The sequence below is a fragment of the Anser brachyrhynchus genome (assembly GCF_964034855.1).
Source record: "Anser brachyrhynchus genome assembly, chromosome: 13".
NCBI classification, from domain to species: Eukaryota; Metazoa; Chordata; class Aves; order Anseriformes; family Anatidae; genus Anser; species Anser brachyrhynchus.
The window spans coordinates 257,811-401,615 of NC_137708.1; the positions used below are offsets into that span (position 1 = coordinate 257,811).

The 143,805-nt window shown below is 40.7% G+C and overlaps 4 protein-coding genes, 2 long non-coding RNA genes and 2 pseudogenes across 16 annotated transcripts in view; 6 read left to right on the top strand and 2 right to left on the bottom strand.

Annotated features, from left to right (window-relative positions):
- Positions 1 to 2,742: 2,742 nt before the first annotated feature.
- Positions 2,743 to 21,072, bottom strand: ZC4H2 (zinc finger C4H2-type containing). Of its 5 annotated transcripts, none has more exons than XM_080553760.1 (7): positions 20,813 to 20,950; positions 16,694 to 16,831; positions 15,026 to 15,107; positions 9,766 to 9,937; positions 9,007 to 9,179; positions 7,683 to 7,845; positions 2,743 to 6,529 (listed from the first exon to the last, which is right to left on the bottom strand). In XM_080553760.1, exons 3-7 carry the CDS (start codon positions 15,076 to 15,078, stop codon positions 6,416 to 6,418), a joined length of 675 nt encoding a protein of 224 aa, XP_080409886.1. In that variant the 5' UTR covers positions 15,079 to 15,107; positions 16,694 to 16,831; positions 20,813 to 20,950; the 3' UTR covers positions 2,743 to 6,415. The 5 variants fall into 5 exon arrangements, with proteins under 5 accessions (XP_080409886.1, XP_080409885.1, XP_080409887.1 ...); XM_080553759.1 differs by having other exon boundaries at positions 15,026 to 15,936; XM_080553761.1 differs by lacking the exon at positions 16,694 to 16,831 and having other exon boundaries at positions 20,813 to 20,920.
- A 73-nt stretch (positions 21,073 to 21,145) lies between these two features.
- Positions 21,146 to 54,016, top strand: ZC3H12B (zinc finger CCCH-type containing 12B). 4 transcript variants are annotated; one of them, XM_080553747.1, is made up of 7 exons: positions 21,146 to 21,515; positions 40,793 to 41,568; positions 46,075 to 46,214; positions 46,967 to 47,201; positions 47,292 to 47,398; positions 47,920 to 47,986; positions 48,649 to 48,786. In XM_080553747.1, exons 2-7 carry the CDS (start codon positions 40,958 to 40,960, stop codon positions 48,728 to 48,730), a joined length of 1,242 nt encoding a protein of 413 aa, XP_080409873.1. In that variant the 5' UTR covers positions 21,146 to 21,515; positions 40,793 to 40,957; the 3' UTR covers positions 48,731 to 48,786. The 4 variants fall into 4 exon arrangements, with proteins under 4 accessions (XP_080409873.1, XP_080409872.1, XP_080409870.1 ...); XM_080553746.1 differs by having other exon boundaries at positions 47,920 to 54,016; XM_080553744.1 differs by lacking the exon at positions 21,146 to 21,515 and adding an exon at positions 21,665 to 22,010 and having other exon boundaries at positions 47,920 to 50,013.
- Positions 54,017 to 56,932: 2,916 nt separating this feature from the next.
- LAS1L (LAS1 like ribosome biogenesis factor) lies at positions 56,933 to 87,867 on the bottom strand. 2 transcript variants are annotated; one of them, XM_080553756.1, is made up of 13 exons: positions 87,664 to 87,867; positions 86,875 to 87,000; positions 86,612 to 86,681; positions 85,428 to 85,509; positions 84,024 to 84,230; positions 82,933 to 82,979; positions 81,251 to 81,360; positions 74,489 to 74,574; positions 73,327 to 73,542; positions 72,031 to 72,166; positions 70,566 to 70,945; positions 67,924 to 68,065; positions 56,933 to 57,338 (listed from the first exon to the last, which is right to left on the bottom strand). In XM_080553756.1, exons 1-13 carry the CDS (start codon positions 87,834 to 87,836, stop codon positions 57,248 to 57,250), a joined length of 1,866 nt encoding a protein of 621 aa, XP_080409882.1. In that variant the 5' UTR covers positions 87,837 to 87,867; the 3' UTR covers positions 56,933 to 57,247. The 2 variants fall into 2 exon arrangements, with proteins under 2 accessions (XP_080409882.1, XP_080409883.1); XM_080553757.1 differs by lacking the exon at positions 56,933 to 57,338 and adding an exon at positions 58,032 to 60,475 and having other exon boundaries at positions 87,664 to 87,866.
- Positions 68,072 to 76,445, top strand: LOC308177087. Its single transcript, XR_013938862.1, has 3 exons — positions 68,072 to 69,211; positions 74,068 to 74,286; positions 75,138 to 76,445. It is a non-coding gene; the product is annotated as an uncharacterized lncRNA (long non-coding RNA).
- Positions 87,868 to 93,706: 5,839 nt separating the features above from the next.
- On the top strand, positions 93,707 to 94,819 carry LOC308176938 (voltage-gated potassium channel KCNC1-like; annotated as a pseudogene). The gene has a single exon. The product of its transcript is annotated as a voltage-gated potassium channel KCNC1-like (transcript).
- LOC308176939 (voltage-gated potassium channel KCNC1-like) lies at positions 94,812 to 95,638 on the top strand (annotated as a pseudogene). Its single transcript has one exon. The product of its transcript is annotated as a voltage-gated potassium channel KCNC1-like (transcript).
- Positions 95,639 to 124,796: 29,158 nt separating this feature from the next.
- Positions 124,797 to 143,805, top strand: part of MSN (moesin) — a 46,411-nt gene continuing 27,402 nt past the window's right edge. The window contains exon 1 of the mRNA XM_080553364.1: positions 124,797 to 125,226. Coding sequence (XP_080409490.1) covers positions 125,215 to 125,226 — 12 coding nt within the window. The 5' untranslated portion in view covers positions 124,797 to 125,214. The remainder of the gene's footprint in view (positions 125,227 to 143,805) is intronic.
- Positions 125,233 to 143,805, top strand: part of LOC308176924 — a 22,933-nt gene continuing 4,360 nt past the window's right edge. The window contains exons 1-2 of the long non-coding RNA XR_013938735.1: positions 125,233 to 135,636; positions 136,267 to 143,805. The exon at positions 136,267 to 143,805 is cut by the window's right edge and continues 4,360 nt beyond it. This is a non-coding gene — a long non-coding RNA (uncharacterized lncRNA). The remainder of the gene's footprint in view (positions 135,637 to 136,266) is intronic.

Sequence of the window (143,805 nt, forward strand, 5' to 3'; positions counted from 1 at the left end):
GCTAAAAAAAAAAAAAAAAGGCCAAAAAAAACCTCACAGCTTTATGCTTTTACACAACTTAGGGCAGAGGTTGCCCCTGTGGTGCCTTTTTTGTTTGTTTGTTTTAATAAGGTCAGGTATGCTTGGTCTTCTCTCATTGCAATGGCGGGCGTCCTGCAAGTATGTCGTAACCTTGCATTATTCCCTATTACCCGACGCTTGATTCCTCCTGTTTCCTCCCTGGCTGAGTTCTACAGGTTCACAAGCTACTTGACGCTCACTACTGTACCCTAGATGTACAATTTTAGTTGATCAACCATTAATTTCCCCTCTTCCTTTTTTTTTCTCTTCTCTCCTTCTTCTCTCGTGACTAGAGGGCCCGTAATTTTTGTTTTTACTGATTTTGCACTGCTCGTCCTGTTTTTCTTAGCTATCCCCCTTATTTTGGGACAGCAGGACCTTCCCTTTATCTTCTTAACATAGTCCCCGCTGCTATGCTACTGTCGTGCCGGCACAATCACTTTTGAATATACAAGGTTAGTGGAATTTTCCACTGCAAAAAAAACACCTTCTATTGCAAAAACACAACTCTGTTTCTCACAACTCCCCCCCCTTCTTTTCTTACTCCTACTGTTGTTTTTGCACCTCTTCGCATCCCCCACCTTCTTCCAACATTAGGGCGCAATATTTTTCTTTGGATGTCACGGCCATGACAGATACACAATGCCGTTACTATTATAACAACAAATAATTGTTTGAGCCAATTCTATTCAGGTAACCACGAAGTTAAGTTTCTCCCAACTGTTTCTAAATCCCCAGGAAGCGTCATCTTCAGCCGCTCTATGTAGGATCTCGTTTTTTTTTCCCCAAACATTTTTGAGATCAGTCAAATTTGTCCCGTTTGATCTACACGTATACAGCAACTAGCATTAATTATATGCATTAATTGCATGCTCCTCCTTGTGAGGCTAGTAATAAATCTAGTACCATTCGATTCTGGAGTACTATTTTTGACAAACTTGTTACCTCCTTTCGTAGTGCCTGGACCGCACCCAGAGTGTTATTTTCTAGTTCTTCAGTTAGAACTGAGATATTTACAATAGCTTTTTCTAATTCACTCACCCCTAACCAAGGTAAAAACCACCTTGCAAAACTGTGAAATGCCCCGTTTCTTTTTACTAGAGGATCATCTGGAGTCCTCTTAATTCTGCATAGAGTCTTGGGGGGGCTTTGGCTTTGTGGGTCTTCAATAATAGTTACATTTGGAATTATTGCCCCCCAGGATGCAAGCTCCCTTCCATCCTAGGGGGAAAACCTTCCTGGCTTGATTGCCACATAGCCAGTAACAACCCTTGCCATTTCGGACAGGCCGTTCGGTTACGGGATTCTCCCGTTGTATCTGGTGCGCGTTATGTATATTAGCATTCCCGTAGCTACCATACTCGGTACAGTACAGATAATTCCCTACTTCATAGATAACATTTCCACACCCAGGGGTAGGTACTATTGTCCCGTGAGCTTCTATCAATGTCGTTTAAAAGGCACCTTTGATAACACGCTATGTTGTAGCCAGGATTATGGTAGGGAGCTCAGCTTCAAAATCTGTTCCTGCCCAGGACTGAGTATGATGTGTCATTTTTAGAAATCTAGAGAATCCAGACACAGATACTGCTGGTAACGGAATAGCAATCGGGGACAAGGCCTCTTCAGTGTTTCTAGGCATCTGGGTGCAAATCCAACAATTGTTGTGAGACAGAACTCAAGAGGTGTTCTGGATTAATTGGGAATGCTGATTTCCCCCCCCGTCCTATCACTAACCCATTACTTATATAAGCTTAAAATGCGTCGTCTCTCTCTCTCTCTCTCTCTCTCTCTCCACCCCCTATAATAATTAAGAAAAACAATCAAATTCACAAACTAATAAGGATTCTTCTGGTGGGGATTAAATACCACCCCTCCTCCTCCCCCCTCCTCCCCCTCTTTCTTTTTCTCCTTTGTTTCCTTTGAACAGTTCCTCCTAAGGAACGGCACGCCAGCCAAGATGCTTCCAATGCAACACCCTCCTCAGAAGCAAAACGGTAGTCAACTGACCTGCTCTGCTACTGAAGTCAGATAGACAACTGCTAGGCAACTCCACGCCTCCCTCTGCCAACCACTCCCCAACACACACAGTATTTGCCCCTTGACTTAATTCTCAGGGGTCAGAATCCATCCTCAACACGGACCACAGAAACCTACTAGGATGTTGCTAGTTTCTTCTTCATCACCTGAAAAGAAGAGTCACACAGAGGTGGACCAATAGACTACCAAACCAAAAACCATCCCTGTTTTTCAACTTTTCTCCACTCACCTTCCCGATCAAGGTTTAGCACTTCCATTTGCCATGCCAAGCCAAGGTCATGTGGGTGAGACCGAGAAGAAAGAACAAACAAACATGAAATCGGATGTCGTTTCTGTGACTGTTATGCAGATGCAGAGATCTTGGAGTCTAAGCACACAGTGGTTTGTGTTCAAGAAATGTTACTGAGAAGTTTGGCTAGGTTTAAGTCTGTCTTGCTATTTCCTTTTCCTTTCTACTTTCTAAGCTCACAGGTATTTCTTTCCCCATATTTACGACCATAAAGTTTCTATGAAGGCATAACAGAATTGGGGCTAATTGCATACTGTAAAATTAGAGATCTGAGATTTACCTTTCAGGATATGGCTGCTTCTCAGTAGCAAAAGCAAATAACAGTTGTGAAAATACTCTGCATGAAGAAAGCATGACATGTAACAAACATTTATTAAAAAGGACTGTACAGACAACTTTAACAGGTTACTCCTGGTCAGAAGAATAAAATATTTAGAACACAGAAGCCAGTGAAACTCCAGGTATTGCTAAAATATCTAAATGCTAAAATGGAAAACCCATGTCGGAGGACTTAGAAAACTGTAAAATAAGAGAAAGCACTTTCATTTATTTATTTAAAGTGCTAATAAAGTCTTGACTTCTTGGTTAGTCAGGTATTTAGAACAGCACCTCAATAGCTATTCTTTCACAAGCAGATTCTGTAACTTGAAGCCATTGGCAGGTTCAGTCAGCCGCAAGTGTGCCATTTAGAAATTTAAAGTTAAAATTCAGTAAGCGCAATTATTAGAATTTGGCTTTTCACCACAGATAATGGTGTCCTTGGCACTAAAGTTTGAACAACTACTCAACCCTGACCTGGGTGTGAATATTTCTGAAGTCATTAAACACAGTACAATGCTCTCATCCTTTTAGTGTGATCTTATGGCGGGGCGGTGGCTTGTGAATTCTGTGCCACTTGGTTGCAAAAGAACAGGACTATACCATTTGAAACAAGTGAGGAAGTAGGAAACAGCCCTGGAAACCATCTACAACAAAAGAATCCAGTGATTCTGTTATCGTTTGATTACTCATTGAAAAGGGAATGACAAAGCCAGGGTCAAACCAGAGGTTAGTAATGGAAAAGTCCTGTAAACTATTCAAGGCTTAAATAGCCTCTCAGCATCCACAACAGGGGTTTCTTTGTGGCTATCAAGAGAATCTAAGCTAAATAAGAATGAATTTAAGCCACGTGAAGAAATATCCTGGAAGAACTTTAGGTACAACGTAAGAGGCCATTGTTGCTTCACAGTGCAGAAGTGCCATAGTTTTATAGTAAAAACTGTTCTTCAGACAGCTTCCTCCTCTGACTAACTGAACAAGGAATCAGTATTTCGTAATTATCTCTCAAGTCTCTTGAGAAAGGTAGCAGGGAGAAAAAGGGCCAAGGCTGTCACAAGAAGAGCTCTTCAGTTAACTTTCTTAATTAATCTGTGAGAGAAAATATTAATAGTTCCCTAAGAAAGATACTGCTTCCCCCCCCCCCATGCCCCCAGTATCCCTTATTAAATAATATGGATTTGTCTCCTTGAAGTAGTTTGACTCATTCTCAGCAACACAAACTATTCATATGACTGAACTTCATAAAGGATGTGAAAACAGATTTCTAAACACTAATATGTGATTGATACAAACACAGTATGTCATACACACATCTTTTTCTCTTTAAAAATATTAACAAAAAACTTGTTAAACATGAGGGCACTAAGGACTAGTTTAAAAAAAAAAAAGTAAAAATACAGAACTGTTATACAAAGTTAAGAAATGGTGTTTTAGAATGATGTTATGAATCATTAAGCATGCTTCAGTTTAGAGCTCTAGAGATCTCCAAAGAAACAAAGAACCTGGCAAAGTAACAGCAAAGTAAGAACAGCTTGGACTAACCCCACCTATTTTGGGACTTTCAGGACTGTAAGTCAGTTCTACATATCTGTGCCTCTTCATGCACTACTTCATTGCGAGCCATTCACCCACTCTCCATTGTCACTACTTCTGAAACTTAGCAACATCTACCATAAAAGTATGCTGTTTTCATGCATGCAGTTTGGAGGAAAGAGTCCATATGCTGTTCTTTAACTCTGTGTATGTTTTCCTTTAAGCTCAGTAGGAATTGCTCTGAGTAGGATACACAGCATATGGCCTCTCTGACATTTAAAAACAGAACCCAGTATTTGTGTTGGAAACATGCAGAAGGATAGTTAGGGCACTACTGCCATCTGGTGAAGGGAGGACAGGGTCATGCTCTCCTCCATCATCGCTCAGAGACCGAATCCCAGTAATGCAGCTCACAGAATCTGCTTTTTACATGTTGTCAGGGGCACATAGTCCATATTCTGCCTCTACTGTTGACAGATGTTTATTTGGCTATCAAACGTTAAAATGGGAGAATACTGACTGAACTTGGCATAAATTATAAGGCTATATTCAATAAAATATTCATGTACTTTATGGATGAGTTTGGAAATTAATGGCAATGTGTGTGATTTGGACAGTAGAAGTGTTTTATGTGTATTTGTAGAGTCCACAGCATTTCACAAAGTTCTGACCAGAGACTTGGGGCTTCCTTGTCCTTCGTTTTTAACAAGCAAAATTCTCAATATATCCAATCTAGCATAATAGTAGAAGAAAACATGGGCTAAAAAGAGAGGCTGAATGCAAACAGGCAGTCCCTGTCTCCTGAACTTAGTGAAAAGAATATATAATACTTAAGATCAGTTTAGTCAACAAAGTTGGTGACAAAACTGGAATTAGAAATGAGTAAGTCTGAAAGCCCTGTTCTGTAGTTGGGTCACTGCCACCCTCCCTGTTGGAGAAAACTGCAGCTGCATGAGATGAAATAGGGAAGACAGAGATAAAGAGAGGGGTCTGCAGGATCCTCTAATTGAGGTTCTTTTGTCACACATGCAGAGTAAGAAAAAAAAAAAACAGGATGAAAAACTAACTTCATAACGGCTTATTAAAAGATACAACAATAGGAAGTTTTGGTCAGGGAGAAAAACAACCCCCCCCCCAAAAAAAGGAAGCAAAAAAAACCAGGCAGTTCTAGTGAAATACATCATTTTTTAGTTGACACTGTTCCCAGCGCATGTTATTAAACTTCCCTGTGATCCAACAGATGATACGTCTGCCAAAGATTTCTGCAGAAAACGTGGGAGACGTGCAGAATGGCTACTGTTGTAGTCTGTGGACATAGAGGTTTGGGGTATTTGATGCATGTTTCCTAGAGAACTACAGTAAGCTTGTTTGCCCTAGAGCCTAGGAGGACTACTAATGTATTAATTTAAACCTTATATTTAAATCAATTAGTCTTCTGACTGCTGAAAATAATATCACATTAAGATGTTAAAGATGACACAAATTATGCCATTTTTAGTACTTCACACACAGACTATAACTGGATCCCTCCTCCAAATTTTAAGCCAAATTTGATGGAATGATACAATCAAACTCCAATAAATCAAAATTCACTTGTGTCCTTAATACACTGATTTCTTGTATAAACCATTTCTTTTTTTTCCTGAACATGTCCCACATTAAAAAAAAAAAAAAAGTGCTACTTGATACCCAAGCCTACACAATCGTACCAGCATGGAAAACAAATTGTTCTTTAGTGAAACAAACAAACAAACAGATTTTTCTGCATTTCAAATGGTATCCTGTTATCAGAAAATAGGAAAATAAGAATAATCTGTTAGTAACATCTGTTTTTAAAAATACATAAAAGCATTTGTAGTAATCACATTTGGCCAGTAGGTGTAGTCTGGCATTTAGGATACCTGCATAAGAATTCTGTGTTGCTTATGAGTCCAAAAGATGGAATGACTGAAATGTTAAATTGTAGCACCATTAGTACTTATTCTCTTAAAACTAAATCCTAAGGACCAGAAGGAAATTAAGACAGGACAGGAACATTGTGCTTACATTGCATTGGATAGAAAACAATGGGTTGGTCATACTTGAGTCTGCACTTCAGTAAAGTCTGGCCAAATTTACAGTTCTACTGGAAGGGTAGTGGAAGAGGTCACATTTTTCTCGTCAGTCTTCTGGGTTTCATTCATCCTGTTTCCTCTTGGGCTTTTTGGGATTCCGAGATCGGCTCTTTGCTTTGCAGAGTGGACATATGGGTGCATTCCGATGAATTTGTTGGTGACACGATAAACATGCCTGAAACGCGACATTGCAGCCTTTTGTTATAAACATTTAAGTGGCATTGATACATGGGTTATTGAGTATCAATACTGAAAAAAATAATCAAGGCAAGACTTCTTGCCTTTAAGGGCAAACCAATGCTAAATTTTATATCCAGGTCTCTAGACTGTACAGTAACTTCAGGCCAAAGGAAAAAGTAACGAATCTCATTGTATTTAAACTACAGTTCAGCAAACACATGATTCAGGCCTGTATCAATAATCTCAGAATTAAATTCCATTTCATTTTAAGCTTTCCATGTGCTTTAAAGATGTCTACAAGGGTAATAGCTCACTGAGTCAGAGAAGTTATAGTGAAGTCTGACTGCAATTTCACAGCATTCAAGGCAGAGAGGGTGATTAGATTAATTCTACATATTTAACACAAGATACAGCACTCTACCCTTTTGTTCCATACTCAGCCCTCGAACTTCCATTTGACTGAAGTGTATTGCTCTCAGAAAGGATTTTTGCTGACCTAACTCTAGATAGTAAGTACATAACTATGAAATGTACTTACCTCAGTTTGCCTTCCTACTCCATAAATCTCTGAAACTAGGGTGGGATGGATAGTATGCAATTACTTTTCTGTTTCTACTAACTACAGAAAGAGCTGAGTATAACTGTTCAAAGTAGTACACCTCACTTAAGTGCTTACAGTTAGGTTGAACTAATCCACACATTAATCTTGATTTGAAGATACCAAGAAATACAGAATCAATCACCTTCTCTGGTAATTTCTACCATGAATAGTTGTATTTCCTCATAAAATATGTGCATTGCTTCTAATATGTACCCATTGTGGATTACCTCCCAGCTATTGGTCTTTCTTTTACCCAGCATCTTTCTTCCATGCGTTTCTCTCACATGAAACACAAAATGAGTGAGAATTGCCTGCATCTCTATGGAGATTCTTAGGTCATAAAGGAGTCAAAATAAAGCCTTGTCAACCCTTGATGACTGGTGCTACTAGTTTAAGTCTGCTGGGATTGCTTTTGATATGAACTCCTGCAGAAAAAAAATCAGAATCAGGATGCATCATTTTTACTTTTTGTAAATACTGATCAATTTTATAAACATTGTATATTTCAATGACACAAGAGAAAAAACAGCACATTCCATCTCCTGACCTTCATTGGAGGTGGCTGTTGTCTGAAAGTTGCTGTCTGTCTGGTATCTTGTTTCCTAGCCACTTGCAGCTGTTGGGCAGCTGCTGCAGCTGCAGCCAGAGACTCTGGAATGGGAGGCTCCTGTGGTTCTGTCTGCCATTCTGCTTTCTGCTTTTCAAAGTAGCTAGACCAAAAAAAAAAATTTAAATAAAAATAAAAAAATAAACACCTTCTGGACTATTTCATTATTTTTAAGGGATAATTTGTGTTAAAATATAATGGACCACATTTCTCTATTACATTTCCCCATTAGAGTCAAATTGCCTACATTTAGACACCTTTTGGACTAATTCTTAAATGGAGTTGCTGGTATTTTCCTCTACATTTAAGCACATCAGACAGATTTCAGAAGAATGGAAATGACTGTTAGCTTCTAAGGCATCTTGATTTACAACTAAATATAAAACTAATAGGCTAGAAAATATACAGTGTACATACTTAATCTTTAACAGCTTTAGATGTACCACTGCCAAACTCTCTATTTCTATATTTTATCCTGTTAATATTTTTAATGCAATAGATTTATACATTTCTTTGTAGTGTCACGCTGCTTTGAGCGGAAAACTGCATTTCCGAAGAAATTCTGAGAAATCTTGAAAACTGTGTCAGTTAAAGCGATGCCAAATGTGCAGGGCATTAAGAAATGTAGTTTTCTTAAAACATCAATTGCATTTAAAACTGATCTGTTAAACAAACGATACTGTTCTTTGAATAGTAGCTAATTCTGCCGCCTTCTAGGTTATGCCTTGAAAAATGAAACTGAGGTCATTATCCAAATCTATTCCACATCTAGGGTAAACTTTTAGTTTTTATGGTCACAGGTAGATGTCTAAATGGCACTGCCATGTGCATGCAGCAAAAAAGAAAAAATATGACTAGCAGTACCACAAACCAATTGAAGAATAATTGCTTTGTATGCCTTTCTTGTATTGTCTTCTATCTCTGCTAAACAAGCAAAAAAACAACATGAAGAAAATACCTTGTTAGAAAAAAACAATATACAATATAAAATCTAGAGAAACAAACTCTTGAATTTTTACATATCATATGTAGAGTTTGCAGCTTGGAATAATCTAACTTCCAACAAATTCAAATAATGTTATCAGATACATGTACTCCCACATCTCTTTTTTGATAACTTTTTCTTTTCATGCATACCTCTTAAGTTATTTCTTCCACCTACCAAACAAAGTAGAATGACAAAACCAAAGAATAAAATCAAGAGCTAGACTATTAGTTAGATTTATAAATATAAACCCAGATAATGTTTGCTTTGGAGACTTACTCAAGGGACAGTTTCTCTTCCTCCTCACACAGATCTGGCAGCCTCTGCAAGCCCAGAGTCATCCGCAGAGCATCTACATGCTCCTTCAGGGGTTTGTACTCCTCGTGCAGGCGACGAGTAGATTCCAAGAGCTTGTTGAGATCATTCTCAGATTGCTTGATAGTGTTCTCCATCTGAAATAGATTCCCCTATAATTAATTAATTATAATTGTATTAATTTCCTTCTGGCTGGTGCTTCTTACTGTACTCTGGTAATGTTTGGTGGTTCTACTCAGTGATGAAGGTAAACTCTTGCTAAGAACTTCACAAATATCGTGTTTTCCCCAAATCCCTTTTCTTCAGAAAAAACACAAAACATAAAAACCAAACCAAAACAAAAAGCAATCAAAAGTCCCAGCTAGCTGCCTTCAGCTGCTGGATGAGAAGAGACTAACAGGAAGAATGGTTTTCTATGGGACTGTCAGAATGATGTTACTATGACTAATGGTGAGGTTGTAGCTAGAATGGGCTTGGCAACCTAACCCCTTGGTCCAAATGCTTTCTAAGCTCACATTACAAAATATCCCACCTTTCACAGACAGGAAAAAAACAATTAGCATGAAATAAATTTAATTGGCACTTTTTATAGGATCCTAGGATGGTGTTGTAAAGTCCAGATTATTCAACCAATCATAGTTCATTGATGTGTGCAATTCCACAACCTGTGGCTTGATTCATATACAACTGTCTTAGACTGCCTGCAGCTGGACTGTTGCATACCACATTAATATCAGCATGGATCAGACGCAGCTCCTCTACATGGGCCATCTTCTCTTGCAGCAGCAGGTCCATTTCCTGTTTGTATTCTTTCAGGTGCCTCTCCTCAGACTCCAAAGCTTCAAATTCTGCTTTCAGTCGCGCCTTTATTTTTTCCATCTGCAAAGTCTTATTCCTGGATCCCAGTGATAATTACAAATATAGAGGGACAACAGTAAGTCACTGCAAAATATTTGTCAAGGTGTCACTTTATAGATGAATAGATGGAAGAAGCAGGTAGCAGTAATAGGCAAGGGTGAAACTAAGTATGCCTGAAAAAACATAAGGTGCAATGACAGAACTGAATTCTAATCCCAGCTCTTTTGCTGAGCATTTCTAATGTATGAGATTATATCAAACTTTCATATACAGAATTATGAAACGAAGAGTACATTGTAAAAATGTAACAGTTACTGCAGATTTAGAGAATTTGTACTAAGAGTTCTACTGTATCAATTTACTGAGATTAAAACCTAGTTCCAAAGCAGAGAAATCCAGAAAATATGAAAGGTTTTAAACAGGATTCGGTGATACATAAAATGAAATGGAAGTTACTATAATATCCTATACATTGACTACCACTATGCGGACAGTAATTTGAACTGCTACAATGCTAACTTCAAGTTCAGATTAAAGAAAATTCCAGAGCAATGACATGTCAGAGTAGTAAAAACTCAAGATGACATTCACCACCACCATCCCGTTTGTAGGTACACCATGACAAGTTCTTGGTTCTTTGCTAAAATCTCGTACCTTTCACATATTTGTAAGTGTTTCTACCAATGTCCTGCATTCTAATTAAAAAAAAAAAGTGCCAATCTGTCATTCCATTGCAAAAGTGTTTAGAAACCCAGTCCATTTCTCTCTCTTCAAAGCTAACAATTAAGGGGTGTGAGTTTCAGTCATCAGACAGCTTTAAGCAGCAGAACAGTCTACTGCTCTTGTGATTCAGTAGTTGTACTAGTCATTGAACAGAGCAAACAAACTGCTCTTGTTCCTGGTCTTGTTTCTGTGATTCTGTGATTTAGTTAACCAAGAAGTCTTAGTTATTTTTCCTGTACTTTAGGTTAGAATATGATACGCCATAACCCAGGTGTCAACAACACTTAAATGTTTATAACAAGAACCTGCAATGTCACATTTCAGGTAATTGTACAGTACCACCTCTGGCCTTCCTTGTTATACTTGGCTTTAACAGAGTTACTGTTTTCTCTTGCTCCAACCAAGATTCCCAAAGAAATTTTAGAGCTAGCCTGAGGACTCTTCTTTAAAGTATATGGCAAGTGTCTGTATAGATTCTATTCTTGCTTCTGTTTGACTGGATCTCTCCTGTCACCCCCCCTCTTGGGAAGACTCACATATGCCTTTGAATCCTTTGTTCCTGTTTTCCAAATCAGTCTCAATGAGTGCAGTAACTGCTTATGCCCCAAGTTTCGTTAATCCTTTTACTGGCTGTCTCAGACATCACTGGCATAGGGGAACTGGCACAACAGTCTTCCACCATTTGCTGAAGAGAATGGCAGAAAGCTGGGTCAGTCCCTGAGACAACTAACTCTTGTTATCTATTTCAAGAATTATAGCCGAAGTCGTTCTCTCTCTCACTTCAGGAGCTTATAAAGCTACAAGAAATAAAAACAGTATCATAAATAACTTCTCCGATATGTATTCAGAACTAAGAGGGAGTTGGTTCTCCCCCTCTATTCTGACCCCGCGAGACCCCACCTGCAGTACAGCATCCAGCTCTGGGGCCCCCAGCACGAGAAAGATGTGGACCTGTTAGAGCAGGACCAGAGGAGGACCACAAAAGTTATCAGATGGCTGGAATGTCCTAGAATCACAGAATATCCCCAGATGGAAGGAACCCACAAGGATCATTGAGCCCAACTCCTGGCTCCACACAGGACCAGCCAAAAATCAGACCGTATGTTTGAGAGTGTTGTCCAAACGCTTCTTGAACTCTGGCAGGCTTTCCTAATGCCCAACCAGAACTGGCCCTATCCCAGCTCCATGCCCTTCCCTCGGGTCCTGTCACTGTCACCAGAGAGAAGAGATCAGCGCCTGCCCCTCTGCTCCCCTTGAGAAGAAGCTGTAGGCTGCAATGAGGTTGTCCATCAGTCTCAGTACTCACTAGTCTGAACAGTATTTACTAGTCTGAACATGAATATTGGACTTAAACCAGTAAAAGAGATCATCTCTGTCTTCTATTTCAAATGTGGCAATATCCCACTAAAAAGTATCCTCCAACCATCTACTCCTGTTTTCATCAAGCCTCATTGTTTCCATATACTTAGCAATAGCAGCTTTGATTACTGAAACTGGGAGTACTTGTCCCCAGTTTTATCCCTGTTTCCTCTCTTGTATTTATGGAATGCATTCACCCGAGACAACGGAAAAAGATCACTTTCCTCACTGTTACTAGTCACTGGCCTCTGTGCTCTGCCAAATTGCCTCAACGAATGCATTGCAAGGGATTGTTTCAGACCAAATGATTAGCTTTTGGTATAGGAAAGAAAAAGCGCATACAAATTAGAACTCTCTGTTAGCATCAGGCAACATGCTGTGATGTTTTGAAACAAAAACTGCAGTTGTGATTTCTACACTGCCTAATGAATTCTGCCCTCGTGTTCTTTGCCCTTCTATTTAAGTTCTTAGACTGCAATGGTAATGGTAGTCGCTAAGTGACTACTTAATGCCACAGTAGGGCATTAAGCAGTGAAACTAGCATCTGTCATGGGTAAGTTCGCTCTCATTCTCTTTGATCTCCTCCCAGTTAGAACACTGAGGTCCAGTCTTTATGTATTTGCTTAATTTTACAACTAGGGTTAGTTCTGTGAAACTACTCAATGCATATCAATAAGCATGTGCAGATACATTTGGATTGGTGGCACATATATACATTTACTGACAACAGCAATTCCATTGACTACAGATTATGTATTTTTTTATCTATGTATACAGGTTTTGAGAATCATATTCCAGAATTCCATCAAAAACCCAGCTGAGCTGCCTTTAATAAATGATAGAGTGCAGCTACAGAAATTGGCAATTTCTTTGATTTTAATTGTGAGGGCTTTTTTTTTTTTTTCCTTTGCCTATAGAATAGTACATGGAATGCAGATTAAAATAAAGCCTGCCAAATCCATCAAAGGTGTGTTTGCTCTGTAAAGATAAGGGTTTCTTATAGCAATTTTGATTGATTTTTTTTTTCATAGAATGAAAAGACATTTTAAATAGGTAGTTTATCTGACCACATTTTGTGAAAGGAGACTCAAAATTGACATGAATGCTGCAAGCAGGATTTGTTTTTGATTTTTTAAGTTAAAATATATTCAAGCAAATTTCTTGATACCTCATTGCACAATAAAGGTAATAATGTCACCTTTACAGTACCTTATACCATAAACTAATATAAAAAATGTCTTAATTACAGTTTAAATGTCCCATTTGAATATATTGTCATAAAATTGAATACACCATAAATTTCCAAATACAGGATACCACTTTCTCTGGAAAGATAATTTAATGAGATATTTAAAGTCAGTGTTAGAATATTTGGACCTCAAACTGTAATAGGCCATATTTAGATCTGTATTTTAAAGGAGCCCGTCCAATAATAGTTCCGTAGAAAAGTGTTGTTCTTATTCTGAAAAGCATGTGTTATTCCATCTCTTTCTACATGTAGTTTTGGGATGTTAGATAAAATTTTTTGCCTGATCTTTGTTCATCTTCATGATATCGAGTGAAGAAGGCCAAGGCCCATACATTGCTGCCTAATTCACCTCTTTCCACAGGTGAAGTGTGCTTGCTAGAGGTGCTGTTAACAGCCAGAAAGATGTCTCTGCAGCCATCTGCATGCAGGGCCAGGCAGCAGAACCTTTGTCCCCTGCCTCTCCTGCAAATATCCCCACTGATAGCCTGTATTCAGCTGCCATGCCCCAGAACACTTCCTTCCACTCTGGGGTTACCCACCACCACCTCAGCTTTCAGCTCCTGGCTACATACCAAATCACTTTCTTTGTAATGCATTCTGGCTTTTGGATGCATGAATTCCTGCTAAATATAGACAGCTCAGGCCCTATCCTGAATATCAGTGTCCTATGTCAAAGAGTGAAAATGTCCTACCTAAAGCTCAGAAAAACACATACCCCCAACATGGGCACATACGGTGCCGTTCATTGTTTATGACTCCCCCTCTTTCAAGGCATTCTGCAATTCACCATACAAAGAACACTATATGCAAATTCTTCATGTGTTGTGTTGCACAGAACAGCAGAGAGACAGCTGCCTGCCTTGTGGTAGATTCTCAAGATGATGGCAGAAAAAGCCCATGCTCTTGTGTCCCCATCCATCACCACCACGGCACTCTGTCACCCCAGTACATGTGGCCCTGCTCACCACTTCAGGGTGGTGGCCAAAAACAGCAGGTAGGAAGACTCCTTGCTCTCCCTGCCCACCTTAGCCATCTCTCTGCCTCTGGGTAGAGGGCCATGTCTCTGCCCAGGGAAGGGAGAGTAGAAAGAAACCGGGTAAACACTGGCTGCTTCACAGGCTCAGCTGCTCCCCTCTCCTAGCACACGCACAAATTCCACACTCCCTCGCAGGCCGCAATCCCAGCTAAAGCTGACTGCCAGCACTGACTGCCCAGGGAGATCGGCCACCCTGGCAGTTGAGCAGCCACACATCCTCCCATTGGTCTCTGCCTGGCTGTGCCCAGACATCCATGTCCTGCTCAGACACTTAAACATGCCACTCTCAGGGGCACATCCATCCTTGGCTTTTGCTGTCATGCTCCGCTTGCTTTCTGCCCTTCCTTTCCTAGCTTGTTAAGGCTCCTGCCAGGGAATGATGGGAGTGGGCAAGGCAAAATGATAGATTTATGACCGAGCGACTCAGGAATGAGAAATAATACTTCAAAGAGCTTAAAAGAAAACACCTGCAGCCCAACACCACCCCCACACTCTTCCCTCTCGTGTTATGGTGTCACTGAGTTAATTCTCTGGAAATGTATGACCATCACAGCCCTTTGCTGCACCTTCTGCTGCTACTTCCCGGTTGCAGATGCTCCTTCCCTATTTAGAAAAATGTCATTTCAGCTCTTATCATAAAGCCCAGGGGTGGTTTGCTTTCCCTCAGGAGCACAATAGCTACTTTCAGATCGATGCAACTCCTCCACTCCCCCGAGAAAGCTGTTTCATGTAACTGATGCGGCACAAAGCAAACGTACCTGATCTCCTTGATGCTCTCGAGTTTGCACATAATTTCTTGCTCATCTGCCATGCTGATTTAAACCTCCCGATTTAAACCTCCTGTGAAATGTACGAAATGCCAGGGAAAACAAAAACAAAAACAACAACAAAAAACCAACAATCATACAATAGACACAATGTAGTCACCCCCTCCGAGCATACGGTCTCTGAGCCTGTGCAGTAGGCTCTAGTGGGAACTATGGGACTTAGAGTCCAGCTTCCTATTTCTGACTAGGCAGGTAGTCAGCAGAAAAACTACAACACCCACAAGGCAGAGTAAAGCTTTCCTGCCCTTTTTCCTGCAACTACATTTTGAATCAATTTGTCACACCTGATGTCAAAGGTTGTTAGGAATGCAAAGAGAGCAAAAGGTGACCTCCTGAGGTCTATGCAATAATTAGCATTTCATTAAATCATTTGAATTATGGAATAAGCACTAAGATCATTGGATGTGTTTGTGATTTTGATGTAAAACATAAAAACATGCTGTAGCCGTTACTACTACTGTGCTGTTTTCTTGTAGGTACTCTGAGTGATGAGGAGTGCATATATGGAGTTCAGAAGAGATACATTTTGTTCTTTAGGATTTTCTTTTTTATTTCTGCCACTATACATAGCAGTCTTAGTTTTGAAAAGAATAACAATGCAAATAAAACAGCTAAATTGAGAAAAGTGACCATTTGCCATACTAAGGACATTCTAGCCATGAATATCAGAGCACTTCGCTTCTTCACATGTTGGTGAATAGAGTCACTGTCATTCCTCAGACAGGCAATTATATTTCTTCTTCTGTAGTGTATTAAGCATTGTTTTTTAAGTTATGAAGATAACAGTTATATCTCAACACTTTGGAAGGTCAAAAGAAATAGCTCTAGCTACCGTGCATTGTCTGAAACAAATACAGAGAACCTGATGAGAAACCCACCATGAAAATGAAAGCAAACAAGAAAACTGCAAAATGTTCTGTATTACAAAAGAGATTTAGGCTTGTAGAAGGGAATGTGACAGGCTAACATTCCCTCTACCTTCTTCTGAGTTCTTGCCAGGAAGGAAGAATAGGCTTAAATTCCTGAATTCTGCTACCCAGCCAGTCTCCAAAGAATTTATGCTAGTATATACCTCTCCTGCCCTGCCCTGCCCTGCTTAACAAAGAAGTTTAAGCAAACCTTTTGTAACTGAGGCAGCAAATGTTTGTCAGTGGGATTTTTTTCTTCTTATGCAAATTACATTGAATAATCAATGTTATGTGATGCAGATCAGACCCTGTTTCAGGCAGTGTGAGAAGCTGAGAAGCTGAAACTCTCTTCACTGGAGATGCAGTTTGGCCTTTTTTTTTCTCTTTTTTTTTTTTTTTTCTGCTTTCACTGATCAGTGGGAATGGGCAATCCGGCAAATCAAGTCAGTCATAAAAACTTCAGAACTCATGGGTGATATCAGAACCAGTGCACTGCAGCTTCCTGCTTATTTTTTCCTAATATTAATATATCTAGTCATCTTTTTAAATGCTTTTAGTTTCTAGTGAAGTAAATGGGGATTTGGAATGACCAAAGACTCCGGTTTCAGATCTCCATGTATTTAAAAATAGCAAAAATTATTGGTTTTCATTAAGCACAGGTGAGCAGAATATTTTTTTCTCTTTGGTTTACCTGTGTTGTGCAACTTGGTCTTTAATATTCTCTTGTCCTCTGTGACAGTATGTTTTCTCTGAGTGATTTTGCTGCTGCTTCTATTTACACTGCTGTCCTTGGCCTGCGTTGGAGCAGGGACCCCGTTTTTATGCTCACCTGTGAAGTAATATCAATTTGCATGAAGTCATAAAAACAACACAAAGCTCAGAATGTCATGCGTTATTGCAATAGCTGCTAACTGAACTCAGACAATCCAAGTAAAATAGCTGGTTCTGAGCTAAAAATTGATCTTAGAATCTCTTTATGTGCCGCAGTTCCCAGAATTTTATATGGAGTATGTGTGTAGCACAATGGCCTTAAGGTGCTGGGATTCACTTTTACCAATTTTCTACCCATGTTCCTTTTTTGCAAGGAAGTTATAAAACGAAGTGTGGGGAGACTTGGATGATAGTGATGGAGTTGGAAGAAATAAAAATCCAGAGAACAAACTTCAGAGCTGAGCTGGTATGACTGAGGTTTGTCCTCAGTCTGAGGCAAGGAAGTTGTTCATAAGCGCTGGAGCAAACAGCCCCAAAGTGAGATCCCTAAAAAGACATAATTAGGGAAAATAGCTGAACTGATTTTTGTATGTCCTGTCAAAAGACAGGACTCTCTTATTATCTTACCCACAATAAGGATAAGGATAAATCCCTTGATGGGTTGTTTTTCAGCATCCAGTGAAGCACCTGGGTTGTTTCAGGATGTGAAGCAAGCCACATTCTCTCAAGGATCAATTGTGGCTAGTTTGATTACATTTTTACAACTTACTGGTAAATTGGTACTTGATTTTCAAGACATGGTTTTTACAAGAGCAGAGCTATCAGGTGTGAGGTCTTACAAGTTGCAGATGGTTGGTATCTCTAAACAGTGAGGACTTTCCTTTCATGAATTTTCAGCATGTTAGCATCTACAATCTTCAGATATGGGGCAGGATACCTTTATAATTAGCAATGTACAAATCCAAGGACAAAAGCTGATGGTTCCTGTCCCAAATACTTTCTCTAAATATAAGGCAAGAGAGAACATGTGGGTACGATAGACAAAGAGAACAATGAACAAAAGAGGAGAGCACTGGCCATCACGATAAGCAGTGGTTGGGATTCACCTTGTGCCTGAGCACAAGTCAGTCTTCTCAGACAAAAGATTACTGATCTGTTTATCATTAATAATAATTAATAATCAATAGTTAAAGAGAGTTAAAAACTCAGGATGACTTGTACAAAACATCTACATTCTTTTTCTATCAATTCCACTAGACAATAAATTAAGAAATAAATTGAAATTTTCAAACATTATAAAAAACATATTTCAGATTCTCTTATGAATCTTCCAATTAATGATTTTGAGGATTTATTTGCATTATACAAGTCCAATTTTTGTAAATGTATTCTTGCAGGCATAGTTCTGGAATAGGTAATGAAAAAATAGCAGCTCTAACTTACTTCAAAGTGCTCACAAAGGTTGATACTTACAGTGTGGATTTAAGAATTTATGTGGATTTAAGAATACTTTTAATAATGTAGGGATACTTTTAATGTTAGATAAACAATACCCGAGGAACAATTCCTATCCCCTTTCTTCCTTACCTCCAGGACAGAATCTTTAATCCACCCCTCCAGTGTTAAAATTCAGATCACTTATCTGTCTGCGCTATTCTTGTTTTAATACTCTACCCATTAAAACATTATTGGAGTATTTATAAGACAATCTCCTGGGACTAGCACATGCTTTATGCAAGTCTTTCTCTTCCCTTCATTTTCCCAGAAGAGTGAGACTTTAACTTTTTTATATAGCTTATTTTGAATGTATTTATTCTTACTTTATTTACACAAATCCGTTTATATAAAAGCAAGGTCAAAGAAATACCACTTGTACTCAATACACAAAAGTCAGCCATGTGGGCGTGAGGTATGTTAGGTCTCATTTTAAGAAATTAAAAATGTAGGTGTGCTATACACATGATGGTAGGAATTTGTTAACTTTACCATTTGTGCAAAACTAAAAACCATTAGCTCTGCAGAATAACAAAGCGAAGAAACAATCCTTAGAAGTATTCAAAATAAATGAAGGCCTGAGGAGAACCATTTCATATCAGTAAGTAAATTCCCATTGCTTTCACTAGGTCTTAAGTCAGGCTCTAGATAGATAGTAAGTAGTCTTTTGGAGCATGCATTTAGCTTGAGTTCAGCATCCACATGAAATCAGTGCCTGCTGCAGTAAGATATCCTGCTCTTCCCTCGATTGTGGAATCAGCACAGCTGTCATCCTGTGCCCTCTTCCCTATGCTGCCTTTCAAGTACAGTGAATCTGCTTGACATTTTCTATCCTCTCAACTCACTCTGTTTTTCAAAATGCAGTGGCATTTTTTTTTTCGTTGATGAAGAATACAGTCCTTTATATGAGGCTTCTGCTATTGCTGCCAAATTTCTGAACGTTTTTTTTTCAGTGTAAACTTTCAGCAAAGTGACTAAAGAGGAAGAGGAGAGTATGTACTTTCACCACTGCTGTCAGAGGTAACAAGGTGAGCAAAAGGCGTATTGTACCCTGGAGAGACTAGTCAGTATCCTGATTGTGCACTCTGAGATCCCTACTGTTTCTAGAGATAGAGATGAAAAATCTTTTTCCAGATTGCAAAGTAAAGCATCAGTACGTCATGAAGCATGCTGTTTTATGGACAGAGCAGAAGGCCAGGGTTTGTCCGTCTGGATTACTCTTTCAGCTCTGATGCTAATACTGGCAGTCCAAGCACATTCAAACTGGTGTCATTCAGCTTTTTTTTCACAGGTCTGGACAAGTGTCTTAATCTCTCTGTGTTTCACTTTTTGTTGTATACAAAATAGGTCTGACAGTTCTTTAAATGATCGGAAATCACTGCACTGATGTTTCACGTGTATTCTCTTGCTATTTATAAACTTTGATGTGTGGGATATAAATAACGATCAGTTTTCTCCCAGCACACAGGTAAGATTTTTTCAATGGGTGATGTGGGACTAAAGCAAACTGCCATTGAAAAAAACCTCCCAGTCATCTGTTCCTGAAAAATTCATCCTTGTTCCTATTTGATCCTTTTTAAACCAAGAGCTAATAGGCAGATACATTTCAAAACACGTTTTAGTATTATGCAGACTGAACTCAATGCCAAAGTACTACCCTACACACTGAGCACCAGTTTGAATTTTGTTGCATTTAAAAAAATTAGACACTTCCATTTAGTATAAATTCATTCCATACACTGATACCACTGTGACAAGAAGTCTGATACAGAACAGTTCCAACTGCAAGAATGACTTCCCCCCCCCCAGGCAATCATCCCCCCTAGAACAATCAATTCTACACGGCTGGACATAAAGATATATATTTTTTCTTTTTTTCTTTTCTCAGCATGTGCTGGATTTAACACATTAACGTATGTATATATATATTTTCTTTTTAAACTATTTTTAACTATTTAAAAAATACCATTAAATTCTGTGTACATTGTTCATTATTACAGAAGTTTTCACGTTATAAAGAATGCCCTGATAAACTTTTATCTGAAGTTCTATAAAATGAGCCACTGTGACAGATTTAGTTACGTAACAAGTGACATATACACTAATATTGTACATTTTGTCAGCTTTTATCTTCATCTGAGCATCTGAAATATCTTTCTAGTCAAATATCAGTGAGTTAAAGCAGCCAAGCTGTAGCATTTTTTTTTCAAAAGATAGAACTCAGACATTTAGTAGTTTATAAGGTCGTCCAGCTGCCAGAGGAAACTTGGAGATGTGAAGGCAGGTGAAAACTTGTGCGGACGGACATTAAAGAAACGTGTGCAACACGTTTTGTGAAAGAAATAGCATGCACAGAAATTGCAGTTACGCTTGCAGAAAGCCTGGTACACCAGGCTGGAAGACTGGAGAAGCCCCCTCGCTAACACACAGAGCAGGCCCGACCGCGGGCCGCCGTGCCGCGGGGCTGGGGGCGTTACCGCGGGCACCACGGGGAGCGGCGCTGCCAAGCCTCAGTAAACAGAAGAGTCAAAATGGCGCACCCTGAGGTACGGAATTCACCTCAAATTCCCGAACTTTTAAAATAGAAATTCCTTCTGTATCCCACCTGGTTTCTGAGCCTTCAAAACATACTCGAGTCACATTTGAAGGAATCCTCCCTACAGCTAGTGGGGGAATACTTTTAGGGAAGGCTGCTGGGGTTCCGGGGAAGCCGGAGGCGTTCATCAGTACCGCTGGCAGGCGGCAGCCACACCGCAGCCCTCGGCTCCTAAGAGCACCCCGTCTTTGTCAGCCCTCGAGGCGTTCGCTCCCCGCGCGTCCCGGCTCTGCTCCTGCGCCGCGGGCGGGGCCCGGGCCCGGGCATGCGCCGGCAGCACCCTGGCGCCGGGCGGGAGCGGAAGGCCGGTGCGCGCGGCCGCGTGTCGACGGCGCGTGCGCTGCCACCGGGAGCGCGCGCGGCGCCGCGAGGAGCCGGGCGCCCGCAGCGGCGGGGGCTGGGCGCGGTTGCTAGGCGACGGCGCCCGGGCAGCGGCGTTGGCCCGGCGGAGGCGCGGGCAGGGATGAGGCGGAGGCAGCGGCCCCCGCGCTCCCGCCGCCGCTGAGCCCGCTCCCGCCCCGTCCCGCCCGGGCCTCGCTGCCCGCTCCCCCCGCTCCTCTCCCCTCGCTCCAGCCTGCCCTCCCCCCTCCATGCGGCGGGAGCGGCCGGAGTGGGGCCCGTGCCGCGGCCGCGCCGAGCCCCGCCGCCCCTCGACTCTCCGCCGCCAGCCGCCGCAGGGAGCCGCGGGCGGTGTCTGCAGCGACAACAGCGGGTGAGGCCCCGGCTGCGGGCGGGGGTGGGCGCGGGGCGGCAGCAGGCGCCGGGCACCGCTCCCCGGCGGCGGCGGGGGGGGGGAGGGATGCTCCGCTCTGCGTGACCCGCGAGGCCGGCGGGACGCCCCCTGCCGCCCGACGGGCGCTCTCCGGGCCGGGCCGCGGCCGAGCGCGGCCTCCTCCTCCTCCTTCCTCCTCCTCCTCTGTCCGCACTCGCGGCCCGAGCCGGGTGCGTGCCCGGGCGGGGCGCGCGGGGCCTGGAGCGGGCGCTGGTGCTCCGCCGGCCCCCGCACGCCGCGGGAGTGCGGCCGGGACCCGGGAGCCCGCCGTGGCCTGGCGGCGGAAGGGGCCTGGGCGGGGGCTGGGGGACCGGGAAACGCGCCCGGTGCCGTTTAGCGATGCCAAGTGCAAGGCTGCGGCAGTGCGCTGCTCGGGGATGTGCTCTGCGCCCGGGCATGAGGCGGGGAGCGAGAAACGTGCGTTATAAAAGCAAGGTGATCCAATGAGGAAATTACTTTTGTAGAGGGTGCCTGGTGGTCGCTGCTCACAGCCTTCCGTTTCTCTTTGTAGCGCAAGTGTCAGTGAGAGATGGTGACTTACGGCAGGATAGGTGAGGTTTAAGGCAGCTTTCTAACGTGCTCATGTAAAAATGTTGGTTTTCATAGCTCTCTGCTTTTCTGTTTTGAGACTGTATTTCACAAGACCTGTATATTTCCTTCCCAAGTAACAAAGCAGTCAGATGGAATGCAAAAGCTATACTGTGTCTTCTTAAGTTGACAAATGTGCATATTCTGGTCACTTAATGACCTCCATGTGATATACTGTCTTTTTTTTTTTTTTTAAGCCTTGTATTGTAGTGATAGGCGGGTACTGTCATAAATTGGAAGGAGGAATAGAAGGAAAATGAAAGTATTGCTTGTTTATGAACTTCTGCTGAGCATATCAGTAGTTCGGTGTGTCTGGGAGTGTGCAGCAGTCCGGATCCGTCTGATTTCATATGTTCAGTGCGTTTGTTCATTTAAATGGTTGTCTATGAAGTAGTCGCTTTTGTACAGGAAGCACCCTTTGTTAAAGAAATGTGTATTTTACTTGCCAGATTCTGTAAATGGACTATGGTATGTAGAACTGAAAGGTACATTTTACAAGTGTAGCTAACATTGCTTACAAAATGATCTTCGTGTCTAGCTGGAAAAGTGGGTTAGTGGGGATGTCAAGGTCATTTTCACATTTAGAACAATTCAACTGCGGTTGGAACATGTTATTTTTTTCTTCACTGTCACATTACCCATATATCGGTCCTGTAGCTGCTGATATTTTCTGGACCTGTCTTCTAAAATGTTCTAATGGTTACTGAGTTTTAACAGAAGTCCTCTTTAAAGCTTCTGTAAAGCTATTACATTTCATGTGAATAATCCCTTAAAGATGTATTTAAAAAATCTAACAGCACCCAAAGTCACTAATCAAAAAGAATGGAAACAAAAGATGTTAAGAGGGTGAATGAATATCAGTGACACTTTATGTGCGGATGAACTAGTAGGAAAGTCAATTCTTACCGTCAACTGCGGTGAGTAAGTTCTAGCTTTCAGTTCTTTGATCTTTTGGGATGCCTTTTCCAATGCAAATTATTCCATTGTAGTCATCTACTGTTTCTGGCTTTCCTAACCGCTTTACAGTATGCAACTGAGATGTCATTTTGTTAAACATTTATAGTTCTATTATAGATCCGCAAATAATAGAAATAAAACAAATTGCTTTTGTCACTTGCTCTCTGTTACTATTTACATCAAGGGCAGAAGCACTGGAGCTCTTCTTACTCACCTATTTTGATTATGGAATCTGTTAGACATAAAGGGCTTTGAGGAACCATGTGTACATGGCTGGACAGGTGTGCGTATGTGTGGATATACACATATTTTTTGTAGGGTTAACTTAAAAGACTGTTTTTTCAAGGCATTATAAATGAGAAGCATGTTTGAGTAATAATACTGGATTTTTTTAAAAAATCTTTCCATCTGTTACTGTTTTTTTCTTATTTTTGCCTACTTTTTTCTTTTTTTTTTTTCTTTTTATAAGCTATCTTTGATGTCATGTATTTTATGGTAACATAGAAAATTAATCTGGAAGTAAGAATACCATGGCCAGCTTTGGAAATCTAGGCTTACTGATTCCATTACATGCAGTATTGTTTGATATGTTTCAGATTTAGGAAACACGTGTGGAAGTGCAGAGCTAATCAGTATAGGATCCCCTAAGATGTAACTTTATTGCTCTGAGGTGAGCAATTTGTTCATGAAATTGGCCATAATAAGAGAAACTCTTCATTAGCTGTCCGTCTCAACTCAAATATATATATTGTTTCTATATTTAAATAGTACTTTAGCTAAGTATCTTTCAGTTTTAAAGGAAGCTGTTGTATTTCATATTCTTACTTGAGTTATTTTTGACTTTGCTTGCTAGCAAACCGGGGTGAATCACCACGTCAAAATAAAATCTAGACTTTACATCGTTTGTTGTGGGCTTCCTCTGGAATTTCATTAGGCTATAACAGTACACTATACTTAAGCCTTTTACAAATCCTAGCTTATGCCAAGGTACTTGTTGGTTACCTAGCTGAAATATAAGAGCTCATTTTCCACATTCAGTTCATCTGGAGAGAGTCCCCTCATCAAGATTAATATCAGTTCTGATTAGTCGAGTCTACTTGTTCATTTTTCTAGGGAGCAATGCTATAATACAGTCAGAATATTAAACCTTAGGCTAAAGCCAAAGAATCAAACTAAAATTATTTTTAGTAAGGGCATCCACAAGAAATTTGATATATTTGCTCCTTTAATGAGCCCACAGACACCTCAGCCAAATCATACAAAGTCAAAAGTAGGTCAGAATTTTAAACTAAAAACCATGAGATCACCCCTCTCTCTTCCCTCTTTTCTTTCTTTTTTCTTAAGTTCAAATAGTAATTTTAGACTCTTTGCCAAGTCTTTTTTTTTTTTTTTTTTTCTGATTTGTAGGTTGTCCTGACTGGGGGGGAATCTTCCTCTCTCTCAGGCCTAGTCCACATGTAGATCATCTCTCTTTAAAGAGTAAGATACAGTTGCCAGAGCATAGGGATCTGCTGTTTTCATTTTTGAAAGCAAAACAGTAGGCTTTTCCTGTAGTCTTCTTGAAAATGATTTTCAGGCTTCTTTGCCTTGGAAATGAACAGCGTTGTCATATTAGGAATGAATAAGTCTTAGAATAAAAGAATAATTTAGGTTGGAATGGACTTCTGGAGGTAATCTAGTCCAACACTCTGCTTAAAGCAGACCTAATTAGTGACTGACCCTGTTTTTGCAAAAGCAGCATAGCAAGTCTGAAAATCTCTAGCCACAAGACACTTTTAAACCCTTCTTACTGCTTTCCATAAAGGTACTGTTTGATGCTAACTCAATGAGGTGTCTCTGTCTGATTCTGATGTTTTTTTTTAGTAGCTTCTGAAGAGGCTGGTTGTGTATCAGGAAGCATATATGCTAGCTGCTGAGTTCGTCCTGCTTCCTGTGGGATGGCATAGCAGGTAGGGGTCCACTTAGTATATTGAGGCCTTTAGAAACCGAATACACTTTGTTTTGCAGGTTTCTCAAAGATTACTTTGTTACTAAATGAGATTTTTGGTTAAAGGAGGATTTGGTTTAGTCTACCAAAGTAGAGTTCTAAATATTCAATTACAAAATTACAGTCAGTATAAGTTAAAATGATAGAATGCATCACATGTTTGATGTGTCTTTGACTTCGCTGCACTTACAATTTTATGTTTTCTTTTCCTTCCTAGAGCATTAATGAGTCATATGGATCTGCAGGGTAGCAGCCTCCTATCTGAATGTGGATTAGGAAAATGAGCATAGTATTGCTTTGGTTTTAGATTTCAGTCCATGATTTCAGTTCATAAGGAACTGCTAACAACTACTCTTTCAAGGGGTTATAATTCTGCTCTCATATTTTACGTGAGGATGTCAACTGAAGCGTAAATGTTGCCTTGGTAGGGACAACAGACTTTTTCAGTAGCAAATATGCTAGCCATAATTACTTAAGATTATTGGAAAGAGAAGATTGGTGGAAAGAGGTACCACGTATCGTTCTGACACCCTTTTTTTGAATGCATGCTTACTGTCTAGGGTGTGGTATTTTTTTTTCTGTCTTTTTTTCTTTGTCTTAAGAAGTCAAGTGCAATACCTGGTGCAAAAGAAATGCTCCCTTTCCTTCCCTCCAGAAGTCAGGCCTGTACTTGATATTTGTCTTGTGCTCAGCACTACCTAGGTCAAAAAGTTGGTTGACTCCGTGCACAAATCATGTATCTTAAGAAACAGATTAAAAAAAGCCACTTCCTGTATTTATAATTCCAACTATGTCCATCCTACCCCTTTGAATTCATATTTAGGAGTGTCACAAAATGAATGAAGTCTGAGGTATGATGCTTAAATTCTACGCTGACTTTGTGTCTCTTAGTTCACACTTGATTTGTGGTGTATTCCTTCTTCTTAAGCAATTTCAAATCCTCTTTTTATGCGATGTGCTACACGCAGCTTGCTTTTATGTATACTCTAATACTGGGATCAGTGATTATTTGAAGTACTTACTGAAATAAATTTGAAATATCTCAGACATTGAGATGAGACAGTTTATAGTGATATTACAGTTTTTCAGTTTAACAAAACTAGACAATATGCTAAGAATGATGTGAAGAGGGATAAACTTCTAACACAGGTTTTCTTTTCTACTGCGTTGTTTCTGTCCTGTGTTTTGAATTAAATCCTGTAATCTTCACCGAAGCAAAATAACATCTTTGGGGCCTTGGGATTCATTGCATATCTGTGCTGCAAAGAATACCTTGTTTTATTTAGTGTTCCAAATCTGCCATGACCTGTTAAAGAGGTTTTAGTCTGGATTTTCAGAAGTGGCCATTGGTTCTCAAAATTCTAGCTAATCAAAATGGTTTTACTCATTTCCCTGTTGTCTGTTAACTGGGTAATGTTTTCCTTTTACTGGCATTGCCTCTAGGTTAATTTCTGAATCTTTTATGAAAGCTTAGCTATGGAAAAGAGCCACAGATGTTCATTCATATACTTTAAAATTTTCAGAAAAACTTGCTAGGCAGATACGTAATCAAAGGCAGAAAAATGAATTTCTGAGCATCTTCTATGAGATCGTATTTCTGATGCAGAGGAGGAGCATTGTGCTGTTCTGTTTAGTGTCTTGCTTGCTATGGAGTGGTTGAGCAGAATTGTAACTCGTTACCATTTCCTCAAAGCTGGACAAGGAAATTTTCATCAAGGTCAGCTAAAAAAGATCTGAATCTTTGAACCCGCTGAAACTCAGTAATAGGTGTGGAAAATTCTTTGTTTTTAGGCTTGGTCACTAGAATAGTGGCATTTCATCTAATTTTGGACAAAATAAAAAGACCAATAAGGACTCAGGGTTGTGCTCATTATCTTTCACAGATTCGGAAGTAAATAGTGGCTCTCGGATGTTCATCTGAGTGTCTGGCCAGTGCTGAATGAAATTGTCACTCCAATGCCTTGCTCAAAACACCAGTCTCTTGCATTCAGCCATGGTGAAATGGATGGTCCTGTCTGCACACCTGAACCTCTAAAGACAGTCTCAATAAAAATGTGTAAAACACAGTTTTTTAAAAAGAATAAAAAAGCAGAATCCTGCTAGATACATTCAGAGTGCTTATTCATGTGATCTTGTTGACGTTACCTAGAGCTACACTTCAAACTGTACTATAAATTAACAAAGACTCCATTTTTGCAAAAGCATCGCATTTTGTAGTCACTTTAATTTCAAAATGGCCAAAATAATTTTGTAGTTTTTGTACAAAATCTATTTTGTCCTGTTTTTCTACAGTCTTGCAACACTTGGCACAGTGGATGAAAATTAACTATGTTAAACCTACCATGTTTGTTTCAGGCTGAAAATAATTCACTACTAATATTCAAAAAATGAATGGGTGAAAATGATTAATTCCTGCTGAATTACAGCATATACATTACGGTATGCATGCATGTGTAAACTGTCATATATCCTTATCATCTCTGTTTAAAATAAGGATGAGTATGGAAATCTAGTAAGGTCAAGGTGTATAAACACACAAACAAAACACTACAGATCATCCCACCTTTTTCATTTTAGCAGGGACAAAATAATTCCACATAATATAGAATCACAGAATATCCCGAGTTGGAAGGGACTCACAAGATTAGAGTCCCAACTCCTGGCTCCACACAGGACCACCCAAAAATCAGACCCTATGTCTGTGAGCATTGTCCAAACTCGGTGTTGTGACCATGTCCCTTGGGAGACCGTTCCAGTGCCTGACTACCTCTGGGTGCAGAACCTTTCCCTAGCCCCCAGCCTGACCCTCCCCTGTCCCAGCTCCATGCTGTTCCCTCGGGTCCTGTCGCTGTCCCCAGAGAGCAGAGCTCAGAGCCTGCCCCTGGCTCCCCCCATGAGAGAGCTTCAGGCCACCAGGAGGCCTCCCCTCAGCCTGCTCTGCTCTGGGCTGAACAAACCCAGGGACCTCAGCCGCCCCTCATACATCTTCCCTCTAGACGCTTCCTTCACCGTCTTTGTAGCGCTCTTTTGGATGCTCTCTGATAGTTTTATGCCCTTATGTTGTGGCACCCAAAAGTGCACACAGTACACACAGTGCAACTCTTTACATTTTTTAAATACATTCTGAAATACCAAAACTTTAATTTTAGAATATTCTAAGATCTTGTTCAGTTGTGAATCTTTCCCAGCAGATGAGTAAAAGTATATACCCAGAATGAGAAAAAGCTCTTATTTTTATTTGTGGCTTAAAGCTGACAGTGAAGTCTGTATCAGTAGATACAATAATCTACTACCTCCAAAAATATTAAAAGCAACAAAAAGTAATGAGTAATATTTTTACACTGCTGAAATAAGATTACAAGGAGGTTGTTTCTTCACTGTTGCGAAAACACCAATGTTGAGTTTTGTCACTATTTCATGAGCATTGTAGAAATGCATTTTTCAAAATACAGAGCTAATTCCAAGTTCAGATGTCCTCTGACAATCACTACTGTATAAGTATTGTTCTGTCATACTCTTGAAGACTGTTGTTTAATGCATTTCATAGAATCCTAGAATGGCTCGGGTTGGAAGGGCCATTAAACATCATCTAGCTCCAACCGCCCTGCCATGGGCAGGGCTGCCACCCACTAGATGAGGCTGCCCAGGACCTCATCTAACCTGTCCTTGGACACCTCCAGGAATGGGGCATTCACAGCCTCTCTGGGCAACCTGTGCCATTGTTTTGGTTCCAGTGTTTATATTTGTTTTGTTTGTTTTGTGTTTCAGACCCAGATTGTAGTGTCTTCAGAACGGCAATTAGTCAAGTGTTAAAGAAAATGACCAAAGTGTGCTCTGGCAGCGTTTCTTTCTACTAACCGCTAGTCCGTGCTGTAGCATGCTGCAGCATTGAAGAGCGTGTTGGATTTAGTGTCTCTGAACACTGAATCGTAATTAAACACTTCTCTTTCTTTTTACCTCTACTCGTATTGTTTCCATGGTTTTAGTCTCTTACTTTACCGGAGTTGGTATGTGTGTAACCAGGAAGTTTTTGTGTTAGCAGGCTTATGCGACATCTATACTGTAATCACAAGGTGTAGTTGCAGTAAATGGATAGTATGCCTGCCCTTACCTGTCGTTTAGTTGTGAAGACTGTAGGAGGGTTTTCAGTCATTCACTGTAGAATAAATAACCTGCGATCGTGCTAGGTTTATACTGTCTTTTGAAGTCCATGTTGTTATGTTCAGTTTGGATTTATGTCTTTGTGTAGTTCAGTCACTTTCTGATAATCTGGAAATAATCACAGTAATTGAAGACTTGGTCGTTGTTTAGAATGGCTGACTTCCAGAAGGATGCCTTTTCCCTGTAGGCCTGTGTTACAGTGACGAATCTGCACAGAGTAGCACGCTAACAATAGCAGAATGAGATGAAGAATGAAGTGAGAAACTAAGACATTAGAATTCATCATGAAGCAATGGAGGGAATAGCTTCATTTTTAATGATTTATATTTTTTTCTTGTGAAGATGTTTATTTGACAGTTTAAGAAATATAAAAGGAGAAATTTGCAATATTTATTCCTCACTGTGCATATAGAACTTCCCTAGATGTTACTATTTTACATGGTTACTATTTGGTTACTTCTTTTTTTCTTCACAAAGTACTATAAAAAATAATTTATTAACGGCATATATTTCAAAATATACAAGAAAAAAACACACATTGCTCTCCCTTCTTAAAATAAACATTACAGAATCATTGTAATCTGTACTTTTTTTCCCATGTGAGAGAATTTGAGAAAATACTCAGGTTGTGTTTTTGTAACCCTGCTTTTTAGTATCTGCAATGACAGAAAGTAGGCAAACCTGCTTTAAAGTTGATTAAATGAGTTAATGAAATAGATTTTTTTTTCATTTAAAAGTTGTTCCTCATAGTAGATGTGTGCATCATGTAATTGTCCCTTTGTTTTTGAAGGTTGTGGTTCAGAGCACAGAGGTGATAGAAAGATACAGTTTCCTAAGGGATGGAAAAAAAAAATCAGTTCATTATTTCACCCCGTATTCTCTGTTTCTTTTGGTTCTGCTGAAATCAGCAGGCTTTGAGTAGAGCTACTTCTAGCACAAGATCTTTCATAGTCATTGTCATTTGAATAGTAATTGTTAAGTAATTCTCGAATGTTTTTCATAAACATTTCAGTACTTCATTACCTAGCAGACGTTTTCCTTATGTTTTATTACCATCAAAATTAAATGGATACTTACATTTTGGTGCTTTGTGAACAAAATATGGAGATGCTTTTGCCTGACCGGTCCTCTGAATCACATTACCACTTCTACTAGTTGGTCGTGACTGTGCTGAAAGAAGTGTTTAGGTAAGAAAACTTGGTTGCTTAGCAATGACCATCAAGAGACTCAGATTTTTAAAGCTGCAGTATATACTTTTCTAATATATAGTTAAAATCTGTTCTGATGAGAAATTTGTAGTATCTTTTGTTTCTCTCCTTAAATGTTTGTTCTTATTTTGCTGTCTTGGAGAGAATGTAACTTGTACTAAATAACCACTCAAATTTCAGTTTGTTTAATGTTCTTGTTTATGATCCATATGAGCTTTTATTCTATCTTTGAGAAAATTTTGAGGCACACAGGCTTTTCTCAATTTAGTAATTATCAGCAAAATCAAGTGCTGTTGAAATTATTTGGGTAATATTTGTTCTGTCTTAACTTGTAAGTAGAATATTTATTTTTAATTTTACCTCGTGTGATAACTCCTTAATACATCTGTGCTAACTTTGCAGTTTACTCTAACTGTGGTAAGTTTACAGTATAAGCCATAACAAAACAAAAAAGTAGAAAATTAACTGCAAGGTGAGCTTCACAGGCAGAAGACTGTTTTTTTCCAGTAACTTTTTTTCTATGCGGGTAAGGACAAAGTGAGCATAAAGGCAGTAAGATAGCAGAGAACTCTCAGCAAAGCACCTATTGCTACCAGAAACAGAGCACAGCTTAAATATGCTTGGCCAAAGACTTTGCCTGAAAGCTGCCATTTTATTCTACTTGATGCATGAATTGTTTACGCTAGATTAATTGTAATTGACAATTCGCTCTTCTACTGTTCACAGTCTGATACTGTCCTGATAGAGATGTATCGTGTTTGCAGGCTTTATGTACAGCACTGAGATGATACCACTTTATCTCTTCACTTTCTTCCTCCTCCTCCCATCCTTCTTAGTTTTGTAGAGGGTCCCACAGAGTCTCACCACAGTTTGCTTTCAGTTTTTATTCTGTACCCTGTTACTGGGGAGTTAATTCAAATGGTTTGAACTGTTTCTTTGATTTATAGATTTCTCTTCTATAGATCTCTCCTTTTTCTCAAACTTGTGGCTTGAGGAGAATTTGATAATCTTCATAAATGTTCAGCCGCTAACTTAAATTGAAATTGGCTGAAATAGTGCTTTCATTTCTCCTAGATATGTGGGCTTGAAATCTAGGAGTCCTCTTAGACTTCTTAGTCTATCTTAGACCCACGCAGCCAGACCACTTCTAAGATTTCCCAGTGTTACGGTCAGGGAGATGGCTGAGATTGAGTCCTCCATTTCTGTTAATCCACCGAATTGTTTATCCAGGCTCTGAATTCATATTGACATTTTGCCCTAAGCTGCTTGTTTTAATGTGCATGTGTGTATCTGCAAACAAGTGTGTTAGAAACATGCTTTCTTTTCACTTGCCCCTTTAGAACCTTCCTTTAGACTCCTTTGGTGTCCGTGCAAAGTCACAGAATCACAGAATATCCCAAGTTGGAAGGGACCCACAAGGATCATCGATTCCAACTCCTGGCACCACACAGGTCTGCCCAAAAATTGAGACCATGTGACTAAGCGCACAGTCCAAACACTTCTTAAACTCCGACAGGCTTGGTGTCGTGACTATGTCCTTGGGGAGCCTGTTCCAGCACGCGACAACCCTCTCACTGGAGAACCTCTTCCTGATATCCAGTCTGAACCTCCGCTGTTGCAGCTTGACACCATTCCCTCGGGTCCTATCACTGGTGACTAAAGAGAACAGATCGGCACCTGCCCCTCCACTCCCCCTCGTGAGGAAGTTGTGGACGGCGATGAGGTCTCCCCTCAGCCTACTCTTTTTCAGGCTGAACAGGCCCAGTGACCTCAGCCACTCCTCGTACGTCTTCCCCTCTAGGCCCTTCACCATCTTTGTAGCCCTTCTCTGGACACTCTCCAACAGTTTCATTTCCTTTTTGTACTGTGGTGCCCAGAAGTGCACACAGTACTACTTCTAAAGCTGCCTGGAAAAACAGCGACCCACAACAATACCAAAATGGTCCTTGTAGTTTTTCTTCTGTTCAAATTATCGCTTGTTTAATTCATTCGTAATTTGTCATCATAATTCTAGATTATATTTTATCTGAGCAGGGACTACATGGTTAGAATAGAATAGGAACTGATTGAGGTCCCCAGATACATCTGTACTATCCCCGATAGAAAAAATGAATCAGAAATAAAATAATATTGTCAGTATTCCACTATAAGATTACGTGTTTGAATTACTGAAAAGTGCAGTGTAGGAAAAAAAAGAAATTATATATATTATTACAGCATTCAGTTTTTAGTCTAAATGCCAGTAAGTTGGTTGCATACATACATTGCTGCTGACTGGAAGCTCTCTCAGAGATGTAAAAACAACTACATTCAGTGCCACATGTATCAAAAATTGCTGAACTTGGTCATTTAAAGCAAGAAGCAGGAAGATTAATAGCCAGGAGTTGTTTTTTTTATGGATGTGGAAAATGTGAACTAGCAAATGATCTTTTATATGTATTTAAATACATATATTTTAAAAATACTTTATTTTAGACTGTATACAGATTATGTATATTACATACAGACATACAGTAGACATACATTTTAAACCTCAGATATTGTCCTTACTCAATTTCTTTTATTCTAGAAAAATTAACTGGTGGCTTGGATGATGCAAACAATTATCATGTGAGACCCGATGCCATTATTAAAAAAGAAGCTGAATGTATATTGGCTTAGCCATTGCTTTTACAAAAAATGGAAGTTGGAAGGTTTAAGAGCACCACAACAGATGTGTGCTTTGTACCGTTACTATTAACAAAGACAGGTTCATAATTCAGTAACAAAGGTATATTAAAATGTTACATTCTTTGAATTGTTTATTTATTTTATATATTTTTTGGTACTGTATTAAGTCATTTTTAAAAAGAATTTTAAGGCACAATTATTATTTTTGGATGCAACATTTAATTTTAGTGAAATGTATAATATTCAAATAATATTTGACTTAATATTTAAACATTCCAATGTAAATGGTATTGTGTATATTAGGAGTTGGGTTTAGTAGTAGATCTACCTTTTGCTATTTGAACTTTTCTAATCTTTTGTTTATTTTGCTAGAGTATCATGTGATTATCATCTCAGTCACAATTCATTCAGCTCTATGGAAAACATTCTAAAAAATACTTCATAATACTTAGAAATCTTAAGTAGCAAAAAATGTAGGTATCTATATACACGTAATAATAAATTATTCTTGCTTTTTTTTTTTTTTAATAAACTTACCATTTGTGATAAAAAGCTTGTCTACACAACCACAAGGAGCATAAGGTCACAGTGGCAGGCAGGGGAATCCCAGTAACACATGCAGAGAAATGGAGCCCCAGCCCTGCTGTCTCCTGGCTGTCACAGGAGAGCTGTCGGCCCCATGCTCCAGAGGTTCTCTGGAGCATCTCACAGACTGGGGGCTTACTGTCTTTGGGGTATTGGACACACTACAGGGTGCAAGGAAAGAACATTTTGTGATTGCACAAGACTTGGGCAGTCTATGGGAGAAACCAAAGGTGTTTCATGGGTGGCGTGGAGAAGGGGGGAAACGGAGATTTCAAGACAATTTGGGAAGGAGTAACCATGGGAGAATAGAAAGGGGTTAAAAGGGACAGGTTGCCTGTAAAGGGTTTGTTGATCAGTATGCTTGTCTGTCTGTGTCCTGGAACTGGTCGGCACACTCTGTCCTGTCTTCTCGTTAAACTACATTTCTAACTGGTGTGGGGAGGGGTGAGAGGGCAGGGCGTCTCTGTAGGGACCTGTGTGTCCATTGTGTCCATGGTGCAATCAAGTGGAGTATATGCCTGTTGATGGATGATCGCTAGCAAATATCAGGCCACCCTAGTTAACAAGTAGGTTAAGTGGCTTGAGAGCAAGTTGTATGCATGTATCTTTGGGGTGAGACAACAGGAAGAATTGGCAGCCAAAAGGACCAAGAGGTCCAGGCCAGCTGTTGGAGAGAATGTAAGGCCTGGGTGCTGACCTTTCGGTGCGTGTGACTATGTTTACAAGACCCGGCTGCTGGAACATCCATAGTGCTAGGGGTAGGGAGAAGGAAAAATGGTATACGCATCTATGAGCGAGTATCGCCATCCTTGGAGCAAGTTCTTGGGCAACTTCATCTAGCAGAAGAATTGGGATAAGATAACATCCAGAGGTCTCTTCCAACCTCAACCATTTTTTTGTGTGATTTTGTGGGTCTGTACCAGAAATGAGTGGGACTGCAGCCTAATTTAGGATGTTGGCGATTCAGGGCCAACTCTTGGATAAACCCAGCTACTGAAGGGATCCGCACTGTATGTTTGTATGCATTTCCCTTTAATGAACCTTAATTGGCATCAGACGGGGAGGGCAACAAGATGTGAAGCCCTTGGTGCTGTTTGTGAGAGTGCTGCGTGTTCCTGCCTGTGCAGATCTGCGCCCTGCTCTCTTCGCCTACTGGGATTACATGATCAGCCTTGCTATTGGTTGTAGCTGGGGCTGTGGAGCTGCTCAGTGTTTTCTGAACAGAAACCATGGTTACTTGGTACAGTATATAGTGTGTATTTGACAAGTGATATTTAGGAGCCTGTAAGCAGCATGAGAAGCAAGAAACAACATTAGCAACTATAAAAATGCCTTAAAATTATTAAGTTAGGCTTCAATGGCAATAAATGCAAACATGGTGAAACAAGGATCTCAGTTGAAGAGGTAGTGAGGGGGAGGCAAGACAAGCTAATTATGAAAATATCCAAAACAAATTGTAAGAGCAGTAAAAAAAAAGTGGAGGACTTAGACTTGACTTAATGTCAAGATAAAATGTTAATCTTCTGTTTGCTTAACAGCATTTCACCTTTCCTGTGAGAAGGTATAAACAGCGGTGGCCACAACTCTTCTCTGGGTTCTTGGACTTGAGGTAGTGGGATTGAAAATGTTACCACTTTATTTATTTATTAGGACACAAGGCAACAGCTTCAATTTGCACTACAGGAGGATTAGTTTAGATGTCAGGTAGAATTTCTGCACGGGAAGGGTGGCTGGGCATTGGAACAGCCTGCCCAGGGAAGTGGTGGAGTTGCCATCCCTGGAGGTATTTAAGAGACACGTGGATGTGGCGGCTAGCTACAAGGCTTAGCGGTGGACTTGTAGTGTTAGGTGATGGGTGGACCTGATGCTCTTAGGAGTACTTTCCAACCTCAGTGATCCTATGATTCTATTTCCTCTCAGCATCAAGCTTCTTTTAAAGCAGTTTTTTAAGTTCCTACTTACTGTTTTTAATCAGAAATTTCTTTAGTTTGGCTGTTGCAAAGGAAGCAGTTGTACAGTGGACATAAGTGGTGAATTCAAGACACCCTGCGCTTAAGTGTTTTGAAGGTACTGAGAAAAGAGAAAATCATTTCCCTGATGGGCCAACATAATAGATGACTCCTGTATTTAAAGGAGAAGCATGTGGTCCAATAAGAAGGGATAATATACTCAATGCTTGCCATGCTGTAGGTGGAGAGGTAATGATGGTGAATAGAGGTACTTAACTGGATGTCAGAACTAAACTGGGACCAAATATGGTTTCAGACATATGGTGGTACAGTGCTGAGACCTCAGTTTTCCAAGAATAGGGCATCCGAGGCTTTTCAGAATAGTGGTACTGATTAAACCTCGATCATTGACATTGACAATGACAGTGACTGATGTGCTTGTTGGATCAAAATACTAATTTACTGCAAAGCCAACATCATCTGCAGAGATACTGTCTGTACTGAAGTGATCCTGGGCTCCAGAATAAGATGACAGATTTATTTAAAAAACAAAAACAACAACCAACCAAACAAAAAACTTCTGCAACTTGAGGACAAGTAATCGTCACTTTGTGTGCCTTGTCTCAGCTTGAGAATGGGCTTGTTTGGGGAGGGTGGTCTGGATCATAGTTAGTGAAAACACAGTAAATCTATACCAATAACCGTGGGCTATAGAGAGTTCCAGGGGCCATGACAGGGTGTACGTTAGACTGTTCAGGACTGCGAAGAAATGAGGGAGACACCATGGTGCCTTCTGTGTAGCTGAGTGATGGTATTACACGCCTGACTTCTAATCTGGATGGTGTGAGGAAGAAGGCTGTGCTAAAGTAGTGGTAGTTAATGCTGATGCTGCTTTCTCTTTGTTCAGTTCCTCTTGCTGCTACGTTTGCTGGCTTGGGAGCAACACAATGCTTCTTCCTTCCCAGGTGCCCTCTCCCGGTGGTCAGTGGGAAAGTGTGAGGGCTTGGTCCTGTGCAGTAACTCGTTTATTTATTTATTTTTAGTTTTGGTACCCCTGACCTGACGATGAGGTGCCTCATTGTGTGAGAATCTTGATGTAATGTATTTGGGAACAAATTCTACCACGTGCAAGTCTGTGGATGCAGGGAAACAGTTAAGTTGCACAGACAAAGTGACTGGATAAGGGTAGAGAGACTGCTGTACCAGCTGACTGGTTTCGTAGGAGCTCTCTGTACAAAAGTGCATAGGTTCGTAAACATGGGCTCTGGAGACGGCTTCCCTCATTTTCTGGTAACATGGCAGTTGATGCTAGAACAGGTTATCTAAACTATTTGACAAAAATTGCATGTTGAGAAAACAGCTTTGCCTGCTGGTTGTTTAAAGAAAACGAGAAAACCTTTTTGCTTTTCCTGAGGCTACGATGCCTACATACTTTTTTTTTTCCTGCGTGTTTATATTTTAAATTATTTTTGAATTCAGGATTACTTAGGTCTAACTATGATCTAACTGTTGACTTCTTGTTAAAATAGGAGCTTACTTTTAGGGAAGTAAAAATAAAATTTTTGATAAGGTGCTTATATGGTGTTAAATAACAGAAAATTAAAGATATGTATATCTAAGTGGGACAATGCAACAAAATGGTGATATGTGCAGATAAGAGATACTGTTTTCCAGCTAAGAAAGAGGAAAAAAAAAAGCAAATCATTTACAGTTGCCTTAAAAAAAAAAAAGTTGAAAAATCTAAATGCGGAATAAATAGTGATAAGCGATAGTGACAGTCCTAAGCAGATTATTTTTTGACTGTAAAAAAATCACTCTCTCTTTTTAAGTGGATTCAGTTGATTTCACTTCCAGTTGGGTGGGAACATTTCGCTTGCAGCTTAAAGAGTTATCTAACCAATTGTAAGAAAACGTAAATTTGGTCCTGTAAAAATTAGTTTAAGTGGATTATTGTATGTGTATGTGCATCACAAAAAGGGCATGAATGAGTGAGAGTCATTACATTTGTCACTGTTTGGAGTAATTTTGAGACTGATAATGGTCATCAGTCAAGCTAGCCACCTTTGCCACCTATTTTCGTTGGTTACCTAAGAACCACCCAGTTATAGCTGAAAGTCTTACTGTTCATGTTCATCCAAGGAAATCTTCGTTCTGACTGATCTCTGCATGATATGAGAACTAGGACTATATTTTTAGAAGATGCTATTTTTTTTTCTTCTTAACCTTTATTTTCATTTCACGGTTGATGGTTGGAGTAATTCCCTCTTAACCACTTTACAAGGTCACAAGTGAATTGAATAGAATATGAAAGACTTTTTCCTCAAAGCAAACAAAGCACACAATCATAAAATTTTAATCTAAGATACTTGCCTATAATTGCTCATTAGTAAACACAGATTTTCTTTAATACCTCCTACCTTTCATGTCTAAAATCACAACTAGAATGTCTGTAGGTAGATAAGTGTTTTGAGACTTTAGGTGGTGTCACTGGAAATGTTGGTTGAAGCTCATTGTATTCTGGGTAAGTATCTCCCATCTCTACCAGCGCGTAAATTTACCACAACTAAGTGAAATGTATAACTGAAGGGCGTAAATTAGAGTGCAGTCTTGTAGATTTTTACTGTTTGGCCTGTTTACGGTAATTAAAAATTACCGCGTAAACATTCCATAGACAAATACTCTTTGTTTCACCTTGAAACAATTTAAAGCCAATAAGGATCTGTCTTGGAAATGCTTTGACATTTTAGTGGGTTTAATCGTCAATTGTATCACTCTTCTAAAATTGTTTTTCTCTGAAATTTTCTCATAAGCAACAGAAAAACACCATTTAGAGTAGAGAAATAGCCAAAGAGGAAAGCCTTTTGAGACAAGTGGTATATTAGGGGGCTATGACTTTCAGCATCTTATTACCTAAAAGTGAAAGGATATGAAACTAAGGATGAATAATCTTTGACTTACGTGCACACTGCTGGTTCTTTCATTTTCTTTGTGTCTTATAATGCTTTGTAAACTGTCCTCGTTTTTCAGCAAAAAGTAGAAACCATTTTTTCATTTAAAAATACCTTGTGTGCAAGTTTTTTTTTTATATAGATATATATCTATCTCAGCAAATTAAAATATTAACGCATGTCAGTATTTCCGTTATTAGTCTCTTGATTTAAATGTCTAATGATTTTTGCTCTGTGGAACAATTTAAGATTCTGTTTTTAGGAAGAAAATCAAATAAATAATAAAATGAATAGTGTCAGAGGTTTTATTTTAGCCATGCTAGATGCACCTTTTCCCTTCCAATGGAGACTCCAGTAGTTGTTTTCATACCCTAGGTTTAGCAATGCTGTACAGCACAGTAACTCATTTGACGTACATTAGCAGAGTATTTTTCCTGTTGCTTTCTGTTTTGGTAGACTGCAGTAACTAAGTAAGAGCCACTTTGGTCTCTTGGAAAGATAGGAATGAGATTTTAAAAAAGCTTTTGAATACAAGTGTATTTGGTAACGTCTTGTATGTAAATGATTCACATGCTTGTTTGAGTACTTTTTGGAGGAAAGCTTCGTTGTCTTTTAACGCTTGCCTGAATCCTGAAGGAGTGGAAGAGATGTGAGAGGAAATGAAAAAAGTGCATGACAGAGATGTAAATTTATTCTTAGTCACATCAGTGAGGGGCATTATTAGAGGAGGACATCTTTGGCTAATCTATGTTCCAGTGCCAAAGTCATGCTTATTTTGTGTCACAACCATTATCATAGCAATCCTGGGAAAGAGCTTTTAATGTGTCCACAGCTTACATTTACAGAATTCTTCAGAACACAAATGTAACAGGCAGGAGTATATTTGAAAACTGAGGTCAGTACTATGGCTTCATTTGTGATTGGTGTTTAAATGCAGGATCGTGTTCCTCATGCTTCTTCAGACTACATAGTTGCTGACAGAAGTCTCTACTGTAGATGTAGCTTTAAAACAGTTATGCTCTTTTGAGACTTGGGTACCTTTTCATTTTCTCTTTCACTCTTTCATATTTTTGTCTGTAGCTACCTAAGGAGATTACTTTAACAGAAGCAAAATTTTTTAAAATGAGGAACTGGATTTAAAATAAATGGCTTCATCATGACCATTAAATCATTATTTTTCATTACTCATACTGAATTCTGTTTTCTCAGTCTGCTGTTTTACAAAGGGAAGTGGGGCTTGCAACTGTCTGAAAGAAGGCGTCTTGTTAATTACTTTCGTCAGCTTGTCAATTTTGCTGGTCGAAGCTGAAATCCCTTTTATGCCTTTAGTGCTAATTTACAAATTCCTTTTATTACTCCATGTTTCTCCATTAGTTTTCTCCAGTTACCTGTATTTATCTATAGGTCTGAGATGACCATTTTCTCTAAAACATGTTCTGCTATTCTTTTTAAAAAATATTTGTCAAAGTCTCCATGACGTCAGTTCAGCCCTTCATAAGTCACTTTGATCTTCTGCTTTGGCAGACCTCTCAACAGGATTCCTTGAACATTTTCTCTTCTGGTATAAGACAAGAATTATAAGCGTGTATCCTGACTTTCTGACAAAATGTAGTATCCATCCTTGATTTTGGAATTTTCAGTGTAGTAGGTACAGTAAACAAAAAACGCAAGATGATTGTTGCGTAGAACCTTTTTGCATGTTTGTATTTACCTTTGCATGTCTAGCAGCCAGTTTACACTAAACTTAAGAAAGTTTGGCTTGTCACCTCTGATTGTAAAACCTTACGGAAAGAGACTGAAGTGGCTTGTGGTAGAACTTACACGTACTGGAACTCCACACAGTGGGTGCTGAAGTGTACAGACTGTTTCTGCAGTAGAAGGCTGTAAAGACAGCTTTGTAGTGAAAGTCATGGGTCACCCTTTTCATTCTTTTTCTCTGTAAGTATTAATAAGATACTCCAGTAATTACAGCTGTAATTAATACTGCGGAAAGTAAATTTTTCATGTGTAAAGAGACAACAGAATTATATGCTTTATTATGATCAATGTTTATGTGGAAATCTGAATGACTAAGGACCTCTATTGACTTGTAAACGAAGTTATCATAGTAAACTATTTTGCAGAATTCGACAAAAGCTAATTTTTATCTTTTTATTTTTTAAAGGAACTTCATGTTGGCGTTGTTTATGCCAGAACATAGTAAGCAAGACATAGCTCCAGACTTGTGTAAACTTTTATCTAGCCAACACGGACGCAATCGAGTATGAATTCCAGGTTGCTCTGGAAATGAAAGAGAAGTTCTGAGCTCTCTGGCTGGAAGCTGAACGTGATGACGGCCTGGTCTATGGTAGGGAAGCTGAAAATGGAGAAGAGGCACTCCAGAGAAGACAGAAACGTGGAACAAGATGCTGGGGAATGCAGTGCTGAATCCGAGGAATGGACGAGCTCAGAAAGTGAACCTGAGCAACCATACTTCAGAAGAAGCTGTAGCAATATTCAGTGGAGAGAAAAGGAGGTTTCCACTAAACCACATCGGCCACTCTGTCGCTCCCCTTGTTTGGATCGCCCAAGTTTTTCACAGAGCAGTATCACACAAGACCTGAAGCTAGATGAATGCAAAACAAGTTTGGACAAGGAATACCAAGCTAAAATGGATTTTGCTTTAAAACTTGGGTATGCAGGAGATCAAATCCAGGCTGTACTGAATAAATTGGGAGCAGATGCGCTCATCAATGATGTTCTGGCCGAACTTGTGAGACTTGGCAACAAAAATGAATCAGAGGGACAGAACAGTGCCAGCAGTACCACTAGCACTCTGGTGCCAAGAGGCCCTTGTCCAAAGGAAATAGCAAGCCCTGAATTGTCACTTGAAGATGAAGTTGTGGATAACAGTGATAACTTGAGGCCAATCGTCATTGATGGAAGCAATGTGGCTATGAGGTGGGTCTACCTGTCACAACATTTGAAAAGAATAAATCACAAAAATATTTTTGAGCGGAATTGTTATTGATTGTAAAGTCATTTTAAGTTGTATTGTATATTTACACTGATAGCGAATCTTCCTTATGGAGTCTTTACTCCAGGCTTTTAAATATGATGTCACTCCTTTATATGCAATCCCTGTTCCCCCTACCCCCTCTTTAAACCAACTTCTCCCCTCAAATCTGTTGTTCTAGCAATTTAACTGTGCTGTGCTTTTGAGTTGATGGGTTTAATTCCTTTTTAAGTCCTTGAACGATGTTGAAAATTATTCCTCTTTATTACCCAGAGGTAACCGAATAGGAGAGGAAAACCCTGTTCTTTCAAAAATGACATGCAGTATATGCTGATGATATGCAGTGGACTTCAGGGAAGTTGAACTATTGCTGATCAAGCTTGCTCGGAATTCAGAGCAATTTAGCAGTGTCAGTACAGGGCTGTGCATGAGCTGAACATGCTGACTCACACAGCTATGGTGCTTGTAAATTCAGACACGTGTGCACACATGCACATGGCTGTTTGGGTAAACACTAGCTCAGGAGAGTTCTGTCCCATGCCACTTAGGAACATGTCTGTAGAACACAAGGTTAGCTAGACAATGCTTTTGCTTTTCATTGAGGAAAGTATGATTTTCTGTAAGGGAGTTGTTTAAACTGTCTGGTGATCAGTGGTATTAAGACTTTTGAGGTTCTTTTTTATGAAGATGTCCTATAGTATCAGCTTTTTGCTCTAAAAGAATTTGTGTTAAGATTCGTTTTCTATGTATTAAGAAAATTCAAATTTTTATAGGTGTATTGAGTTTTAATGGTGTAGGAGTTTTAAACTGAAAGAGTGTAGATGAAATACAAGGAAGAAATTCTTTACTTGGAGGGTGCTGAAGCACTGGCACAGGCTGCCCAGAGAAGCTGTGGATGCCCCATCCCTGGAAGTGCTCAAGGCCAGGCTGGATGGGGCTTTGGGAAACCTGGTGTAGTGGGAGGTGTCCCTGCCCGTGATAGGGGGGTGGTACTGTATGATCTTTAAGGTCCCTTCCAGCCCAAGCTGCTCTGTGATTCTGTGTCTCTCATTACATATGCGTTTGTCTTCCTGAGCAACTGTGGCATGTATTGAGGCCCTGCTTCCTAAGAAGTGGATGAACATCACTTGCTGATGCGAAGTAGAAAATATTTTTTTTTTCTTTGTTTTGCTTCTATGCGTCCTTTGCTTTTCTTTCATTAAACGTCTCCTATCAAACCTGCAAGGTTTTTATTTCCTCCATCTCATTTTCTCTGTCCTGCTAAGGAGGGGGAGTGAGAGAGCAGCTATGTGGTACTTAGCTGCCTATCAGTATTAAACTAGAACACCATCCAAAAGATGTCTCTGTAAAGCAACATCACCAATATTGGTTTTCTTAACTTTTTAAAATTTATTATTTATTATTATTTTTTTCCGATTTGTTTTATTTTCAGGCTCTGTACTGCTTGAATTACTTCTGAATGTTGTGTGACAGCAGCTGGAGAAAAGTGTGTGCGCATACTCTGATTGCATAGCTTAGAACTGATACTCTGTTTCTGAAACAAAATGCATATGCACCTGAAAATTTACAAGAATATTAAATTCTGTAAAATCTGAAATGTACAAAATCTAAAGAAAATTGTTTTAGTAACATTGTTGCTTTTGTACAAATTATTAATTTAAGTTGCAAGGATTTGGAAAATGCTGGTGAACCATAGGCCTTAGTTATACCATTGGTATTAGACACCTGTCTGCCTTTAGTCTATTTCAGTGTTGCTTTGTATGACATTTTGAGCTCAAGAAGAGCACACATCTTGCTACACTCTGGTAATCTGTGATTTTTTTCCAATAATAATAATGAGATTATTGAAGTAAAATTTGAATGATAATCTATAGAATAATACTAAAGACAATTTCAATAAGATGCAAATCTCTTAATTATGCAACATTGCTGTACAGGCTGAGAATACCTGAAAAAGGTAATATATTTCTTATGTTGAAAAATATTGCAGTCATTGGTGATGTAAATGGCAGCCTTGCCTTGGAGGTAAATTATATGTTTTATCTGAAAGGTGTCTAGAAAGAACCATTTCCATTTTCAGTATAGAAATTTGCTTGCCCAGTTTTGGGGATGCTACACAGAACTGACAGCTTAGAACAGGGTCGTACAGCAACTGGATGTCACTTCGTGTACAGCCAGTGCCAACTGCTTTAAGTAGTGGGAGGCATTCGTGGCATTGTATAGAGCCACAGAGCCTCCTTAATTACAGCCAACTGCTTGGACTACCCACATGCTGTGGGGCTGCTGTAGAGGAGTCGTCTCCTGTATTTTGCACTGCTAGCTAGGCCTCTGGTTATTTCTGGTGAGGGGTGTCATCACTGCACATGGCCCTTCCAGTGTTCTGGAAGCCTCCTGGACCAGGCCATGCAGCCACTTTTTAGGGGTGAGTATGCTCCTCAATACAGCATCACTGATGGGATCAAGTTAGCACCTTTTGCAATGAATGGAAAGATAGGAAGAAATTAAGTAATTTTCTTTACAAATTAATACGGAAGCCTCTGTGAAAATAATGAATGGTGCCAAACTGGGCAGCTTCTCTGCAATCATAGTGGATGAAAAACTGCAGCTGTGTTGGGGAAGAAAAATATTGAAAGAATACCTTTTGAGAAGTATAGCCAGGAGCATAGCATTGGCTTACTAGTCTATCCTTTTCAAATGCAAATTTGGAAGTAGTTGATTTTGCTAACCAAACTAAAGTATAACAAAAAAGATTGTGGGGTGTTGGTTTTTTTTTTTTTTGGTAAAACTCAGTTTTTATATTTATTTTTTTTTTCCTCAAGTGTTTTTTATCCATCAATTTTATGATGTAGTGACAATATCTGCACTACACTTTTTGGGCAAAGAAAACAGGCTTGATTGTAAATATGAAATCCAGACATAATGCAATCTGTATGTCTTTCTTACCTATGTAGAATAAGTAGAATCATAAAATATCCTGAGTTAGAAGGAACTCACAAGGACCATCGAATCCAAACCCTGGGTCCCCAAAAGGACCACCCAAAAATCAGACCATGTGTCTGAGAGTGTTGTCCAAGTGCTTTTTGAACTCTGTCAGGCTTGGTGCTGTGACCACTGCCCTGGGGAGCCCGTTCCAGTGCCCAACCACCCTTGCTGCAGAACCTGTTCCTAACATCCAGCCTGACCCTCCCCTGTTCCCGTCTCAGCTCCATGACGTTCCCTTGGGTCCTGTCGCTGTCCCCAGGGAGCAGAGCTCAGCGCCTTCCCCTCCGCTCCCCTCTCCCCTCATGAGGGAGCTGCAGGCCGCCATGAGGCCTCCCCTCAGCCTGCTCTGCTCTGGGCTGAACAAACCAAAGGACCTCCTCAACTGCTCCTCATGCGTCTTGCTCTCTAGAGCCTTCCCTACCTTTGTTGCCATCCTTTGGACAATCTCTATTAGTTTTGTGTCCTTTATATTGTGGTGCCCAAACCTGCACACGGTACTTGAGGTGACACTGCACCAGCACAGAGTAGGGCGGGACAATCGCTTCCTTCGACTGGCTAGCAGTGCTCTACTTGATGCACCCCAGGATGTGGTTGGCCCTCCTGGGGGGCCAAATACTAAGGATGTTATTCTTAATATATGTACTCATGTATTATTCAGGTGTTCGTGAACTATTTCCTGAGAGGATTTACAGTGAACTGAAGAATCAGGTTTTATGTTTAGCAAATCAAGACAGGAGCACCTGTAAGGTAGACTGAATGAGATTCGTACATAAAATTTTAACTAGATTCTATCAAACCTCTAAATATACTTTGCAGAATGAAGTGATGTAAAGCTACTTTAACCCCTCCCCTTTTCTCATTTACGTGCAGTTTCAGAGACTCCAGTTTGTTTCAGAAAACAAATTGTTTATTTTGGTGGGAAGAGAGGAAGGAGCTCCAACAACGTAAATATTTCTGTCTAAGAGAGAGAAATAAACCAATATATAAAGTAATGAAAAAAGCAGGATGTTTATTAAACTTTTGTAAACTTTTTTCTTTTTTTAATCTAGATGTTTAAAAGCAACTATATTACCCATGACAGCCAGCATCATTAGTTTATTTCTTTTTTATTATAACTATCTTTTTATGGTGCTACTTAAGGTAAGCTTAATTTGTTGGGGGAGGTAATAATTTTTCATCTGATCATCTAATAAAATGAAAAAGCAGAAATTTCACCAGCAGAAAAAGCAGTCAAATTTCACCATTTCTAATGCCTAAGTATCAGTGTTGTAATCTAATGATTAAATAGCTCTGGACAACTGTCGTTTCCAGCTATATAAGCTGGTTTAATAAAAAGATTTACTTGTCTTTACAAACTCTGCTTCCTTTATATCCCTAGACCACAGCAGCTTTGAAAGGAAAAGAACAAAACCCAAAGTCAAATGTAACTTTTGTCTTTGCTGTTTCTAAGACTTCTGCATTTTTTTCAGCCATGGAAATAAAGAAGGATTTTCCTGTCGGGGAATTCAACTAGCTGTTGATTGGTTTCTGGAAAAAGGACATAAAGATATCACTGTGTTTGTACCTGCATGGAGAAAAGAACAGTCTCGACCTGATGCACCAATTACAGGTAATGGATCAAGATTTTCTTTGACCCCTTGGTTTAAATAAATAAATGTGTTGTAGTAAAACAGAACTGCATCATCTTTCTAATGGGTACTACATACTGGGTTGTGGACAACACTCAACTGGGTTGAGCCCCACCAACTCAATTGTTTGTTTGAAAATATGACAATTTCACTGGTGAAGAACACATATTAGGTATTTGCATCTGCAAAAAATGGTAGGTATTTATGGATCATGTCAATGCTGTTGAGTGAAGTATTCCTAATTTTTCCACTAGCAAACATTGTTTAGTATACAGGAAATGATTCTTAGTTGCTGGGCTAGCATAAAAACAAGCTGTATAAGGCCAGGGACTAATTTAATAGTGTTATCTTGAACACTGAAGAAGCAGAATGTGCTTTGACCTACAGACAGTACTTATATTTTGCTCTAGGCTAACAAGAAAGTTATTTTAAGACAGTAACAACTGAGTTCTTGAGATGTACGTTTTCTCACCCTTTCTGAACATAGTTGTTTACAGAGGAGCAGAGCAGTTACGAAGCTTAAATGTTAAATATTTACCTATTGCTTTGAAAGCTCAGAAATAAAGTGGCATTCTCCTTTTTTTTTTAATGATAATGAGGACCATATATGCACATAGTTACAAAATACCACTTCAGAAAAGAGGAAGAGAAATTTCATATTTCAAAAGCTGCATTTCTTTTTTTTAAAAAAAAGGACTTTTAAAGAAGCTTCTCGACTAAACTTATTTTACAGATCAAGAAATCTTACGTAAATTGGAGAAAGAAAAAATTCTTGTTTTCACCCCATCTCGAAGAGTTCAAGGAAGAAGAGTAGTTTGCTATGACGACCGATTCATAGTAAAACTTGCTTTTGACTCAGATGGCATCATTGTATCAAATGACAACTATAGGGATCTTCAAAACGAAAAACCAGAATGGAAGAAGTTCATAGAGGAGCGACTGCTAATGTATTCTTTTGTGAATGACAAGTATGTTTTTTTCTTCATAAGTTAGGCAGATTTGCCAATTCAGAATCCTCGTTAAAAGCTGAATTTCACATTTCACTTATTTTGCATTAGATTTATGCCTCCTGATGATCCTTTAGGACGCCATGGTCCAAGCCTTGAAAATTTCTTAAGGAAAAGGCCAGTTATTCCTGAACATAAAAAACAACCGTGTCCTTATGGTAAGTGCCTAAGTCAGATTGATATGCTGTATTTGAAGGTAGGTGAGGCAAGCAATTAATTAACATCATCTCGTTACTTTAAAAAAAAAAACAACTAATTTTTCTTGTTGCCATCCAAGCACTGTATTTATTTTTATACCCGTCATGCCAATATTAATAAAAACAATATAGCAGAAAGTTAAGGCTAACCAGATATACCTTGTGTATATCACAGCTTTTTGCTATTTTTTTTTCTGTTTTTTATTCAAGGAAGGAGATTCATAACCATACAGACTGTGTTAGAGAGAGATGATTTGTTTTGTATAGAATTGATTATGGTGTCAGTATTGAAATCATGAGCAGTAGGAAGAAAACTGATGTGGATATAGGTAATAACAGAGTTTGACTGCTTGTTTATATAATTATTCCTTACAGTTATAGTAAAGAAACATTACAATTAAGAAACAGTGAAAGAGAAAGATAAAAGATAGTAGTATCAATTAACCTTTGGTTTATTTATCTTGCAAATACTTTTCTTACAGGTAAAAAGTGCACCTATGGGCACAAATGTAAATATTACCACCCAGAACGGGCAAACCAGCCTCAAAGGTCAGTAGCGGATGAGCTTCGGATAAGTGCCAAATTATCTGCTGTGAAAACTATGAGTGAGGGAGCCTTGGCCAAATGTGGCACAGGGCCATCCAGCTCCAAAGGAGAGATCAGTTCTGAAGTGAAACGCATTGCCCCAAAACGCCAGTCAGATCCAAGCATTAGATCAGTAGCTGTGGAGCCTGAGGAAAAGTTAACAGTAGCCCGCAAGTCCGAGGCCAGCTCTGTCCCGTCTCTGGTTTCTGCATTAAGTGTACCAACGCTCCCTCCACCAAAAAGCCATGCAGCTGGTGCATTAAATACTCGTTCTGCAAGCAGTCCGGTGCCAGGTTCCTCACAGTTCACGCATCAGAAATCCTCACTGGAACACATGTCCAGTGTGCAGTATCCTCCTATACTAGTCACCAATAGCCATGGCACCTCAGTTAGTTATACTGACCAGTATCCCAAATACGAATCGTTAGGGGACCATGGCTATTATTCCTTACTCAGTGATTTCTCCAACTTGAGCGTAAGTAGTATGCATAACACAGATTATTACGGGGCTGATACGGACCAGGGGATGTATTCTAGAAACTCAAGCCCCTGTCCTGACAATTGCTTAAGCCATACAAGTAATGATTCGTATTCCTCTTACAATGACTTGTATCTGGGTGTAGCAGATGCCAGTCCAGAAGACAATGTGAAGATCCACAGACTGCCATCGCAAAATCGTCTTCAGCCTTTTTCCCATGGTTACCATGAAGCCTTAAATAGAGTTCAGAGTTACGGAACTGAAGAGCCTAAGCAATCCCTTCGCAAACAGTCAGTTTCCCACTTAGGCCTGCATGCCCAGCATCCAGTTGTTGGAGCACGGTCCAGTTGTCCAGGAGAATACCCTGTGCCTCAAAATATTCATCCATCAACTGCACAACCAAGCCGTGCCTTGGTCATGACAAGAATGGACAGTATTTCTGACTCACGGCTTTATGAAAGTAATCCTGCACGGCAGAGAAGACCACCTCTCTGTCGGGAACAGCATGCTAGTTGGGATCCGTTACCATGTGCATCAGACTCTTACACTTACCACTCGTATCCATTGAGTAACAACCTCATGCAGCCATGTTATGAACCTGTAATGGTAAGAAGCATGCCTGAGAAGATGGAGCAACTCTGGCGGAATCCATGGATTGGGGTATGTGGTGAGCCACGGGAACCACATATCATTCCAGAACATCAGTATCAAACATACAAGAACCTCTGCAATATCTTTCCACCAAGTATTGTCCTTTCTGTGATGGAAAAGAATCCCCACATGACAGATGCACAACAGCTGGCAGCTATGATTGTTGCCAAATTAAGAACAGGGCGTTAAATTACTATAGCCTCTTTTGGATAAATGAAACTATACAGCGCATAGGAACTGGAATTAAAATGAAGAAGGGAGTGGGCCAGTCTACTGTAAATATTTTGTAATAAGTTAGTATAAAGTCCTGTACACAGTAGCAATCATATATATATAGAGAGAGAGAGAGATAGATAGAGGCACTATATAAGAGTTGATTATATTGTAAATTTTAAGATTTTAAATATAGGGATTTTTTTAATAGTATTTTACAGGAAATGCATACCTTGCTGCATGGATAGCTCATTAAGAACTACAATGTCAAGTTCAGTGTCTCAAAGCTTTTAATACAAAATTATTGTTAGCAATTATATTGCATGTATTAGTGTACACTTTCAATTTGATTATAAATACCTAACTGGCCTTTCAAAGCATGCTCTATACAGTCCCAGATGACTTTTAGGGTTTCAGCTTTGCCATTTGACACTGCCTATTGGTACATCAAATAGCGAAAAAATAAACTTGACAAAAATTACTCAATTTGTAGAAGGATAAACTGGTTGAATCTCTTTCAGCTTTTGAATGTCAGTATTGTTGGTACTTAAATTTCAAAACTGTTCCCCAAGAGTTTATTGTCCAGTATGTCAGTTCAACCCAACAGAAGCCAAATACTTTATTAAATTAGGACCAAAACATTCAGGAGTATGAAGGCGTGAGCACCATTCAGTAAACTGAAAGATGTTTAACTGTAGCTTCCCTCTTCAGAATTGCCTGTCAACTGTGCAGTGAACAGCTGCTGTTCCAGATGATTAGAGAAGACAAAAGAAAATTGTCAGTTTTATGTAAATTGGATTACTCAGACTCAAGCAACGGGAACTGAATGTTAATGTGGAAGCTCATCAGTAACTAAGCCCTTCTGGAGGCAAGGATGGTATTTGGGTGAAACTAACATGCAAGATCTTGAGAAGGGAGTGTGAGAGGCTGTTTCTTGAAAAGAGATGCTACAGTTTGGGCTTGTAGCAAGGTTGGCCTCGTTTTGCTCTTCAGCTCCACGCAAAGGTGTGCATTTGCCTCATGATGGTTTCTAGAGTCCTGTTTCAACAGGTAAGATAATTTTGTGTGGCATTGTTTGCGCAACTGGTATTTTGCTCAGGGTGGGAACCTTTGTAGCTAAATGTCTCCAAAAGAGGCGTTTATTGTTTTTTAAGCTGCACTGACTGAACGCCCTTTTTTGAATCCATTGTATATTTCAACATTTTGAACCATTACTAACTCGATATGTCTCGAGCTAGGACTTGTTGACTTCTACTGTAGTTTTTTTCATGAAAGTTGAGAAGGCCTGGTTTTATGGCCTTTTGTTTCTTCATGAGAAGGTGTGACACTGCCTAAATGTTTCTTACTGTGAAACACACGGAACGTGAGGCTGCAGTCAGGGTTGTTTCTGGTGTTTTGATAATGGCTTGCATGCTGCTTTCTAGTTCTCTGTTTGTCTGAGGAACAAAACATTATTTCTTCCATTTGTGTTACTGTAATAATAGTTGGTTTGATTCACGATATCTTGCAGGCTATTTATCATGTGCAAAATGTGTTCCTGTCAGGTCAAAAAAAACAATCAAACCAACAGCAAAGAAAACAATTAACAGGTGCAATGACAATTAACATACAGATAATTGATAACCGTACCATTTCACACATGATAAATATTCTTCCATTGGAACAGGTAACATACATAATGACTATGTCATTATGTATTTAAATTGAATTAACTTGAAGGTGATTTTTGTATTTACAGTTGATGTTTAAAAATAAGTAAGTTTTAATTAGTTGGTTAATGGGAAAAATAAGACTTCGGACACTTATAATAGTTGGAGAAAACAGAAAATTCTTGACCAATATTCAAATATGTTTCTCTTAGGAACCAGCATTTTCCATTTTTAATTTGCAATTAATTCTTATTCTCTTCTCTTGCATGGTATAAGCAGCTGAGAGCAGTGCCTCAAATAACCAGAAATGACCTTTTGTTTGTTGATACAAATTGTATCTCTTTTTCTTGATTGTATAAAAACTGTTTAAAAAAAAAAAAACACACCAAAAAAAACCCACAACCCATAAACCTCTAGACTAACTTCAGTATTACATATTCACCACAATGTTTGTGACACTGTGTGTCACAGGGAAGTAGCCCATGAGTAATTATGAATCTTTTTTATTTAAAATGGGCACTTGTAGTTTATAGACAAACAAGGACAACTTTTCAGAACCAGTTTATTATGTGCACAGAAACTGTGTGTACACCTCAAAGCATTACATGGTTATCTTTAGTCTATTAAGCAGATACATTCTTGCACTAAACTTTATGTAAAAATCTTGCTGTTAGCTCATCTGCATGTGTTTAAAATGTAACAATATAATTGCTGTAGACACTGCTTTATTCTTAACAGATTCATTTATAAATTATTTAGGTTTAAAATGAAGTTTATTGTGCACTCATGTTTTCCATCTTGCATGGAATTAAATACTTGTATGTAGAAGAATGTTTGTTCCCTTTTTCTCCAATTATAAAGATAAGCTATCTTAAGAGGGTTTGGTAGGTGTTTTTGATGCTTTCAGATGTGGAAGCCTGAGCAGAAGTTACTGTATGAAATTGTGGGTGGTTTATGGAGAAACTCATTTTTGTAGGACTTGTCTAGTTATTTTAATTTTCACTAACTTTGGTCTTACTGATAAAAAGGAATTATCCTGAACAACAGGAATGCTATGCTACTGCAAACCCAGCATATCATTTCCCAAAGGCACTTCGAAGGCAAAATTGTCTTTTTCTAAGAAGGTATTTGCATCCATCCTGCATAGAGTTATAGACTGGGCAGCGTAGCCTTGTGGAAATAATTTGCAAATCTTGTGCTTGTTTAGTCCTCCTTAGAGGTAATGAAACTTTTATATGTGATGTAGTCTTTCCTAATCAACTAGTTTAAGTGATAATTTTGCCATCCACATCTGTTCTCAGATATGTTTACAAGCCAATTCATAACACTGACACATTAATTAACCTTCAGTGCATAAGCTTAGATTTCTTCTTACACGGAAGAGTTGATCTTATTAATACATGACCATAACTGTCTATATTGTAAATATAAGACTTTGTATAAATGCTCTTTTTGAGAGCATGGTATTTAAATGTTTTTAAAACTGTAAGAGAACAGTTCTAGAAACTGTGTTTTAATAAAATCCATAGAATTAACAAAATTCTAGGTGAGAAACTGGGAAAAAAAAAAAGTAGAAAGGTGAAATCCTGGCCTGTTGCAATCGGCAAGAGTTAAGCAGTAGACTTTAGCAGGGCCAGGGTGTACTTCAGGAGTTCTGAATTACTGATCTTTAATCTTTAGCTATATTACTTTCACATAATTTATCACTTAAGTTCACAATGTTAAATTCATGATTCAAAAACCAAATGCTTTATGAGATGTCAGCCTAAGTTATTTTACGTGTTTTTGTAAGAATTACATGTTAGTGATATATTCAGTTGTACATACAGTATATTTGACTAACATTAGTCCTGTTGTCGTCTTATTGAGCTACAGTAGTGGGCTTTATTCATCTGTAGAATTAAACATTATGGTTTAATTGTTGTAAAATTTTATAAATCTCTTTGGGTTGTTTTGGATGACCCAAATATAATGTAAGTCTCAATGACAAAATGAGTGAAAAATGGGTGTTAAACCAGTATGTGGTATTTCTAAAACACTGTAGTAAGTGTGCAATGCTCTAGCTGCAGCTGCATGTATTTCATTCACTAGCATGAGTCTGTTTATGTTCAGCTTTTTGTAAAAATGTTTTAAATTTTGAACACTTAAAAATAGTGGGCATATGGTTGCTTAGAACAAGCAGAAAAATTCTCCATAAAAAAGTAACAAAACACAAAAGCATCTATTTAGACAAGTCCTCCATACATAGTTTTAACGCCAATTTGCCTCAGACTCTGAATTACGGCATTTTGGAATTCTTAATGATAAAGCCAGAAAATGCAAACAATGAATCCATTGAAGTAAGTCTGTTTAAAAAAAATACTTGGTTGGTGGCATACATGTATACATGTGACTTATACCAAACTAGAATCGGGAACATTTCAGGGGATATATTTTGACTACAGTAATTTTAAAAAATTCCGTTCTAAAAAAAAAGAAGAAGGGACAGACATAATTTCTGTGACACTTCGCTCCACAGAAATACTACTATTTCTTGACTTGCCAAAGGTTTTACCCAAAACACTACTACTATTGGACTCATATTAGTCAGATTGTGAGACTTGAATAGTCAAATCTCATTATTATTACTACGGTAAGTGTTCAGCTTTAATACCCTTCTTATGTACCCCACAGCAGTCTGTTTGACAGAGCCCTATTAATTGTATTTCTTGCAATATTTCAACTAGAAAAATACAAGTGCACTGTTACTTAAATTACTTACTCTCGTGCCAGTGTTTGCTTAGTCTTTGAAGAGCCCTTATACAATATCTATGATTTTGGTCTTTGGTATTTATGTAAACATACTGAAATTATTGAGAGGAATCCAAAAGAAATATAGGCTGTTACCTGTAACTCCCTGCTCTGTGTAAAAGGTTTGCACAACTATTTAATATATATGAAATATGTTATACTTTATATATATATATAAACCTGCTTATTTAATAAAACTGAGAGCCACTGGTTTATTTGTTTCTAGCTTTTTATTTTCAACCCTTTTTAGGAGAGAGCCCTGAAGAACTGTTTTGCCCAAAACAACTGTCACAGTTTCTCTTTTTTTCAGATGATTTACAGGAAAAATACCCAGATTCTGAAATCATACATAATGCTTAGCTTTTCTGTCTACATTTAAATCTGTGTAGGAAAAGGACAAGAATAAGGGTCTCTGTTTTACTTTAAAAAGCAGAGGAGAGTCCTCTCCATAATACTTAGATTCCACTCTCTTGTCAATTTCTGTATTAAACAAATTTTCTTTGGCCATTTAAACACCTAATACTTTCCCTTACTGTGTGACAGGTGATACAATGTGCAACTGCTTTCACTCAAAAATGCTTTAAATTGTTTGGTGAAAAAATTAAAGGAAGTAGAAGGAAAATGATGTAAAATGATCTTTATCTGTATCTGGGTTTGCTTGAACATCTCACCATGTTTGTTCCCACAATGGCCAGCTAGCTGTAACCCTTTGTACCAGTGAAGTCAATTGGAGAGTGGCCGCCTTTAGGATTCACAAAACAAAATATTAAAGACTTGAAGAGCCAGGAATAAATTATCCTAATGTTTCCACTATTCCATCCAATTACTTACATTGAAAACAAATTCAAAAGGTGGCAAGGGACAAGAGGGATCACAAGCTGTGAATGTGGTAGTCCCAAGGCCCTAACTTCCTCCTTCAGCAATTCCTATTTCCCTGGTTTATCCTAGTAGTCTTCCATAGGAGCTGGAACTTTATCTCCAGTCCCTTCTGTAGCTTCCCTTTGGAGGTTTTTCGTTTGTTTGTTTGGTTGGTGTTAGGTTTTTTTGTTTGTTTTGTTTTTGTTTTTCACCAGACAATAAAAACCTGTCTGGAAAGATTAATTTACAGGGAGCAGGCAGTCTCAAGCAGTCCTGCCCAATGCAAAGGGAAAAATAAAGTACTTCAGGAATACATCAACACCGCCTTTCTTGTCCCCATTCAGAACACGTTTCTAGTAAAGAAAATAATCAGCAGGCTGAAAAAGAAATTTTACTTAGAACCTTTATCAAAGGGGGGAAAAAGTGACATATGGCACAGTATTTGCCAGCATCATACTTCCCTTTTCATACTGTTGTTTGCATTGACTTCAGAAGTACCAAATACACTAACTGTTAACTTACTTGCTTTTTATGTCATTTGAACCAGTCAGCTTTAAATGTTAAAGATTATCTGTGCTTTTTATTATATGCTATTAATACTAATTTTGTCATTTAATTATTTATGTTTTACACTATTGTTTCTTTATAGAAGTTGAAACAGTTACGTTTCTTTTCTCCAGCCATTCACAACTTCATTTTTTTCCATTGTTTTATGCCTGCTCCCCCACCTTTCCCATCAGTAACACTGTTTAAAATTCATGCCATTACTACAGCTTCTCCTTAAGTCTTGATATACATATATATATATATTATTTTTTTAAAAAAAAAAAAAGCAGCTGGCAGTTTTGTTCTTTTCTACGGATATTCACGGCACTGGATTTAGCTATTTTGTTTGACTCTGCAATTAGATCAAACCCAGGACCTTTATTCTGTAATTCATTATGTGGGGGTGATGGCAGATAGAAAAGGCAGTAACTACAGCTGACGAAGAAACTATAATAGGACGTGACTTTACTGAGTAAACCTTTACCAAAGGGGAAAAAGGTCACGTGCAGCACAGTATTTGCCAGCACTGTACTTTCCTTTTTGAACTGTTACGCTTGCACTGACAGGTCTCAGAAGTACCAAACACAGTACTTTAAGAAATTTAATACTCTACTTTGTACAGTAATAAAAGCACAAATCCTTTTCACTGAATATTTCCTAAATAAGCTTGAGGAACTAGTGAGTAAAAGAAGTAACTTAAAATACTAAAAAGAGGAAGGGCTTACAGGAGAAATGCCCCATAACAGAAAAAGAAGTTTGCTTTCTTTTGCTTTGTGTAAAACCCGTCCTACTGCTTGTTTTTAGAGAAAGAAATGTAGAACACATCTGCCATTCTAAATAATTGTTGGCTGTCTGGTAAAAGACTAACTGGAGTAGGACAGGATGACAAAAAATTAGAAAAGAAAAAATACATTATGGACACTTAGGTAAGCCTTTACTTGATAGCCAGCCCAAGGCATCCACGTATTTGCTGTTCTAAACTTGTAGTTCTATCTTGTCCAATATACTGCTAAAGTTGTATGTCCCTTTTTGTGTCTCTTTAAATGGATTATTAGCATATAATGAGAACAGTAATGCCAAGGAACTAAAACGATGCCATTTCACGACATTGCACTGACATTTTCCTACTTCTGTTTATTTTTTTAAATACTGCCAATTACTAGACTGACTCAGAGAAAGGCTCTTTTTACCCTTTAGCAGATATAATCCAACAGATTATTACCGAGAAGTCTTGAAATAAAAATGCTTTAACTCTTAATATGTTGACAGGTAATTGCAGAAGCTTCTAAGTTCCAAGAACCTTTAATACAAGTAAAGAAAGCTTAATTTAGAAAAATAGCTGTCCTTGCTCTCACCAACTTTCTAGCATGACAATCAAATCCATTTCTACAGTAATCATGCTAGCTTCCAGCAAGGGCCACAGTATTATTTATCAACCTCAGCAAAATCATGACCTCAAGAGTACCACTTGAAACAACTTATGAGAAGAAAAAAGCTGAAGATGTTTATGCACTGAAGTGCATTCAGCCATGCTGTAACTCACCTGATTCCTGGAGCTTCATGTGAAATCCTTGCTAGATTAAAAGTGCAACACAGTCTTATCCTGGCGAAATAATTCTAACTCATACATGACAATATTAGTGTCACTGAAAGTGAAAGGGTTTAATAGTCTGGCCAATAAGGACAGACAGAAAAGGAGGAAGAAAAAAAGGAGGAAAAGAAAGGTTTGCCTTCAGTTGGTGACATTTATTAACCACAAAAAAAAATTTAAGCAATACTGAGGGATTCCAAAGTATACTAACTGTATTTCATAAACATCAACTAGAGCTAGAAGTTCATGACAGTGGTTAAGCAGACAATAGCTACTATACATGGAACTTACAACACTTTGATAAAATACTGATTTTACATGGTAAAAAGTACTAAGTCCTCATGAAAAAAAAAAATAATCCTGGAGTGGCTATTTCCATACCACCATTACTAGTTCCTCTGTGTCACTTATCTTGTGCAATGCTGAAAGCTGCAGAGCACTTTGCTGTCTTAGAAAAGCTGAAGGCCACTTTTTATTTTATGGAAGTCATTCTGGGTCCATAGCAATCCTCCTGTCACAGGAATATTCAATTCTGCAGAGCTGCGAGAGGAAGAGAAATAAACCACATAAGCACTGAGCTGATTTAGAAACTCACATCACAAAAGTAAATTTCTTAGCATGTTAAACTTTTAAGAAGTTTTACCTCCAAACCAAAATGTTATTTCTCATTTCTAGCTCTGATCATTTAACTGATGGAATGCCCTTAATTTTTAACCAGTTTGTTCATGAGAGAGAACAGTCTGAGGACCAAAGGTACCAAAACACAAACCAATGGAAAGATTACCAGCTGCTAACAATGGCAAGGGAGACATGACTCCAGAAACAACCACACAACAGTTCTTGTCTCATCTGTCCTTTGCAGCTAGCAATACAAGGTAATCACGTGAAACTTTAATGCAGCAAGAAGCCAACATAAAAACAATCTGTTATAAATGTTACAAAGCTTGTATGTCTGCACACAGAAACTAGCCCTTCCTATGGCTTGACCCAGAAGTCACAGAATCTAGAGCATTTACAAAAAGTTTAAAGGAAGTTATTGTTTGGTGTCACTGACCGCATGCTAAGTCATTTCTAACTGCAGAAGTTGGCTGATTCTCAAACAGGCGTAAAATACCTTTTCCTTGCAGAAGTTACCTGGTTAGGGCTGAGTCCCCCATGACTCACGACCACAACACGCAAAGGAACAAATACTTTTTTTTTTTTTCCAGTGTTCTCAGACATAAGGCACCCTTAAGCTCAAGGTTCAAAGAGAAGTTGAAGAACACAGGTAAAACATTCCCTACCCAAAGCTTTACTATGTGAAGAAACTTAAAAAACTACTGTGTTGTTAGGTAGGTCAGACTAGGGTTTAACATTTTTATTCAATTTTATGAGAATAGGAAGTTAAAAGCTGTATTTTAAAAATAAGATGTTTATAAATGAGCCAGTTGAAACCTGCTATCTGACACTGTGAAGAAGAAAAAGGGAAAACCTGGTCGGCATCTGCATGTTTTTCATGTATGCTCAAGGAGAGTTCATGCAGTCCCAGCTACAACCTAGCATCCCCCAGGATATGAATATATTACCTGTCCACTTTAAGGTCTTTACCCTTCAGCACATTATTTCCCTCTCTCACCCACCTGCTTATGCATCTCATTCTTAGGACAAAAAATCCAGCCATTATCCATGACCATTGAATGATGAATGCCATTTCTGAAATGTCAGTGAAAATCTCGATACAATCCCTAAAGCAATTGCAGGTCTGCAACTCTACTCTCAGGAAACTCTCTGTCATTGCCAACTGCTGCTTTGTCCCTGCTGTCACATAAAACTGACACTGGGAGTAAACAAAAGGCACATATGCTTACCACAAAAACAAAACATCTGCCTGAGGATGACAGCAGCTATTCAAAGCTTCTGAGGTTGCTGCAGCAAACCCTAAGGACAAACTTTGATAAGAGCAAAGCACACACCAGAAAACCCACAAAAGAACACTATCTTTTGGGACCAGGGAGGAAAGATTTTCTACAAGATTTTCCAAAGCATCTAAGCATCACAGGAACTTACGTCTCATGTTAAACCAGAACCATTTCTGTAAACAAGATTGAGATGTTTGGAAAGTTTTATTTATACAGCAGCTTAAAAGCTATATACTGAAAAACTCAATGCCTTTTCAAATGATCGGTACTGGAATAACTGGAATATAGCAGAGGCTGCTGCTCAGAGCTCCTCAGGGGGACACAATTTTTCCTTTAGTGTCGAAACACCTCCTAGACACTCCCTGCGCAGACGAAACACTGCCAGGGACCTTGTAAAAAAGTCAACACAGAAACATCATAGATATCACACCCAGCAGTAAAGACCTGATGTTCTTTCTCTGGCTGTTGGAAACTACCCAGAATTCAGCCTGCTAATGAGATAATTCTTCCTCCTTTGTGATGCACACTGCTCATTACTCATGACTTCACTCGTCATTCCCAGGACAGAGACTCTGGGGACAGACACTGACATAATTTGCTGCCTTAAATGTACTGCTCCGTTCTCATCTGCTGACCTGGTGAATTAGGGCTGCAGCAAAAGGTTGTGCTTCTACTACGTGACTTGTCCAAAGTCCTTTTTCCAAATTCTTCAGGAAACCCTTAATGCAGTTCATTACTTTGATTTGCCATAAGTCTGGGGAGCCAAAGAGAAAGTTAAAGATGGCCCTAGCTTTTACAAAGACTGTGTCCCATTGCCTATGTTGCAGACGCTTTTATCCAAGCATCTTATAGATATTTCCAAAGTACACCATCACATTTTCACAGTCTCTCATACCATACTGTGGGTATGATGACAACACTAAGCTTGTCAGAACAGCTCTCTGCAGACAGGGAAGTTGGAGAACACTACCAAGAATTAGTAAATAGAAAACACCCCTTCTGCAAACGTGCCATATATACCACCCATTTGAAGGGGAAGCTGAAAACTCATGTAGCTGCAAGGCAGTGAAGTTTCCGAATAGAAGAATACATGAGAAGTAATGAAGAAACTCTGCTCCCCCTCTGCCTCTGGGCAAAGTCAAGAAAACCTTCCAGATGATTTTGGCAAAAGGAGAAGCTACAGTGGAAGAGAAATAAGAGGAATGAGCAAGTTAATGTTATAGCACTCCTGGTAAAACTTAAGATTAGTTCCAGGCCCAGCTACAGAATTACATCAGTTTTTCCTCATCTTTCTGAGCTTTTTCCTTTCCTGCCAGGTTGTGATCTGAGTACCAGAAACTCTATGCTCCTTTTCACCTACACAGACGGATGGAGAAACACTTGCTATTTTTGATCTGATATGTACATTTTCGTTTTCTACATGGGTATTTTCTAATCATATAAGCTGCATGACAGTATACACTCACCACTAGTTCAAAAAGCAGCCAAACAGAAGCTGCATACGAGGAGAAAAAGAAAACCACCTTCTTGTCTGAGTATAGAAAAAGCTTTTGCAATTGCTCCTCTCAGCATCTTAGGTGACAAGGAAAGCAATTATCGATGGCACAGGGGAAAGTAACGCCTGCTGGCTTATCTGAGTCTGTATAACGTAGCACTGAGATGTACATACCTAACTTGTAACACTTTGGTTTGCAATCAATATACACTGGATTCTCACCATGACTAAATCATACTTCAAAAGGCAGTCCAGGCATCATCCCCCAAAGAGATCTAGTGCGACTGATAAGGGAAGGAAACATTAATTAATCTATCAGTTTGATCTAGACAGTTGCAGAATTTGATAAGCCAACATCAGAGACAGACTTCTTTTTTGTCAGAGCATTTGATGCTTTCGATACACTTGCTGAAATGGTTTACTGGCAGGTATAGAAAGAAATCTCAACCACATAGAAGAAAGGACATCATAATACTTGCTAATCATGTTAACTCTATCACTTAATGAAAATAAAAAAATATTTAAAGATTTATTTTTTCCAGTGAATCTTAGCTTCACAGATCAAGAGATCTTCAATTCTGAAGTTAATAAAGAAACGCCCATCCTTTAAAAATAAATAAAAGACATATCTGTTTCTTTTGCAGGCTATAAAGCTCCAAATACAGTCAGGTTAAAAGAAGTTGCACAAAGAAATGAAACCCACAACTTAAACATTCCCATGTTTGCTCTCCAAGTAGCCAGAACTAGGTGCTCCAGAAGACAGCATAAACTTGGTAAAAACAATAAAATATATGTATTACAAAATTGCTTTTTCCCAATCCCAGGTTCTTTGTGGTTATTGTATATGTCCTCAAATATACTACTGAAAAGCAGTACTAACCAAATTTCACAAGATCGTGTTACTGTTCTTACAAATACCTCAAACTAGTTTTCTTTTTGGACAAAAATGGTTAAATGCAGAGGATTTTTCTCAGTTCTTAGTTTATTACTGAATCTACTTCAGCAGTTTATTACGATTACCTTTTTTTTTTAATTGATAAAGCAGGAAGAGAAAAGACAATAGATCTTTTCAGAGAATCACAGAGGTTGGAAGGAATCTCTCAGGATTGTCTACGCCAATCCCTCTGGTTGGGTCCTCTAGAACAGGTTGTGCGGGATCGCATCCAAGTGAGTTTTGAATGTCTCCAACCTCTCTAGGCAAATTACTTCAGCTTTAACTACCCTTACAATTCAGAGCGACCCTGCTCAAAAAATTTGATGGCAACTATGCCTAGCATGCCCTTTTTCTCAAGGACAAGAAATGTCACCTGTGTATGCTCTCTCCTCCTCTTAGAGGACTCTTTCTATAATCCAAATTTGCCCCAGGCTTTTCTAGCCAGCACTGCTCAGCAACAGACAAAACAATGCTGTTCTAGCTACAAGCGCAGAGCACAGCACTTTATGTGCTGCTGCAGGGAAAGTTAACTCCATCCCAGCCAGATGTAGTACATCATTCTACTTCTGTAACATAATCACAGGGTACTGCAGTGCAGCAGAAATCACCTCTGCTGTGATTTCTTCATGAAGTCTGCTGCATCCTGTATATCACTTCCCCTCTTCCTGTTTTATTACCATGGAATGCGCAGAGAACAGAATACTGAAGGTAAAAACTGAATGACATCCTCACCCTTAAATGCAAGATATTTACTTGTGGTTCAGGCTTTTTTTTTTTTAAGCAAGGTTTATAAGACAGTTGTGTAATTGGTTTCACTAAGGGCTAGTTCCATGACATCAGCAAAAGCCTATTTGCAAAGCAACACCACAGTAGCTCCACCCTTGTTTGCAGGACAGGCAGGTCTCATTCTCTCTGGGGCAACCTACTACTTTGCACTATAAAATGAAACGGCAGTGATCTCCTAACCATAAAACTATGAACAATCAAACTACACCAACCACTCTGTCACAAATCCCTTAATGTCACCACCTGTTTTTTTTTCATATATTCACCAATTAAGCATTACCCACGAAATAAACACCAAGAAAATGAAAAAATAAATAAACAAAAAAACAGGTCCTTCCAGTTGTCCATTTGCAGATCCCAAGAGGAATGTTTTGGCATATGTGAGCAAGAATTTATAACACAATTTAGGTTTGTCTATTCCAGGAACAGAAGAGCTGTGTGCCCTGACAAGCATTTCTGTTCTGGTTACAGGCAGAGCATTCTCCAAGTCGAGGAAGGGTCCAAAGTCAAGTTGAAATCTATATACTTCAGCTAAGCCTTGAGGTCAGGAACCTTTGAAAATTTTCAGCTGGCTGACGTTTTTTCTATCCTACTGCAACATAATTTGCTCTTCTGTGTACAGACAGGTAGACTGAGCATTTCCCTGTAACCGTGGCTGTTCTGTGTGACTCGCCGCTTCCTTTTATCACCCAGGAAGGAAGGACCCCTTCTAATTTGTTGCAAGCAATGGAATCGTAAGTCCTGGGAAGTAAAACCTAGAGAATATTACCTGAAATATGGGTAAGTGGTGTTTCATCTACTGTGAAAAATCACTGAATAGTACATTTCAAAGAACAGCTTACAAATTAACCATTTTCTTTATATTTAAGTATGAAAATCCATTTCAGCATCTGATTAGCAGTATGAGTATTTTTCTCATCCTTAAAACTAGAGCAACTCTATAGCTATGCATTTTTTTAAGCCTGCATGTTGCAGGCTATTTATCACCAAGTACAAATCTGATCTTCCAATGCTTTTTACACTATGAAGCCAAGAGAACATCCCTGACAAGTTGATTATGAGGAAGAGGCCTTTTTAAATAACAGCCATGCATATTTCCCAGACTACTAACATTCACAACGAAGGGAGATTGAATGCATCCCTATGAGATATTCCAGAGAGCGCCTCAAGCTGTCAGGTTCACAGATTTAACTGCACTTCAGTTCTAGCACACACAAGTGTTTGGACTAGTTGAGATTAAAGGTCTGAATTGCCAGTCTCCAACTGTGTTCAAAAGCAAATGCATAAGTAAGCATATGAGCACAGAAGAACAGTCTTCCCCCTATTATTCTCCTACCTCCCAGTAGTTTGTGAATCAGAAACTTGCTGAGGCGAAGTGTTGAGATACGTTTGCTGACATGTGGGTGTGTGTTGTGTTTGTTTTTTTTTGTTGTTGTTGTTGTTGTTTTTTAGATTCTTTAAATATGTATCTTTGCAGACAGCTCAGGCAAGGATCTCAAAGCATCTTTACAAACATTTTAACCCCCAGCACTGCATTTCCAGCTTCCATGTTAATGACTCTGCAATGCTTTGCTCTTCAAGCATATCAAGGAAAGCAAGTTTTAAAAAATCAGTAACATCTTTCCAATTTTGCACATTTAATGGATTTGCAAAAATCCTAACAAGCTTTACCCTCTAACTTCTTTTTCCTACTACCATTATATGCCCTCCAAATCCAGATAATTACATTACATTTATTCTAAAGTCACTTGTGATGTTTCATCAGCCTATGTCAAGGACAGACTGAAAACTTTACCTAGTCACCATTTAATCATAACACTGAAATACTGCTTGCCAGAACTGTAAAACTATCAACGCTTGAACTGCTTCATATGATTCACTACAGCAACTGAGCATCACAAAAGTAGCTGCAAGCATCAAAGACTAACTAGAAGGAGAAAGGAACCTAACACTGAAACTTCAGCATGACCAGGTGCACTTAGGTTCGTGGTTCTTGCTTCATCATTCTGCTTTCCAGTTGTTAGGAACTGACTCTAGCAAGGATTTACTTCACGTCCACTGCAGGATGGAAAAAAAACCCACGTATTTGTAATTTCAGTGAATTTTTATTAACAAATGAACTGACTAATACGTGCTGTGGATTTTCAGACAGCAGCATGGCTAAGTTCTAGCATCTACGTCTAAACCAGTGGTATGATACAAAGATTACATCTGCAAGAATTCCTTTGCTTGTAGAGCAGCACCTGGAATCATTAGGTGTTTTTTTTATTTCTATTACTCTAGGGACCACTCCAAGAAATATAGTGGGATTACAAACACTTGACTCCTACAACACCCAAGTCAGAAAGGGAACATGCTACAGCTGGATTCAAGTAGCAGCTTACAAACAAGAATAGTGAATCATACTACTCCATATGCACTTCATTACAGCCTCCGTAATGATGATTCCATCTATTGCGCATAGCAAAATCAACTGAGCCAATGAGGAACAAATACAGAAACCCCATCTCCTGTCAGAACCTGCTGGCTGGATGCCGAATGGTGCCAATTACTGCAGTCAATCGAATTCTGCTGCAGCTCTGTATTCTAATCAGTGATCTCAACTACCTAAACATTAAGCCAAATGGCTTTATGTTTAAAGTCTCTGAGATCAAGTACTTTGTCATTTCTGCCTACAGTGAGAGTGCCAGGGCTCTGCAGACTAGAAGCAGATCTGCAAGTTCCAGGAATTTGTCTTATTCCCAATATGGAACATGTTGCAAGCAACATGACTCATGGCTGACTGACATCAAAGGGTTCTGCTGAATCAAAAGTTTGTGTTTTGTTTATTTTTTTTCTTTTTGCAACTACTATAGATTTACTCTTCTTTGGGGGATGATAAACTATCAGGAGATAAATGGTTACCTACTCTCTTTAAAGCCTGACAGGAAATTCATCCAGTGCTCAAAGTATGGGTCAGTGATGAACACTCAAGGATGAAAGGATGAAAGGACTCAAAAAGGATGGCTCATTTAACCTCTTGATATGCAGAAAGACAGATTCAGTGCTGTCTTTTGTAGAGGTGTTAGAACCAAGTAGTTCATGAACTATTTGGACTGTCAGAAAGAGGAGCACTGGAAAAGGATTATATCTTTTTTTATTATGTAGCAATCTACAAGATTTTAATTTTACATTTTGATTGGACCCATCAAATACAAACAATACCCTCTCAGCAGCCTACCCCTACACTTCAGGCCTTAGCTGACAAAACAGTAGACTAGTTCTGGGGAAGATGATGAAGAGAATGGAGACAGAATGGAAACCTTGCTCTTCAGAACTGGAAACTAATCTGAAGACAACTCAGAATATGTGAAAACATGAATACATTCAGTAGCTTTTCCCACTGCAAAACCTTGCAGTGGGAAAACTGTGTAACTGTGATTGTTATTCTCATTTGTTTTGGAAGCTGGTAGACTGGGCCCATCTACTACAGGGAAAGAATCACTGATTAAGAAGTTAAGCTATCAAGTGCTTATGAAAATAACTGCTATCCATTTATATTCTGAAGCATTCCTTGGTTGAAAATTAAAATACATGTACAGCCAATCCCCTACAGGGTATGTGATGAAATTTATTTGAAAGCTAACAACATTCAAGATCCTTTGATTTCTAAGAGTGAAATAATGACCCTGTGAAAACATCTTCAATGGAACTGTTTAACTGGACATGTGTCACTTAGTAACAGAGATGATCTAATGAAAGCCTTATAGAATGCTACCATTATTTCCATGGCAACCTGGCTTTCTTCAGTGAGGTCAGATCTGCAACTTAAATTACTGGCTGGAGCTCTGAAAAGGTCAGTGGGCAATGGCAACATACTGTGGTTGAGGATCTGAGTCCCCATTAACAGAAACAGAGTTTTGAAGCCTGCTGAGGCTGTGTTAATAACCTCCAAACTGCTAAGCAGCAGTATCTCATAATCCTAGCAATGGTTTCTTGTAGAAAGAGCAGGAGCAGGAAAGAAGATAACATAAGCTGGCTTCCTCAAAAGATAAGATGGAAATCACCTTTTGATTGCCACTGATGTCACTTGTATTTCACTTTCAGTTAGTGCAAGAGGCCCCAGGACTGCAGAACAAAAGTACATTCCCAGAAGAGAAAGATAACAGCAGTAATTGTAATGAACAGCTCTCAGATTTGAAGAGAGTAAAAAATGAAGGAGATGAACACAGAGGCCTGTGCCGTGTATATTCCCTCAGGTCAGAAGGATGACTGTTACACCTTCATGAAGTAACTTCCTACCACACTGGTGAGTTGTCACAGTAGCTACTTCAGTCTCACTGTGTCGATCAACTATACAAGCCCAGTGTCAGGCTAACACAGCACAAACAAGCAAAAAAGTTTCTTCAGTGGAGGAGGGTGAGGAGAAGAGAGTTTGTTTCACGTTGGGTTAACCACAATGAATAACTGGGACTGCAGTGACATAAACTTTAGTCAGGACAGTGGACTACAGTATTCACTTCAAGCACGTAAGAGGGACAGGTTTGCATTCACTGATGCCAAACTCTAAGCACATTCACTACCCAAAGAACGTACAGCCGATTCTTTCCTCGGGTGTTACAAAAGTAATCTGCTGTCAACCACTTCCTGAGGGTACCTTCACAGAATCATAGAATGGCTTGGGTTGGAAAAGACTGTAAAGATCACGTAATTCCAACCCATCCATGCCATGGGCAGGGATGCCACCCACTAGATCAGGTTGTCCAAGGGATGGGGCATCCACAACCTCTCTGAGCAACCTGTTCCAGTGCCTTCACCACCCTTTGAATGAATAATTTCTTCCTAACATCTAATCTAAATACACCCCCCCCCAAGCTTGCCCTGTCATTATCTGATTGAGAGTCACTCTCCATCTTTTTTATAAGCCCCCTTTAAGTATTTAAAAGCTGCAGTGAGGTCACCCCGGAGCCTTCTCTTCTCCAGGCTGAACATCCCCAGCTCTCTTGGCCTTTCTTCATAGGAGAGGTGCTCCAGCCCCTTGATCATCTTTGTGGTCCTCCTCTGGACCCGTTCTAACAGATCCACATCCTTCTTGTGCTGGGGGCCCCAGACCTGGACATGGTATTCCAAGTGGGGCCTCACAGCAGAGTGGGACACTCTCCTCCCTTGACCTGCTGGTCAGACCTCTCTTGATGCAGCCCAGGATGCAGTTGGCCTTCTGGGCTGCAAGCGCGCTCTCCTGGCTCACGTCAAGCTGTTTGTCCACCAGAACCCCCAACTCCTTCTCAGCAGGGCTGCTCTCAATGAGTTCTCCCAGTCTGTACTCCTGTTTGGGATTGCTCCAACCCAGAAGCAGCAGCTTGCACTTAAGACTTGTTGAACCTTCTCTCCTCACAGACAAGCTTTCCCACTACTGCACCTCGAAGTGCTTCATCAGACCACTGTACATTTTAAAATGACTCCCCCTTCCTGTACAAGATTAGCTAGTCTGGGAAGACTGACACTGGGGAAGGCTACATGACTTCTCCAAGGTCAGGCTGTAAGAATGCTGGGGAGCTAACACTCTTAGCTGCATCTCCTGGCTTCTAGACCTGAATGCTTTAATTGCAAGGCCACAGTTCTTCCCATTAAACCTATTCATCCCAGTGTATCACCAGGCAGACTCTGCACCAGCTCTTAGTAGCTTGTTTTAAAAACTCTGTACGTGCAGGTTAGTAACTCTTGAGGATCAGCATACTGTACCTTACTAACAGTATCAGACAACAGTGAAAGTTGGAACAGTTTGAAGAGTAGACTATTATGTTATTACATCAGCACTACAAAGGTTCTTCCAAACACACACATTACTTGAAAAATGCATGAGAGAAGAGCAGTTAGTAGATATTACAAATATTGGTAGATATTTTGGTCAAAGTATCACAGAAGTAACAGTTTGAAAACTAGTCCTGAATTTTTCACATCATAGCACAAGGCACAGAGAAATAAATAAATTTCATAGTTCAGGGACAAAGTCTTGCCCATAACACTACTCACTTTGTATTGGGAGACTTCCACTCATCTCTCACTGGCTGATCAAGCAGAGACATCATGGAATAATTATCCAACATGAGACCATCAGGGTCATCTGTCTGACCTGGGAGTTTCCCAAGAGGAAAGTCTTTCCATTGTATTTCATCTGGGTAAAAACACAGTACATAAACAAGAAGTCTGAGCTCACCAGAGACTTTCAAAAAGCAAGACTCCCCCCAGATCCAAAAATACTATCTCATGCAACTCAGCACACACGAGCAATCTCAGGTACTCAGCAAAAATAAGATTGAGCTATAGTTTTAACTAATTCTCTTTCTAACCTTATTAGCTCTTTCAAAGAAAGTCTTTATACCTTGTGAGACAATAGGAACACATCTGGAGTCAGGCATGATCAGGCTATCTACACAGTACAGCTTATCCAAACCACTGTGAGGCAATGTCCATTGAAAGAAACCTCCCACTATTCTAGAGCAACCCTTTATACTTACCTCTGTCATTAAAGTATACTTTTGTTTGAAACTGACATATTGATTACTATATGCTAATTTAAAATTCACTTTGAAAAGGTTTATAAAAATATTCACTCTGCATACTCCTGTAAATGGAAAAGGCAATTTTCACACACATGAAGATACAAAACAGCACCTTTGCATCATTCCTCCAGTGAAACTGAACATCAGCTTCTTTAGGACTCACTGAGATTAGCAGCTACACAGCAGCAGTATTGACTAAAGAGGACCTGAAGCCACAAAAGCAGAAGGGTAGAAAGCTAGGGAAGCCGAATTAACTAATAAAGCAATTCTGGGCAGGCAGGTAGGCTGTGATGAGATGGCAAAGGAAAACAATATGACAATGTCTTGGAAATTCTGCTGTTTGTTTTTTACAGACACCTACTGCTGTTTCCTCTCCATGACTTCACATTTTTTAAATTTGGTTTCCAATGAGGTCCAGAAACTGTACAATGGGAAATCATCCATCACAACTGGTAACATCAGTGACTCCATTCCCTTATACTTTACATCATGATGCCAAACTTTCATAGGCAGTTCCCAACAGGGAAATTCCCTTTTAAATTTCATTCTGATTTCACATCTAACTAAATTAAAGATACAAATTATGTATCACTGTTTTGACAAAAAGATTTCTTACACCTACTTGCTTTCTTTATACCAGAACACTTATCTCTGGAATGCTTACTAGCTGCACAATGAAGACCCGCTGACAGAAGACTTCAAAAGATAAGACATTCCAGAGAGCCAGCGGTAATTACACAGACTATTTGAGACCCCTGGTAATAATATAAAACTTGGACCCTTCTCTCTGACTGAAAATGATTTGTTTTGGTTAACTGACATCTGTCCAGAAACCCAGACTTTGCCTTAAAGTACCAGCAGATTTATTCATTTTTTTCTTTTATGTCTTTCCTGGGCATTTAATAGAACTAAACCTCCTGACATATAATGGTGGTTTCTAAATGTTATAATTTCACAATTTAAAAAGTGCAGAAATAGTATTTGATAACATCCAACTCAACTGTAAGGCAAATTATATACAATGAACATGCTGAGCCTTCTCTTCGGAGAGCAACCTAGTAAATAGCTGATGTATCACATGTCATTACAGTGGTTTTAGTTTTCAATTTGTTTAAGGGCGGTAACTACACATCCTCGATGTTATTCAAACAGAAATTAAATTTACCCACAACCAACTACATAAATGCAATCTTCATGAAAATCTTGTGGTTCAAGACACAATGTGTGTTCCTTTGGCAAAAGATCTGCTTGCTCAGAACCAAAGTCACTGATGTAGAGGTCAATTTTGCTTCTGTTCTCAAAACATCCATCTCTAACAAGCTGTTCACATCAGCATAACTAAGCTGAACTGTTTAGGCACATCCTACCCTTGTCCTTTTTTTTTTTTTTTTTTTAACTTGGGAAATCTTCCCTGTGAGTGGGGTACAAGAGTTCATTGTCTTCCAGTGGCATTTTTCTTCTTTCTTTAAACACCACTTTGCCTCTAACTCCTCTACACCACCTCCTTTTCCTGTCTTTTAAGTCCATCCAGAAACACTCATCCAAAAATTTTCTTAGCTGTTGAATTCTCCATCCCAATGAAAGCATAGCTACCGTTTAGAAGCTAAGAGAACACTGGATAAATCGTTATTCACTCTAAAAAGTTCTTGCCTTGCTTCCAACTCTTGCTTGCTACCATGTCATGATTGCAATTTACCTGGAGCTTGGAACTTCTGAGAACCTGACTGGTGCTTTCAAATATCTCTAATTCTGACAAACAAAGGTTAAGAAGTATCTTTGTTTTCTTTACCATTCACAGCTGGCATATACACTGTCCCATCAACTGGATACAATGAAGTTTTAAACACTGAGTTTGGAGAAGCCTGATAAAAAAGTTAATGAAGAAGTAACAAGGTGCTCTCGGAAAAAAAACACAGTATTTTAAGAGCTTTTAGGGAGAGATGACACTTGCACATAAACAGAAGACTGGCATTGTCAGTCAATTTTGGCATTTAAATTATTTTGAAGCACACTTCAGTTCTGGTCCGGCCCAGAGGGCTGGCACGCCTTTGCATTTCACTTAGACCATCTTAACCAATTGTAAACATTAAATCTTACAAAAACTCTTTTTACCTCCAGTGATCTGCCATGCTGACCCTTGCAGTGCTGCCTTTTTCTCAGCAATAGCCACCACGTTATCAGAATGAGCAAGTCCTTCCAAATGATTTGTTTCAGTTACCATCTCTTCCTCCTCCTCCTCTACTTCCTCTAAACCATCATCTTTCTCCAGCACATCTTCTTGATTCTCTGCAGCCTGCCCTTCATTTTTAACCTGATTTTCTTGCCTCGCCCTCCACTGTAAGCTCTCTATAGTGTAAATTGGCTGTTCACTGTAGTTTGACAAGAGGCCTGGGCTGGACAATGGACCACCTCCTTCTGTGTAAATGGATGTGAGATAGAGAAGGTTCTTCCGTGAAGAACGTGGCAAACGAGGTCTCATGCTTGTGAGGATCCTAGAAAGGAAAAGGGCAATGTAAAAGTTTTAAAAGCAAAAAGAAATTCTAAATGAAGGTTTATCAAGCTGAGCAGCCTTTTAAGTGTGAGCTTCCTCATGTATCTCCACTAAAAGGCAAGTTTGATTATTCCTAAATAGTGGCTGCTGGAATACTCCTTCTTTGTGATTAAAATTAAGGACATGGGATACTTCTAACTGAATTCGTGCTTTGCTGTTTTTATTTGAAAAAGGTGCCACCTGTGCTAAACCCATACCACCTGCATGAGCAATTACATCTCTGCTACTAAATCACTTTTCTTCTAAGTTGCTTTCTTAATAAATCCACAGATAATTTCCAATTTCATTCCAAAGGCACAATTCTTTTAAGTTCTCCTCCTTCTCCTTGTAGAATCAATAGGGAGATGAGCAGCAACAAGCAGGGTTTTATACACACATAGAGCCACAGAATGGCTCAGGTTGGAAGGGACCTTAAAGATCACCTAGGTCCAATCCCCCTGCCATGGGCAGGGCTGCCACCCACTAGATCAGGTTGGCCAGGGCCTCATCTAACCTGGTCTTGAACAATTCCAGGGATAGGGCATCCACAAGCTCTGGGCAACCTGTTCCAGTGCCTCACCACCCTTTGAATGAATAATTTCTTCCTAACATCTAATCTAAATACACCCCCCCCCCCAAGCTTGCCCTGTCATTATCTGATTGAGAGTCACTCTCCATCTTTTTTATAAGCCCCCTTTAAGTATTTAAAAGCTGCAGTGAGGTCACCCCGGAGCCTTCTCTTCTTCAGGCTGAACATCCCCAGCTCTCTCGGCCTTTCTTCGTAGGAGAGGTGCTCCAGCCCCTTGATCATCTTTGTGGTCCTCCTCTGGACCCGTTCTAACAGATCCACATCCTTCTTGTGCTGGGGGCCCCAAACCTGGATGCAGTATTCCAAGTACATACAAGTACACACCTGCCATAATTTCTACTAGATGCAAAGGAAGGGAAAGGAACATAGCCATAACTCAGCATATCACAGGGAAGCTGCCAAAGCTGTTAGAGAACATTGTTTACTGTCCTTTTTCTAGATCACAGGATCAAACTTACAGCTGAAGAAGGTGTGGGGTTGCCCAGCAGGGAGCTTCCAAGCAATTTTCAGTTAGTCTTATCCACTGCAAAGGAACTTTTTGAAGGAACAGCTCCTTCACATACACCCGTTTGTTACCGCGGCGTCTTTTCTTCCCTTCAAAGAAGATAACAAAAACAAGGTGCTAAAAACTCATAAAAATACACACTTCATCCCTTTGCATTTTACTGGAGCTCTTATCCTTATACAAGCTGGCATTCCAAACCAAGTCCAAGACCAGATATACTGACTAAATACGTTGAGCTCATTAAAAGGGACTTGCCAATGCACTAACAACTAAATTAGCTTCACAAGATATGACAACAGTGAGATGCAGAGTCTCCCAAGCTTGTTCTGTGCATCCCATACAGGAAAGCCACAGGGCTGTGTTTGTACAGTATTGTCTCTAGTAAATGCAGTATACTGTTTCTGGGATCTGAGATCGTCCCAGATAGCTCTGCAGTAAGTAGAATTAACAGCTGGGGACTGCTAATGTTCAGGGATCTTGGTACGTAACAGACATGCTCAGTGTTGACTGAAAGCATCTAACATGGACCTCCAATTACCACAGATAATGGCAAAATCTAGCCAGACCAGCAGAGAAGGTAGCAAAATTAGCCATCTGGAAATCCCCTTCAGGTATATACTACATCACAGTATAAAAGTCCTGTTAACAGAATTCCTATGACACACTTCAAATAATCAAAGCTCTTCTGTGCCACTCTCTGGAGTTAAACATACAGTTTACCAATTTAAACAGTTCTAAGCAGTTAGGCACAGAAAACAAAAGATTGATTTTACTTTTGTGTAAGTTTAGAAGGTGTGACAAATCCAGGGATGGGACTGAAGGAGGACAGAAAGACTACATAAATATATTGTAAAGCTAGGCTTATGTTAAGTGAGGAAAGAACTGGGAACAAGGAACTCATAACAATTTGCACATAACATGTTTATTTGTTTTTTGTTACTGTTATTTCCTGAAAGTACTGGACTGATCTTTCATGGGAGAGATTAGCTTTTTGTATTTTGAGGAAGCCACAGCAAGTTGCCAAAGAAATAGTAATTTCAAAATGTTGCTAAGAAATGCATAACATACATAAGCTGCAGGCTAAAAAGTGTAAGAAACGCAACGATGAAAGCTCTAAGTTAACACGACAAAATGTACTAATCATGTTATTGCACTTAAAATCTAAAGTACCCACCATGCCCCCCATTCCTGCAACGGTACAGAAAAGACTCCTACTTTTTTTTTTTCCACACAGTAATTACACACTCACCACTGTTAACTCTGGCAATGCTAGTCAGCATCTCAGAAATCCAGTTGATCAGGAACTGAGGACGGAGTTCTGAAGAGTCAGAACATTCCTTTAACTTCATAAACATTTTGTCTATTAGGGTCTGTGTAAAACTTCGGGAAAGGAGGCCTGTCAGCAAGGGCTGCCAGAAGCAGTAAAACGTCTGAGGAATTCTGAATTGCCATACCTCTTTATTTGCTGCAATAATTAGGAAAAAGAGAAGTCAAAAATCACTGTTATGTAATTTTTGTGAACCACTGGTGTGCTGCTTGTTCTCAGTAGTTTGTACTGTGATCACTGGTTCTGTTTTTTTCTGTGATCACCCTTGAATGTGGAGTTATTATTTTCTTATGTTAGGAAATTAAGATAAGCAGCAAATCAACAATAAATACAATAGTCCAACGAAAGCAAAAAATACAATGCCTACATCTAATCACATAGTAAACCACAGGAAAACCTCACTCTGCTTTACTAATTCCGTGCAGTTTTAGTTTATTTCACACATAACGAAGAGCTATTCTGTACTTTTCTCTTGCAAAGAGAAAGCACATTGAGCAAAGCAACATAGAATTAAAAAGCTTCTAAAACTTTACAACTGTAATATATCCACAGAAATTTGAGGATCACTCTTGGAAAGTTGTTTAGCTATTTTTCCTAAATGCTCTCAGGTAGATAAACTAACAGTTACTTTTCATTGTCTCTACCTAACTAATTCTCTTGCAGAAAATCCATGCACAAGTGGTCAGCAGCATGGAATTAAGATGCAACTAGTGACTAAGGCTCAGAAAGCCACCACTTATATTTGTTTGATATCTTCATTGTGGAAAAGAAACTAGAGAGAGTTTATTACCTCAGTAACAATTACGGATACGGGCAGAGATGCAAGCTTTGAAAGACATTTTGGCCAAGTAGCATTCAGTGCGGAAGAGCTGTCCTTCCATGGTAAGAGATTTATACAAAAGCACTAACCAAGTATGTCCATAACGGGGTCTACGGAGCAGCAGAATGTTTAAGGACCCAGACAAATAAAAGAAATTATGCAGAGAATTAGAGATTTCAATATAATGAGGAAAAAAGAACTAAACTGGACATAACATTGGCTACGCACTTTTTATGTAAGCTATGTGGTACCCAAAACACTAACCTTCATACTTGATATTTAACATCTTCAGACAATCGACTGTTGGGATGAGAAAACCATCACTGAGAAGAACTTCAGCCACTGTCTCCCTAGAGCAATCACAGAATCTTATTAATACCACTTAGTCCCATACATATCAAAACACCACTTACACTAGTTCTGAAACATGTTTGTGAGCCAACTAAAGCTGTGTGGAGGTGATGTAGCTTGTTGTAAGGCACTAAAACCTTACACCAGTTTTGGGCTGCATACATCCCAATTAGACTTGGAGTGAATATGCAACTACACCAAGTGGAGCAGAACCAGAACCCTGAAGAAAACACTTCTGCTTGATGTGCAGAGGGAAATATCTGCCATTGGTATTTTAAAAATAGTACAGGAATGTTTGTCATGAACCATTTATCATACTGAAATACCTATGATTTTAAGCATGATTCAAGTTGCCTGCCAGCAGATCAGCCAAGATCCGAGGACCAAGGACCAAAGAGCTAGATTAAATTTAAGTGGAAAACCCAACCCTGCTGGCTTGCTGGCAGGGCACTTCTTAACACCCTATTCACACAGTTGTTCAGCAGATTCACTGCAGTAGGGTCACAATTATTCTTACCTATGGCAACTACAGCTCTTTTTTGAATGTCTCCTGCCGTTACAGCTATTCTTTGAACTACAGTTAGTCTGACAACATTGAATTCTCCAGCTAAAGGACCCATCTGCTACTAGGCTGGCTTAATACAAGAGGGAAACTGAGGACACCCACCCAGGTAAGCTGAACTGATGCTTGAAAGTAAAACACAACAAAATGGACAAAAGCAAAATTCCCACTGCCTCCATATACAACCATATGCTTCAGTTATTCCATTCATGTTTCCATCTTCTATCCATGAGCTTTTCTATCCAAGCAAAGATACAGTGCTAAAGTAAACACTTCTCAGAATAAAAATCAACACAGCCATTTTCAGGCACTGAACTAATTCCACAGAAACAACTGCTGAAGCCATTAGCATCATTGGATTTGGAATGGTAGTACCCGTATCAAACATGGCATATTTTGGTATAGAATGGGTGAGAAGATTTGTCTCCTCCAAAAGCGATGATTTCCAAATCTAAACATGACTTAGATCCGATGTATGTTTTTATAGGTACAAACAGAAGCTGAAGAGCTCTGAGTGCAGAAGAAAACACACACACACCATGCCACTTTGTCACTAGTAGATAATGTGCTGGGAGATCAGAAGGCAGGCAGCAGAATGTAATTTGTTTCTGAGAACAAAATCAAGAATTAATCCTTCTCTTTTCTAGAAACTGTTCCAGGATAATTATCATTATTCCTACATGCAATGACGGCTCATCACCAACTATTTAAGGCTATATCCATGCAGACAGTAGCTTCAGTAGAGAGCCATCTAAGTAGAAGAACGCGACTAAGAAAGGTCCACTGGGTAAGTTCTCTGAAGCAGACAGCAGAGGATTCTTTGCAGTTAGCTCATGGTGCTTTAGTGTTAAAGGAATCTTCTGCCCTCTGAACAGTACAAATTACAGGATATGTTGATAGTGGAAACAAAAGGTTTTATCCACAAATGCACAGGTATTCTAAATTAGAAAACTACTTTCGTAGGTCGCTTGACATATTCAAGAGAACTCATAAACTCTGTTATCCCCGAGTCCATAATCCAAGTCTCCAAACCTAATGAAGTCACAAAATCGTCAATACATTCCACATCAGCTTTCCTCCCTCCCCAGCTAGTCTATTTCCCATGAGTGAAAGATCAAAAGAAAAAAAAATCTCTCTTAAATGAAAGCAAAAAGCTCTCAGGGTCTTTAATTTAAACATCTTCAGAAATACAAGAGACTGCTGGAACAACTCCATCTTCAGCTGAGAAGGAAATCACCATCAGTCAGTTCTCCAGAAAACTCTTCAGAAATCTTCACAGAGGCCACTGAGGAACCACAAACCCAGCTGCATTCGTTACACATGACAGATTCTGTGTGACAGAATAAATAAGACAGCTGCAGCATTTCAGTGCAGAGTTGAAGCAAAGCAGATGCAATTACCACAACGGTATTCATAAATAACTTCTAAAAACCACTGTGCTCATTTATATAAAAATATACACAGAAACACATGCTGAGAGCTTGTGGAGTTTCTTTTTTATTAAGTAAAAAGTGACTTGATTATAAGGACTTGCCCACTCGTTGCTTTGGTAGCGTAACGCTATTCATCTTCTCAAACAAAAATGTCATGTGGCAAAAAATGAAGAACAGGCTGGTAGCAAAGGGCTCTACAGAAGCAGAGCTTTTATTCAGCTTCAGAAGGACTAAGTGAATCTGTGACCATTCCCATATGAACATTTAATGGAGAATTTCCTCTAGAGTAAGATGAATCTGCACTTAAGAGAAACCCCATGACATAATATTCTATTTATGTTGCAATATGAAGGTCGATGGAAACCAGTGTGATAGGGTCTCATTTTCAATACAGTTAACATGCTATGATTAACAAGCAGAAGGCACATGTATGAATCCTTTCTGGGAACTACTTTTAATCATTCCAGGCTCTTAAAGAAAATGTGTAGGTGGTTAAAACAATGGATATAGGCACAGCCTTCCATTAACTATAACAGCTTGTGTTTAAAAGTTGCAGCTGGATGCTAGAATAAAATAGCATGAGATGAAGTAGGTGCTCAGGGATGAAGTAGGGGAGTGAGTGACAAATCCTAGAGTTTGCTCTACCATTCTGAGGCTTCCAATCAGCCTCTGTCTCGCCCTCCATACGAGGAACGTACTTGCGATTTGGTTGATTGTATGTCATGTTCAACAAGCTCAACTTGTTCTTACTGGGATTTAGCACTTGTTGGTAATGACATCTTCTTTATGTAAGCTAGTGTAGCATATAAATGCTTTGTTCAGATGCAATGTGGCCTTTGAAATGTTACTACTCTGAAATACGCAGCACAGTGCAACTCTTCCAACAGGTGAGATCTTCATTAGAAAATACAGATTAATCGAAAAACCAATTTCCCTCTCAAGTGAAAGCATATAATTCAAGCAACTTTCTAATGTGAACCAGCATATGGCCTGGCACTGGCTTCTTTATTAAAGCACATGCATGTTGCAAAACAAACAGTCATATCATATAAAGATTCTCCCTTAAGCATCCAGACAGGAGAACGCTGCAAGCTGTGTTTTTGAGACAAGGACCCGGCTGCATGGAAGAAACTCCAAAACTTCCTGAATAAGTCATCATAGTTCCAACAGCAGGCTGCCAAGATGGCAAGAGACAAGCAGTTAGCAGGATCCACCCTCCACTCTCCCATGCAAGCTCGGCTTTGATACACAGCCCATTTACAGGTATTTTTAAAAGCATAATTGACGTAGTGATCTCACTGCATCACAAGATTCAGCCTTTGCTATATAACAGGTGCACATCCCCGTTGTGGGGAAAAAAATAATAAATTCATGCAAATAATTTTCATCTTGTAAAATTAAAATGGGAGAAGTACGCATAAAAAAGGCTTAAATAAGGTGAAGCATGGCAGCACCAGGCCTACCTGAAGCAAAAACAGAGACTGAGAATGGATAAAGTAAGTCTTTGGTACAAGAACAGTCAGTGGAAAATAGCTATGCCTCAACAACTTAATTCTAAGACTTTCACAAGCAGACGACAAACTTTCTAACTGCTTTAATTTTGGACGCATCTTCTCCTAAGCACAACAATTTACTGCTGCCCTGTAATCCATGCTATCACATGCACCTGAAGCAAGAAGGATGTAAAAACAATTCAATCCTACTGTCACTTTAACTTCTAAAGAAATTAATGCAAAGCAGTGAAATTCACAACACCTTGTATAGTAATTAAATGTTTTGTTTATAATTTACAGCTATCCCAAATATTTCCACAAGTAGGTCTTTTTTAAAGATGAAAAATCTAACCCTTCCGTTTGACCTACCAACATGGAAAGACACAGGCCTACCCATCACAACAGCAACACTGAAGGATCTTAACTAGTCAGCCAGAGTAACAGCTTTCCAGAAGAACAGATCTATGTGCATGCACTTTTGGAGCATATAAACAGAAGCTGCTCATCAGCACATGACAACGCACATATTCCATCCAAGCTAGAGGTGCAGCTGGGGTTGGGATGATTACTTTTCAAGTCTCCTCTACATCTGCCAGACCAGAGTATTTTGTACAGTCATGCAAAAAAGGCTGCTATGTATATATTCTGGTTACATCACCCTAAATAGAACAGAAGTCCACCGAAGTAGATTCAAACAGCTTAAAGCAGCACTTGAATTCAAGCCTGTTAAATTGTTTCAGAGGTGCCACGCTAATGGCAGGAAAACAAACTCTTGTACAAGCAGGCTAACATGGGATCCTCCTGCCATACTGCTCTCAGAGTATTTGCTATTTGCTTGAGAGCACCCTTCAGAAGTGAGGGGAAAGTACAACCAACCTTATCAGCAGATAAGCTACTTACCACAAGCTGTGGTAACTGTTGATGCTGTACACAAGCACCACCTCCAGTCAGACTGCTACCAGTATCTTAAGAGTTAGAAAACGCTCTAGAGATACTCAGTCTACTGCAAAGAAGAAAATTGGCTATTGATATTAGCTTGTTGTCATTGGTGGTGTTTTTTACTAAAGTTAGTATTTTCAAAGAGAAATACTCAGTCTTTCCAAAGGGAAATTCCTCTTTTTACTACACATTTGGGGTAAATGTATCTCCATATTAGGATCTCATGTCATAATACTCACATATGCCATTATCCTTTCACTGAACAAACTCAAAAGCAGCTTCCCCACATCCTCACCCTCCTGATAGTGCCCAGCCACTAGTGAAGTTTTAATCAATAGCCCTGCCTCAGAATCCCATCCCATTCGCTAGCTGTCCATTCTAACAGTTTAAGAACAGATGAGATAGTGAATTCAGCCTAAAGAGTTCTGAGAATCACCTGTGAATTTCACAGCAAGATGTAGCGTGTGAGGTACTTGACACAGAAACTTGAAATTACTTAAAGGGAAAAATGTTAGCACGGTTTGGCTGTGCAGGTAGTAAAGAACAAGTATTGGAGAGCCCTGGAAACTGGCTGGGTATTCCAAGTGCTTGTAGCCTCACATATCACATCAGTTCCAAGGGTTTCAAAAACGAAGCTACCACAACTCCTCTCATCTCCTAGCACGTGGTATTTCACAGCTAAATTAGGACTACTTGGAAGCACATGTGCCTCAAAGGCCACAAATGGAGTCAAAAGCATCTAGATTCTGAGTATTCTGGGGGAAGATTTAATTTGATAGTTGAAGCACATTCTTGATTCTTTTGGAAATCCACACAATCAGGGCTGAATACAGCTTGTGCAGCTGCATGGGACAAATAGCAAGAGCTGGTGCAACAAGTGGTTCATACAAAGTTAATGACCAGAACTGCTAGGATGTGATTCAACGCGCTTTCACAGGATACCAAAAGCATGTTTTTGAGAATCAGTGCACAGCAAGTGAATCAAAAGCATGGCATTTACCAAATTAACTACTTGTCTTGATCACATACTTATAGGACAGTACTGTCATGACAATTAAGTCTTGCAGACATAAACTAATAGGAGAACATGCCAGCAAGGCAACAGTGGAAAGACCCCAACTACATGACTACCTTAAGATCTTTACTACTTCAGTTTCATTATATGAAAAGGGTCTTTCTAAGATCTTTTAACTGTTACCAAGACATTACACCCCTTGCTTGAACATACCCCACCAAACCCATTTCATGTAAGATTGAAGTCTCTTGTTCTCACTCAGACCTTTCACAATTCTTGTTTTGTACTGTGGCAATCTTTTTCCTCTCTATCATGTAACTGACGCCAGGTTCAAATATCTTTTTATATATAAAAGCAGCTCCACTGGGCCAGACTTTAGTCCATCAGTGTCCTGAGAGTGGCCAACAGAGAGGATGCTTAGAGAAAGGGTATCAGAATCAGAAATAGGTGCAATTGCTTGCTTCCACCAATACCTTCCAACCTTCTAGCAACAGTTTAAGTGTTATAGAACTCCCATGTTTAATAAGTTATGCTTCTTGATACAGAAACTTCATGCCTTCTTGCTCATTTGTCCATGCTCAGCCACTGATGGGCAAGGTGCAAGTCTCTTTCTCAGTGTTTTGTTTTGGCACAAGATCTGATAACCTCTTAAGCTAATCGGCAGCTTGCATGACATATATATATATATATATATATATATATATTCAAAACATCACAAGATATGGCTCAAGTTTATAATTTGATTGTCTCTCCCCTCTAGAGTTACACTGATTACATTTGTCGGAGTGGGACAGGGTCTTCATGCAAATTTATACAGCAATAATAAAGTGTCAGCACGCTGGGTCCAATAGGCCCTCTAGCAGTAGAAGGATATAAAATACAGAAGAGGCCAACTATTGCCCTACAATTTTGAAAAACTCTAAAGATTACTGTGAAATCAAAGTCTATCCAAGGTTCTTGGGAGAGCTTTTGAAGACACTGAAGATGTTGACATGCCTGAGGGCCAGCACAGTGAAAACAGAGACAGCACCCAACACTTGGGAGACCATCTGGCATGAGAAACATTATTCATTAACAGAGACTAACAACTCAGTGCTCAAAGATGTTGAGGAAATCAACCAATTGCCTTTTCCAGGATCAGCTAAACAACACACAGTGAAAAGGTAGTGCAACAGGTGTACAGGCTCAGCTCTGCACTGTACCTTTCACCTCAGTTCCTTATCAGAGATGTACCTGTTCTCTTGCATCAAGTCTTTGATCTGAGCCAAAATCCAGTCCACCTCTGAAGAAGAATTAGACCACAATTCTCGAGACTTCGAAACAGACTGGACTGTCTGCATAACCTGAGTGAAGGAAAAATCCAAGTGTTTACAGAAAATATACTCCAATGGTCAACAGAAAGGCACTGCTATGAAAACCAGATGCCCATGTGATATGTACTTCATAAAGAGCACTTGAAAAAGACTCACAAAGTTCCCTTTCCTAGGGGTATATTAAAAATTAATATAAGTCATGTCATACTCAGAAAAAAAACTGCACTAAAAAGGTGGTAGCACCAAGGAGTCTCTAAAAATAAGCAACATATTACATCCTTGAATATAATGCAGTAGCAGTATAAAAGGAAGGCTATCTGGCTGAATCTAATAAATGAATATGGATTAGAGAATAAAGCAGGGGCCTAGAAATCAAGATTACTTGGTTCAAACTGAGTTTGTCTTAGGGTATTGTGCTTTCATTAACAGCTGTTAATGGGATAGAGAGACTGGCATATATAAACCCCTAGACTGCAGACAGAATTACTTCATTAAGCCTTAGTCATTAAATGCTCCTATGATTGCCAGGGGATGAAAACAGATTTAATTCTGATTACAATTGTGTTTTTCCTATAAATGTCTTAACCTACCCAGAACTGCGGAAAGAATGAAGAAAGAAAAGCTAGTATGGGAAGAATGCAGGAACTTTTATCATTTGCAGTTTTAAGAATAATGCAAAGCCCAGGTTTTCTCCTTCTACACAATCTTTCTTCCTACTCCCCTACTTTGCATTACCCTCAAAACAAAGTAATCCTGGGAAAATGACCAAAAAATACAACTCCAAAATAAAAAACACCCTTGAATTTATGGAAATAGTAATTAGTTTTTCTACTCAGGAACAGTAATGAAATTCTCACTTTTTCCTCTAAGATGACAGGAGAGGCCCAATACATGCCTAGTCATTTTGCTGTTGAACTATGTTATATTATAATTATACTTTATTAAATCTCTTTGCAATAAGAAAGCATGAATGAAAAGACAAGCTCTCCAAACCAAAGAGCTATACAGATTTAAAAGAATTCCCTCATAGCTCCCCACATTTTTTCAGAAGGCAAGGAAAAGAATTGTACATCTAACAGGTGTTTGGCTATGAACAGTTGCTTTAAAGCACACTCAAACTGCAAGCAAATATAACTCTCTCCATTCTGACTTGACAGTGTGAAGATGGAATATTTGAAAAGCTTTAAAGACAAAACAACTGGTGGTGATGGTGGTGGTGGGGTAGCTGAATAATGCTACCACTAGGATCCCATCAGCATCCTACACTCAAGTATTCAAAGAGTAGGTGAGAAATGAATTGAAAGCTAAAGTTATTTCTCCAGTGACTTCAGGCCTTACATTTATCCTTTAGAGGAATTAACACTTTTTTTTTTTGCTGATGTTTGTATTCTGTCAACAACCTACCTACCAACATTGTAAATTCTTCTAAACGCAATTTTAAGTGATGAACATTGGACATAATTTGGACATAATCCAGAAGTTGGACTCAGTGATCTTAATGGGGTCCCTTTCAACTCAGGATATTCTATGATTCTATGAAATAGCACCTGTAAAACAGAATTCTGTCTGAGCAAAGGGAAAAGCAGGTCAGACTATACTTACCCGAAATTGCTCATCTTTGTAGGATATCAGCACATCTCTGACTTTTTCTAGAAATAAGCATAAATATATAGTTTAAACAGGGAATGGATCAACTATACAATGTTTTCTTGTATATAGGCAAGCTGTTTAGTTCTGCAGTTCTACAGCTGTGAGCTGCAGTTCTGTCTTAGGCAATACTCTGAAGACTCCTGCAACTTCCAGACTTTTCTGGCAATGTAAATCTTATCAAGTGGTGTTGAACTAGGGGTTCAGTATTTTATCACTAGCAGTGGACAAACACAAGTTGGATAAATGCAGACAGCTCAAAAAAAAACCATAAATTGGCCACTATAAGGTCTCCCTCGAGATTTCTCTTCTCCAGGCTGAACAACCCCAACTTTCTCAGCCTGAGAGAAGCTACTCTAAAATCTCACTTGAAACAGACTAGAAGGCTTCCTCCAGTAAGTCAATCAAATCTATTGAGTAAAGCTTCTTATTATAGGGTTCAGAGACTTCTGGTGATGAAAAAGCAACCACTGGAACAGTTTACCAAACTTCTGCCATTGTTTTTGCACTTTATGTCTTACCAGCTTATGTTCTGGTTGAGTCACCTGTGTTTTTTGTGTGTATGTGTTGTTTTTTTTAACATACTACTGGCAGCTAGTGATTTCCTGTCTACATGCTAAGTACATAGAAACTAGCTGAACTGCCTTTATTCTGCTCCTGCTCAAGTTATGAACTGACAATGTTTTGAGGGCTGTAAAAGGAACATAGTCTACTTTTTCAGTAGCCATCTCAAACCCAAAGTTATGGCCGTCAGAACACTAGAATTAACTTTCACAATGCTTGGTCTTAAACCATCCCCATGTCACTGCTGTTACTGATTACGATACTGCATATTCAATACAAGTAAAAGATTTTATGTGACTAATTCAGTGAACTTAGGTCAGAAAAGTCAGTTACCACAGAATCCATCAAGATCCAAAAAGCAATCCCAAAATGTGAACTGAAGGTATACCTTTATCCATTGTCAGGGATCAAAGATAATACTGTTTTGCTAGGACGGGACAGATCTAATTCTTTTTATCTGCTATTGTTCCAGGGACACCTACCATGGAATTCCTTGTGCTTCTGACAGGCCTCATGCTGTGGGGTTTGAACCTCCCATGTGTCATTGTCCAATTCTGTGTTTGCTTCCATCGCTTCCTGCTCCTCTTCCTCCTCCTCCTCCTCCTCCTCCTCACTTTCTTCACACAAATTATTGCCCAACTGACGGCTCCAATATGTCTTTCGTAGCCAGTCCAGCACAACATCACAACCTAACGGAGAACATAAAACACTCTCTTCTCAGTGAGGTTTACTTTCCTATTTAACAAAAAATGCAGGTGGCATATTGCTAACTTGCATTGTGAAAAGAAACACCATTAACAAACCCTGAAATCACATACAATTCTATTAATGAAAAGGTGAGTGAGTTTAGAAAAACAAAACAAAACAAAAACCCACACAATACAGTATTGCAGCCCTGGTAACACCTACCCACTGCCTTTTTGGCAACAAAACAGATTGGACACTCCTTACTCAAGCTACACCACGTTTAAGCGGAAACTAAGTCCCAGCAGTGGCATTCTGATGAGAAAACAAGTCAATTATTTTATAGCCCTATTATCAACACAATGTCTAAAGCAAAAATATTTTTTTTTTGGTGCAGACTACAGTAGGCATACCTTAGATAGAATGGAAAGAGAAACCCTTTTATCCCATCACTATTTTGCTACCAAGTTCAATTTAGGACCCTGCCGAAGGTTATGTCTCTGGCTCCTCAGTGTTTAACCCCAAATTCCCAGGAATTCCTTCATAGGCTATGAGCTGGTCATTTATTCAGGGTTGTGTGACCTACTGCATCTCCCCCTAAACTGATTTTTTTAACAGTCTTGGGTACATCTAAACCATCAGGAAAAGCATTCACCTCCTTCCCTGACATGAACTTTATGTGCTGTAAAGAAACAATAGGGCTGAACTACTGTTTCCAGTATTTTTTTTTCAGGGGAAGGAGAAAGTGTCTGAACACCTGCCCCATCAAATAAATGGAAGGTCATTCCTTCCCACAAAGTTAGAGAACCTCCAGTCCTTTTTGAAAGCCTAACGTTGGCTACATCCAGTTGCACTTTCCCCTTCCCAAAAACTGGGATTCTGCCCCACCTCTCCCAACAACACAAGGCAGGGGAGAGTGAAGAGCAACATCCCCTCCACAGCCTTGGTTTCCCCTCCTTTTCTGCATGCTCCTCAATGGGCACGCTTCAGCTATCCCCATAAGGCTGCGGCACACTGTCACAGGCATTTCACACCACAACTCTCCCCATGAGGATGAGCCCCCAGCCCGCTCAGCAGGGCCCCAGCAGGGAGGGCTGCTCCCCTCAGGGCTCTGTACCTGTTGTGATGCGGCCTGAGGGGACACCGCTGCCCGAGTGCACTGCAGGCAAGGCCCTCCCACACCATCCGACAGTGGCACTCACCCTTGCGGCACAGAGCCAGGCGGGGCAGCTTCCCGTGGGTCAGCTCATGGCGGAGATCCACGACCCAGATGGGGATATCCACCTGCAATAGCAGCTACAGGCATCACCACAAAACTCCCACGGCATCGGGTCCAACCGTACGCAGCTCTGCAAGGCTGCAGACAACCTCTTCCCGAGTGGGAACAACTACTCTAGCTTCCCCTTTCAAGGGTGGGCTGAGACCCCTCCTCTCTGACCCCGGTCCTCCTGGGGCCTAGCATCCATACAAACGCCGGATTTCGCAGTTTAAGTTTTTCAACTTTTCTTGCAACAACACCTGTCTTTTCAGTCAGAGGCACTATGTGTAACTTAATGATGTATCAACCAGTTAAACTGTATTTAAACTGATGAAACATTCTGGATGACAGTTTGTAATGAAGATATGATCATATCATACAAAATACTCAAATCATATATACTGTAAGTTGTATTTGCATTTTTCACACGGATAACTGACTTTAATTATTAAAGGTCTCTATTTGCAAGTTTGATCAGTGTTAAAAAGTGAGTAGCAGCAGTTTTCTTAAAAAACAAACAGAAAACAATTCTCCATCCCCATATAGAGTCATTGGACAAGGCTGCATATCTAGGAGTCTCAAATACTATCTGCTCATCCCTGTCAAAATTTGCTGTTCAAACCCAGAAACGATGCTCAGTGCAGCTGGCAATAAAAGGACTCAAGTTACTACTACACCTTGAATGTTCCATCCTCCAAACAGAAACTCACCTTAAACAACTGAGAATGACAAGATGAAAATACCTGCAAATATAACTAAGTGCTTTTAATGCATTATCTTGGTTCTCAAAGAATTGAATTTATAAACTATAGACTTAGCTCTTTTTCCATCTCTCAGTAATAAAAACAGGTGACATATATGTCAAGTGGGACTATTTGCATCTAAAGATTCAATCACACAGGATTCAAAATGTTTTAGTGAACATCATCAGCCGTTGTTACTCCTAATTTGACTTTAAAGAACATCAAGCGTCTTCAAAGCTTTGCAGTTGGAGAGTACAGGCATCCGTATCCATTATTTTGCTTACGAAAGAATGACCCTGACAACTCCTCCTAATGTTATTAATAGTCAATGTACGTGCTCTCTGTATATATATAAGTTATTGGTTAACTTTTTTTAAATATTTACCTCTATGGCTAATTGTCTCAGCGGAATGCTGACCATTTTCTGTTTCCTTTCTGTGATCAAGTTGACAAATCTGCATGCAGGTTACAGAAAAGATAAATAACTTTATCAAAAGCTGCAAAGAAACTTGGAACCCCAGAGACAAATCCCCCACAAACCATACAACACTGGGGTCTCAGAGACCTAAAGTGAAATAAGACAGCTGAATAATGCTCTCTGTCCAGATCTCTCTTTTCCTTGCAGGACAGAGGCCTTCAGAGTCCTACCTTACAAGGGCCAGACCATAGGACAGGATGAGCTCGTGTGACCTCAGTCTGCCAGATGAATCCAGAACCTTGCAACGAATCAGTTCGGCAGTACAATCCACTGCAAGAGGCATTTTGGGGCCATACCTAGAAATTAAAGAAATGATGAGCAGCCTCACAAGAATACACTCCCCCTACAAAAAGGGTAGCCTTCACAATACTTTTTGTGCTTTGTGGTACTAAGCAGCCTGAGAACAGGTATGCAGACAGTAAGGCTTCTTCCAGAAGACTTTTAATTGGAACAGTGATTACACGGCTGCTCCTAGGCAGGTTAAATGAGTACCTACTGACATGCCAAACGTCAGGACTCATGTCACTCATACAGCACGAGTCGCTATAACTGGACCGGATTCCTTTACGGTGCAGCAGAGGCAACACAAAGTAAAGCGACGTGGGGACCCCGGACGCGCTCAGAGCGCCGCACTGTCCTGAGCGGAACGAGTCCGGGAAGCTGCGGACACGCAGGGCTTCTGCCTCCCCCCGCGCCCGAGGCGCCGCGCTATTACCGGCGCCATCCGCGTGTCCGAAGGCGACTGCCCAGAGACGGGGCCCCGCAGGACGAGGCGCCCGCGGCTGCGCACGCCGCTGCGGCCGGCCCTGCGGCCCCGACAGGCCGTGCCGGAGCAGCCCGGGGCGCGCAGCCGGCACGGCCGCTTCAGGGACCGCAGGGGGCGGCCCGGGAGGCAGTGACGGCCCCGCAGGGCCGCTCCCCGCTCCCGCTCCCGCTCCACGCCGGCGCGCGGCCCGTACCGGCTCTTCCAGGCCGAGACCCGATCCAGCGCCTCCTGCTGCAGCCGGCCGTCCCCGCAGTACAGCCCCACCATCACCTGGTCCCACTCCGCCCTGCCCCTCCACGCCACCACCGTCCGCAGCGGCTTCAGCCGCCTGCGGGTCCCGGACAGCCACTGCCGCCCGCCCGCCATGCCGCCGCCCGCCCCGCGCCCCCCGCCCGGCTTCCGCCGCCCCGGCCCGGGGCGGGGCGCGCCGCTTCCGGCTGCCCAGGGGCGGCGGGAGGGCGCTGGGTTGCGGGGATTGTGGTGTGGTTTTTTGTTTGTTTTTTGCTTGTTTGTTTGTTTTAATCGCCTGTTCTCTCGCCGATCTATCCTCTCTAGTCACCAGTGACGCCGATCTGTTCTCCTTAGTCACCAGTGATAGGACCCGCGGGAATGGTGTCAAGCTGAGGCAGGGGAGGTTTAGGCTACACATCAGGAAGAGGCTCTTCACCGAGAGGGTGGTCGCCCACCGGAACAGGCTCCCCAGGGAAGCAGTCACTGCACCAAGCCTGTCGCAGTTTAAGAAGCGTTTGGACTGTGCGCTTAGTCACATGGTCTGAAATTTTGGGCCGGCTTGTGTGGTGCCAGGAGTGGGGCTCGATGATCCTTGTGGGTCCCTTCTGACTCAGGTTATTCTGTGATTCTGTGATTCTGTGATTCTCGTCAGGCAGTTTGTGCGAGCCCAGGAATATGCTTATGTTAGAGGCCAGGGGAAGACAGAACTGCAAGGTGGGATGGGAAAAACGTGCTGGAGCTGGAAGCCCATGGGAGCTGCTCGCAGTGACATTGCCAGCAGCAAAGCTAAGCCTTGGGTTCTGGTTACTTAGGAAGACCTGCTGGAAAATACAGAGTATTATACACAAGATGTGGGGGTTTTCAGCCATACCAGGAGCTTGGTGTGTGATCTGAGTCAAATCACATTAGATGACATTTAAATTTAACATTTTTAAAATTAATAATCATAATAAAAAATGGAACTTTTTTGTTTGTTTGATTGATTGATTTTCTGTTACTAAGGAGAATAAAGACCCTAAGCAAAAGCAGTGGATAAAAATAAAGTTGAGCCACAGCAGAAATCGACCAAAATCCAATCCTTCTACTACTGTGGTAAATAAGTTTTGTAAATGAGATCACAGAAAAAGTATTTCTGTTAATATTTTCTTTCAGATAGTACCTTCCTGAGAGCGCCACCTTGCCCTCTTCATGCGGCTGTAACTTGCAAAAATTGGCACTTTGGAAAATCATTTTGCATGCCTGGGGAATAGGGACCTGCATCCAAACAAGCAGATAGGGAACTCCTTAGACACAGTAATACACAAAGGCATGTGCTGATACAGTAAAATTCTAATTGCAGTACAGCTGCTTTCCTGCATTGGTCCATAATGAATTGTATTGTGTGTGTTATAAATACAAGTTTTAGATGTGTTCTGGGGTTTGATCAAAGGTCATGATTTATGTAATGTAACCTAGATTAATGTATCCACCTGTTTTTTTTCCAGTCGGATTTACTTCCCTTTCTTAAGCTGAGTACATCAGGAGGTCGAAATCATCATTGTATGGATGGGTTACAAATGCATGGATTTTCCAAAATAAGGGGACGACCACTCACCTCCCCCTTCTTTAGTAAAAGCTTTGATTTTATGGCTGCACCTATATGAAATTCTGTAGTGTTCCATTTTCTTTGAAAAACAGTTTGTAGGTAATTTTTCATTGTCTGCTGCGTTGTTTCTCCTCTCTAAACATACTTGAGAGATTAAGTTGGGGAATAGCTGAATCTGTAATTTTTACCAGCATAGAAATTGAAAAATACTAAGAAAATACTTGCTTTATTGTATATTTATGTTACCCATTGACGTAAAACCAAGTTGTGCAGAAAATTGAAAGAACTATTTTCTGCCTATATGGAGGTAAAAAAAATGTTTGTGAAGGGTGACAATACAACATTCTATCTGAATGTAAATATTTACCTTTTGTGATCTGATGAAAGGGTAGACAGACTTTGTTGCTGGATGTAACAGGAGGTATCTGGCCTTATGATCCTGAGCAAATTGATGTTGTAGTTAGTGCCTCAGCTTCTTGCATATTATCTTATTGAGGAAGAACATACAGCAATGTACAAAAGGACGCTTTTACCTAGCCTGACGTTCAGAAAAGGTAAGTGTAATATGTTATCCTGATTTTAGCCTATTCACCCATTTCCTATATAACCTATAAATACCAGCAGGTAATGCCAAAACTTGTTGAAGCTGCTTAACCATACAGGTCAGACTTTTGGATATCTTATTTCTTTACAAGAAAATATCCCACAAATCAGAAGAACAGTCTGTCTTTCTCTGCAGGAATCAGCTACCTAGCTTGAAGGCTGAGGAGGTGTGAAGTCTGTCTGGTTTTTGTCAATCAGAAGGAGAAGCAAAAACATCAGATGACTTTGTCGTCCTTCATGTGCATGGAAGTGATTTCCAGGATTACTTGCTCCATTGTTCTTTAGTGTACGGAGTCCATATCTAGGAAAATATTGAATAACAGTGACCCTCTTGAGTTTAAATACCTGTTAGTAAGTTGAAAGAGAAAGAGAACAGACAATTTCCATCAACGGTTTTGCTTAATGAATGTCTGAGGCCAAAGAAACTGGGTGGATATGCTTGTTCCAAATACTCAAAAGGACTTTTCTTCCAGATGAGATGTCTTTCAGACCCTTGTTTTCAACAGTACTGAGGATTGTTCTGAGTAGCTACAGGCCCTTCTGTAGATTGGTTCTGTCTTTCCCCAAGACTGTCTGGATTTTAGGGTAGCTTAAGCTTTTTATTCAATATTCAGAAGCAAGATTTTGTTTGCAGAACTGTTAATCATCCTCAACAGGTTTTTATGAGCATTCTCTGCTTATACTGGAAAGCTAAAATTCCTTTTATATTCTAGCACAAGTGCAGTTAATGAAGCCTACACTACTTTGGACTAACATGAGTATACCTGATTGCATAGTTCAGAACATGTGCTTCTCAACGTGAGTCAATAGAAAAAAAAATCTAGAAACTCTGCCCATTACAAAATATTTGTTAAATACAGAAGATTATGGGACAGAAATGCTACAGAAATTCTGGGACTGGAAAATCAGAAGGTTGCTCAGAACTCATTAGTATATGGATTTAGTCATCGGCATTTGAAGCAGTTCAGTGTCCAGCAAAGCTGAATGAGTTCTGTTAAAATGCCATCTTTGAATAATATATCAGTTCAGCCTCATGCCCACACCCCCAAAAGTCTGCTGTGTTCTTTGGTAGGTCAAAACGAAACAAAAGTTTCATTACTCAGAAGAACTGCAAGGCTGAGGGAACAGATTTGACATTTGTTGCCAAACTCCTGCGGCGTCTCATGCACTGAAAGTGAATTCTCAGAAGGTATGAGACAGGGACAAAAATTGGAGCAGGGCCCTGTTCTCTGGAAATGGAATAGCACTTTTCATCTGCTTTAAAAATGTTCTGAAATCACAAGCTGTTTACTGCAATCAAGGGGTCTTATTCAGAGTACAGGAACATCGTGTCATTTTGCTTTCCAAATTCTTTCAGGGTTTCAGAAGTCAACTGCAATGCAAAGTCTGTAAAAGCCAAATACTGCAATGATGTGGAACAGATAGGATGCATCAGACTTGATCAGACTACCTGTTCCTGCTTCCGTATCCTCAGAGACGTATCAGAGATTAAATTTAAAGGAGTATTTTTCATTCTTACTCTCTCTGGAGAGCAAGAAAGATGTGAAGAATTTGATGTCTGTAATAGAGGGAAATGGAAGCAAGGGCTGAACTAGCACAGATTTCACATGCTTCATGTGCTTTCAGAGTCTGGATCAAAGGGGAATTATGCTTGTGCTATTGCTTTGTTTGTGATGTCTGGCCATGAGGTTGCTCTGTGCAAAACTGGGAAGTGGTGGGCAAAGATGGCTTGTTGTCCTGAATGACCCACCCAAGGTTGGCAGCAATTTGCTATACCAGTTTCTGCATCCTTAATGTGGTATCAGCTGAGAGAAGAGGACAAGATTGTCTGTGGTGTCCCTGTAGTACTTTGGGAATCTGAATGGTTAGGGCAAATGTGGTTACTTGTACCTACAGGTGAAGTGCCGGTGAGGAACAAAGAACCAGACTGCTGTTTAGCTAAAAAGGCCTAGACAGAAAACCTCTTTGGAAAGAGATTTCAATGTATCAGGGTAATGTAGGTAGTGGATTAAAATAAAGAAAATCCAGGAGGTAAACTGTGATAATACTTTCTCTAAAAGGACCTGAAACTGCTTTTCTCTTGTATAACTGAAAAAGAAGCCTCCAGAGCCTTTCTGAATAATCTTGCTCTGGCTGGGAAGAGGGAAATTCCTTTTCCTGATTTCTTTCCAGAGGGATTGAAATAAGCAGAGGTGATACCTAGAAACAGTCTTGGAATATCAACAGAAAGGAAATTTAATGTGCAGTGCAACATGCTTTCTTTCATTTTCTTTTTTTTTTTTTTGACTGGGATCAACAACTGTGTGCCAGACTTCTTCCCGGAGTAATCAATGACCAATAAATGCACTTAAAATGAGGGGGTGCAAAAGATTAAGCTTTGGGGTACCCAGAAATGAAGTAAAAGCCCTTTAAACCAATTAAAAAGGAGGGAGTGTGTCAAGAAGATGTGAGTTGAGTCTTTGTTGTTGTTGTTGGTTGTTTGCTTCTGTTGTTTTTTATGTTATTTTTTAAATTGAATAAGGCACAGCTAAGAAAGAACGATGCTCTATCTGCCTTTCTATGGCTTGACAATTTAATCTCTAATTGGTTGTAAGACATTTGAGCTCCACGTATTCACCAAACACCCTGGCCCTTTGAGGTTGTTAGGAGAGCAGTGGGTGGCAGAGCAGTCAGGAGTGCATCTGTACTGGCAGCTGTTGCCTTCTTTTTTGTGTGTTATTCCCTAGAGCGTGGAGAGTGACTGCTGGTAGGTCAGAGAACGAGAGATTGGGGCCTCTGCACCTCTTCTGTGCTATTGGCTGGTTTTGTTTTCTGGCATCTGAGACTTGAGCTTTGGACACTAGCCACCGAACATTATGTTTGCACTGAATTTGTCTCTGTCCTTCCCAGTCTCTTCTCCTTTCCTCTGTTTGCAGAGTTGCAAAGGTAAGAATATGAAATGCTACTTCTTGGCTCATTTCTCACATGGGGATTAGTATGCTAAGTGAGAGGTATCTGAAATTCTAAACAGATAAAGACAAGTTTAGCAGGGATCTCAAATAACACTGTGTTCTTTACACAGCTACGCAACGGAGGCCAATGTAGCTCAGATTTTCTGAATGAGTAATTACTCTAACCTGCTTAGAATCATTATGTGTGGATACCTGTGCAGCAAGTACAAAGCAATGTCTGCACCCTTGTAGTCCTTATGCTTAATCCTGCATTCAGTGAAGTCAGCAGAAGTTCTACACTGAATGCAGGGGATGCTGGGTCAAGCCTCACATGTGTGATGCTTGTCAAGGGATGTATTACAGGAAATAAGCAACTGAACATGCTTTCTGATGCCAGAGGCTTGGCAGTAGGTTCTGATGCTCTTCAGATATGTGAGACAGCCCTGAAGGAGGAGAAAGCATGTTATTCTACATTTTTATCATTTTTATCTTGTCTAGGAGTCCTGCATAAATGCTCCAGGTAGGGAGCAGCTTCCTGCAGAGGGAGAGGTGATATAGCTCTGGACTCTGTGCTCTCTCTCCCCCTAGGGAGAGGCTGAGAGGGGGAGCAGTACAAGCCATATGTTTGTCACTTTCTTTCTTGCATTTCCTGAAAAGTGCTTAGACAAAACAACCATGGAGCAGAGTGTAGGAACAGGCACTGAATATGATGGGGAATGGCAGAGGTTTTCCTCCTCATAGGAGATACAGGTTTCCTGTACAAAATGTGCTTTAAAAGCACTGGAATGAGGTATCCTGGAAAACCTTCCTGCCCCAGAACTTTACTACTTTACTTTTAATTTGTGTTCTCTTTTTCACTGAAGATAAACAAAAGCTTGAGGCAACATATGGCTCCCTCACAGAAAGATGACTCCAAGGAAAAAATCATCCTGAATATTGGGGGAGTCATATATGAGACATAGAGCAGCACCCTTCGCATCTTTCCAGGGACTAAGCTGTGCAGCCTCATGGAGTCCCATGCCCCAGGCATTTATGACTATGATCCCACCATTAAAGTGTTCTTTTTTGATAGGAGTGCTGAGATCTTCAGGCTCATATTGAATTATTGTAGGACCAAAGATTTCCACTGCCCCATAGATACCTGTAGGTCAGTCTTAGAAGAAGAGCTGGCTTTTGGGGAGATAAAGGAGGCACAATTAGCATCCTGCTGCTGGCTGAAGCTGAATAACAAAGAAGTACACTTAGAGGAGTTGGACATTTGGGGTGAAAATGAACAGACTGATAACCAGTGCCCTATAGTCCAGACAGAAAGAAGAGAGAGCTGGAGAAGCAGGTGGCAGCCAAAGATTTGGTCTGTCTTTGAAAAAAACTTTTCCTCTTTCAGTGCTAAAGTAATTTTATATGTGGAGATGCACACAGCCTGTGCCCTTTGGGATTACTGGAATGGGTCCATGAAAAATACTAATGAGTTTGGGGCTTTGATAACCATATTTGGAGTACCGGATTAAAACAAACCAACAAACCTCTCTCTTCTCATTAACAGACAACTCATTTTTCTCACCTCTTGTCCCTGTTCTCTGTAAAAGAATGCATGCCCTGTGCCTCTTTCAAACCTCAGGTATGCCGAGCAACAAATGCAAGTCTGAGACAACAGAAGATGCTTTTCTGCACTGCTAGCATATCCTGAGCCAATATTTTGTCCTGGAGAGGCTCTTAGAGTAAGTCTGTCTGCATTAGTCCAGCATGTCAGATATTTTTCCTTCCTTACAAATTCAGATACAGGAGTTAAGTATATTTTTTCTTTGAACCCAATCCTCTCTGTGGTTTTTCAAATTTGAAAGGAGAAAATACATGTCATGTGTGCAAAACAGTGCTGAGCAGGTGATTTGAACAAGATTGTCTGGAATTGTACTGTGCCTGTAGAGAGGATCATAGGGTTGTGGTGGGGCTGTGAAGTTATGCGATACCTGTTTGTTGGACTAATTGCACGTATGCCCTTTCCTCCCTCTGCAGTGCCTGGCTTTTGTTTCTCTGCTGTTCATCTTTGGAATTCTCATATTCTGTGAGGAGACCAAGGCACAATTTGAGTTCTTTACTGCTAACTTCACCTTTGTTAGCAGTGCTGAGGTCTCCCACAACTACTATGAACCCTATTACCACCAGGCTGCCTACTTGGTTCATCTGGAGCTTTTCTGTGTCCTCTGGTTTACTTTTGAGTTCTCTGTGCAATTTTGTTTCTGTCCAGACAAGAAGTTCTTCCAAAATCTCTTGAATGTGGTTGACTTCCTCTCCCTCTTCCCCGTTTATATTGAACTCTTTGTGGATGGGCAAATTCAGAGAATGACAAGCCTGGTGTTTTGATTGGGCTTTACTTGCATTGTCCATTTCTTCAAACTCCTGAAGATACCAAACCTGATAGAAACAACACTGATCTTCAGAGTTCAGTGCTACACCCTCAAGTCTATTCTCAGAGAGTTTTGAATCCTGCTGATGATTTTGACCTTTCAGACACTCTTCTTTGTCTCTCTCTTTTTCTATGGGGAGTTGCTGGGTAGTCATCCTTCCTACAAAAAGAAGCTACACTTCACTAACATTCTTCTTTGCTTCTGGTGGGCACTGATCACACTCACTACAGTGGACTATGGAGATGTCATCCCTCTCACCACAGCTGGCCAAGTGACAGCAGCCTTAGCTGCAGTATTTGTCATGTTAACTATCATCATTCAATCCCCATTTTCCTGGTGAAGTTTAAAAACTATTACGACATTGCTATCTTCAAATGGAACCTGAAAAGGATCAAGAAGCATCAACACCATTGACATCAGAACCTCTGTTCCCCTTTGCTGTGGAGCAATAAAGATTCAGCATGGCTTATTCCCTTTGGTAGGAAGGGAGAGCATATAGTTCTTAGTGCACTTAGTTGCTGCCTTAGCATATTTCAAACCAATGGTGAGGCCTCACTTTGTAGTACATGATGCACAGGTGGTCAGACCTGTTGAATCCCATGTGTCTTTCCCATACAGTACTGCATCACATGCTCTTTTATATGCCACAGTTGCACTCTCTCATCTAGCTGTGAGGAGAGAAGCTGTGATGCTGCATTACAGCTTGAATGTGCATCACACAGCCCAGTCCCATGACGTGGGGCCACAGCATAGTCTCTCAGCTGGCACGTAACCCTTGATGCTACCTATATTCTCCATTGCCTGACAGGCCATAATCTCATTTTGCATGCTGAAAAGATCTGTAAAGGGTGCTGCTCTAACAGTGAGGAGGAGGTAGGGGGATTTTTTTTTTTTAAGTGCTCTGTTTCCTCATTTTACCTTTTAGTAAAGAAGCCAGTACATCTGATTTGCCTGTGCTCACACACCATTGTAAAGAAGGGAGTAGGCTGAACTGACTGTCTCTGGTCCTGAGAGCCAGCACTGTTCGATAATGTGCTTTGCATGCTCACAGGAAGTGCTGTGGCATTCGGGTAGCAGCAAGGGAGCCCTCCAACAGCAGAACTTTTTGGCTCAGCTGAAGTCAATAGCAACATTTTCTTGGCCTTAGTGAGATCAAAATTTCATTGGCCATTTCCAGTGGATCAACTCATTTCAGTACTTGATTTTTATGTGACAAAATCTCTGAGCTATTAACCAAAATATCTGTGGCTATATAAAAATTATTTTTTCCTGTTCAAGAAGAAGAACATAATCCGCATTACTCAGTACAGTTTTAATGTCATTTACCTTATAAAGGCATAGCTATAAATTATGAATATTTATCTTTTAACTGAATAGTGTTACCTGTGTTTTATTTTGAAATAACAAATATTGTTGAGCTATGGAAAAGAACCCACATCTCATTGTTTATACAGTAGGATGAAGTGTTAAGATTATTTTGTTTGGTAAGTAAAAACTGCTATGTACAACAAGTTTTGTATGTAAATTTCATTTAGACTGTATTTTAATTGCAATATTAAGTTTTTTTCTGACAGTATGATTTTTCTGTTCAGGATAACACTTTAAAGATATTTTTTTTTTTAATTGAAACGCTAGGTGACTTCCCCCTGTTCCAACCCAATTAAAATGAGTTAGTTTTCTTGTAAAGAAAAGGAAAAAACACTGCAAACATTTAAACATGAAACACGTGAGAAGCTGAAAACACCCTGGAAATGGAAGGAAGGTCTAGGTGTTCTCCACCCACCTCTGCTGTGCACCCACTAGAGAGGGCCAACAGGGCAAAGCCATACATGCGGCTGCATAGGAATTGTTCTTAATTGGATCAAAGTGGTGTTCTGTTTTCTATGGACATATATTGTCTTCTTAGAAATTCACATTAATAGCGAAAGTTTAGCAAAGGTTTGCCAAGCCTGTTCTTGAGCTCTCTGCAGTCTAGGAAATGATCCATGGTATAAACATAGGCAATGACCCCATTTTAAGAATCCAAGTCAAATCCACTGGGACAATTACACAGTACTGGGTGCAAATTTAGGAGGTGGTTCAGAGTGCTGCGATTATTTTTTATTTATTTATTTATTTATTGTGCAGTGCTGATCTCCATTTGTCCTGCTCCTCTGGTGTACATCCATCTTTTAATAGATGCTTTACGAGAGATTTTCTGCAACTGAGAAGAGCAGCTTTCACCGCTGCCCCCAGGAGAGGGTGCTCTCAAAACATGTACTGCAGACCCATTTCTGCACAGGAAACACAATGGGAACATCGGAATGGAGCATTTCACCACTCTGTAACACAACTCCGCTTAGGTTCTAATGTACTTTCCTGTCACATCAGTTAGTGTCTACTCCTATTTGTCATAAAACCAGGAATTTACAGCAGCAATGTTAAGTCAAAGTCAATGTGATAGCTACACAGAGATCACTGTAGTTCCCCTGGATCTATCCCTGCTAAGAATTTAGCACTGGTTTAACTGAGGAAGAATATGTACTTTAAGACTAGCTCAAAAAAACTGCATGGTGTTGGTGGCAAGCAGAGTTGCTTGATCAATATTTGTTCTTCAGTTAAAGAGCAGCATACAGAAAATTGTCATTTATTAAGAGTTGCCAAGTTTTAGTTAGATTTCAGTGCCTTGTTCATGATCTTAGTAATGTAGGTATTATGGTGTCCTTGAGGAAAGTGTCTCATTTGCTGAGAGTTGAAGCGCTATGTATATAAGAAAAACAATGACTTAAAAACATGATTAACTTAGAGAACAGTGCAATGAATTATGTAGTTAATTTCAGAGAATAATCATCCAGCCAATTTACAAAGTGACAAAGACAGAAATCATCATCTTGGCTACAAGCTGGAGTTGTCTCTTTTGAGGTTTGTCCAATCAGCAGAAGATAATTTGAAAAAGCAGCTTTCTATATATTACTAATATATAAATCATAAAACATTTCAGTTTGATAATACCTATTTGTCTCGTTTTGATTAGGTAAAGCCACTTGATTGCAATAAAGGCAAAACAAGAGGAAATGCTCACGTGTTGTTGACATACAAATACAATAATATATTAATAAAGACGTGATATTCCAAATAAGAAAAGTGTAATGAGGTTTTATAAAACCGTGAGGTTTTTAAACTGGCTTTATAACAGTTTGTGTTTTGTGGCTGCTTCATGTCCCAGCCAAGCACTTCGAGCTTAGTGTTGTCCACTCATCAGGAGCAACAGAGAAAAGAAGAATAAAGCCTTCTGCACCAAGGCTAAATGAGCCATCCTGGTTACCAGTTTTCTTGCTCAAGTCAGACTTTGAGAGGTAACAACAAAGTGAGGCTCTGCTGAAGCTGCAGCTGGTAGCCTGACCAAGGCAGGCAAGCACGCTATGTCCCACACCCTTTTCTTACATCAGTTTCCAGATGGTTTCATGCTACACCTCCCCACCCCTTTCACCACAGAGTGGCAGCAAGTTAGCTGATGCAATTTGATCTTACGTCTTCTGAGACAGTTGCAGAGGTTGTGAGATGAATGGGATCCAAACTTCAGAGGACCGCTTGCTACACAGTGGCCATTCAACACTATCATATGATACTAACTCCTACCTTCATCCCGGACTCTGACAGCCAGAAAGCAGTTAAAAGCTTGATGTTCCTGTCCCTCTTTTCTTAGTCTCCTAATCCCATAAGCTGTTTTTGAATATTGTCTGCACCTCATGGGCAGAATTTCTGGTGGTTTTAGCCATGTTAACTTCATAGCATCCCCAAATACTCCAAGCTGCTGAACGTTCTGGGGATGTAGCAACTCTGTGCTTTGAACATGATGTAGTTATTGGACCCAAACTGACCCAAGGCTTACAAAGTAGTCACAAGTCCCTTGCAAGACATTTCTGAGTCAAGTGCTTCATGACAGGAAGGCCGAAACCCCATCTCCTTCTCTCTCTTCCTCTGCAAAGGCCATTAAAAGGCTATTATAGAGTAGGATGCAGTTCACAAGAGGGATAAGCCATCAGACTTACTGTACCTATGAAATGGATGAAAGGGGCCTCAGACAGCTCAGAACACTTTCAGAGAAACAAGTCATGTTCTCAGCTACCCTGAATATTGCCAGCAGCATCACTGGTGAAAGCTTATTGTGCAAATTTAAGATTTTAAATGGTCTTTTAGTTTAAGACTATTCCGCCATGTCCTATCATTATCTACGCAAGTAAAGAGTTGCTCTCCATCCTTTTTATAAGACCCCTTTAAGTATTGAAAGGCCGCAATGAGTTCACCCCGGAGCCTTCTCTTCTCCAGGCTGAACATGCCCAGCTTTCTCAGCCTTTCTTCATAGGAGAGGTGCTCCAGCTCCCCATCATCTTTGTAGCCCTCCTCTGGACCCACTCTAACAGCTCCACATCTTTCTTGTGCTGGGGGCCCCAGACCTGGACGCAGCACTCCAGGTGGGCCCCACAAGAACAGAGTAGAAGGGGACAATCCCCTACCTCTCCTGCTGGCCACTCCTCTGGTGATGCAGCCCAGGATGCAGTTGGCCTTCTGGGCTGCAAGCGCACTCTGCTGGCTCACGTCAAGCTTTTTGTCCACCAGAACCCCCAAGCCATTCTCTGCAGGGCTGCTCTCAATGAGTTCTTCTCCGAGTCTGTACTCCTGTCTGGGATTGCCCTGGCTCAGGTGCAGCACCTTGCACTTGGACTTGTTGAACCTCATGCGGTTCACATGGGCCCATTTCTCCAGCCTGTCCAGGTCCCTTTGAATGGCATCTCTTCCTTCTTTGGTATTAACTGCAACACTCAGCTTGGTGTCATCTTTAAAGCATTTCCTAAAGTTAAGCTAATTAGTCCATACAACTTGCCAGTGGTAAACCACTGCAATTTGTCTTTGGGATAGCTAAAGAGGAAAGACTTGATCCCTCACCAACAAAGCATTTGAAGTCATGCTTAATTTTAAGCATTTTTGGGACTGAAGTAAATGTTTAAGTGGGCTTGAGATCCCAGCTGTCTGCTTGGGGCAAAAACTTCCTATTTATTACGGATCAGGATAGGACCATGCTGGAGGATAACAAATGTGTGAGCATTGCTGGGATGGTCTTTCCCTCACAGCTCCAATTAGCTGCCTCAGGTAATAACATTAATGAGGATACAGCACCAGGGGCTTTACTGCTGGCTGTATCATCCCACCACTGACTGCAGTTAAGTATCTGAATAACTTAAAACAGTGAAGTCACATCTTCATGGTGCCTGTTCCTTCCACTAACTGCTGTCAACCACACTTACACTTGCAGCATACATGCAGTGTCAGTGACAAGGACTACATATATATATATATATTTTTTTTTTCTGAAAGATATTACCGTCTTTCTGCTCTTGAGTTTTGTGAACTGAAGATCTACGCTTTCTTAGTGCTCTAAACAGAGCCATGGTTCTCTAAGACAGACCCTGCAGCCTAGGCTAGTTTTGCCAAGTGACTGTCTCAGCCTTTTTGCTTTTCCATCTGGGAGACTTCTTGGCCTGATTTAAAGCTTCCAGTGTTGCTGATGTTGCATGAATGGAGAGAAAGAAACAATAGAAATGAAATTGTTTAATTTGATACCCTCTCCCTTTCTGCCCTATTCATGTCTAGACCTTGCAGAATGAGACAAGAAAGGAGTGGGAAATGCAGAAGAAAAGGGAAGAACACAATTGCATCAACAAAGATTTCATGACCTCCATCAGCTGGGACAAGTGTGGCCTCAGATAGGCTGTTCATTTTCTGTCTTAATTTTTATCAGCTGTGCCTGAGGCCTGGTTAACCACTTAGAGTCTCAGCAAGGATAAACAGATGTGCCACTTCATGATCAAGCAAGCTCAAAAAAATACTGTCTGGGATGAGTATAATTCATGCCAGAGTTAAGATAGCAAACCCTACCACAGGACAGAAGCTAAGAGATGGATGTCATGCACTCCTTAATCAGGAGGCAATTTTCTACTTGCAAAGGAAGCAAAAGTCCCACTTTCATGTCCCCCAACTTACTTGGGCCTGTTTCTAGGAAGTACATAGTTAGGCTCTAGCAGAGGGTTTCATGGAGAGGACACTCACATGGTTTCAGGGAATGCCTTTTCTGCTTCCTTGGCTGTAGTCATGCAAGCTCATGGAAAACACACACCAAAATAATAATAATAATAAAAAAAAAATACACAGAAAATGAGGATTTTAGAACAGAAAGCAAACCCTGTGCAAATCTATGACAGTTGCTGAAGGTGTCAGAAAAGACCTTTAGCCACAAGGGTGGCTAGATGTAAGACTCACACTAGGATCTTCATATGATTGTGAGCTATGAAATTCCCGTGTCATGGAAAACCAAGGGACAGGAGAGCTCAAGCAAGGCTCCTGTGTGTCTATAGTAATTCCTTGCAGCAGGGTAAGTTTGCATACAGTCTTATCTTGAGATATGCTTCTTGTACACACCTTCCTTTACAGGAAACTTCTTTATATTTTCCATCTTTCTCACCTCAGACTTTCTTTCACATTGCTGTAAATGACCTGTCTCTTCATAGATCCTCCTTCAGCTCCAGCCATCCTGATATATGCTCTAGAGGCAGCCACCCTTACCTACTCCACCAGCTCAGAGCTGTTTGTATGAGCTCTGCTAGTCCACTGCAGTAAAAATGATTTGGAAGGATATATTCATGTCATATCCTTTGGGGAAAATTGAACTGCCCCAAAGCCAGTGCTAGAAGTGATCCTCTTTTTCCTTACAGGGATCCCTAGTCTTTTGGAATTTCCTTTTATCTTCCTAATTCTTCTCTCCGTCTTAGCAAGCTGGGAAGAAAAGAACATGTAACATTTTTGCTGTGCACCCCTGGCCCAAGCAGTGCCTGAAATCCAGCCTGAAACCATCACCTTCAAGCACCTTGGACCAAAAACTGATGTGGGCCTCATGCTCTGGTATGGCCTCTGGTCATTTGCATCCTTCCTCTGACTCACGCCCTGAAAGTATAGCCTCCTCCTCCTTGGAGTCCATCAGCCTGTGCTATATACTTTCAGTTGTGTCTGTGTGGCACAGTTTCCCTAGCCACAGAGAAAAGCAGAACCAAAATTTTGCCAAGGAGATCTCTTCAGTGACTCATCTGTGCTAGGGAAGGGAGAGTTTTGTGTCTGCAGCTTGGAATAGGTGTATCCTCTAGTGCCTCAGCGGGCTGTTTCTGACTTGTGGAGGGACTGCTGTACTAACACAGTGTGTGCGTGGGGGGGGGGGGGGGGGGGGGAATGCTCCGTGTGTAAGTGATACTGGGGGAACCATCCTTTCAATATATGCCTTCCCACCTCCCTCCCCCATTTCCCTCCCCCACTTTCCTGTTCCTCTTCAGTGTTGTCACCTTGTAGTATTTTAATCAGAGGAAACAGATATACCAAGGAAGTCAATGGTGGGGGCAATGCGAGGAGGGGGGAACAGGAGGAAAATCACATCACAGCCCAGTCTGCCAGTATAAACACTTGATGATTTCCTGTTATTGTAGCCTAAAATGTACCATGACATCATTTGTGGGCCTCCCAGAATCACCCAGAAGGAGGAAAAGCCAGCATTCCCAGCCCGCCCCCAGCGTGAATCCAGGGAATTCAGACCCTATAAGGCAGTGAAGCTCTGTGAGCAGCAAAGATAGAGTTTCGAAAGCTTTCTTGTTCTTGGCAATGTGGGGATTTCACAAACAGGAAAAACTGCTTTTACTTTTCCTACAGGGGAACTGTTTATGCCTCATGACATATTGATGCCTGGAACTGGCTCTGCTTGAGAAGCAGAGCTGAAATATAATAAATGCTTTCTGCTGAGGACAAGCAGAGGTAAACCCCCCCTCCACAGACACCCTCACCACAGTCATGCCAGCTCATTGTTCTGGACATCCACTTTTTATACTACCAACCTCTATTTCCACTCTACAAAGAGGATAGTTAGGTCAAAAGCTGTGGATTATATGAAACAGACCAATACAGAATTAATTTGATCACTTTGAAAGATGAAGCTAACCCTGAATATAGCAGAGATTGCCAGTGAAATGTTCTTCCTCCTTTCCTGTGCATTACATCAGGAGGCATTTGTCTGAAAAATGAAGAGCCAAGCTATTCTGAGCCCGGATACATGAACTATCCTGGAATTTGACTCAAAGGGGCAGATTTTTGTCTCAGTTACAGTTAATCCTGAATCGCTGTTCTCAGTCTGCACCACTGTAAGGAAGAACAGATCAGATTCACAGTGATGGGTTCTCACAGCTTTTCTGAGAGGGATAATAATTTGGCTGATTCCATACCACATCTTTCAGCCACAATCTCTGTGGCCAGCCTTTCAGGAAGACTACAGTGAGATATCTGCAAAATTTGTATTTTCATAAGCAGGGTAATAAAATTCAGAATCACAGTACTATAACTGTAATCATTTAGACTCATACCCTCCCTTGCATATCTGCCAAGTGCTTTGCAAACATCAATAATTATAGTGTAACATTTGTTCTTGAAACAGGAGAAATGACTATTTTCACTTTATATGTAAACAAATGGAGGCACTGAGATTAAATGAAACACTACCTTACAGAATAGAATGTTTTCTCTTATTGTGGTTTTATACTAATTCCATACTGCCAGATATGATCAGCAAATTATATTTGTTTTACCATGAAGTAGATTTTAAAAATCTGGAGAAAGTCAGCCAAGAGAAGAATGATAAAAACAAGTCTAGTAAATAAAGCATGCTTGGGACTGACATTAAAAAGAAACAGAATGATCTTGCAGTTTACTGGATAAATATAAAAATCATGTATATATTCTGCTGTTATTACTCTAGCTTGGACTTACTGGAATAAAAAAGTGGGTTGTCCCACATGCGCTGTTTTTGGATAGGAGAACCAAGCCATTCAATTCTTTACCATGCTGAGCTCCTTTCAAAGCTATATATACAAGATGACTATCACTCATTAGGTAGTTTACTATTCATTGCCAATGCCGCAGGGTGCAGCACTGGGAACTCAAGTGAACTTAAGTTTATGCACAGCTATGACAGGACCCCATGTCCACTGAAACCAAGAGCTAGGAACCCAGAAGCATGGCAGCAGGAGAGCAAATTGTTCTGATACCACTGTGATAGCTGTGGAGCACTGAAGCCCGGAATTTACTTCTATTATTCTGTATCTTATCTGAGAGCTGAGGTTGTCATGTTGGCTTGGCAGTGCAGGGGAGGAGAGGATGCTTCTTCTAAGCATTGAATTTACCAGATCTAGCGTGCAGTAGTTCTGGCTCAGGGATTTTTGCTGAGTCATATGAAAACATGCAACCTGCTATATGGCAGAGGAACAAGAAGCAGGGATGCGTACCTGATGATAGACAGATGATTGCAGTATGTGGGTAGCTGCTGAGTTTGGTGTGGTGTGAATGTTCATCTAAGATGTCATGTTGTGTGTTTCTAGGATATCGATCTCTTTTCATGCAGGAAAAGATTCAGGCTGGTTCTCTCTCATTTTATTCCCACAGCACATGAATGACTTGCTTTACACAACATTGGTCTTCACTTTGCGTGTGTTCACTGCAGGCTACTTACATTCCCTGCAGGGCAAGTTAGTGTCACAAGGTTTTTGACTCAGCTAGCCTTTGATGATAAATACTTCCTGTTTCAGCTTTATGGCACAATGCCATGTTTCCTGGGTATGACAAAGATAAAAATGGCAGAGTACTGTGCTATAATATCATGGTGACTTTATGAAAATACTTGATCCTTTCTGACAAATAAAAAGTAGTGTAGAGAGCAGATTAGTAGCAATGACAAAGTAGGAGTGATAGTAGTTTGTACTATGAGGACCAGGGTGGGAGAACAGCAACATATGCTTGATTCCCAATGATTTGTACAGGATAATGTCTGCTCATATCCACGGTGAATCATCCTGGAAAGTTTGACTCCCTGTATTGTGGAAAGCCAGGCAAAAACAAAGTGGAAGAGAATCTGGAAGAGCAGTCATTCATCAGTGCAGGAAATCCAGTTTTAAGGCTGTAATATCTGACTGGAAACATCTCAGCCTGGTGATACAGAGAGATAGACAAGAGGAAGGTCTTTCCTCTGGTTCAAATTTATTTAAAACAACAACAACAAAACATTGCTGAATTTGATTGTCCCAGGGAAATGGATCAAACATCACCTGTCCACCTGTAGATTTACGCCAGATAATCTCTGCTGAAGAGTGCTAGCATAAAAGCATGAAGTCAGCAAAGCTCAAAATGACCTGGCTAATCAGACAGACATATCTTTGCCTGCTCCAGATGAAAGGTTTACTGTCAGTGATCCAGAACTGTGTGGATCTGGTATTAGTGTTCACAGAAACATAGCCTGTGTTCAAGGAAGTCCTCTAAAAAGAAATATATGCCTTATGTATTTTGTTAGTCTACTTCCTCTAAATACTGTAAAGTAGAAACTGCAAGAAAATGCAACAGAGAGAAACTGACACACTTTACATGTATGGTTTGGCAAACCAGAAAGTACTAGAGAATAGAATCATAGTATGATTTGGGTTGGAAGGGACCTTAAAGATCATCTAGTTCCAACCCACTGCCATGGGCAGGGACACTTCCCACTAGACCAGGTTGCTCAAGGCCCCATCCAGCCTGGCCTTGAACACCTTCAGGGATGGGGCACCCACAGCTTGTCTGGGCATTGTTCAACATTCAATGTACATTTTTTCCTGAAACCCTAAGACTCACGGTGAAAACCATTGCCCCAGTGTTGATGATGTAGTCACTGAGACATGAAAAAGACGTATGAATTCTTCACATTAGGGTGGATTTGGGATCAATACCACCACCTCAAGTATACCACCATCCAGGGACAACCCCATAGCTATCAATGAAGAAAGGAAATAAGACTCTGAAAAAGATGACTAAAAATCCACTTGAATGAATGTCACACAAACCAGAGGGTTTAGGCTGTGTTGAAGAAGCTAGCCAAGATTTCTTGGGTTGAACTTCTCCAGACAATGTTGTAAATGCTGGTTTGACATTATTAAAGGTCACAATAGGGAACTGCAAAACATTCTCAAGCAGTTTCATCATCTACCTGCTAACTTAGAAGAAGAAGAAAATATTGCCAAAGGAGCCTATTTTAAGATTTTATACCTCTGCATTGTATATTCACTAAAAGAGTCCACTAAGCTGGATTTTTGTGTCTCTGGCTTTCACATTTCTTAGCAGGAAGCAGGACACCTTCTCTGTATTTTGTTCTTAGCATCCAAAATGGTGAATGTCATTGAATGGTATCACAGACAAGGGAAAAGAAAGTCACTTGTTACCTAAGAAGAGAGCCATTGGACTCTGTTTGGATGGTGTGGCTGTACAGATCAGTGTCTTTCTCTGAATAAGCATGTTAAGTAACTGTGACTCCCTGAATCCCAAGGACACTCTGAGTCTAGGTATGTGAACACAAGTGAGTAGCAAAATTCAAGCAGAGAGATAACAGAAGATTGATGTGCCTGATTAAGGCCCTTTTCATGGGGCTTGGAAGAAGATTCAGGTAATTTGAACATAGATTCAGTTATCACAGATGGTCTTTTAGGTGTCCCGAAGTCTATGGACAAGATTCACTTGACAAGTGGGTAGGTATAAAATTAATGTCTATGTCCAAGAAATGGATCTCATGAAGTAATCTGAGACAAAACCAGGGAAGTTGTTGGCTTTTCAGTCTTTGTAGTTTACGGGTGTATTTGTGTTTTGATCTGCTGCAGGCTTGCAGAGGCCTGGGGAAGAGAGTGAACAAGTATGGCAGGGTATGGTTGTAGGACTAATAAATTACGTTAGACCATGCAGGTTTGGGTCTTGGGGGCTGGAAGGGGTTATCTGTAACATTTTCAAGTTGACAAGCCAGGATATATATTGTATCATGTGGCACAGAAAACTCTGAACGCTGCCTGAGGCTGTTGTGGTTTAACCCGGCCGGCAGCTAAACACCACACAGCCATTCGCTCACCCTCCCCCCTCCCTCTCTGGGATGGGGGAGAGAAACGGGAAAGCGAAGCCTGTGAGTTGAGATAAAGACAGTTTATTAAGACAGGAAAATAATAATAATAATAATAATAATAATAATAATAATAATAATAATAATAATAATAATAATAATGTGTACAAAACAAGTGATGCACAATGCAATTGCTCATCACCCGCTGACCGATGCCCAGCCTATCCCCAAGCAGCCGGCCTCCCCACCCCAGCTAGCCACCCCTATATATTGTTTAGCATGACATCAGATGGTATGGAATACCCCGTTGGCCAGTTTGGGTCAGCTGTCCTGGGTCTGTCCCCTCCCAGCTCCTGCTGCACCCCCAGCCTGCTCGCTGGCAGGACAGAGCGAGAAGCCGAAAAGTCCTTGGCCTGGTGTAAACACTGCTCTGCAACAATTAAAACATCAGCATGTTATCAGCGCTCTTCTCATCCTAATCCAAAACATAGCACCCTACCAGCTACTAGGAGGAAAATTAACTCTGTCCTAACTGAAACCAGGACATATATCCACCCCTTATTCCATACCATTTATGTCATGCTCAGGTTACACTCTTTCCAATACATTCTAATTAGTCACCATTTTCACTTATGGTATATAGCAATCATGGTAGTGATGACATACAGTATTATATAATAATTAACATACTACAATTCAACTCATGGGCTATTCTCACCCAGTATTAAATCCCCTTGAGGTACACACCGGACCTCCCCATTCTCTTGCCGTACCCACCAAGTGCATCCAGGTCCCTGAGCAAAAGCAATTCCACGAATGGGTTTGCCTTTTCCTGAGGCAGGAGTAGCCCAGACTGTTTTACCCAGCATGTTTCTTACGTGCACTACAGGAACGTTATCCCCTTCTACAGTATGTAATAGGTTTGATTGGGCAGGTCCAGCTCGGTTGGCAGATCCCCTAGTATTGACTAACCAGGTGGCCTTTGCCAAATGTGTATCCCAATTTTCGAATGTCCCAGCACCCATTGCTTTCAGTGTAGTCTTTAACAGTCCATTGTATCGTTCAACTTTCCCGGAGGCTGGTGCATGATAGGGGATGTGATACACCCACTCAATACCATGTTCTTTGGCCCAGGTGTCTATAAGGTTGTTTCGGAAATGAGTCCCATTGTCTGACTCAATTCTTTCTGGGGTGCCATGTTGCCATAGGACTTGCTTTTCAAGGCCCAGGATAGTGTTCCGGGTGGTGGCATGGGGCACAGGATATGTTTCCAGCCATCTGGTGGTTGCTTCCACCATTGTAAGTACGTGGCGCTTGCCGTTGCGGGTTTGAGGCAGTGTGATGTAATCAATCTGCCAGGCCTCTCCATATTTATATTTCAGCCATCGTCCTCCATACCAAAGAGGCTTTGACCGTTTGGCTTGCTTGATTGCAGCACATGTTTCACAATCATGAATAACCTGTGCTATAGTGTCCATGGTCAGGTCCACCCCTCGATCACGAGCCCATCTGTATGTTGCATCTCTACCTTGATAGCCTGAGGTGTCATGGGCCCATCGGGCTATAAATAATTCACCTTTAAGTTGCCAGTCCAGGTCCACCTGAGCCACTTCAATCTTAGTAGCCTGATCCACCTGCTGCTTGTTTTGATGTTCTTCAGTAGCCCGATTCTTGGGCACATGAGCATCTACATGGCGTACCTTTACAACCAGGTTCTCTACCCGGGCAGCAATATCTTGCCACAATGCCGCAGCCCAGATGGGCTTGCCCCTGCGCTGCCAGTTGTTCTGCTTCCATTGCTGTAACCACCCGCACAGGGCATTTGCTACCATCCATGAATCAGTATAGAGATAGAGAACTGGCCACTTTTCTAATTCAGCAATATCTAAAGCCAGCTGAATGGCTTTCACTTCTGCAAACTGACTCGATTCGCCTTCTCCCTCAGCAGCTTCTGCAACTCGTCGTGTAGGACTCCATACAGCAGCTTTCCATCTCCGATGCTTTCCCACAATATGACAGGACCCATCAGCGAACAGGGCATATTTCTTCTCATTTTCTGGTAGCTTATTGTACAGTGGGGCTTCTTCAGCATGGACCACCTCCTCCTCTGATGATATCCCAAAGTATTTGCCTTCTGGCCTATGCCTATCAAGCTGTAGCAGTGCAAGTTATACAAATATAAGATTATACAAATACAAAATTATGTGCGTCTTCACGGAAAGGAGGGAAAAAATGGGAAAGAAAGAGTTTTCTGTGGTCATGTGTGGTGGCCAAAGCAGCTTCTTAATTTTATTCTGTTTGAAGTGGGTGTCAGAAGCCAAGAACATTTGTGTAAGTCAGTATCTATGTTTATATCTAGGGGAGAAATGGGTCGGGTTTTCCAAGACCAAGGAATGTCTTGAGACATCAGCTGTTCAGCACTCCAGAAAAGTAGGAAGGCACTGTTTTTTGGCATGTTTTCTATATATCTAAGGAACAGCCTCTTCTGTCCAAAAATAAAAGGTCCCAAAACTCAGGCTCAAAAGTCTCCAGATGGGATTAATTTCACACATGATGAGCATATCATCATTTTGAAATCTCCTTGTCTGTTGCACAATATTGACACCAGCCATCAGACATATGGACTGAGCATCACCTGTGCAGAAATGTGCAGTTAAAGTAGCATACACCTTTGCCATCTTTGTTCTGAAATACAAAGTGTTTGTCAGCTACTTAGTGTTTGTCAGCCAGTCACTTGTAATCAGTACCTGTTTTCTTCTTGTTGATTTTTATTTGTCCAGAGAAACTAGGCTTTATATTCCCTGTTTATTTACCACAAGCAGCAGTGCTGGGACAAAGGGAGTGGATCAACACCCTGCATCCAGGATCTTGGGCAGAAATCTGAGTGTTAAACCTTTTGTGATTACTATAAGTCCTTAGCAGTATTTCTAACAGTGCTTTTAACGCTCTCCCACATAAGATTCCCACATGCTCAGAGGATTCCCCAGGGACCAGTGGTTTGACTAATAAGATATAAACTAGGTCTGTATAAGGAAATGCAGTTGTTGCTCCCTGTCAATCCCCCAGAATACTCACAATAACAAATTAATCCTGGGAAGCTGAATAAAGCCATCATCTTTTTTTTTTTTTTTTTCCCACTCTTGGCCCTCAGAGTGCATTGCAATTGCTAATTAGGACTGTTAGCATCCCAGTAATTAAGCATTAATTGGGAAACTGAAGCAAGGCAGGAAGAATTGCAGTAATCCTAATTAATGAAGCACTCTTTCAAAGCAATCTGTTGTCTTCAGAGGGAAGGCATCAGTTCAGGAGTAGGTTAATGAAACACAGCGTGATGCAGTGATGCATTTTGCTGTTTTTGCATGTTGTAGTGGGGCAATGCAGGGTTTATATTTTTGTTCCAAGAAAGCTCAAATTACCTAGGCAAGCTATGCTGGTACCCTCAGATCCTGTGTTGGTTGTTGTGGGAATGGCTCTAATAGTATGTTTGTGTTGCTGAAATCAAATCCCTACTGAAATGACATTGCCTGAAATCATTGCTATGTTGACATTGCAAATATGAATGCATGAGGACGTGATGACCACTGATAAGAGCAGGCTTATTTCTGTGCTGTTCCAAGCTATTCTGTTCTACCCTGTGCTATCCTAGTCCTATACTTCTTATACTTCTGAAAGGCATTCAACTACTACAAATGCATCAAGTAACAGGAAAAATAAAAAACGTGAATGGACTCTCAGAAAGCTACCTACTACATATTCCTACCTGTAAGGCAAGCTCAACTATCCTACTTCAATCTTTCTGACAGTGCTGACCACGTTGCGGGCAATGAAATAGCAAGGCCCTGCAGTGCTCAGTGGAAGCCTTAGGAGCTCTTTGGCAAAGTGAGTTCAGTTTTTAACACAGTCCTCCCCTCCCTTTGGTGGCAGTGCCAGGATCTGCATGCCAAGTCTGGGAATGGGGCATGCCCCAGTTTCAATATAGAACTGAAAAACTATCTGGAGCAAATCAGTTGTGTTCACACAATGTGCAGAGGCTTTACCTTCAGGGAAGTGCAGGGAATGCCCTCTCCTCTCACTACATCATCTTTCTTCACAAAACAATGCATGTGGAAATATGCTGACATTCAGACAGTGAAAGAGAGAGAGAAACTGTGCCTATGGCCAAACCTGTAGCCCTCTAGCACCTCCTCATTGACCAGCCTGCCCTTAAGTGTGGAATGGACTTTCTCACTATACTTCTTTTTTCTTTCCTTGAACTGAAAATATTCAAACCTAAATTCCTTTATAACCTTCCTGAATCCTCAGATTTCTGAAAGATGCAGATCCTATGCAGAACTGCTTCTGTTGCCTATAGGACAACAGCTTTTAGGGGCACAGTATGAGTGGTCTATAAGGCTCCATAAAGGGTGACAAGTGCAGGAAAAAGGAATGAAGGAAAGAAAAGAGGCGGCAGTCCTAGGAATGAAGAAAGGAACGATCCCCATGAGGCCATCTGATAACTCACACTTTTCAGTCTTCCACCTCAAGTTCCCCTGAAAGGCTTTTGAAGCTCAGCCTCCTCAGTCTCCAGTAATTACATCTATGACCTCCTCACCATCTTTAACCTTCTCTCTTCCTCCCCACAGCCCCTCTCTATATCATGTTGCCTTTCACAGGATGTAGGCAAAACTACTCCTTAAGGCTGGAATAATCTGTTTTGGCAACACTTCCGTGAAGCCTTGGGTCAGTACTACATTTCTCAATGATTTGGATAGGTAGTTAATCCCGCCATAGTGCACAGAACTGGATTTGATCAGTTTGTCTCAATTGTTTTCATCAAAGGGTAAAAGAATCCTATATCCTTTCTTGCTGTGCTGCCATTATTTATTTATTTTTAAATTATTATTATTATTATTATTTTCATTCAAAAGCAAAGTACCAGTTTGGCTCAACTGTGAACATTCCTTTATTACTTCTAATTTGTCTGCTTTTGTGTGAAGCAACGTGTGCATGTCTGATGTTCTGCAGCCCACCAGTGGTCCACAAAACAAGGATCAGGTACTGCTGGATGGTATTTTGAGGCCTCTCACAATCCTACTTTCTCTTCACATGACTGCAAGTGCAAACAAGAAAGCTACTTCCTGCAGGTATGGAGGTGAAAGAAAATTATTTACTTCCATAATAAACAGATCTTCCATGCATCAGTGATCAAAGCAGGTAACTTTATAAAGCTTCACTGGGACCACAGGCAACCCTCTGTTTTTCTTTTCACCTCAGGAGTGTTGTGGGGTAGCCCATTGTGCTTCCACCTGTATTGTCAGCAGCTCCCATTGCAGAATAATCTAAGGCAAACACAACCATGTGGGTGAATGCCAGTAAGCAAAGAAAGAGCTAACGGACCATGGTTTCTGCTCTCCTTATTGTTGATTTTTCATAAACAAAAAGAGAAAAGAAATGGTTCTCATATATTTCAGCTGTACAATTTTAACCTTGCTGGTGTGAATCCCCTGAGGAAACAAGCAGCATGGGTGAGAACTGAGGGAAACCCTATAATTACAGCTGCATTAGGGTTTCATTGCTGCCAAAGGCAAACAAGGCCTATGAAAGTTTATTAGCTCTTCGGGTATCAGCTTTAGCAGAAGGTGGACTTATAGGATCATAGAATCATTTAGGTTAGAAAAGACCTCTAAGATCATCTGGTCCAGCCTTTAACCTAGCACTGCTAAGTCCACCATTTTAAATAAATGTCACGGTGGAGGAGTATCAACCCAACAAGCTACTGCTACATCATTCCTCAACTCCTAGTGAACACAATAAAAAACTTCTGATTAGTAACTTGGAGAGCTGGAGACAAATTGCTCATTTTTTCTGCTGCTTTTATCTGAAATAAAAATCTTTACTTGAAATAGAAATCTACCCGTTGGACTCCTATGACCAGATTAGAACTTCAGCTTCGCTTCTGAAAAATATGTTTTTTCTTTATAATGTTGATATATATCACATACAAGGGAGAAAAAACAACTAGTAAATGACAAAATTATTTAAAAGCCAAACCTCATGATTTATGAAATACTTAATTGTTTACTAGAGACTGGCTTGTAGTTTTAAAGTACTGAATACCGTCAGTAGTGAGGACCAGTGCTTCAGTGAGAATATCCAATATAGCATAAAGTTTAGAACTAAGAGCTTCTTTTAGAGTTTAATGGTAGTTTTAAACACTTTCAGGGATATGGAGCCAAAATTTCTGTTATTTTAACTCTGGGACCGTACCAGTAAAGAATTTGGTATTCATTAGGTTTAAAGTGAAGAAATATTGCCAGTTTTCAGGATTTAATCTTGAGTTTTTAATATCCTCAGCATTTTTTATGAACCTGAGCTCCTGGAACTGGTTACTTGTGGATATCATATTCTTCTTGTCGCTTTCCTTTCCTTTCCTTTCCTTTCCTTTCCTTTTCCTTTCCTTTCCTTTCCTTTCCTTTCCTTTCCTTTCCTTTCCTTTCTTTCCTTTCCTTTCCTTTCTTTCCTTTCCTTTCCTTTCCTTTCCTTCCTTTCCTTTCCTTCTCTTCCTTTCTCTTTCCTTTCCTTTCCTTTCCTTTCCTTTCCTTTCCTTTCCTTTCCTTTCCTTCGCTTTCCTTTTCCTTTCCTTTCCTTTCCTTTCCTTTCCTTTCCTTTCCTTTCCTTTCCTTTCCTTTCCTTTCCTTTCCTTTCCTTTCCTTTCCTTTCCTTTCCTTTCCTTCCTTTCCTTTCCTTTCCTTTCCTTTCCTTTCCTTTCCTTTCCTTTCCTTTCCTTTCCTTTTCCTTTCCTTTCCTTTCCTTTCCTTTCCTTTCCTTTCCTTTCTTTCCTTTCCTTTCCTTTCCTTTCCTTTCCTTTCCTTTCCTTTCCTTTCCTTTCCTTTCCTTTCCTTTCCTTTCCTTTCCTTTCCTTTCCTTTCCTTTCCTTTCCTTTCCGTTCCTTTTCCTTTCCTTTCCTTAATTCTTCTGTAATAATAAATCATGAAAACATTTTCATTAGACATGAAAACAGTGATTTGGGTGCAGCTAGGAAACAAAGAATCTCAAATTCCTCTAGTTGTCAATGTTCTTCCAAACACGTAGGTCAGTTTCCTGATTTTGGACGGCCTGCAATGAGTGACATGATGAGAAACGAGGGAATATAAGCAAGCATCACATTAAGCTCCTTCCAGTAAACCAGGTGCCTACTGACTGATTCTGGTTAGGTGCCCATCTCCCACATGGCGCCTGGCAGCTTACAGCAGAGGACAGCAAGTGTTCTCGAGTGGTCTTCTTCAGAGCTCTGTGTGAGGCAGGTTGCTTCTCCCTGCAGACAGACAGAGATTTTAGCACCCTGCACTGATATGGCCAGTAACTGGTGCTGTAGGAAGCAGCTGCATGCTCTGTTTTCCCTGCCATCCCTCTGAAAGGATGCTGCACTTTGAGCCCAGGGAGAGTTGCTGACCTGTTAGTGGAGCCTTGTGCTGTGATTCAGGGAAGAGGTAGCCTGACCCAGCCCCTGCTGCTTCTCTCTGAGATCATCACAGAAAGTCAGAAGACCTATGCACAAACACGAATTTGATATGTTGTGACTCAGACCTCTAACAGACCATCTAGCTCCTTGGCAGCAGTGAGGACTTCTGATACTTCATGTGCTCTTGAGGAGCCATCCATTTTGCTTAATGATTAGCTGTGCACTAGCCTTTCACTGGGAGGAACTTTGGTATCCTGATGGCTGTGTGGTTTCTAAAAGAGAATTATCCAGAGGATTTATGTGTTTTCAAAGCACTGTACAAACACCAGCTATTCCTCCCTACCTCCAGGACTGCTGAGGGTGAAGGTTTCTGGTGGGGGTGGGAAAAGACTACCTTGGGCTTGGGGATCATCTCAAAATATGTGTTTGGGCTTGGGAGACTAGTTTTGACTCTGGGGGCTTTTTTCCTTGTCATTTTAACTCAGGGGATTTTATTTTCTTAAAATCAAGCAAGCAAGCAAACAAACAGAAACCTCCAAATCAGAAGTGGGTTGAATGAGAGACAAAAATTGCAACACAAAGAAAAAATGTTATGGCTGCATTTTAAAAAGATAAGTCTGTGCTCCTTATGAAGAGAGAAGAATTACCGTGAAAGAGAACAGTCAAATCAGGACTATTCTCCTTATGTCTGTTACTGAATGGCAGCTACTTCTGGAACAGAGAATAGCTAAGAACAGTTCATGTACATACGTATGTATTTATGCATCTACCTACCTATCCATCTGCTATTCACCTATCTTTCTATCTACCCATCCTATCCATTCCTCTTTTTTATTACCTATTCACTCTTCTGGAACAAATATCCCAAATGCCTTAATTCTCTGCATTTTAGGATCAGAGATGCAATGGCAAGGGAGTATTTAGTAAAAACCTAGGAAAAATAAATTATGCCATCTGTCATGTCCGTGTGTGTGCTATGTGGTGCGTCATTGTGTCCAACTGCGGGAAAGGGAAGAACTGGCTGCAGAATGTGGGGGGGAGTTAGTGTTGCCCCGGGCTGCATGCTTCTCACAGCCATGCAACCCTGACTGTAGATCACACCTCTTAGCGTTAACAGGGTGGGAGGGAGTTCCCTTCACTTGTGAGTGAATCAGCTGGGTGGGAGAGGTAACATGAACATTCCCAGATTATACTTCAGACCTTGGCATCTCCTACAAAATAGTGCTCTGGATTTTGTGGTTGTTTTTTGTTCGTTTGGTGTTGGTTTTGAGTCTACTCCATGTCCTAGCATAGAAACAGCTTACCTACACTTAACTAAACAACATTGTTATGTGTCAGGGTTTGGTGCTCACCTGAAAAAAAAAATGTAATTCAAGCAGGAGCCAAGACTACTGTCTTCGGTATATAATGTTCCTGCACTAGAATAAAAATGGCTGGCAACTCCCTGTATATTTTTATGGCTTCCAAAAATAGATCTAAATCTCAGGCAAAATGAATGGAGCCAAGACTTGGATGGAAAGAACTAGTAAGGGGTGGTTTGCCTGAAACAGTGCTGAGATCATCGTCCACATTATACGCCACTACCTGGAAACATGGGCCAGTTTTCTTTCTCCTCATTATGGCTAAGACCTATGTTCCAGTGCATCGATTCACTTGACAAAGTTCCAGTACAGTGGGGAGAATTGACTTAATGTTAGTGGAGAGACTGAGAGTTCCTTCCTGCTCTGCTCCTGTGCTGTGTGAGCTGGAATGCCTGGAGCACTGCGTTAATGTGGAGCCCTGGAGAAGCAGAGGGAAGTTGGATTACAAGCAGCTACTCTGTGAATGAGGGAGAGAAGGCTTTCAAATCACAATAGCAGGCAAGAGAAAAAGGTCAAATGAGAGGGAGCTAGGGCTAACTGAAGGGTAAGACCTCTGGGAAAGTGCACACTGATGTTCCAGGAGTTTGACTTCAGTTAGCGAAGCCTGAGTCCATAGGTGAGCCTGTGCCATTCTGTAGAGGGAAGGAGAATTTAGGTGCCACCTTCAGTTTGGCGATCAGTGCGCCATGGGCTAGCCTGGTGCCCAGCTATGCCTCAGCTGGCCTGAGACTGAAGGTGCTATTCTGTCTCCATTTGAGACTGGCTACCTTGGAGGTTACTGTCCCCACAGAGGTGCCAGTAAATCTACATGTCTCCTTGCTCCCTAGCTTAGTTCTGCCAGCTAAAAATGCTTGAACAGGTTCAATAGACCCACAAGCAAGCAGGGATCATTTTGACAGGTCATTGTGTCAACATTAACAAGTAGTGTGGTATAATAGGAGCAGATCTGGAAAACAAAACAGCTGCTGCTGAATATTGAACATTCACATGAAATGTGTTTTAGAGGGAGCTTATTTTGAACTTGCTCTATTCTGGTTCTGTTAACCAAATGCTTTCCAATAGCTGGAATACATTAGGTGTACTCTTGAAGAGCATCTTCTGGCTTATTTTCATTCAAATGGAATTCAGTTCACCAGGTTTGAGACTACACCATGATGGGAAACAAAGTGCAGTGAATAGGAAATTCACTTCAAAAACAAACTCCTGATCTGAACTAAAAGGCTAGTGCAGATGCAGTTTACCAACACAGTCTTGTTGCCTGAGGAACTGGTAATTTCCAAGAGAGTTATATGTAGTGATGATAGGAGGGGTGGAAACTTCTTAATCCAGCTCAGTCACAGCCTGAATACCACATTGGCCTGCAGCTGAATGCACAACAGCCCAAACCACCAACAGCTTCAGAGGCAGGGCCGCCTGGGGGTCAGCACGTAGCTTATTTACTGGCTACTGCTTCAGGGCAGATAACTTCTACTTATGATAGATGATTCTGGAGAAATAATTATTTTCAAAAATATTCAGGAATATTTTATATATATAAATTTATATTTATATTTATAATTCAGGAATTATTTTAAATTCATAATTTAGACATAATGTACAAACATTTATTAAAAAATAATTAACGCAAAGTACAGCATCTGCACTATTGACCAAAACCTGAAGACAATTTTGTCTGCCCCTCTAAGATAACCAATATTATTATATTAGTTTCATAGCTGGGCTAATAAAAAAGAGCAAGAAATCATCCAGTAGCCACTGGCATAGCTCGTAGGACTGAGGAGAGTTATCTTCTAGTCTCTGTCTCTAATTCATAGGACAATACTTCAAAAACCCCATTTTTCTTAGACTGGGGGGTGTGAATTTTAAGTACCTCAGATACTTTTACTTTACTCAGGGAGAGGCAAATTTGTCATTTTTGTATGAAAAAAGAAACCTTGGTGTTTGAACAGTATAGGCAGGTCCTGTGTTTGTGGCAGTGTCAGGATTTCTGAAGAAATGACATTTGTTATTGCCATCCCTGCAGAACTCTCATTTTCCTCTTCACTCTTTTCTATCCCCATAAAACAGGATCTTAATTTCATCGTCCACCCATCCTTTCCTCCTTTACTTTCTACAGATTCTCCTTCATATGCTTTTTAAGACACTTTAATGGATGTTGGTACAACGCTCAGGGAAACCTTTAATGAGGTTTAGGAGAATGCCAGAATCCAGAATTTTATTTGACTGGGAAAAAAAAAATGAGGGTTAGGAATGAATTGTTTAACTTGCTTCTTCTTTCATAACATGTTCTTTGGAATAGACATCAGCCTCAAGACAGAATCCATTTTACTGCCATTTCAGCATAGCTGCTTTGCTACCTAACTGATTGGTAGCAGTCTCCATACTTCAAAGTCAATTGCAAGTAAGTTTTAATAATCACTCTAATGTGAAGACAGTGAAAGTGAGAATATGAACCATGCTGAGTCAGTAGATTTTTCTTTCCCTGCACCAGCATCGAATGTGCTCTTGTGTTCAGTTAGATCCGTTTTAACTCCTCCAGTAGCCTTTTCTGAGGAAGTCACTTGGTGATTTGCTCATCTCTATGTATCATGTTCCTGGCTGGTGTTAAAGTTAGATCCAGTTTAAACTCAATTCTGTAAAAGAAAATGTGTGTGTGTGTATGTGCATCTGTGAAGAGGGGACAGGCAAGAAAAATAATTTATAAAAGGTGAACAGAAATGTGAGAAGTTTGTCTTTCCAATGGTTTCACTAAATCTAAGTTTACAGCCCTTGTAACCAACATAAATGACAGCTCATTGTTTCACCCATCACTAAAGGGGAAATGAATACAGGATTTCCTCAAGCCCTTGCAAAAGTTAAGAAATTGATAGCCACATGGTGAAGAGCTGGTCCTGATGTGGTGGCAAGCAGTACAGCTCTGTAAGATTGAGCTTGTGTTGTGATGTCTGAGGGCTGCAAACACGGCAGTGCAAGAATACTGTTTGAATGATCACCCAGAAGATAAAGCCTGGGAAATGAAGAGCTGGAGAGGGCAGGATGTGTGTGGGGAAATTAAATACTTCAGTAAATACTGCCTCTTTGATATACCTCAACTGATGATGACAAATTTGAAGTTTAACACTTTTTTTTTTTTTTAAATAAATTTCATTATATAGAGTGGTTGGGTAAAGGATGAAGAAGTATCTGTGACATGCTCTCTGGCTGACAAGAGATGAATCAGTTAGGGCTACAAAGATCATTGACATCTTGTCACAGGATTTGCTGAGCGTCTAATGAAAGATCAACAAAGACTATCAGTCACTGTCTATACCTCGTAAGCATTCCCCTGAACTAAGGCTGGCAAGGTACTGGCACTTGTGCAAAGAACTCTAATATTTCTAATAAGTTTAGCAACAGCTGAAAAAATAATTTGCTGTCACTTCATTATTCTCAGTTGGTCAAATTCATCCCTCATATAATTCTGTTGATTCCACTGGAGATACAGGATAAAGGACGAATATATTTCACAAGGCTTCTTTCCTTCCTGATCATAGAGCTCTTCCTTTGTCACCCATGAACTAAACAGAAAAAGCCCTGCCCGTCTCCAGAGTTTTGTATAGATTAAAAACCTTTGTGTACGAACAGTAGCAATGACCACGTCCTGCCCAACGTGTCACAGCATCACTGGTCTGCCTCCACTATCTCCTGTCATGATCAGGCTCTCTCCACAGCTAGAGACAGCAGCACTGGTATCTGTTTGCGGGTGTTGGTGATCCACTTGCTCTTGGGTGTGGTTTTGTTTTAATCAGCCAAAACGTACTGACCTGAAAACCCCTTTCAGAACCGGCTTCTCCCTGGTTCCTGTTCAGTAAGATTGTTTGGTCTCTATGGCCCATTTTTCACCCTCTTGGACTGTCTCTGTACACATTTACTCCCAATTACCAGGTTTCAAAGCCTTCAGAAATCCCCAGTGTAAGTAAATGCATTCTTGATAGACTCCTATCCAGTGGTCACCTCTATCAGAACAAACCGGAGCCTAGTACTTAGCCTCAGTGGTTGGACTGGGCACTCACTTTTTCTGGGAGATATGGAAGGACACACCTGGTGGCCCTCACTAGAATCTCAGACTTGCTGATCTTTGGCAGCAGCTATGGTGGCTCACTGTGGGTGTTGGTGATCCACGTGCCCTACATGGTCATTATGCCAGAACTATCATCTTGGCTACACATCAAGCATCTGAGAGGAAGCAGAGCAGGAGAGTGGGAGGGGGAGAGGAGAAAACTCCCAAAGAGCCTTCTGCTTCAGGGCACAGCAATGGAAGATCTTTGCTGAAGACTCCAAGTCACCTCCCTTTCTGCAACAAAGCCTGTCAGTGTTGCACATAAGCACTTGCTGGTCTGAGCTGTATTGAATAAAAGATTCTCCAGATTTTATGCATACGAAGCTTTGGAATGTCCTGTTAAGATAGTATAACTTGATTTCCCCATCATCCACAGAAATCATTTCTCTCAATTTGAGATGGAAGAGATCAGCAGTCCTTATCCCCAAATTCTTGCTCTGAGAAGAAGGTGGCAGTGTCAGACTCCAAAGCTCACATTGTTCCAATTCTACAAAGGCTTCAGAGAATTTTTTACATTAGTACCTTTCACCCAAACAGGCAAAGTATATGCCCATTCATTGTTTTGTCCTTGCTAGCTATATTATCTAGTATTTGAGATGTAAATATTTGGAGTCGTGTCCCAGAATATTCATTAGATTTCTCTTTGTTCCTCTCATTGCTGCAAGCATTATAAGGTGCAGAAACCAAGCAACATATAACCATTTACTCCCATATGGTACATAAAAAGAGCATCTGAAAAAGAGGCAATTCTAGCAGATGTGTGGTTCTTTTTTTTTTTTTTTTTTTCATTTGGTCATTGCATACTTTGCACACACTTGGTCTGATCTGAAAGTCTCCTCTTTAGTCTCCTCTTGCTTAAACACAGCATGTCCCCAGACACACAGGGTGAGGTGAGTGATGTGGGCCATACAGCGAATGTCCATAGTCCTGCCTTCTTCCTTGTTCCTTACAGGGGCCTCCTTGGCAGTGGGGGTCATATATGCAGGAGGGAACTAGGAACTAGGTCTTTACAGAGCATCTGGCAGAGTCAAATCCAGATATTTCTGCTTTGTGGAATGGACAAGCAAGGAGCTGGAACCACACCCTGTAGTGAGCTCAATTCTTCGAGGTGGAAAGTGGATCGGATAAATGGGACCACATGTCTGATGGCCCCATCAGCTTCTGCAGTGTTCCAGAAGCTGAGTGGGCAAGGAATTATCCTCAGCCTTTTCAAATCCTGCATCCCTAGGTATGGTGTGTTCTCTCCTTCCCCTCTCATCCTCCCAGTTTGAGAATCACTGCAAAAGATTACCCTGATGCTCAAGGCATCAGTGCTAAGGAGGCAAAGGGTATTTGGAATGAATAGAGGATAATCTAGGACTACTGTGTGTTGAAGGAGTAGTTCTCACACTACAGTAATAATTTCATTTTGTGCCCTCCTTTGGCTATGCAAATCAAAGCTAACTTTCAGCCTTCTGAATTACACCTTCGATTATGGAATACCTTTAATTTTTCTTTTGTTGTTGTTTGTTTTGTTACATTGCCATATTGTGGATGGAATGAGTACTCTGTCTTCTGTCAAAGCTATGTGAAGGGCAGTTCAAGTCACCCAGCATTAGTCCAAGAAAACTATATACTGAAGAAATGGATCCTGTTGAAGAGTTCATACTAAATAATTCTTTTATTTCAGACCAAATCATTGATGTGCTTTCTCTGCCTAAAAGAAGGTACTACAAAAGTCATGATCTAAACAAAACCAAGGCAATAAATCCCTAGTGAAATACCAGGCCTTCTCCCAGGAGAATGCTTAACGTCATCTTGGTCTAATCTAATTCTGAAATACTCAAATATTATTTAGACTCTGAGCAGGCTGGAAGTAATGGCACTTTTGAGGCTCTGGGCAATGTTACTTCAGACTCTTCCAAGGAGGAGCTTTAGTCAGTTGACACTTTTACCCCTTGAAATCTCATCCTTCAGTTGGGGAGGAGAGATAACCCCTGCCTGTGGCTCTCCAGGAATCCACTGCTGTGCTCGTTCTCACACATGGACAGGCAGAGATGGGTCCGCAAATGGACTGCTTGATACTGCAGTCCCTCCCCAGCAGCTAGCAAAGAAGAGATCTGTGGGTGAAATCAGATCCTGGTGCAGCACTTCCACAGCAGGAATTCCTGGTGACAGTGTAGCTGGAGCATCCTGCAGTGCAGATCTTTCAGATGTCTTATTCTCCCGCTTAACAGGGAAGGGGAAGAGGAAAGGAAGAAGCAGGAGAGGAAGTAAAGCTTGGCGATTCGTGTGCCTGTCACAGGGAACCCTTCTCTTTCAAAGTGGCATGTATAGCTTTTTGTTTAGCTATTGCTATGAGCAATAGAAAACAACAAGAGAAGTGTCTATCATGCTGGAGACTTCCCTTTGCTTTGTCTCACCTGTTCAGGCTGCTTGTAGACAGAAGACATATGGTTTGTGACTTTCTATGCACACAGCCAATGCCTGACACACCATGAGTGTGACTGCTTTGTATCTGATTGTTTCACTGGCAAGGGACTTCCTTTGCATCACGAATCTTGTCCTAAGTACTATGAAGAAAATGTCAGTTCTCTGGATGTTAAACTGTAGCTCCTTAAATATGGCAAGGAAATATACTTTTATCATCTGCAGTTCTATCATCTGTGTGAAAAAGAATGATTAAATCCTCCAAACAGTAACTTTGGTCTCATGATGGAACCTGGGAATACAAGTCCCAATAGAAGCAGAATCAGACTCTCCCCGTCATTGATATTTTTGTTAGAATAGTAATGAAGAAGTTTTCACAGGACCACTTGAATTCAGTGGGAAACCTCACATTTAGTGTTCCTGGATCCAAACCTGACACTGTGGGTGCCCTCTATCATTTGCCAAAATCACAAGCAAGTCTTTTTGGTACTATGGATGTCTTTTGTCAGTAATAGTTTTCTGTGGGAAACAAGTGGGACCCTTTCATGGAGCAGTCTTGTTTGGCCTTGTCTAAGAAACAGTTGGTGTAAAAATTAGAAAAGGAAAAACAAACAAACAAAAACCTGTGTAAATGCAATTACATATATATAATATATATATTTTTAAATCTTCCCCCTGTATATGGACAGCATAGAGATTCTACTTTAGGTGAAACCTACATATTCTGATGAAGTAAACAAAGCTTATGAACCTCATTCACATCTCCTTCCAGGTGAGTACAGGTATAATTGTATTGCTCTCAATAGTATTACTCCCATTTTACTCTGGGGTAAAGCAAGGCCCTGTCTCTTACAAACTTAATTTTTCCTTCCTTCCTTCCTTCCTTCCTTCCTTCCTTCCTTCCTTCCTTCCTTCCTTCCTTCCTTCCTCCCTCCCTCCCTCCCTCCCTCCCTCCTTTTTATAGGATGAGACTATTGTGTCTTTTTTCCCCACATAATGCTGTATGATGAGGAAACATGACATTGAAAAGCAAATCAACACAACTTACAAGCCTTTAGTTTAAAAATTATTTGTGTTATATTACATATGCTTTTATAACAATATTATTCCTTAGGGGAAAAAAGAGAAAATTCCCTTTTTTTTTTTTTTTTTTTTTTTTTTTCAGATGGTTAGGATTTAACTATGGGTATTTACAAGGCATTTTGAGATCTTTTGAATGAAGTGCAATTTTAAAGATGTACAAAGTGTTACTATGAATCTGACATCAGTTCCCAATGTGCCCCAGTTTAATATTAATCCCAGTAGAATCCTGTAATCAAATTCAAGAAAACAGTTTACTCAGCAGAAGTCTGTGCTGAAATGCCTCATAGAGCTTGATTTGCATCTTTTCCATTTTATATCTGAATTCATGTGTTCTGACGTTAACACAATCTTTATTTATTCATATGCAGGGAAAAAGTGAGTATGAAGTACAGCTACTTTTGAATGGTCTTCCCATCACAAAAGATCTGAAAGACTTATAGATCTGAAAACATTTAGTGGATTTGACATGAAGATAAAATTCAAGCTAGATAGGAAGATAGGTTTCTACTTTCCTTGAAAAATAAGATATGAAGCTTATTGAGAACATTTAATTTCCTTCTACTGGACACAAGCTGTCCAAGCTGTTAACTGTAAAAACATTTTTTTTTTCTGGGAGGAAGTAGAACTTGTGTCACTGTTTGACAGTTATTTTCAAAGTCCCAAATAAGATGGAATGGGTTCTTTAAAGCCCCGTGAAAATGTTGGACCTTGATTCCCTCTGTTAGTGGTTCCAAAACACTGATGACAAGGGAAACTTTGGCAAGTGGTCCTCAGCCTATTTCAGTCCATGAATTTGACTGCTCTTCTATACTGTGTAATTTTGGTGGTGGCCTCTGAGGAGGCTTGAGGACAAGAAGTGGTGAGTCTGCCGTGCTTCTGGAAGCCGCAGTCCTTTGTGTCTTTTATGTTTTCCAAATACCTGAAGCTGGATGTGTGCTTTTTAGTTAGAGCCGGCTATGAAAACCCCGTAAAGCACAGCATGCTCAGCAAACGCCCCACTCAGCCGGGAAGAGCACTGACTTAGCGCCACGGCTGAGCTGTACCCAGCGTGCATGACTCAGACGAAATGAAAGACAAAAGGATCTGTCATGCACCAGCGCTGGGGTCTTATTTTGAAGAGCGCAATCGCCCATAAAATCCGTTTATTTTTAAAAGAACGCGTTTAGCAAGGACCAGAAGTCCCAGCGACAGCTGGTATGTAAATAAGCTTCTGAGTCCGGGGCTTTCTCGGGTACCCGATGTCAGGGATGCGGGACCCCCCCGCCCCCGCGGCTTTCGCCCTGGCGGGCCGCTGCCATCAGCACCGCTCCCCTCCCGAGCCTGCCTCGCGGAGGACCGACGGACGGGGCAGGGGCGCACGTCTGTGCTTCGCCCTCCCGCGGCGGCGCCTCCCGGCCCGGCTCCCGCCGCCGCACGGCTGGAGCGAGCCGCGCCGCGCCCAGCTCCCGGGGCCGGGCCGCGCAGGGCGGGGGCGCCGCGGCTCCGGCCCCGAAGGAAGGCGGCCGGGGGCGGGGTCTGTGCCGGGACAGGCGGGCGAGAGGCGCGGCGCGGAGTCCCGTTAGAAGCGGTGCGGAGAGCCCCAGCAGCGCAGGAGGGTCGAGCTGCCGTGCCCAGTCCGCCGGGAAGATGCCGAAAACGGTGAGCGCGCCGCGGCCGCTCGGGCGTCGCGGTTCCCCCGCCCCGAGCTCTCCCAGGGGCCTGGCGACGGTAGGGGATGGCGGAGCCTCGGCTGCCCGCCCGATGGAGAGCCGGAATGCCTTCCCTTCCCTTCCCGCCCGCGCCCTGCCCAGGCGGGGCCGCCCCAGCGCCGCGGCGGCGGGGCCCGAGGGGCTCTGGCGGAGCCGGCGGCAGCCGCGGGACGGCCGCGACCCCCGGAGGGACGGAGGAAGAGAGGAGGAGGGAGGGAGGGAGGGAGGGATGCGGCGGGCGGGGGGGAGCGGAGCGGAGCCGCCCGCCCCTCCATCTTGTGCTCCCCTCGCCTCCGGCCGCTTCCTGTCCCGTCACGGCACCCCCGCGCCTGGCGGAGCCCGGGCGGGCCGGGTGCGGGGCGGCCGGGGCCGGGGGACCCCGCCGCGGCGACCTCGCCGCAGCTGCCTGAGTAACGGCGCGCCGGGCAGCTCCCTCTGGCCGCTGCTCTCCTCCCCAACATGTCTGAATAAAGAGGTGCCTTCCTCCTCCCCGCTGCCTCGCCCGTGTCTTCCGCAGTCTGCACGCGGGCGTGCTGCTCGAGTACGTGTGCTCCGAGCTCAGCGTGTCGGACGAAGCTTTTGAGAGCGTGGCGGGGAGCTAATTAAATCTATGGCTACCTCTTGTGTGCTTTGTAGAGAGAAGTTCAGGGTTTTCACAACTTCTAATTAGTCAGTTTGAGTTGCTAGGGAGCCATGCCCCAGCTTGACTTGAAGTATTTCTTGGCTAGAGAGAGATTGGTACTTCAGAAAGTCTGTTCAAGTCTGTACTTGACTCTCCCTCTTACAGTAGTAGTTCAGTGACTAATAAGGAGCTTTTTTTTTTTTCTTTTTTTGTTTTCCAACTTAATTTCTCCTGGTTGGAGTAAAAGGTCCTCGCCCTTCATTGATAACACAGGAAGGAGCAGGCTGGAAGGCTCTAGATATTTCCTCGCTAGGAATGATCTGAAATGGCCTAAGCACTTCTAATCTTTAAGTTTACATGGGTGGGAGAGAACCAAACAAAAAACCCCCACCCTTCTGCAAGTGGAAGTTGAAACGGAATCCACCCTCAATTTTTTAAGTAGTTTAATTTTATCACTTTAGATACTAGGTGCCTGTTTGAATGACTTCTGCTTTTCCTGCTGTCTTAAATGCAGTCTCTCTGAGACAATATATCTGACAAAAAATCTGAGATTATTGTAGTTTGTTTTTTTTTAATTTTAAACATCATCTTAAAGGATATCAAACTCAGTCACTTAAAGGTTGAGAAGACAGTATTTTCAAAAGATTTTGGAAAGTGTTTTTTCAAACAACAGCAACTGTTAGTGAAGAGTTACTTCTGAAAAAAAGGCAACAATTTCAGTAAGATAAACAGAAGTGGCTCAGGTTAGGGAACTCCTGTGTAAAATGTGGTTGAGATGTTTTAGCCAGAGGAGAGTTTACAATTGTGGAGTGACTTTTAGTATGAATCAGCCAAAAATTTTGAATATGTTGCAGAGAGGCTCATGAGGCAGGATTCCCTGCTAACAGGCTGAATCAAAGTGCTCTGCCACTGCATGACAAGGTGCTCTTAGCCTTTGAATCTGGAGACACACCCTAGGCTGGATTCATTTTCACAATCTGCTGCTTTCTGGCTACGATGGAGCAGTTCTGCTTTCAAGAGCTTTTAAAAACTGGAACAAATAAAGACATTCAGGTACTTAGCTGTATGTGGCAGATTCTGCAGAAAGCACTTCGCATGTTTGTGCCTGTTGAGGTAGAGAGTGGCTGTTATATCAGCCACTTTGGTTTCCTGCCCCATCTGCCCTAATTGCAGACCCAACTGAAATAATATTTTAAACATCGTTTTTTGAGCTGTGGTTTGCAGGAACAGGAAATGCTGGCATAACTGTGTAATCAGTTCTTCATGTGAAAGAAACATGACTACTAGTGTGCTAGCTTTAGATTTGTTAATAGCTGCTTAATTAACAAAACAGTAAAATGCAAGTGACTTTCCTTAATCAAGGTCAAATGTGGGTGAAACCTGAGCAGTTAGATGTAGCTATATGTAGGCTTCATCACAAAAATAAATCCATTGTGAAGAAGACAGATGGAGGAAATGTTCCAGGGAACAGTTCTGGCTGGGCAGGAAAAACACTTGTGTCTAAAGTGTTTGGTAGCTCTTATCATTCATCTCACCAAGCTTACAGAACATGCTGCTGCAGCTGCTGTGTGGCTTGAGCAGCAAAACCTGTTGAGTTCTGAGTCCCTACTCTTTGTTAAGCTCGGCTAAATGTTAACACATGTAGCTAGAGATTGCCTCTTCATAACATGAGATTTGTTCAGTGGCACTATGCTTTAGTGCACTATTAATAGGAATCCAAGATTAACTTTGGTAACCTTTGAACTAGTGGCACATGATTTTGCTGTTGTGAAGCATAATGTCTGCACAGTCAGAGTGGGTTTGGTTGTTGGAGGCCTTGTAGACTATAGAAAGTCCATCACAGATCAGCCTGCTTATCCTGCCATGCTTTCCACAGGAAGGCTTCGTTGTTTTATCTCGAGTGCTCTTACAGTAAGGCAACCAACTCCTGTTCGTAACTCTTTTATTCTGAAAAACTTGCAGGATGTAAACAGTTAAAGTGCACATGAAAGGGGGCATGTAATAATCCCCACACACAATTTGTATTGCAAAGGGGTGGAAGCAGTTGGGTGGTAAGATACCTCTTTCAAGCTATTGTCAACTCTGAAACTCCCCCGCTTGTGGGAAGTATGGTCATGAGTAGGCTCTGATCTCATGCTCACTGACTGGTCCTGAGTCATTTTGGGATGGGTAGAGCTGAATGTCACATTCTGTTCCAAATCCTGATAGAAGTGAATGAGATGTCATATTAACAAGCCACATTGTTAATCACTTCAATATTACAAAAAACTTTTTAGCTGGAGAAGAGTAGTAGAGGGGAAGGCCACCATTTTGTACCAGTCATGTCTGACAACTGGGCTGATATTTCAGGGTATTTTTAGCTATTGGAAAAAGCAGCGTTTCTATATCAGGTTTCGTTAACTATTTTGTCTGTGAATGTACTGGCTTAGTGGCTATATGAATGGATATATCACTGAGAACTTGAAATGTGAGCATCTGCCTTGTATAAAGTGTGTATTCAACTCTTAAAACTGTCTTATTGAACAAATCAGTATTAGGTAATGTAGCCTTCACTCACTGTAGAGAAATGGATTTAATCAGAGCTTGAATGTTACAAACAGCTTCAAACTGAGGTAGTAAAGTTTGGACTCCTTACCTTATTAGCAGAAGTAAGCTTTTCTCTAGATGTTGAGAACGTAAGTCTTCAGGTTTCTAGGGCAAAGTATTACTGCAGAAAAAATCATCTTGGACAAGCACAAAAGAACAGTGAGATTTGTGGATTTCAGCTCTATTGTGGTAGCTCAGATTTTTAAAAGTTCTTCAATACTGCTGCCTTTTTCCTCTATTTTCTAAAATTCAATGCAGTGGTGGCCATTAAGGCCTTCAAGGACACTGTAGTGAAAATTGATGGTCCTAATTCTCCATTGGACTCCAAAGGTCCTTGAAGCATATCTCCCTCTAATTTTTGGAATGGCATGGGTCTGGTTAGAAGGATGATAACAGAGATTAGGGATCAAGTATGAGGAGAACCCTCTGGATAATTAGTTTCTTGAGGTGTGGCAACTTGCTACTAAACACTGCAAGATGACAATTGTAAACAGAGTACTATGTTTGAGTAATTCCTTTTTTTTTTTTTCTTGTGGAATTTGCTAGAGCTCTTGAAAGCTGGAAGGACAGGGGTGGACAGTGATGCAAACCATGACTTGTAATGGATGGATGCTGTACTTTTGGTGCCCAGGATTTGAATCTTGTTGTGCTGTGAACTATGAAGGAACACAAGGAACAGTTCAGATGTCTTCTCTCTTACCCAAGGGTTGGTTTTCAGATGGTGTATTTCCCTCTCTCTGTCCCTCAGTATAACCTGAGAAACTTGTCACCACTGAACAAAATTAGGCAGGCTTTGGTCTGGCACTAGTGCTAGCTTGTTGGTCGAACTTAATCCCTTGTATCTTTCTTCTAACACTATTGCATGCATTGAATTGCAGTAAAAAGGTGTGATTGAGAGCTCCCAAAGATCTTGCTTTACACAGAAGCCCGTGTTGCCCTTGTTGGTGAATTTCAGATAAGTTTGTACTTCGGGAGCAACAGTAACTTACAAAGCATGCGGAGAGTGTCCTGAAACCTGGTAAACTACCAATTTGGAGTACAATGAATTACCTGTAGTAAAATACCTGTTGTGGGATGTAACAAACCAGGAAAGACAATTACACCTCAGCTTGTATTGTATTAATCATCTTGGTTCCTAGATTATGCAAGAATAGCAAGGTTTTACTTTTTGTGCAGATGAAGCAATTAACACTGACAATGAGCAAAAGCTTCTGTTCAGTACTTCCGAGCCTTTTATGCTGAAGTTAAACAGGAGTTTTATAGAATAAAAATAAACTTTATATTCACTCAGTTAATGCATAATTGTAAAATTTTACTTCCCCCTCTTATGGAAAGCCCTGAACCTAACTGGCAGTGCACTGCAGAAGGCATCAGTTAGTGTTTTTAAACTGTAGTGAGCAAGAACTATTCTGAGTGCCTGATATGAATTTGTAGTCATGATCCAGTCTGTAAAACTAACATCACAGATTATTAGGGTTAAGAGTGTTTATTGTACCAGAGGTTCCATGGGACTGAATGTTACTTGAGTCCTTTTTTCATTTTTGACCTCTTGATTTGTTACTTGAGGCAGATGAGCAAGAAGGAGGTTGGCGAGGTGCGTATAATAAAAGCAGCCTAAGGAAAGCTTTAGATCTGCTACTTCTGCTATAAGAATCCTGTGTTGAAAATAGTGCCTAATATCAGGGGGCTGGTCATCACTTCTAGCAAATACCCTGTCCCCTTAGCATTTGCAGGCACTACCTTTTTTGGACCTGCAAGGGGTTGCAGCACTTTCCTTTGGGTGACTGCCTCATCTGATTAATCACCCCTGAATGTTAATCACAATCCTTGCTTTTCTCAAGGGGATACTTCATAAGATGGCTTAATATGGACTCATTTTTTGACAGGAAATGGCATCGCTGCCTCTAGAGGAAACTTGTTTCAGTTGTTTTATGTATAATGGCTGGTGTGAACCTCTCTTTGCGCAGAGCTCACTGAAGTCTCTAGGTAGCTATCTGAAAGACAGCTGGCAAACTGAAACCAAGTGCTTCAAATACCTTCTGTGTTTGCTTCTTGTGAAGCTGGGATGAGGGGGGAACAGGACCCTTCTTGAGTTGCTGGGCTCTCCATGTCCTTTCTGATCAACTGACACTTCACTGAGAAACTTGTCTGGAAGAGGTAGCTCTGGCCCTGCTCCAGGCTATAAAGGAAACTGACTAAAAGCTTCCTCTAACTACGTCATCTCCTGGACTCTTTCCTGGCTTGGTACAGCTCAAACAGCCTTATTTGGCTGACTTGTTTTTCTGCCTCTGCGCAGCAAGAGGGCCTCCCTGAATTTGCACAATAAAACTGTTATCTGTGCTTAATTATTGTTCTGAGGACTGTAATGGGGTCTGCTTCAAAAAGAGTTCCAAGATCTCAGCTTTAACTCCTGACCCCCCTCCCCCAGGTGTCTAGTTTGCCTGCTAGATGATGATACTGGAACTCAACATCACCCTGTGAGGAGTTTCCCTGCTGTTGCAGACATATTGCTGGAAAAGAGGAAATCCCTCCCTGCCTGGGAATAATCCAGGGCAATTAACTGATGTAAATGAAGAGCAGTAGTATGCAGCCAGTTAATTGCTTGCTTTTCCCTGGGGGTGTTTGAGAACAGCAGGAGTTTGTGTAGTGCAGACAATATTACTGCATCAAAGAAGTTTTTTTTTTTTAATTTTTTTAATCCCAACTGAAACATCTAAAGCAGGCTGAAGTCTAGATTCATGGAAAGCTACCCCTGGGTAAACCTCTTTATAACAACACCTACAGCTGTGCCTAGGTGGAGCATTCAAGTGTTCTGGAAGTTGTGGGCATAAAACCCATCCTTCTGACTCCAACAGTTAATGCTGACTCTTACTGTAACACGTAATATATTGTGCAGCAAATACTTGGCAGTGGTGTAGGAAGAAAAACAGTCACTGGCAGCCTTGGTGGTTATAAAACCGTAGGATCAACTGCAACTGGTTGGAGGTTTCAAATCTGAAAATGCAGAGATCTGGGCCTTGCATTTGCCTGAGGCAATTACAGCTGTAGTAACCATGGATGCAAGGGCATGTGATCTAGTGCTGCTTCCCTCCTGTGCATCTGTGAAACGATATCTTTACTTCTGTAAATCTGTGATCCTCCAGTGGAGTAGTGGGGCTGTCAGAAATTCCTGGTCTCTGTATAGCAGCTTTTTGAACCTGGGGAGAAAACACTCCAAAGTGTTTTTTAGTGGTATGATTTGAGCAAGGTGGGTTTTTTTTTTCCTATTTGTTTTGATATCTCTGAAGCTGTAGTTGCCCTGAGGAACCAGTTTTCAAAAAGATAAATTTAGGTTTGAGGAATGATATTTTGTTCTCATCCCATTCCCAGGCTAAAAAAAAAATAGGAGTATTTGGCCATACTAGGTTTCTCTCCCTTTTGCCATTGTTGGTGGACTAATAGCTACAGACAAAAGTGCAGATGTGCTGCAAAAGGAGGAATGAATGAAAAAATTCTGAAGCTGATCAGCTCTGTGGAGAGACGTGATTAGGCAAGAATTGGATGGTGGTGTGGGAGGGAAGAGACAGGCTCCTTTCTCTGCCAGCAGCAATTCTGTGTAGAGAGAAGGAAATCTCTGAGAAGATCAAGAAAGGGACAACTGAAGTAGTGAAGCATAATGGCAGAGTATGCGTGGTCCGGACTGATCTATGCTCTCTCTTGCAAGCTTATAGCACTACTGATCAACAAGTTTGTTGCTTAGAGAAAGACTACGTAAAAGGACACTGACTTCAATAGTGTATTGGAGTGCGAATACTGCAAAACCACACTTCTGTTTTTTTGAGATTAAGTCAATGTCAGAGAATCTTGCATACAGCATATTGGAGAACTGCAGTTCTGCTGTTGTGTGCATTCCTGTGTTCTCCAGGTATTTTCTTTCAGCGGCAAAACTGATGTCTTCCTGCAGCCATGAGCCATTCTTGTATGTCTGTATATCACTGACTTGTCCTTTTCTTGTTAGTAAGCCTTTATGATTCATAGCCTTCTTTTTCTCTGGATTTAAGGTGGGGAAGTGACTAAGTAGAGAGAAAAAAATCTGCCATTACAGTCCAATCAATCATTTAGTCACACCATTTAATAAAAGTACTTGGTTTTATGTAACAGTCTAATAAAACACGAAATTATGGGCCAAATCTCTCCTTGCTATGGCTTTTAAACTGTACTGAACTTGGCTCTCCAGTATTAATTCTGCACTTTTTTTATAGTGCAAAAACTGAGCTGACAGACAAATTATTAGGGTGAAGCGTCAGGTCCCTCCGCAAACACACATACCAGTATTTTTTTTCCCCTATGGAGTTGTGGCTTTTTGTTCATAATGTGTCTAAGAATAATGAAGTGGAATTTTTTTACCCTCTGAATATGCTATTCTGGAATAGTGGATAAAAAAGTCTGATTCTGTTTCCTCAATATACTATGTGCCTTTTCAGGCTGGACGGACAAGAGGCTTCTGGTTGTACTTTTTTCTCTATTAAAATTCAGAACTTGTAGTTTTAAAATGATTATAATCCCCAGGACTTGCAGCATGGTGGCAAATGGTTCTGGAGGTACCTTCTAAAGAAGTAAGGTAGTTCTACTGCCAACGTATTCAAGTCACTCAACATAAAAGTAGTGATACAAAATCCACACAATACTTCATGATTCACTGATATGAGTGACACTGATATGAGAACAATTCTGTTAGTCCTTTTGGCATGACAACTCCCTCAATCAATAAGCCTACTTTAGTGAATGGTTTTTATGTGAATTGTTTTTTATGAAAGTAAGCAAGAGGTGTATATTTGTCATGGTGGGTGGACTGTAACATATTCTTTCCTGGGATGACAGGCTTTCCTTGTTACTGCAGTGTTAGTGTTTTGCTCAGAGAAAACAACAACAACCAAAAAAAAATAAACCAAACAAACAAAAAAAAAAAAAACAAGCGAGGAACCTCTCTTCCTGTATTTGGTGCTCAAAAAATCCAGAAGTGTCTAGTGTCTCCTGAAGTAATTTTTTTTTTTGGATAAAACACTAAAGTGAACCCAAACTGATGGAATTTTGACCCACCCCCTGCAAACCTGAAAGCAGTAAGTTGCTGAAGACTTGTGGTTTTTTTGCAACAGCATATCATTAAAAAAAAGAGCAAGTGTTGTCAGCTACAAAAAATCAGTAGATACTGATGGGCACAATGTATACCTACTGGTGGGCACAATGTATACCTAGGATGTTGTGGTGACAGACGCGTATGCGGAAGTGAGTTGAAGCTCAGGAAAAAAAAAATCTTTTGCTTTATCTTGTTTCTGTGGTTCATTGCTAACATCTCAAGATGAGAACCTACTGCAAGCTGCAATGTAATGTATTATGCTTGGAATACTTCTTTGCACACCTAATAGAATAGAGATTTCTTTCAAATGTGGGTGCACTTTAACATCATCAGCTGTAAGAACATATCCCTGTAGTGTGTGTCCTGAATCTCTCTGTCAAAAGACAGAACGAATGGAAGGACTTTGAGTAAATATCAGAGCAATCAACTGAAGATGAGAGGCAGTACTGAACAATACTTGCTTCAGCATCATACACAGGAAATACGATGCTATTTTAGTATTTGTTCTGTCAGATTTTTACTTGATCATTCAGCATTTGTCAGATGTCTGGATTGCTTCTCTTTTGCTGCTTCGGTTTTGGCATTCAATATATAAGTTTTGTTGATTTCTCAGTACTTCATTCACCTCTGTGCAAAGCCTCTTCTACCAGTAGGGACCAAATGCAGATGAAATGTCCAGCCACTTCTCTCATGGCTAAGCTTTGATGAAAGTGTCTTTCATTCATGTAAAATTATCATGTAAAAAAAGGCTGTTCTGCAGGTGTTTTTTGGATAGAACCCTTCAAATTTGCATGAAGCATTTTGAGTTTAGGATTCATTGCAAAATAATTGCAAAAATAATTGCAAGCAAATCATAATTTGCTTCTCAGTAAGCTGATTCCCTCCCTCTTGGTGAGGGGAGGAGGAGGCAGGTGTCACATGACTTTATTTTTGTATTTTGCTATCATATGCTGCATTACTCTGTATTTTCAAGTTTTTCCTCATCTCTCTTCAAATGACTGTGTCCAAACACCTTGGTCTCAGGAAAGTCTGGTGTAAGGGACTTCTTCAGTGAAATGCTTTTATAATATTCTAATGGCAGCTTTAGTGTGGTAGTGTTAGGAAGGATTTGAAAATAATTTCAGTCTGAAGGGGTTCAGAAAATCTTGTAAAACAAGCAATTTTGTTGGTCTGCCATTCCATTAGAGGAGGAAGGGTTATTAGATGCATTCATGTGGATCTATCTGTTTTCATGACAAGCCTGAGCAAGAGTAGTGGTTAGCAGGCAGCTTTACTGTTTCCAGTGTTCTGAAGATGTGCAGTTTGGTGTGAGGTCTCTGCATGCAGGAATCTTGAAGGAGCCCCAGGCTTTGATCAGAGTTGAAGTACTGCCTATAAATCCTTGCTGCTGTTCCTTGGCTTATGGGGGGTGGGGTGGGAATTGAAAATGTAAGAAAAACCAACCCTGTACTGCAGGTCTGAATAAAGAGCTAAGCTCTCAAGTTGAACTCCGAATGTCCCTTGCAGAAGGTGCTCTGCAGGCTCCTTGCCTCAGGTTGGTCTAGTTAGTTCTACTGCTTACTTTCATAGGTTATATTTGCATGAACGCTGGCAGGAGCTGTGCTCAGTGTTTGGCTATTTTTCCTCCTACTGTATATGTTTGACTGTGGAGATAGCGCACATCATCTCTGTTTGCTGAGGAGATTTGAAAGACCTGGATATTGAAACTGTAAATCGTATGAGGAAACTGCTCCTGCCCACTTGATACAAGAAGTCAGTTTCCACCATGAGCATTGTAAAGACTTTTGTTATTACAGGGTAGCTCTGCAGCAACTTCTGCAGTCTTGTAGAATTATTAAAAGTTAAGCCAAGAGAGGTCATTAGAAGAAATCTGGTCCCACCCAATGCTCAGAGCAAGGCTGATTTCAAGGTTGGATCGTTTTCTAAGTTGGATTGGATTGTTCAGGTTCTTGAGCTGTTTGAATTGAGATGATACTTCTTTAACTTGTTCACAAGCATAGTTTGGAAAGTACTTGGATTTGCAAAATATTCTGTAGGTGACTGGAGGTTCTTAACCTTATCTTCAGGAGTGCAAAGGCATGGAGACAGTGAAGGAGCTAGTCATGTATAATGACAAAAATGTATCAAAAGCAACCCCTTTTAAAAGAAATACATAGTATAAGCCCAGTTACTACTGAGTATGGCTAGTTTATCTGTTCTGTTTGCTGGTACAGTTGATCCATGCAATGTCTCTGGTCGTGTCCAGGCAGTAATCTAAAAACACTTTCCCGCAGGAAGGTATTGTAGGCCAGGAGATCACATTAAACTGTCAGAACTCTGAGCAGGATAGCTTCTTAGCATTGCTTATAGCATTGTTTCAGGAGATGCGGCCCTGTAGCAAACTGGGAATAGTTTTTCTCAGTAGCAGTTCACTGGGAGTCTAAAGCTTTATTGTGTTAAGTTGTAATCCAGTTTCTCTATAGAACTGTAAAGACAACTAGACTTTATCAAGTTTACCAGATACAAATACTATTCAGGTAACTGTAACATTTTTTTTAAATAGGCTTTGCTAGAACACCCTGAAACATTAAAGATGAAAATACTCTGGAGAGGAATGGGTAGTTAAGTGCTTTCTTACATTCAGAATTCTTTTTTTTTTTTCCTGCTGTTTAGTCAGGCTGTGAAAGGCAACATGATGCAGAATGCTATTTATTGGTCGAAATGATGCCCTCTGCTACAGCTGTTTTTTGACTGTGGTTCCATTATGGCATCCTGTGATGTCTGCCCAATCTATAAATGTCAACTAACATTTGCACTTTAATCTGCATGTAGTAAAGGTGGTATGTGATGAGCTTGTACTTAAAAGGAAGACATATTGTTAATAAATCTTACTTGACCATTTGGTTTGCGAGGCATTTAGCCATGTCTTCATGTATGTATCTAATGCAAAGTGATACCTGATACTTGATATCAGGCATTCTTTTCAAATAACTCAATTTTAAGCAATGCATTTCAAAATCGTGTAAGTGCGAACTCCTTGATCTAGTTTATTAAAGGCTGCAGTTAACTTGGTTTCCTGTTTAAGAGCTTTGATGGTTTGTTGCCACTGAAGAGTTTTGCTCACATCTGTGTGGTCCTGCCTTACATTGGCTCTGATAGTTCAACTCAACAGTGAATCAGTTCTGACTTGCTAGCACAACAGAAAGCTGGGTTAATGGCAAGTTCGCATGTGGCTTGATTAGGGGGTGAATCTTGGCAGGGGGTTGTGTGAGAACCTGAGTCACTACAAAGGGTCATAGAATCATCTGTGTTGGAAAAGACCTTCAGGATAATCAAGTCCAACCATCAACTTGTCCTGTCAATAAACCATGTTCCTCGGTGCCATGTCCACGCATCTCTTAAATACCTTCAGGGATGGGGACTTTACCACGTCCCTGGGCAGCCCACTCCAATGCTTGACCACCCTCTCTGTGAAGTTCTTCCTAATATCCGGTCTAGACTTCCCCTGGTGCAAGTTGAGACCATTTCCTCGTGTCTTATCGCTTGTGCCCTCCTCACTGCAACCTCCTTTCAGGTTGTTGTGGAGGGGGATGAGGTCTACCCTCAGGTTCTTCTCCACACTAAACAACCCCAGTTCTCTTGGTTGCTCCTCATAAGTCTTGTTTTCTAGTCCCTTCACCGGATTTATTGCTCTTCTCTGCAATAAAACAGGATAAAATAGGATTGCCTGGGGGTGAGGAATAAGAAGCGATTGTCTCCTCCAATTGTATCCAAAGAGAGTCATCTTACACTTCCACCTTCCTGTAATCTGTGCTAGTAGCAGTGTTTCTGTGTCAGTATAGTGAATGGGACCAAGGAAATGATCTTGCTGGAAAAAATAACAGATAAGTTATTCTCAGCCTGACTTACTCTTTGATCCTGCTTGTTGTGTAGTCATGGTAGTGCTAATACTGGTCCAAAGAAGGCAGTGGGACTGTGCAACATGGTGACAGGCCTTTTGGGATGATTTGTGGTGGTGGGACCACACCCAGAGCGTGCTGGCACTGCTCTCTCCAGGCTGCCGCCAGCAGCTCTACACCCACTTGAGTCTTCTGGGACACAGGGCTCTCTCTATCCTGGTGCTGTAGCTACTCTGCTCTATATTAGGAAAACTCAAGTGTTTGAACTAGACGGAGCTTAAAATAACAAAAGGTACTTCAGCAATCACAAACTGGTCTTTTATAAACTATGTACAGTCCCAATAGAACTATTTAAAACCTAAAATAGGTTGGTGGAGAGGGAAGTGAATGTGGGTGGGGAAACTTACACTTAAAAAGTAGTGTAAAACTGAGCTGTTCCAGGGAAATCCTGTATTTTAGGGAACCATGACCTAAATAGATGTGAAAAGGCAGTGAGACTACATGAGACCCTGTACTAAAAAGAAGTTGCAGGATTTGTCTAGCACACTGGCTATGATAAAGCTGAAAATCACAGGATGATGAAACAGCTTTACCTCACATTTGACTCTGCCTGCAGTTAAATTTGGAGGGATAGCTCATAGTCTGGGCAGTCAGATCCCACAGTAAGGCTGTGTTCTAGCTCCTAGAAATCTGGCTATTGTTCAGATATTCAGTGAGCTCTGTGAGCTGGCCAAGAACTTGAAATGCCACACCCAGGCATTGCCTTGGATGTCTGAAAAAGGCAGCCCCTGTGTACAGCTGCCCTTCTTGTTATCAGTGAGCCTAAGTGCTGGATGACTCTTGGTTGAAGAACAGAGAAGCATGTGAAACAGTTGAGCACATTTCTGACTTGTTCATCCACACATGAGAATCCTTTTGGAAGGATGAGCTCAGTCACAGCAGTGATCTCTGTGCTGTCTTCCCTGTGGAAAAGTCTCTTGAATGATAAGTGGAGCTTCTGAGTATGGCTTTTTTTTTTTTTTTTTTTTTACCGCCCTAAATTCCAAGTTACTGCTAAAACAGTTCTTAACTACAGGTGAATTTGAAGACCTTTACATAGGGAGTGAGTTGTTTAGTCTATTAGCTCATGAACCTCAGGTACTTATGGTACATGTGATTCCTTTATACAGCTCATGCTTGTATTGTTATCATCCTGTCTTGATCTTGTTTAGAGTTATTTCCAGCCGAAAGCTGCTTGTAATTTTGGCAGGTATCCACTGGGTGCTAGGTTTGGAAAGCTTATTGGCTATTTGGAAATGCATCTTGACTACTAGGCTTGTCTGTTTTAAACACTTGCAGTGTCTTTGCAGCTGCTAAATGATACTGGGAAATCCTCTGCTGGAAGAGAAGAACTGGACTTAAGCAAGTTTAGGGGGGAACAAGCTGCTAAGTCTTCTCAGAAAATCTGATATGCTTCCGTGTTGGTGGGGTAGGGTAATGGAACTGTTTTGTGAGTTAAGTTACTGCAGTAACAGACAGGGTCATAACACTAGTGTATGGCATAGATTTTACTCCAGTGGTGGTGAGGGAGCAAAATACTTGTTTGTAACCTGTGATTAGGATTGTCTAGGGGGTGCATGCAATAGCTGCGAGGAATGTCACACATACCACTGCTGGCATTTCAAACATGCCCACTGTCCTGCTGACTGCCATTAAATTGAAGAGCTTTAAGGAGGGATGTGGTTAAGCTCAGACATGTGAAGCACAACGGCCAACCCCACTATTACGGTACAGAGGCTAAAACAAGCATATACTGTTTCTCTAGAGAATAGCACCTTCTAACATGCACAAAACAAATGGGTGTTAAAACAAACCACCACCACCAAAAAAAAAAAAAAAAACAACACTCCCCCCACTCCAAACAAGTGAAACAAACCCAAATCTAGCTCAGAGTGTAGAATTTGAATGATGGCAACTGCATATGGCTAGACTTTGCTTTGAGTTTTCCCTCTTGATACAAAAGTTGTAGAAGAGGGGGAAGTTTTTTTCCTCCATGTTTTTTCATCTCCTTCTGGATTTGACTAATGAAGTATGTTGTCTCTAGCCTAAATAGCAGGTACAAAAATAGTTGTTCTAAGGCCTGACTTCAAACTAGCTCTAAAGGAATAGTAAATGGCAACATTATGGCTTGGAGCAGCTACAGGAAAGCGAAGGGAGGTGTATGAGGAATCTATTTATGAGAGAGGAAATGGCAAAAATAGAGGAATTGACCCATTGCACAAACTTGTGAATAAGTTGTGTAATAAATGTCCTGCAAACATCTGTACTTGACTGCAAATCTGGGGATCCACCCATGGCTGCTTTTACTGGCTTAGTACTTCTATCTTGCAACTCCTCTTGTCAAACTGAAACTTGTTTGCACTTCAGACAGGGTTACAGGCTATTAGCAGCCACAATGTTGAAATACCACTGGTGGGATGTAGCTAGTTACCATCTATATGGTTGAAAAGGAAGGAATTATATTCAAGTAGATTTAACTTGGAAACATTAATGACTCTGGAAGACTTGATATGTAAGGTGCATGGAAATTCCCTGTGTGATTTTTTTATTTTTTATTTATTTATTGTTTTGAATGACTTACTTTGTAGTAATCTTCTTATGAAATAGAACTCTTTCAGGAATAAATGTTCCCTGGGAGCCCAAATCTGATCACTAGTTAAGCTGGGTAAATGATGTCCATAGAGTTCTAAAATTCCAAGTTCTCCAACCCATTAAGAGGCATTGATATATAGCCCTGGCTTTGCATGGCCCCACATTCTAGTGCATGCTTGGTAGCACTGTAGTAAGAAACCTGGACTTTGAAATGCCGATTATGAGAAAACAGAAAAGTTGAGGCAGAGTGGTTCAGTGAAGGTAGCCTCTAAAGAAAGGCAGCTGCAAATGCCAGTCCCTTTGGATAAGGAAGAAGCTTTTCTGAGTCCCTCTTGTGAGCTCTGTGGATGTGGTTTGAAGAAGATCTGAGTTTTTGAAGAGGGGGGTAAGTCTCTAAGTTTGGAACCAGTAAGTTTGGTTCTCTACCTCTTGTGGGGTGGGGGAGTGGGGGGAGAAGCCTTAGCTTATATAAGGATGCCTGAAGTAGACTCCCTGATTTAATATGAGTAACTGATCTCTTGTCCTGCAGGGAGGATCTCCTTGCATTCAACTTTTTTTACCCTGTACTCAGGACCCTATGAATATCAGGTATTGATCAGTTTCGAAGGGGGATTTCAGCAGGAAGCAAATTGTGGCTTCTCACACTTGGTTTCAAGAACCAGAAAAGCAACAAAGTACTGCTGTGTTGCTCTGTTCTGTAGACATTAATTTTTCAATGGCAGAAGGTGTCTTCAAGGAAACTGCCTTTTTTTAAAAAAAAAAAAAAGTTTACCCCTGGCTGTATGGAAGAATTTTACTTTTCTTATCACTGGGGGATGAGCACTCTAGCTCATTTCATAATAGAAAGGATGGAAATAATGGAAAATGGAAATAATGCAGCAGCAATAAGTGTTTAAATGCTAGAATTGATGCAGTAAGGTACAGCTTATTGCCGCACTTTATTGTCAAAACGTTTGCATAATGGATTTGTGAGGAATTGATCATGAGAAGGAGGAACTGAAATGTAGAGTATCTCGTCCATGAACCTATCACTATGCATTGGTACAGAAAAGATCCAAAAAAAAAACCTGTGCCCTGCCTCTGCTGTCCGTTGTAGCTCTGCTGATGAGGGCAGTCACGGTAACTAGTTTCTCTTGCTAGTACCCTGGAGTACTGCTCGGTGTCAAAGATAGGTAGACCTTCTCCGATAAGAGGCTGTTCTGCTGAGAACTGGCAGCATGGGGCATTTACTGATAGGCCTCTTCACGTAACTCAATCTTTATTTTCAGTGCTTTATTTTTTTTAAGCCTGTTGCACTCAGTTCCAGTGTACAGCTTGTGTTCCTGCCACCATAAGTCTAATAAAGAGGTTTTTTTTGTACTGTGGCGAATAAGTATTTTCGTGAATGTGTAGCTTAGATGGCTACTTGCTGGGCCAGTAAGCATAGAGGCCTTGCTCTTCAGCTAGAAAGTTCCATAATGTGGCAAGAAAGGTCTTGAGATGTTTGCCAACATGATGAACTGTAATTGGTTATAGTATGTATCTCAATCTGCTGAATGAGCAGAATAAAGAGTAGAGACAAAACTCATGCAGGTAGAATGCAGTTTGTACCATTATTGTTTTTTCAGCCCAGTTATTAATAGTGTTTTGTTTTTTTTCCACAAAGTAGACAAGTAGGGGATAGTAAGTGTGCAGTAAACAATGGTCATTAACGTATAAATTCTGTGGAGTTAGACTTGCAAAGCCTCTTGGTGAGTCCAAGGTGGTTGGGAGGGGGGCAGGGATAATCCTAGAATTCTACTCTTGTGTTCATGTGGACAAACAACTTGCTACTTTAATCATTGGTTCAAAAATCATCTCTTGTGGTAACAGCTAAGTAAATTAATATTTAGGACTGTGACATTACAGTTTGACAGGGTTTGTATTAGGGTAAGTCGCTTCTTCCCCTACCCCACCAGTGTTGCTAAATCCATCCAGAAAGGTGCATTTTGCTGGAAGTTACAGAGAGCGTTTTCTGCACTGGCAATGCTCCCCCTGTGTCACTGCTGAAGTGAGACAAATTGTCAGACATGTACTTGTGTCAGGGCATGTCTGGTTTCCTCCTGCTCAGGCTATGCCTCCTCCACCCGTTCTCGGTTCTGTTTCTGCAAGTAGACTCTTCAAAGCTGTGAACTTTCTCAATCTGCACTGCTGTCACTGCAGCTCACTTCCTGTGGCAGCTTCATAGTCTTGCTGTTCTCAACAACTTTGTTCGGTATCTGTGTGAAAACTGCAACTTGCTGCCCACATAGGCCATCTTGCCTCACTGGAGACTGAGGAAGGAGTGGAGGGGGGCTGCAGCTGTCATGTGGCTTTGAGGTGTGGCTCTACAGTGTTTTTTAGGAACTGATCTGGCTTGTTGCTGTGCTTATTCATGGGGAGGGAACAGGACTGTTTGAGCCTAGATCCAGTTAGATGTATCTGTATCACTTCTCTAGCCTGGCTTGCTGGTGCTTGCACCTGTGAGAGAACAGGGCTTCACAGTCAAATGGAGCTCCAGCAGCTGCAACCTCCCTGCCTCCAGACTGGTCTGCATGGCAGTGGGATGGGGCACACAGCTCACAATGCCTTCAATGGCTTCAGAGGGTACCACGGTTACCAGTAACTTTGTGTCCTGAGATGTGAGCTCATGGGGTGCCTTCTCCTAGCTTTTCCTCAGTTTACTCTTCACCCAACTTGCTTTTCTATGATAATCATGCTGCAATTCAAATGATTTATTCTTTTATCATTTTCAGTTCAGATACTGACCTAAGTATGAGATTTTATTGAAGGGACTCAAGCACATCTACCATTTGATTTTCAAATTAAGAAAGGTGTTGTTTTTTAAGTAACACCTGTGTTTACATGTAACACGTGATTCTGTGGGTATACATAGGATAGAGCAGCAGCACACTGTGTACATTACCACAGGGCTATGCACATAAAGCCAGTGGCTATGCACTCTCCTTGAGGACTTGTCAGATCACATTAGGTCACTCAGCAGCAATAAGCACTTTCCAGTGAGGTCTGGAGGATGCTGCCAGCTTCTCATGTTTTTGGTCTAGAGCCCAGTGATGCGTTTCATAGCACACTGCATGTATGGTCTCTTCCATCCTACAAGGATGGCAGTGCTGGGGGAAAAGGTAACAGGGCAGCAAAATATCTGTTATTAAAGGTAGTAAGTGGAGCATCTTTCATAGCCTACAGACAACAGCTCTTGATGTCTGTCAGATTCAACTTGGACAGCAACTGAGCCCATTAACTGAGATCCAAATACGTAGTCCATTGTTCCTTTTGTATCTGGCTGCTTATAGGGAAGCCACTCCTCCCTCTGCAGGTGTTTTTAATTTAGTTTTACTGTAGGTGTGAACTGAATTTTTCCTCAGTAGATAACACTGTACTGTGGAATTCAGCAAAACAATAGGTGAAACTTTCCTGTAAGATCTGTGTAAACCTGCTATTTCTTACTGAGTCCAACTCTTACAGTTGTGCAGTAATGACAGCTATATCTCTCTTTTTTGTATAAAGTAGTCTGAAATTTGTAATATTGAGCTAGTTTTAAACAGCGGTTTAAAGAAAGGTAGTATGCTTACAAGATCCTTAGGCATCTCAGTACCTTCAGAAAAGTGAGCCACAGTCTATAAGTGACTGTCATGTGTTGCTTCTTAGTATGCAGCAGATGCAGGAAGTTGGGATGTG

What these genes read in the sequence shown, in the direction of transcription:
- ZC4H2 (XM_080553758.1), bottom strand. Translation starts at nt 20,931, where the DNA reads ATGAACGCCTCCGGCTTCCCCGGAACCCCAGCAGCCTTCCCTAAAAGT. An exon ending in TTTGAAGGCTCAGAAACCAG is followed by an intron (nt 9,938 to 20,812) that starts GTGGGATACAGA and finishes ACTGGGATCCAG; the next exon opens with GAATAAGACTTTGCAGATGG. An exon ending in TCCATGCTGATATTAATGTG is followed by an intron (nt 9,180 to 9,765) that starts GTATGCAACAGT and finishes AATCTATTTCAG; the next exon opens with ATGGAGAACACTATCAAGCA.
- ZC3H12B (XM_080553746.1), top strand. Translation starts at nt 40,958, where the DNA reads ATGACGGCCTGGTCTATGGTAGGGAAGCTGAAAATGGAGAAGAGGCAC. An exon ending in ACCTGATGCACCAATTACAG is followed by an intron (nt 46,215 to 46,966) that starts GTAATGGATCAA and finishes CTTATTTTACAG; the next exon opens with ATCAAGAAATCTTACGTAAA. An exon ending in AAAACAACCGTGTCCTTATG is followed by an intron (nt 47,399 to 47,919) that starts GTAAGTGCCTAA and finishes CTTTTCTTACAG; the next exon opens with GTAAAAAGTGCACCTATGGG.
- LAS1L (XM_080553756.1), bottom strand. Translation starts at nt 87,836, where the DNA reads ATGGCGGGCGGGCGGCAGTGGCTGTCCGGGACCCGCAGGCGGCTGAAG. An exon ending in GAAGCACAAGGAATTCCATG is followed by an intron (nt 82,980 to 84,023) that starts GTAGGTGTCCCT and finishes GCTTATTTCTAG; the next exon opens with AAAAAGTCAGAGATGTGCTG. An exon ending in TGGAAGTCTCCCAATACAAA is followed by an intron (nt 57,339 to 67,923) that starts GTGAGTAGTGTT and finishes TTCCTCTCGCAG; the next exon opens with CTCTGCAGAATTGAATATTC.